Genomic DNA, 144,179 nt, shown 5'->3' on the forward strand with positions numbered 1-144,179 from the left:
ATGTTTCGACATTACTGAATTTATTCCATAAGCAGTTTCCGCACTGTATATTATTGTTTTAGATTTAGAACTTGAACATATTAAGAATGACTAATTCGTCTAAAGCCAGGTATTTTTCACTATAATGTGAAACTCTGAGATTGCTATTAATAATAATAATAATTTTATTCAGAAAATACACAGGTGCTTAACTTCGTCCATAAAAATACTTCAACAAATATACCCCCTGTCCGTTCTCAAACTCGAACATAGGCAATTAACATTGAATTGAACGTTTTTGCTGATTCCTGCTCGCCAATTGAACTTACAGGTAAGGTAATGCTACCAATAGAAAGATAAAATTATTGCGCTTGAAATGATACTAATAATAAGATTAAAGGTGCTATTTTTATTTTAAAATACTAATTTAAAACTTGGCGATTTTTAAATACGACATGCCATGATTTTCAAATTGAAGAGCATTTGTCAAAAAATTTAGCAATTTGTTGGGTTAAGTCAGCGAATTTCGGTAAATTACTGTCATAATTATTTACGGAAAAGACACAGTGTCATCAACAGATTTTTGCTGTTGATGAAGAAAGTAAGAGTGAAACCTGTTATGAAATACAGAAGCGTGCTCATGATCGTCGCTTTCTGTCCACAATTTGCTTCACAGACGAATCTACTTTTACACTAAATAACGAATCAAATGTTGAAAACATGCGATATTGGGCTCAAGAAAACCCTCGAGTAAATATTCCTACTAGAACTCAGTATCTTCAAAAAATTGATACCTGGGCTGGAATTTTTAATAACATTGGAAATAAAGGGAAATTTTAATTCAGCAAATTATTTTGATTTATTATTAACTAAGGTAGGAACTGCATTGTAATTTTTTCAAAGAATTTATAATAAAAACTGCTTAAACTGTTAATTACTTTAATATTATAATTGAATTCTTTATTTTATTGATGTACCGAAATACATAATGGCATAATATCTATAAACTGAATACACAGTGTTAATTGCCTATGTTCGACTTTGAGAGTGGACACCCGGTATAATATGTATGTACTTACTTTTGTTAACCACTTAACGTTATAAATTTGTGTGTAAATTCAAATTCAGAAGTATCTATGAAAAACTTACAAAAAAACATCAGAATTTTCAGTCATAACAGATTCGTAAATTTATTCATTCTTAAACTTTTATACTTCTTATCTTGTTTTTGTTTAGAGCTTTTGCAGTTTTGTTACATGCGTAGTGTACATACTTCCCTTTGCTCGCCAACATATTGTTGGATTATATTTACGTGTCGTTTTGCTCTTCGAGAGCCACTAAAATGCTACAATATATCTAGCATCTGCTGATTGAGTAGCCGTCGTTTCATTTTCTAAGATTTTTTAAAATAGGTAAGTTATGAAACAGGAATTAAATATTTAAGTTTTATACGCTAAACCTTTGTTGCCACTACAATGTTTTTCTGCGAGATTGAGATTAAAGGGCTCATTAGGTGTGGTAGGAAAATTCAGGTATTGTGAAGATATAGAATTTCTTTTTAAAATTTTGCGTGGTTTTTTACATTCATCCTAATCAGAATTCCGAAAATGTGTTGAACAAATAACCCCATCTTTTAAAACTTTGATTGTCTGTTTCACACTATGAGTATATGCTGATATCCATTTGTTTCTTAAGAAGGTTTGGTTTTCTCTTGGAGAACTGAAATCATTTTTTCACGCAGGTCTTAGGTACAGGTGAAAAGATAAGTCTTGTCTACATTGCGTTTGCACCCAAAAGAATCAATAACATTAACTTTTAAAGCTAACAACACATTTAAAACTTTTTATTTGAACTATTTGTGTAGGTACTATTGCGATCATTAAATTTTGGACATCATTGTTCTGTCACTTGGAATTATACCACGAAGTTCTTCTGTTGGACGCGGGCGCGGAGTGTCACCCACTGTCACCCCTTGGTGTTTGGTACCCGGGGCGGACTCGATAGTGCCACCGATCACAGCAACGTCTCCGCAGCCGTTTTCTTTTTTTGTGATATAAGTGGTAAGTGCTCACGTTCCATCCATTCTATAACAAATTCTTTACTTATTGCCGTGGCAGCTGATGTCACGGTGACAATATTCATCGTGTGGTTTGGGGGGCACATTTACTATTTGGGAAGAAGGGAGTAAATTTATATGTAATACTATATGCCGTTCACGATTATTTTAAACACGCAGGAGGCCGCGATGTTTTTTTGTTAGATTGGCGTCAGGTCCTGTCATATGACGTTTCGTTTTTGAATATTCGCATTGTTGTCAATTCCGTCATTAATTTAGTTAATACGAATTTACCCAGAACTGCCCTACAAATATGTATGTTTCATTTCAATTACAATTTTACGATTATTATTCCTAATGCGTTCAATTATTTAAATAATGTAACAACTTGGGAGCAGTGTTCGGTTGAATTATAACGTAAAATAGATTTATTAAGACAAATCACAATACTGCCAACTAAAATGTCAGATTTTCATAGATAGTCCGAATTTGAAATAATCGTGAATGGTTTATATACCGGGTGATCAAGAAGGACTGTTTAAGTTGGCAGTACAATTAAGAAAATTTTTTAATTCGTTTATTTATAACACTGCAACTGGATATGTTTTGTTGGTGTATTTGACAAATATCTGATATAGGTATAGCATTAACAACGACAAGCCACCAACAACCGGAAGTTACTCCTGTTATACGATTTAAAATACGATCCAGTGTTACCAACTTAAACGGTCCTTCTTGATCACCCCGTATATACTCCATCCATTTTCAATATACACTGCTAAATCTAGTGATTTTAGAAACTTTTGTGGTGTAATAGGATACAACTTTTTAATGTCACAGATAATAATTCAGGTTATGTGTATTTTGAAGAGGTTATAATGTACGATTTTTGTCATTTTTGACAAATCTCTAATCGAGTCCCGCAATCAAGTAAAGTAAAGTAGTTTTGAATATTTTACTTAAAATATGGTATCTACAGGTTAATATTAAATGCCGACATTGAAATCAGCAAGTAGGTGTACTACCTTATTACCTTAATAAACATAAACAGATTTTAACGAAAAGATTTCAGAGCAGGACACAGAGTGGAAGCATGATACCTACATTCAAAATGAATAGTGCTCAGGAGCAAACCCTCTCAAGTCAAGCCTGAAGGCCGGCGGTCTTGTAATTAAATAAAGCGCACAACGGCGCAAATATTTCTTCACTGTTCCATCGTGCGTCGTTTCCATTCTGTGCCTGTGCCCCCGATCCAGAAATTACTCCGTACTTTTCCTTCAGATATCTGTAGGAGATTGAAGCTAACATTTTAAATAGATCAATTTAAATTAAAAGTGGATTTATCAACTTACGGCAAAAATTTCCCCAACCATTCGGTAAACTGGCATCCTCCCCAAATTTGGACAATTTACTTCCCAAATGTTTTTAAAACACCGGTGAACACTTTGTTTTATCTCTAAAGTGAGGCATTTTTTCTTTATAATACTGCCTGTGGTCTCCATGATATCGCTACTTAATCGTATTTTCTTCAATAATTATAATCTGCCAATGTCAAATTTTTTGACAAATTCTAAACGCCCGCTTTGAATGTTCAATATTAGAAAAAATAAAACACTTTCATTGCAATACAAAAAAAGAAAATTCCCTAACAGTAATGTATATTGAAAATGGATGGAATTTAGCTGAGCAGCCAGCGTCAGTAATCATAGTTGCTCTTCCCCACCTTTATGATATTTTTGTTTTCATTTTTTATGTTTTTGGTTTAATTTTTGAATATCATCTGATTTTTATTGTTGTTTTTTTAAAATATATTATACACTTTAACCAGTTCCAGTAGGTAGCAGTGATAAATAAATATAAATTCGTCATTATTGATAGAAGTAGAATACTTCTGGAAAAAAATTAAACAGAACGTTAAGCATATCATTTATTAAATAATTTTCTATAGCAAATACAAAATATAACTCGTAAAACTAGCATATGTACAAACTTATTTCGATAAAAAAATGTGTACTTATTGTCTGATATGAACATGGCAGTAAATGGCCTTTTTAAAATGAGATCATGGACCTCCAATTATCATAATATCATAAATAAATTGCATTCGTCATATTTATAACTTTATACATATATGTTAATTTACAAACATTAAAGCCTTTTCTATTTAAATATTGCTCAAAAAGTATGTCATAATTACAAGTTTAATATCACAATGTACATTTTATACAATATTTTGAAATATGTCCTTACAAACTCATAAAAACTAATTATGTACTTAGTAATACACAGCCAGTACACTAATGCGGCTGACAGTCTTTGAACTATTGAATCATCTGTAAATATCTGTTTTCTTCTAATAAGGAACTGAGCGATGAAGTCATATCGTTGACGACCATATTTGAACTCGTGGTATCCGCACATTTAGCCAAAGGATGCGTGCTGCTACTGACCATATCAGAATTGCTAACCCATGACTGGCAATTCTGTACGTACTCCAACGTCCTCTGATACGTATCCTGCCTCATTCCTAACGGTTGCACCGTTGTCCCATTTGTACTGCTTCCATTATTTTGTCCTGGCTGGTTAATAATACCCGGCGACATCTGCGACTGGCTGATATCCTTGCACTGTATTTCGTTATTATTTCTGCACTGGTGAAAACACTTGTGAGGGGGATTCCTGCAACTGTTGCAGTTGTTGCAGCTCTGCGCCTGGTTCTGAATGTTATTTGGCATGCACTGATTAAACGGGGGCTGATAACACGTCTGGCTGTAATGGGCGCAAGGTCGGCTCATCTGGGCCTGTTGAGGTTGATTGATCATGTCGGTGGGAGCGGGCGTCGCCATCGCCGGAGACGCCAACGGTTCGTTCATGTTGGGCATGCAGTTGTACGCGGGACTCTGTGTCGGGGGATACACGCTCGTGTTGCAAGGGTAGTTATTGACGGGTTTGCTCGAGGGACACCCGTTAGGGACGTATCCGTTGGGATTGCACATTTGGTAGTTGTGGTTGCTGCACTGCCCCCCGGAACCTGAAGACATACCCGAACCCATGAAGCTGTTGTTAACTTGCATTTGTTGCCTGCAATTGTAGTCGCTGTTGGTATTTTGCGAATGACAGATAGTGTGATGATCGTTCTGTTGGGGCATCATGTTCTGGTTGTGGCACTGACGGGTTTGACTGTTGTCCCACGTCACCCCGTGCTGGACGTAACACATTCCGTGGTTCATGGTTCTGTTGTAGCACTGGTTCGGCTGCACCATTTGATTGTTGTGCAAAATCACGCCGTTTTGCATCACTTGATTGTGTTGCTGCATCATGTTGCAGTTCTGCGGGACGACTTGAGGATTGGGACTCTGCATTGGCATTTGGCTCGTTCCTGGGGACATCAGCTGCGAGTGGCACCGAACAGACATGGGCGACGGGATCATCTGGTTCATGTTGGACGCGGGAGATGGTACCATCTGGTTCATGCTAGGCGCCGGTGACAGCATCGGGTTCTGAATCCCGCCAAAATTCGACGAAGGTGAGGGCATGATTTGGTTGAAGTTTCCGGCCGGGGAAGGCATCATGTGGTTCATATTAGAAGCCGGAGACGGCATCATCTGGTTCATGTTGGACGCCGGGGACGGCATCATCTGGTTTAGATTTGTCGAAGGGGACGGCATCACTTGATTCAGACTGTTCGGCGATGGCATTATGCCCGCTGGTGACAGAACATTTGTGCTCTGAGGCGACGGCAACGCTTGATTTAAATTCGAAGGAGGTGATGGTAATATCTGGCTCAAATTCGAGGGTGACGGCAACGCCTGACTCGGACTCGCTAGTGGTTTCTGCGCCGTGTTGTTTTGATTTGATTCTGACCAACTCATGGCAGTGCTGAAATCGTTGTTCTGGTTGTCAGCCACTTGGTTCAAGTAGTGAACCATTTCGTCCGGAATCACCAGTTTATTTTCAACCATCTCGCCCTCTCCGACCTCGTCGAGGACCACGGCCTGGTTGGGGTGCAGTTCCGACGAACTCACTGTTCCTTTGAGGGGCGACAGCGTAACCGAAGCAGGTCTCGGCGGGGGACTCTTGCGATCTGTGAGCGTATGACAAGGCTCCGACATTCTTCTCGCGTCAGTACTGGCGGACGTGTTCGCCACCGGAATGTTTTCAGGGAGGTTATTTGACATCCAAGTTTGCTGTATCGCAGTCTGTTGGAGGGACACATTCTGTGTCTGCAACAATTTTAATTACAATTACATCAAACTACTTCTAGTGATATCTTACTTGTAGAACTAGGTTGCCATTTCCGCCGGTAATTTTGTTCGGGACGTTCTGTAGCCTTTGCAGCTGTCCCGCCAACAAATGTGAAGGCGGTGAAGGTGGTACACACGTTCCTCCAGTCGTAGCAGTAGACAACTGGCTCGACCTTCGCGAACTTCCGGCAGAAATGGGATCATAGAACGATCCCGGTGTCATGCCAGGTCTCATACTCGACGCCTACAAAACAACCATTACAACAAACCCTCGACGTTTATTCAGTGCATTTACCTGAGAGGCTAAGCTGCTCTTTCTGCTCATGTCAGCGCTTCTCATACTCCCATAGTACGAGCTCACCGTCGAGTTGCTGTCTCTCCTGATTTGAGCTTGAGTGTTTCCCGGCGGTTGCAATCTCTGCTGCAGATCCGTAAACTGCGTCTTATTCTGAGCCACGTTCGCCGCTCCTTCCATCTTCAAGTCGTTGATTCTCCTGTTGAGGTCAGTAATTCCGATGTTCTTGCGTTGCGCGGGTGTCATCGTTGTCAGATTCGAAGGGGGTTTAGTTTGCAGTCGCGGCTTCATCCTAGTTCTAGGACTTCTCTCGCTTACCGCGACGCCGCCTCTATCCGAGCCGATCCCGACCATGGCTCTCAGCACCACCGGCAAATCGTCGATCTGCGAAACTCTCGTTGGAAAAATTCTAACACTATCTCAACCAACACTACCTCCAAGTCCTCGGCTTCGTAAGGCCACGCGGGATCGTCCATGGGACCCGTCCGCTGCACAGCCGTTGCCATGTCTCCGGAGAAGTCATCGTTGCAACCACCAGCGAGCTGAGTCGCCCCAAGAGGACTTCCTTGTTGTTGGTGTCCGGGTGAGTTAACGTCCGACTGGAAAATAATTTTATAAATCGTGCCGACACGCAGGTGAGACCGCTTACTTCTGATTTAATACTCGGACTGCTGAGACTAGCAGTTTTATGACTTTGCATGTCTTCGCTCCGCGGACTCGAGTCCAGACCGGCGGGACCATCCTCGGAACCACCGTCAACTCCTTTGTGTTTTTTGTTCGCGTAAAAGTCGGCACCGTGGACGGTCTTGACGTGTTTCCTTAGAGAGCTAGGGTCGGTGTACCTTTTGGTGCACCCTGGAGCCTTACACACGTACGGTTTCTACAAAGCAATATTTCAATTAACTTCCAAAACAATCAAGACTTTCAGTTACCGCAATTCTACTTACGATGAGTGTGTCCTAGTTAGCGAATAGACAACAGTTTTGAAAAAATTTACTCGAGTTGAAAAATGAACTTACCTCGTTACTGTGTGTACGATTTTGGTGTTTTGCTCTGTCTGAAGCGTTGCTGAAAGCTTTGGAACAACCAGGATACTCGCACGTGTACGGCTTTTCTCCTGTATGAGATCGTAGATGCGTCTTCAAGTTTTCTAGTCTGGAATACGCCTTAACACAACCTTCGAACTGCAACAAGAGCGGTTAAGCTAAGCGCCATCAAATGTTTTATTCGTAAGTACCGTGCACTTGTGAGGTTTTTCTCCGGTATGTCTCCTCATGTGCACCACCAGCATGTACTGCGCTTTGAATGGTTTTTCTGCCCTCGAACATCCTTCCCATCGGCAGACGAAAGACTTCTTGTTGGCGTGTATGTGGTCGTTGTTGATGTGCTACAAAAGACAACATCAGCGATGACAAACCGTCGAGTCACATGGGTTATTCTAAATGATTGTAGTCGAAGTAGGCCATGCCCATGTTATTACATTTTTGCCGCTTTCATGTGAACTGTATGTTTTGTCGCTGTCACTGTCATTTTTTAGGTGAAAAGTGCGGTGATGAGATTTTTATTTATTTTTGTTACATTAACGATTAATTGAGTTATTTTGCAATCAATTTTAAAAATATTGAGTTGTTTTGCACCCAATTTAACTTCCGTGTGTACTCACTTATTCACATCATTTTGATGTTTTTTTATGTGGAGCGGCAACCAGAAATTTTACATTCAGTTTTCACGCCTACTTCGACTACAATCTAGAATAACCCTGTAGAATACGTCCACTGATAGAACGTCGTTTTTTAAATATCCTTAGATAACAAAATCCCCAAACCATAACATTAAAATATTTTCTTTATACCATACTGTTATTAGGATTTATCAGTACTCAATGCTCGATTGATATGACACCTATAACAGTCTAGGCCGTTATTTAAAATTATCAGACCAAGCCCGTTATTTTTGCTGCCGTTGCTACGGTTACGGCACAAATGACAACTAAATTTAATTTTTGAAGTAAAGAGAAATGTCAGTCTTACAAATAAATCATCGTTAAATGTTAAGTATTATTGGTATAAAGAAAACTATAAAACAACATAGGGACGATATGGATATAACAGACTCGGTTGATTATAAAATCTCGGCTCCGCCTCGATTTTACAATATCTTAACCTCGTCAGTTATATAACCCATATCGGCCTAATACCGTTATATACTACCGTGTGAGCAACAAGTACTGATTGAGTTGGCAATAAATTCTGGTGATTTTTGGTGACTTTTATGTCATGTTCCAACGAGAAAACCATTTTATTAATAAAAGATTATAAAAACCAAGACATTTAAATTTGAAATGTATACCAGCTGTCAATAATGTCAATAAAACAAACCGAAATAGGTACAATTCACAGTCTTGAAAATTTTATGTAAAATTTTTTTTTGCCAACTGTAACAGTTATTGTTGCTCACCCTGTATAACAAAGTACCTATCATAGATTGTGTTGGTAATATTTTAAAACATTCGCGCCACTGATTCTTATTGGTTGTTATGAAACCCACGCGAAAAATAAATTATATGACATTTTAAATTTGAAACTGTCAGTGCTGTCAAGTGGTTTAAGCATTTGCGATTTTTCATCTTTAGAGCTTCGTTTTGCGTTTCTCTGGTTTTAAAAGTTATTACTTTTGATCGTGTTGCTGTTTTGATCTGTTCCGTTGCGATTTTTTGTTGATTTTTTTGAATTTGTGAACTGAGTGCGTGCCTCAAGAATCTAGTAGATATAATTGATTTCATATAAATGTTCATCAAGTGAGCTGTGCATTTGTAAAAGCACCTTTAATTTAGTTACATTACAAAAGTCACATTTATGAAGGTCATATCCAATAAATCTTTACTTGGTAAAAATACAAAGACAAAAACAAATAAGAATTACTTTAATTTAATCAGTAAAAAGACGTAACATTGCTTTTGAAATTAGCAATGTTAAAATGGACAAAAACTAAAAAATTAGTCAAATCGGGTTCGCGCAGAGCAAGCAACTTTGAAAGTTAAAGTCACTAGCTTTAGCTTTACTACCAACAGAAAATCAGATTTTCATGGCTTGCTTAGATGCACATTTATATGAAATTGAGTATATAATGAACACTTTAAGTGACATTACAAACATCGAAAATGATACAAAGGTAATTTTTGTTCATGCAATAAATATTACATAATCTTTTGTTTGTGTTTAGCCATTTCCGAAACAAGCTGGATATTTTAATTTCAGTAGCCAGCTTTTTTCGGAAATTCGAAAATGTACTGTGGGTTGCATTTTTAATTCCGTCGGGATCATTATCACTCGTGAAATACCCTGTATTAATAAAGCCTAATACATTACTCCTACTATACTGAAGTTTTCTTTCGTCTTGCCTAAGTGCAAGCATGCAAAAACAATAAAACATCACATGTAAACACTGTAAACCTGTTCTTTCCATTTTTTTTTTAATTTCGCGCCGGATCTATTTGTTGTAGTGTAGAGTGAAAGTGAACATTTTTAGTAACATTTATGTCAAGTAATCTACAGCGTGATCAACAATGACTGAGTCTGTTAGCAATGAAACAATTGAAAAGTACTGGTGTTTTTCGTGTCAAAATTGGCACTGACCTGATATTTTAACTGGAGACGACATTTAATTAAAACATTTTTGGTTATGCCGATTATGTGTATGCTATTACAAAAATGAACCTTTGTTGGTACATTTCAAATTTGCCAAATTTCATTGTTATCAACAGACTCATTTCATTTTTGATCACACCGTATAAGTGGACATAGTATACCTTCACTAGCTCATCTTGTGTCTGAAACTCCGTCGCACAATCCTTCCAATGACAGTTCGTTTCTATGAAGTCGCCCGGTTCATCTTTGAGATCTGTTTGGTCATTTTGTCCCTCGTTCGTCGTCCCACATTGCCCACTTCCAACATTAGGTGGTTCCTTCTTGATCTTGACTTTTCTTGCGTTCGTGTCCGAATCGAGATGCGTTAAATTACCAGTTTCAGCCTTTTTCCTATCATTTAAAGCCTGAAATATACTTCGTTGGCACGGTGTGATGGCGAATGAGAATTTCACTTACGTCAGTCTTGGAAATGTTGTGGGAGGAAGAGACGTGTAGAGGGTGATGTCCTAGGGAGTACATCGCATGGGTCGGAGCTGCCGGGGGTAGAGGCAACAACGACCCAGCGCTTCTCATGAGGTGGGCTTGGAGCTGCTGCAGGTGCATTTCGGGGTGCATATTGAACGCGGGGCTGATGGCGCCCGCCGATAGATGGCCGTAAGACCCGCTAGCACTCGACGATCTGGACCCATTGACTATGGAGGCCAAAGAGTTGGGCGAGAACCTTATCATCGAGTTAATATCGAAGGAGTCCGAGTACGGGGAGGACGATAAAGCTCTTTTTCGCGACTGCCTCAAACTGCCAGGTCTAGGGCTGTTGAGTCGCGAACCTAACGAAAGCTGATATAACGAGAGTTGTCGTTTGAAAAGCGAACAGTTACCGTCTATGCTGAAGGGGAACTCGCTGCTGGCCAAAGTCGAAGACGGGTGCAACTCGGATAGCCCTCGGGCGCTGAGATACTCAGGAGACAGTCCTAGTCCTGTTGACATGCAGACAATTTAAAAACAGTCTCTAATTGTGCCGAAAAATTCGAGACATTTCAGTGTAGTTTCGTGAAAGGAAATGTGCTTATGGCTTAATTTCGTACGAATGCGGCGCCAGACGTGAAATAAATATAGACAGGAGCAATAATTACACTTCGCCGACAACTGAGATGCCCTCAAAAACAAAATAAACACAGGCACCGACTACTGGGCTGAAGCGCTTCGAAATAACGCACGATTTACTCTGAAACTTATGTTTCCTCCGGTGAACGACAAACGGAAAATGCGCTTTCGAAAAATCTGGAATTAATCAAAATTTCGTCAACTAAACCTATTAGACGGGGAAGTTTCTATTTGCGTGAAGACGATTGCACGGGTAGGTTGCGTCGGATTCGGAGGGGAGCCGAGGCTGAAGAAAAACGTCGCGCTCTTGAGGCTGACAGATTAGCATATGAAATGAGATAATTTAAACGTATGACTATAATTAATGAGCTCTGTATGTTGACGTTTCTCAGTCGATCGATCAATCCTGCTGGTCGTGTCGCTTTCATTACAGTCATTCACTTTGGGCTCGGACGGCGTCTCACACTCGTAAATTTCACGGAAAATTTCTCATAATTTTACAGAAATTGCTGTTCTCTTATTGCTCCTTAATGACCATCAGTTTTATTTTTATCGCATGTGCCATCACCACTATTAGCTTCGTTTCTGAGTGACTACACCGGCATTTAAAAATATTTCAAAGTTTGTATTGTAAATTTTCATAAAAATATTATCGTAACGCGTTATGCTTCTTGCTGAGCAAGTTATGACCAGAGTGAGAGTGTAAAATAAGGAATAATTTCTTTAAATTTATGTCGTCGATTTCTACCAAAATTCTCAGACATCGTTTGTCGTAAATTACAATTTTCTCTTCCACCCAGTGGCGGTGCAAGCAGGCCAGCTCAAAATTTTTAAAAAGCAACAGAGGTCAAATGATTGATTTTAAGAAAGGCCCTTTAATCCTCAATGAATAAGTAAAATCATTTTTTAAATCGGTTGATTGATTAAAACAAAAAAAATCAATTTGACTAGAAAAAATTCACAATATCAAAATGAGTTTAACAATTGGCTGTATGATTGTTTAAATAATACACGGTTAACATTTTGAACATGCAATTTAATTAAGGACGTATTGGAAATACATACAATTTTCGATAAAAACTCCAGAATTCGAAATTTTTAAATATCAGCGCCTTTCGTGTGGTAAACATAAATAACCGGTGACTATTAAAATTTTCACTTAGGGTTGGGTATGGATCATTCTTTGTTTTCCGTTGCACCTTAGACACTGATAAGTTTGACATTATAATTAACATTATAGGTTATGTTTCAATTGTACTGACTGACATTTGTCGTTCGTTCTTGCGTGTGTCTAAAGTAACAGAAAAAATAAAAACTCGTTCAAAGCCAACTCCAACTGAAAATTTTAATAGTCACCCGTTATAAATGACACAAATGACATCCGGAATCGTATATTTACTTGTAGAAATGTATTTTATACTTTGCCAACATTTTTTTTTGCTCTATTTGCGAATTTACTCATTTATGTGACAACACTTATGAGAGTCAATGTACCATGTACCCACGATTCAACTTAATAAAAAAAAATTACTTGAAATTGGCAAGACTGTGAATTGTACCTGTTTCCGTTTGTTTTATTGTCATTATTGACAGCTGACATAAATTTCAAATTTAAACGTCTTGGTTTTTGTAATATTTTATTGATTAATTCCCACATATTAGTACATCAAACGTGCGTGTTCAGCCAATCAGAGCGCTTGCTTTCATCCAATCAAAAATGTTTATCGGGATAAAAACGTCCTACTAGGACTCCTGTCAAATTGTTTTTATTAATTGTGTTTTTAATAACTGTATTATAAATAAATATAGTCGTTTTCAATGACATCCGTGCTGTCAATATGACAGTATGTTGGCATCACTTGCTGTTTCAGTTTAATAATTTTGAATTTCCTAATTTGGCGATTTACCTTGACGTGGCGAATTGACAAATTCAAATTATTATCTATCATTTTCGACAAAACAAAGAAAATATGTAATGTGATCCGGATTCCAAGGATAACTTACCTAGTGTAACCATGTTTTATACCATGTTGAAGATTGATTTCTTGTTTGTTGTTGATGTTTCACGAAATATAAATTTCCTTTTACCATAACCTAAAATTCGTGTTAGACATTTTTTTAACTAGAATTTGCTTATACTCTGAATACTGGTTATGAATTTATCTGTACAATCTGCACCAACATATAAAAAACGACACTGACAGCACGGATGTCGTTGAAAACGACTATAATTAACGTTAAAGTTTGTATTCTGGAATTAATCTTGTCAAAAATAACACGACCTAATTTTTTATATCTGATTATTTCCATCACTATAGCAACACAGACAATGGGTCCAATGAGAATTTGACTTTTGAACCAATCATTTTTGTTTATCTCGGATAAAAATTCGCTTCCTCTTGTCAGTGATTAAAATTTTTCTTTCCTCTTGTTACATTTGACAGTTCATTTTATAATTTAATGAAAATGACTTCTTCGTCGATAAATAATAAGATATTGTCGTTGTTTGTTGTTTTTTGTTTGTTCTGGAAATAATCTCAACAAATATAACTCGACCTTGTTCTTTTCGATCGGATAATTTTTTAAATTTATCTACTCAAACTTTTTGTGTTTGATAAATTTACTCATTGAATTGGACATTTTTCTTCGAAGATTAAAGCCCTCCAGCTACGCTGTCGGGCTCTAATCAGAAGAAAAATGTCCAATTCAAATTCGTAAATTTATTACCAAAAAGTTTTTGTGAAATAAAAAAATGTATCACATCTAAGCATTTGCAACTTTTCAGGATTGATGAATGCAATTTGTTAAAATGACATGTCACAATAGTAGATTAGGTTATTAATACGTTATTAATACACAATGAGGTAATACGTCTAGCACCTAAAGCCTATGTCACATCTTATATCAGTCAAATTTGAAGTCTGCCCGAAATTCCGTGCTCGCAATAGCACAGTTGGATTTAAAAAAAATCGGGACATAAATCTTTTCCTAATGTAAATTTGGTTTTGTCCATTTGTCAATTAATTGTCTACTTGACAATACCTATCAAATAATTTTTAAAAATGTCATTGAATTTTGACCATAATTCTAACCTATCTCTCGTAAGACGGTTTTACACTATTAAAAAAACCAAGAAAATTGTGTTAATTTTTTTTTTACGTGTCCCGTCCGTTTTTTGAATCCATAGTTTGAGGTTAATTGTGATTACATAATTGTGTTATAAAGTTGTTATATTTTTAATTTGCCCTCGCTATCTGTAAATGAGAATAACGAAAACAAAATGAAGCCTACGTAAGTCTACTGCAGAAAATTTCGAGTAGTTTCGTTTCATTTTTACAGCTAATTTTAATATTGTTGCAGTTCTACAGTTTTAAAAACTAAGCAAATTTTGCAAAAACGTTCAAATACAGAACGTACAAAAAATTAAAAAAACTGGAATACTTCGTCCAGCGAGAGATTGGAAGAGTTTAAATTATAGGCTTTTAACCCAACACTACAAAATGCACTAGAATACATTAATTAGAGCATAATTTCAGGACAAAAATGTTACGTGCGCTAGGTACTACTTTCTCTACGTGGAATTTAGTGATTTTTGTCAACCAACCTCTCGCTGGACAAACTATACCAGGTCTTAATTACAATTTTTTTTTTGGCTATTACATTCGACAAAAACAAATTCAACACAAATGAAATCGTAATAACTAATTAACGGTTTAGTGAATTCATTTGATTTTTTTAAATACATCAGAACGATGTAAAGAAGAATTTCGCCAATTTTGATCAGTTTTCATCATTTTTATCATTTTTAGACAGCTCCGATTGTTCCTAATGATAATTCCAAGAATTTTCTGCAACTACTTCTACACTTCTGCACCATGACACAAAAGACAGAATTCTTTAATGCAGTTTCTATTACGTTTACGAAAATATACTTCGTTTGCTCCGTTTTTTTTTTTTATGAGTACATATAAGATGCCAGTGGAGATTATCATTCAAGTTATCAGAATGATTCCAGACCCTGTGGAACCTTTATACATATTGCTTTTGAGGTATTTGTGCAGTTTGAAATCGTTGTAGGTTAAAGTTGAGGGCCACTTTATTGTTTACTAAACGTTTTGTTTACTGTGGAAGACAATAAAGATCTCTAAATCTTCGAATGCCTGTCTTCTTGGTGTTGGCGAACCGCTTGGTCGATTGTACATATGCGTGACGTATGTTGTGGTACCAATATTCAGATGTTTAAAATTAACCCGACCGACCAACGCACACACACAACATAATGAACTGAAAATAGCGAGGGCAACGGTTCATTAAGTAAATCATCAAAGATTCCAGCACTTACCTACATCTGCTTCTAATGAAGAGGATCATTGTTATCGTTTTTGTGGACGCATTTCCTCACGAAACCAGTCAAATTACACGGAAAAAATCCTTCGTATTTATTAGTCCGGTTCATTAAAATAATATTAGAATTCTACCGGAGAGGTACGGTGGCAATTTCGAACAGCCCAGATGACGTCGACAATGCGAATGAATATACGAAGACATGATAAACAATAATTTCTATAAATATGTTAATGTCAAAACTAATTGCTGTCAGAACTTTTAGACTTCAAAGAGAGGGTTTGAACACGTTGCAGTGACCACTTCACAGGTTTTGTGGCAGTTATCTTTACAATCTCCCATAAAAAGTACATGTGCCATTGAACACATGGTTTTATTGCGGGGTTGAGAACGTACCGCTGAACTGCTGTACGCATCTGGTTAGGTGAAATATATTACGACCATAATCTATTTTCGTTCTCTTTCAAACATCTCGGTTTTGTTCCTGTGATCACGCTTTCTTCGGGGATTTCGAGCAAACAGCTTACATTGTAATCTGACGCAACGGTTGAAAAATATGCCACATTCAGCCACGCTACATCGTCGGGATAAAAAATCCGAGAAATAACTTTCGATTGTTGTCAAATATTTTACGATTCTTTACGGTAAGTGGATTATCGGTGGAATAAACTGCACCACTTAATCCGGTTATAAACCACCGTCTTCTTATCTCTCTCCGCGTACAAGCGATTATTGAAAATTGACTTGACTTACGGCTACCTGAAGCAAGTGAAGATAACTATCATTATCATTATTAGATCGGCAGTTTACTAAATGCCGAACGAAGAATTTTACGTTGTGCATGCCTGCTTTCGCGTACACGGACAAATGAGATTTAAAAGCTCGCTTGTTTGTAGCGTGCTTGCAGTTTATTTCGGGTTGCTGTTAGGAATTAAATTTGAATTTCGCCAAAATAAACCGATAAACATATCTTGGCTGGATGCGTTTCAGCTTTTCCAGTAATTGATGAGATCAAAGCATTCGTGAAAATTTGATCTAACTTACAAGTAACGATTTAGTGAAGTGCCGAAAAGTCTAGACAAATATAACTAACTCACAAGGACCACTATTTTAGAACCAGAAACGGAGGTAAAATAAATGTGAGGGGGCCCAAGTCGTCACAAACTGAACCCTAAACAAATTATTGTGAATGTATCTAATTACGTAGTTAAAACACATAAAGTACAGGTCATTATTATAAATGATTGCAGTCGACGCAAGCCATGCCTATGTTATGAAATTTTTGCCGCTCTATACAAACATAATTCTAATGTGGCGGGAACTGTCAATAGTGTCAACTGTCAATCGACGGCACTTATTCACATAATTTTGATCACTTTCATATGGAGCGGCAACCATAAATTTTACATTCAGTTTTCACGCCAACTTGGACTAAATGACCCTGCAGAATCATGAAACGCTAATCATGAGTTAGAAGAGCAGAAGGGTAAGTTGATCTTTGTCAAAAGATTTCATATCAAAAAGTAAATGATCCGACTGTATATTTCCGTTAAACAGGACTAATCCATTCCAGAACAGCTGTTCACCATGCAGTGCATTTTGTAATGAAGCAGAAGTAGAATAATCAAAAGAATCTTCTTCTTCATCTCAAATATCTTATGAACCGATCAAGGAAAGATTTCAACTAACAATTTTTATAAGGCTTAGACCCGGTTTCACCAACGCCAGTTAAAGTTAACTGTCGAACTATGTCGAGCCGTTGAAGCTGTCAAGTCAGATGTCAACAGTCAAATGTCAAATTATTAAAGCTTAGTGTCAGTTGTGAGCTCGACGTCTTAGTTGTTTTGCTTGTGATTTTCTTCAGTTTTTCTTTATTCTAATTACATACTTTTCATCTTACAACAGTCTTTATTAAAAACCTCTCATTAATGGACTTACATAACCTCTGTTTTTCTATTTGATATCAGTGATATCACCATATGCTACAGAGCGGTAAAAATCAAATATGTATAGGTACGGTCGGTGGACAAAAAAAACTGGGACAAAATGAGTAAATGACAACCGTTCAAATCCAAATTTGGCAAATTTGCACCATTTAATTCAGGCCTGCTAACAAATAGGTTAACTATGGTACGTAAAAGTCTGTTTTATTTTGACTTTTGATACAAATGCAAGAAATTTCGAGTGTCCCAGTTTTTTTTTTTTTGTACACCAATCATACATATTCGAATTCCACAGAACTCTTGATATTGAGGGTGTCCCAAAATTCGCGAATTCCGAATTCAAAGCGTTGTAGGGGATCACTTCAGTAGTCCAAATATGGAATTAAAAAAAAAAATCAGGCTCCCTCAACAAAGATACTATGGCGGCCAAAAAATTTTGGCCGTCACTTTCTTGACATTCAAGTAAAGTGTAAATAAACCTTAAGGAATCGTAATCCCACTTTCGATTCTTGTCATTTTGACAATCAATTTAAACTGTTTGAAGCTCAGATATCCAAAAATCCGACATGAATAAACAAAATTAGAACAATCGTACATAAAATAACCTGAGGTAAATAACCTGAGGTAAACGTTCTGTGTAGTAGAAATGACAAAAAAATTTTGAGTTTTAAAATTTACCACTCAAAAAATAACGTTCATAATCAAGACGGTAAACATGATAACAATAAAGTACGGATTACAATTTTTTTTTTTTTGAATTGACAGACGACGGCCAAAATTTTTTGGCCGGCATAGTACATTGGCCTGAAGGTGCACACTTTCTTAAAAATGGAACGGCAACGTAGCAGTAGAATAGTATTTTGTCACTGTGGATATGAAGGCTGCTATGTATTGAACAAAATTATAGTGCTTATATCTTCTTCAGGAAGAGCGAATTTTTTTTTCTAAGTATTTTTCGAGCTCCACTGAATTCGCGAATTTTGAAACACCCTGTACGTTCGTTTATAGACACTTTGTATTTTTTCTTTCACTGAGAACAGCTCAATTCGTGACCTCTGTTTGAAAACTATTTAGAACTAAAGAAAACAACTCCTGGTACGATTTTTCCCTAAGTTTCCTGTTGAAAACATGCCACCCAAGTGTGTAGGTAGTATGCAAACATGAGACGTTTATTTCTTTCGTACATATAAGGACTTTGTAAAACAAATCATCGATAACATAATCGTTTTGGATTCGCAATTCAAAATCTAGACAAAACCTCATCAACCCTCAAGCCTTAGTTCATCATTAGTTTAGAAACATGATTTTATACAGGGTGATTCTGAAATAAGTTTGGGAAAAAAACCGGTAATTGGTGATGATAAGAAGAAGTGATTGACAAAAAAAATTCTTATAAAAGTTTTTTCGTTTTCGAGATACACATGATTGAAAATTTGGTCAAAATTGCTAGTACGCTGCTGAATTAAAGGTGATTACATACTAGATTATTCTGGTAGTTTAGCAATAATAATTAATCAAAGGTAAAAGGTGACCGTCAGTCACAAACTTTAATATTTATCTATGACATTACTCCTTTCGATCATTTCCATAGAAACATTTACAAAGCAGTGTGCTTGCACCTACGACTTTATTATTCATAGACGTCAAAAATACAAAGATATGGGGTAATTTCCATCCTTTTGATTTCAGTTCCAAAAGTCATTTACGCAGAATTATTTTATGTCAGGGGTACTGCGCATTTTTTCCAACCTTATTTCAGAATCACCCTGTACCTACTCATTTTACAAATCTGGAAACAAAGACCGAATTCCGAGATTGTCTAATCCCAATTCGATATTGTTTTGCTAATATAGAAGAAAATTGTCATGTTTTGTGATGATTCGGTACTTTAAATGTGCCGATTGTACAAATATTTATTGTTTATCTTAAACGCTTAGGATATTTTCAATATCCGGAAGAGATTATTTCAAGTAGGATGAAAGAGATTTTTAACCCAATGTAGCGTACGACCCATCCAAAGTAGGTTTAATTTTATCTCCGTTTCTGACACCAACCTAATGTTTTTTGACAGAAATTCTATGTTTAAAGCAACTAAATTTAGATTAGTCAGGTGGTTACCTAACTTTAATAACTAAAACTGGATGAAGTTTTTCCAAAAGCCAAAATTATCTGCAAACTTTTTGTACTTAACTGTCATGCAGTGGTGGATTAAAAAAATTAAAATATTTCTAATTTTGTTTTTTTAATGTAGACACCGTTCACGTGGAAGGCCACGATTATTTTTTTTAACGTTGGACACACTGTCACTAAAGTGCCTGACATGCGGACCTATCAAAATGAACACAACATGCTGCTGAATTTCCCGCGATGTCTGAGTGTTCTTCTATTGCAAACTAATAAAACTGACAACAATGCACTAGACATTGATGCTATTTATAACCTCAAACTTAGAAAAACATAACCTAATTAAACAGACAGCTTTACTACCAAATTAAATATGGCCTCCCATTATGCCAAACAACGTGAATGCATTTTACCGTGGCTTGAAATAAATTCGGAATTACTAGTAGAGTAGGCTGGGATTTTATAATGAAGTTGGCAACATCCAGCACAGCAATGACATTTGACAACACAGTACACGTGTTTATTCTGATCCTGACATAAAACTACTGACAATTGTCAGTGCTAAAAAGTCTACCAACCGTTAATAGACAAAATATATAAATCACAGCCTACTCTACTCGTAATTCCGAATTTATTACAAAGTTTCAAATTATTATCAGCTGTACTGGAACAAGTGGAATGATAAATCATCCACGATATCTACGAATAAAACCGACCTGCAGATTCAAGGAGTCAATGGGCGAGTTGAATGTGCTGCTCCGGTTTCACGAGTCATGTCATCGATTATTAATGAGTTTATATTTGATGAGAGAATATAATGAATTATAAGGTAGATTTAAAACGATAAACAGACACCACTGTCTAATGTTTTATTGTACAAATCAATAAATAATGGAGTTTTGTTTGAATAACCGACACAATTCAATTTTTACTGACAGGTACTGACATCAATAGCATTTTATAAACTAGTTTTAACCCAATTACATATTAAATTTGTTTTGTAATATGTATCAGAATTTATTTTATTCACAATTTGATGCAACCGCAGCTGCACACATTTGCAATTTGTATGCAAACTACAGTTGACAAGTTAGATTTTCGACCTTGATACTTTCGAAATTTTGAACTGTCATCTCCAAGTTAAAACAACATTTAACACCTACGAAGAACTTGAACATTGTGCAAGAGCGTTGAAAAAATGAGTGAAAGGCGGCACTTTTTGCGCCAGTCTCGGCATTTCTGCGGACCAAAAACCCCCAAAAACACGGTGGTGTCCAAAGACGGGGGTAATAAAACTGGCGCGCACGCCGCACAAATAAATTTCCGGCAAGTTGCAACAAACATTTGTGTCAACGCGCTTTTATAAGGAGCTGGTGAAAACAAACACGAGCAATGTATAAATAAACCGGAGCGTTTCCAATATTCCAGAATAAACAAACACGCGTCTTCTGCAAAAATAAATCATTAAGCTCGCAGACGTCAAAAATTACGAATACAAATATGTAATGGAAAATTGCAGTTGTGCGCCCGGAGGAGGTGCGTCGAGAACCGTTCGAGCTAATTGTTGGTAACAGCAGCAGGACCGAAATGACAGGATGACATGTTAGCGCGAGTTATACGACCATGCGGGCTCTAAAATTTGATCTTGAGCACCCTCGCATCCGGTTTTTTGAGGAAACTTCATGCCCCTCTCGATCTAATTGGATTTTAAGTGGTACAAACGCGTTTGACATTTAACGCCGGTGGACGTAACGAGTTCGATTAGTTATTGGATTGGATCGAAAAGTTACCCAACGTAATCCGGTTACTCAGAGAAAAACAACACGCTCGACTCCGGATTACGGTGTTATTAATATATAAATTACCATAATTTTTAATAGAGGCCGATATTAACTAACTCCGATCGATAAAGTCTTTATTTTATTGCGGCGAACCATGTATGGAATCAAGCTGGGAGTATGCTGGCTTTATTTTATTAGATATTAAAATATCGAACGAGATGACTGTAAAAATGACACGTGGACGTTTACAGCACACGGATTTTATCGGCACCACTCGACTGACGACCCAAAAGACGTCGAAGACATCCGAACTATGCCATCAACGTCCGTCGACGCTAAATTAAAACATATAAAATGCTACGCGACCACGTCACTTCTTCGTCCCGTTGCAACTATATACGTCTAGTTCCTGGTGCGTAATTTCAAATATGCAGTAAGAGACTGCAAAAAAAAATCTTCGTTCAATTCGATTTGTGGTCACGCTCGTGGAACCAATCTAATTTTGCGTATCAGTGCCTTCCAAGCGACTAGAAACAGAAGCGAAATTAAATCGGAGATTATCGAGAGCGATTTCAGCGCCGCATTCTATTGGAAACTTCACACTTGTTAAAGAAAAACACTCTTCGGCTTCCGGCTTACCGTGTATCGAGTTGGCGGTGGAATGCTGCAGTGAATAGAGGTACTCCATGTGGGGAGGAAGACGATAAGCGGGATGCAGTTCCCGTCCCAGGAGTTGAAGACCACTTCCAGGACTTCCGCTCACCCTGTAAAAAGAAAGAGGTCTAGATGAGCGTCGGAGTAATTGGAGGGATAGCGATCTTCGCGAGGTGAACGTTCAATTTTGCCTTAATTTTTCGATCGGAGATATGCCCACGTCTGCAATTCGGTCAATTGTGATGTGTGCAAGTGCTGTCGCAAGAACGACTGTAGGAGGTACTACGTGCTGAACAATTAGATTGTTCACTAACGGGTCATTAATTTTCACACGCTAGTTTGGCCCGATCACGGTCCTTATCGGTTATGATCTATCTACGTCTTTTAACAATTAAATTCGCAGACAACCTGACAGCGGGCTCGTTAAGGAGAATTATTTACCTAGTCAAAGCGAAAAGCTTCATTATTTTATCGACAATGCTGTCACAACACATGGACCGTAAAAAATGTGATAACACTTTCGTTTTCTCAAAATGCCGCCATGCCGAATACCGACGCTTAATTTCTTACCACACGATTAATTGTATTCGTTCATGCGCATTAAACAGGCCATTAAAAGTTAACAAACCGGAATAGTTGGATACTCGGGTTGCCCTTTATTTATTTTCAACAAGGTCGATTTCGGAAATCTTATATATTTTTTATAATACAATTATTTTTTAATATTAATCGTACGACATTATTGAAAATGAATGCAGATATTGTTTGAAAAATAAGCCAAAATCATATCTTCCGATTTTTTTTTGGTATTCCGTTCTATTTGTGCCACTTTAGTCTTCTCGAGGACAACTTGGAAAACAATCTCCTCAGAATCGTCACAGGAAGCAATTTCTGAAAAATTCGTAAAAACGAGACACAAGCAGCGATGGTAAAATAAACAGTTTATCATGTTTATAACGCCAGCTGGTAACGGCAACTGTGGCGACCCTGATGATGCTAATTACAATTTTCCGTTTTTTTTTTAATAAATAATTAAATTTAATTTCTTCCCTTGTCACACAGATAACTACATATCTATTTCGGTTAATATCTATGGGAATTTTAGAAAGTATAAAAAAGTATCGATTTAAATTTAAAATTTTATTTTGTAATCTGGGTTATTTTGTTTTTATTTTTTTTTCCCATACCTACATAAAAAAGCACACAAATTTATTATTCACAATTAAAGCACCTTAAGTTTCTATTATTAGGACAAAAAAACCAGCAATTCGTTTTTTCACGATTTTTTTGGGTCCGAGTTGCCAATGACCATCTAGTGTTTTTGTTGGCAGTACCTCGGTGATAACTAAATTTCCTAAAGGAAATTGACACTTTTCGTGGTAGGTTGTAGGTTAGGTTGTTTTCAGTTTAAGGTTATATTTTCTGAATAGGTACATTGTTGCCGGATCTCTTCAATCCGGTCTGTCCTTTTTAAATTGGAAGTAGCATCGTTTAATGGAAATTTTTTATCGCAACAAAATTATTTTGACTTTTCCTTGAACAGAAAAAATCATAACCAACTCGGCCCCAAAAAGATTGTGCATGCCTTATATGTATTTCTAATTTAATCTAAATTGTGGCAAGAAGGGTTTGGCATCAACTTTATATTTGTTTTATTCAGTAAGTATTTAAAATAATTGTAATGTTACAAATTAAGAAAGAAAAATCAGTTGTACTTAGCGATTATGTAAATTTATAATTAGAGTAGACTATGATTTTTAAATGAGATTAGCAACATTGACTGACATTGATATTTTGACAGAAAAATTGTAAATTCTAAAGTAAATATTTTGAGGCATCAGTTGTACAATTTAAATGAAGCTGTCAACAGTCAATGTACAAAGTGATCAAAAAGAAAACAAATCAGAGCAGGCGTTGCAAATTATCGGTCATGTCATAGCGAAATCCTATGCTAATAAGCGTTCAATGCATGAGCGTAGAGAATTTGTGGTTTCAAATTTTATAATAAATCATACCTGATGAATTTTAGACGTTGGAATTATAATTGTGCATATTATTATTTATTTATTTGATAATGGAGAAAATTTGTAAAATAAATAAGAGCAACATTTTACATTCGTAAGGTATTGATGATGTTGACCTTGAAAAAAAGGTTTCAATTTCGGCAAAGTTTGCGGACGTTTGCTATAATTGTAAGCAACAATTATCCCAGAATAAGTGGTAAAATGGGTTTTACCAATGAAGATAAAGCATTAATTATTAATATTTAATTAATTAATAATAAATTTTTCGAGAGGTAGGCAACCAATAAAACGACTGTGTATAGCAAGTATACATACGTGTACGATTAAGCTAAGACATTTCGATAAAACAAAAGATGAGATAGCACTTTTAATTTGTTTTCTTGTTCACTCTGTATAACCTACCATTTAACTTTTACAAAATGTTTAATGCTGAACGAAAGTAACTTTGGTATAAAGTTAGAGAATGGAAAATATTCGTATTCCTTACTATAGAGAATTGGAAAAACAAAATTCAACAAGTCATTCAGAATTCTATTTCATAGAATTAAAACATAGACTTTAAAATCCTGAAAGAGCAACTTCCAAAATTCATTCTTTCAAATATCTTAAGAAAGGACAGAATTATGGCAAATTTTCTTCTGAGGAAGTTGCAGAGACGGTGTAGATGCGATGTAGAATTAAAGTAAAGCAAAAGTACTCGTACAAAAAAAGTTCCTGATACTAAGTTACATAAATGTCATTTTGGAAACTCAAAACTTCATTGTAATATCTAAGAGATAAGGGAAACCCCTATAGTATTAAACAACGGTATCGATTGGTAATTTTTATTACAGATTGACCACAACGGTACGGTATCGATTGGTTATTTTTATTACAGATTGACTAACTCCTAACCTCATTCAAATTTTAAAATCGTTTTTGGAATCCTCTGACTAACCTCATTCAACTTTTAGAATACGAGTAGTTTTTAAAATTCTTACACTACTGTGTCTACAAGAAGTTTATGCGTTGATGTAATTAATAATTACATCAACATTTGAACGCGTTGGCGATCAAAGCTCGTAGATGACGTCACCATGGTCTTTGCGAGTCATGTCCTCATTAATCTAGTCCTAATCCCGATGGAGAAAGCATAGGATGCTATTTATAAAAGTAATAAAAAGATTTCGGTTACGTAAACATTTATTCAAGATCCCTCGATCTTCCAGCAAGGTGAGTCGTCGACGATGGAGGATTTCAAAAATATACGGCCAATATAAACGCCAACAAGTTTTTATGGCTGAATAAAAGTTTAATCCGGACTGCATTATCAGGCGTGTCGTTCTACATCCACCCAGATAAACGCGAGCGACCAGCGCTCGAAGACGACACTCGCCAGGACGACGGTCTTTCCGCAGGACGAGTGTAATCCGGCTTGCATAAAACACGCACACCACTCCGAACGCGGCCGAATCACCTATGTTTTGTTCGCACCTTAGATGTGGGTGTTTTATACAGTTGTACCAAACAAAGAAGGCACACCGTTCCAACCTGAATAATTTGACAATTTGTATACAGGCGCCTTGGATATTTACATAAATTTCGTCGATGGCTTCAACTTTGCGGGCTTGACCGCTCTATCATCAAACACGTTCGAGTGACTCACGGAGTCGCAAATAAGTTGGGGACCGACTTTCAGATTTATTCGGTTCACAGGAGCAAACACCTCTACATGTTTATGCAATAACTCACACCCCCCGAAATGTTATATCTGGAGCCAAGCTGGTCTAAAATTTTTTTAAAAAGAACCATTCAGTTTTTATACACAACATTGATTATTATTAACACGTGTTGAAGTGTACTTATAGAGAAGTCAACAAGAAAATGCGCAAGCTCACACGACGAGAACTGAGAGGCAGCTTCTGGAAAAAGCTAAGTTTACACACGTCTACGGCTCGTGTGTTAACAAGATTTGTCGCCGTTAATTATATGTCAGATATAATTAGTACGTAACTACGTAATTTGCTTCTTCCTCCAGATTTATTATTTACTTTAATATATGAAACAGTTCAAAAAAAGTAAAGAATTAATTTTTTAAAGATAATATTCAATGAAATGTAGTTCCATTGTGGCCGTCCAAGGCTAAAAACACTGAATTAAAATAGATAAAAAGTCATTCAACGAAAAATCGTAAAAATGCCATTGACATTGACATGACTATGGTGACAATGAAAAATGACGTCAGCAAAACGCATTACTTTTTGTTACGGCAAGATGTGACACGCAATCTGAGCAGCTAAATTGGAGCTTTCCTTGACTGATATGTCAAAAAAACGTGCGTCGTAGCGTACCTGTTGTTAGTTTGCATTAAATTCTTGAAACGATTGAGTACAACTCGCAGTGTTGTTAATTTTTGACAAAAATTGGCCACACCTTTATGCGACAGCTGTCACAGTTTATGTGTTGGAGTAATTGTCAAATGTGCAGAATCAGTAGGTACTTGTTTGGCTTTGCAAAGGCGTAAAATACAACGTAATAGTTGCCAACTGACGCAGTGAAAACCGTGAGACAAAGAAATTAAGTCAATAGAGTGTATAATTGACAATAACAAGGCCTATTTATTATTTCACGAATCAATGGAAGTTTCCTATTGGCCTATCAATTACAGATTGCAGTTGGAATCGAAGTGGTAACGTCCACCGACGGTGACTGTGAAGAAGCGATAATTAGAGTGTGGTTGGCCTTTAAAAGGCGTTGAAGCTTCAAATCAACATTAATTAAAAACCGACTTGTAGGTTCATTCTGGCGCAAGTAATTTGAATTAATTATTATAGGATCGTGCACGTCTGTGTGCACGTTATACATATTCAAACTCACGGCAGAAGTGCATTTGCATAGAACACGTTCTTACTCCTGGATGCTCTATCAAGGCGTGGGGCTGAAAACCGTATCTGGAGCTCACCGCTACCGCCTTTTAAATTAGAATCATATGTCATAAATAATCACAACGAAAGCAGCAATGCAGGAAACGCAACATTAAACGGTCGACTTCTATCGTACACTTTCCTTTGAGATATTGTGAGAAAAAATCGAAAAGTTACGACGGACAAGCCCAACTATACCTACATTATTGCCTCAACCCATTTGAATTAAATGTGTAAGCAGTTGCAACAATCTTGACGTATTGACGTATTTATGGCGGGCTGGTTAATCAATAATATTTATTTCTTCTTATGGACACCTGAAAAGTTCAAGGTTTTTAATGTGGAAATTTACACAATAGAGAACTACCCACATCACCATTATCTGGGAGAATCGAACTCAAAAAAACGTGAAAACAGAAGCCGGAACAAATCGTTTAATCACCATACCCAAAAAGAAGTATAATGATAGTGGCCACAATAAATGAAGAGAGCGGACCTGTCCCGCGGCTGTATTATACAGTCCTGAAAGCAAAAACGCTGTAGGCTTCCAGGATAGGATAGAATGAGGAAAAAAGGAAAGCATTTCTTGCTAAAATTTTGTAATTCTTAAAAAAGGAGAGATGATATTAATTTAAAAGGCTATAAAAATATGTAGGTACCCAATAAAGTAGAGTAATAAAGAAAGAATTAGTTTAAATTGGATTGGAAGCAAAATTAAAATATAAAAAAAAAATAGCGGCGATAAACAGCTGTGCCACCACTTCAGAGAGCTAAGTAAAGCTTTATGTTTTCTTTTACTGATAGAATTTGTAATTTCATATAAAAAAGCCGATAACACGTTATGAACTTAAAAGCTACGTCAATTTTTCAATTAGGTTCGGATTAACTTTATGCGAATTTAATTGGTTTAAATATAAGCGTTTCAACTAAAATTAGTTTGAAAGTACTAAAAATAATTCCCGCGTCAATCAGGTTCAAAAAACTTCTTGAAATATGTTATCATGTGCAGTTGTCCACTTAAATAACTAGCACGGGTAGGCTGGTTCCATGGAGATTTCCTCGAGTCCCGACGTGGTACACTTGGGAGCTTTCTGGCCGGCTGCACCAGCAAGTTTCTGATAGCTCGACTAATAAAGCTGCTATCTACTTCCTTGCCACCGGTACAGAAATTGTGTTTATTACATAATAAAAACTGAAACGCATTTGTAATAAAATTAAAAGCATGCTGCGAGCTTTATTGAAAATATTTGTGTGGAGCTCGGCCAGCCGAAGATTACTTGTGACAAGCACGACGTACCGAGTTTACAAGGAATTCGTTTGGAAAAGAATCAAGCGCGACGTTCTTCATGGGGCGTACTACGGTAACCTGAAACTGAAATTTGGTCAAGTGCACCTCTTTCATTAATCCTCCAGTGTCGTGCATTGTGTAACTCAACTCAACGATAAAGTCTAGCATGTAATTGGCACTGACCACAACGTGCAGTGTCGTGAACAGGCCAATCTTACCAACAATCGTTGAATTAAATATTCATGAATGGAGCACCACACGAGTTCCAGTTTCTTTTTAGATCTCATTTTTGTTCTTCACGGCGAAAATAAACATGGATGATGTGGTCGACTACGAAACGCCATTAAATCGAAGCAATAAACACGAACATTGACGTAAAATGAATTTTAATGGTCCATCGCATTTCCAAGTGATGTCCACTCGCGGTCCACCAGAGCAATACGCAATCAATTTCTTTCACAGCGTCAGCGGCTCTTAACGGAACGAACTCGAATTGTGTTTCCGCCCACGCCGAGTCGCTCCGTGGGCTATCAAAAGAAAGAAGAATAAGGGAAGCCCGAGACGGTTGTTTCTCTTTCTACATCAACACTTTCTGACGAGTTTCCTTTGAATTCCACGTCGTGTCAAACCTTGCTTTGCCAGGTTCTAGCTCTAAACACTTTCTGAAGATGTAAATTACACCGCGTAAACAGTATTTAGAGCAACTTTTTGCTATTAATCAAATACTCTCATTATTTTATCTAACCATGATATCGTGATATCTACCTCAAAATTCAAATTCGCAACTAAAATAGATCACAAGAACCCTCGTGTATGTTGGGGTGGATCAAATTTGAAACACTGGATTCGTGGACACAATTCCTCCAATCTGGAGTGAACTGACGAGTCACTATGACGATTGCTATTCCTGTGTAATTGATAATAATGGTATTGCATTAAAAAAAATCCAGATCAATGCAAATGCATTGTACATCTTAATCTAGAGTCGTTTTCTACTACACCAGAGAACTGATTATCCCTTTGAAACATTAGACAATAAAACTATCATTGATTTATTAGTGGACAAAGACGAGTATTCACCTCATTAATTTGGCCAATGAAAATGCTCTATTTTTTGAAATTGGACCAATCAAATTGGAATTACGCGATAATTTTTTTGACTATTCCATTCACCTGTCATTTGTTAAAAATGCACCAATAAAAACACAATTTTACACATTTATTACCATGGTTTCAAAAAATTGGACCGAATATTCCCACTCGTGGAAATTGTATCGGTAATACCACTAGTGATCCCAGCGATAATTTTTAACAAATGAATACAGCCTTGAGAATTGCTTCCAAATGGACTCACGTGTCTTTTTTGTGTTGTTGGAAACATTTTCTTCAATTTCTGCATGAATTTCTTCTTCCGATTTGCTGCCAAATTGTCAAAGTTGGTTCATGGAATAGTCCTCCGAATACAACTCGTAGTCCAAATTATGTAGACTATTTTTCAAACTGGTTTCACTCATTCAATTGTGCTTGAGAATCTCACTCGTGCTGACGCACTCGTGGATTCATTCCCAAGCACAATTGATAATTCGTGACCAGTTTGAAAAACAATCGACATAATTTGGACTACTCGTGGTATTATAAATGACAATTTTTTGACATGTCAGTCAAATCAGTATTAATATTAATTAAATAATGTATTGATTATAATTTTAATTTGGCCTATATTTAAGTTGTAGCGATCATTCCGTAAATATGTACTCATATCGAATTGCCCTCGTGGTTGAGAAATTCCAGAGAATTTTGTTAGTGACCCACTAGTGTCTGCTGTTAAATTCCCTCTTGCTACACAGTCAGGAATTTTTACAACAGACACTCCTAATCACCAACACAGAATTATCGGGAATTTCTCAATCACTAGGGCAATTATACCTGATAATTTTTTTACATAAACTTTTGTTAATAATTATTTTATTGGTTAAAAGAAGAAAAAACAAGTACCGCAAATTTTAATAGAAAGATCATAAAATGCATTCACGTTGTTTTGGCTTAATAGGAGGCCATGAAAATTTTGCATTTATGTAATTTGGTAGTAAAGCTGTCTGTTGTATTAAGTTATGTTTTTCTAAATTTGGGATTATAAATAGCGTTAATGTCTAGTGCATTGTTTTCAGTTTTACTAGTTTGTAATAGAAGAATACTCATACATCAAAAATATTCGTATCAAACAAATTAAAGGTCGCCTTATAAAAACAGAGACCTTAAAATTCTTCATAAAATATCAAAAGAGCAGCTATATGAATTGCGTAACTCCACTGTATTTACTGATAATATATTAAAGTATTATCTTATTATTGGTAATAGATTCAAGGTCTTGAATCAATTGTACCAGTGTATATCGTCATTTATATCGATCGTTTAGACAATATGATCTAAAATGATGCTTTAAAAGAAGGAGTGTTATTGCGAAATAAAGAAAAAACAAAATTGATGCAAACCTGACGAAATTTTGTTATGTTAGAAGATCACACAATAGCGCCAAAACTGTGAGTGTTTTGTCAAGAAACAAACAAGGCCGTTGCAAGAACGATAACGATTTCCAATTTCCCCAAGTTGTGAGCCCCTTCTCTCTGTGAAGATAGCATCTTCGGCCGAAGGGATGACTTTTTGCCGCGTTTCCACAATACCTTAATTCCGTTTTGTGACAAGCAGGTAGACGGGTTAAGAGGCTGGGATCCTTCCGAAAGGACTATTTAGTACTGTCACTGTGTCACTTCTAATGATTTCCGAGAAGAGCGCGGCCACGAAGTAGCGTCAACAAATGTGTTCATTGCGATGTTACCTTCAGGAAGTTTATAATGTCTTCAGGAGTGAAGTGGTGGTTCGCTTATTATTTCGCCAGACTATACGTGTCAATTAATTTAAATTTATTTGCTGCGCACTGGCGGAGAGTGGTTGCGAGACGATACCACTGCTTCTCTCTGGATGCAAGTTTACTTAACGAGAACATAAACCTTTTACATGCGAGAAGCGATGGAAATGAGCGTAAATATAGTCGCAAGCAGAGCGCCTGCAAAATCAGAACACCTACGGTAAACCATAAACGACAAAACGTCCACTAACAAGTGTGAATTGTTATCAGCTGCGCGACCTTTAACCCTATTCCGGACGCAACGACGCGCAACTTGTTACCACTTTTTATTAATTACGCGTAGTACCGGCAGTGCTTTGTAAAAATCGGAGCTGCGACATTCCTCCGGGTCAGAGCTTTTGCCGATAGAGAGCAACAAAAGGAACGGTGCGGCGACCGTTTAAAATGTTGAAAACATTAACTAGCCTGGACATGTAAACTAAACCGTGGAGGATACGCACATACGGCCTTAACGTGTTCGACCAGTGCGACAGCACCAACTGCCAACGATTCTGGTGCAGAACACTGGATACTTGCTGCAACGCCATCAGATACTGCCTACTTGACTATGCCAATTAACTCAAAGTGACCCACCCTGTGTTAGATTGTTCTGCGGTCTCACGTGACCGTAGGTGTTAATAAGCTACTCTTATCTTTCGATATCCTCGCTTTTCCACATTCATTTTAAGGACGCGACCCAAGTTACGACCGTCCATAATTTAAACCATCTGGAGTTGCTGACGTCGTTAACCGGAGTCATAACGATTCGCATTTTTTTGTCAGTCAATTTAGGTGCTCGATCTTGCAATTTAGTCTTTTTCATTTTGCAAGATTGTGCTCTCTAGGAACAGTTTAAAGTACAATAGAAGCTGTTTAACGAATAATGTGTCCGTCGTAGACAGCTTTCAGAGTCTATCAAAGAAAGCGCCGTCACTGAAAGTTCTGCGAGACGCGCAGCGACCATAAGAAGTCTGTCATCTATGGTGCCGCCTCTCGATTTTAGTTTTTCTGTTAACAAAAGAAAAAGAGTGCTTAATGATTGAAGTTTATTCTCGAACTGGAACCTGTAATTTCCCAGCACTTGCCCAAAATGCCATCAGCTAGGTCAGTTCTATCCCCAAAGTTGGCTCACGCTTAAAGAATTCGCTGAAAAATTAACGCACAGCAGTCGGATCTTTATTTTGTTTCAACAATAAAATTTAAAAATGTCTTTTATTTCCATTTATGATAATTTGACATAATAATATGCAAAAATCATTCATGTATGCATTTATAATTAATTTTTCCACAAAACATCACCGTAGACGTCCATAAATAAACTCATGAAATAAAAAATTACTACAAATAAACAATATTGCCAACGATATTGTTGACTTTTATTATCCATTCAGCCCACCTAGATCGGAGCAACTACAAGAATGTTTCTTTAGATATATGCACTACAGTACAAATCGCTATTTTGTAATGCAATATAGTACTGCAGTTTTTAAACAGCTTTACACTGAGAAAACAAATTGTTGTCAAGCAAAATGCATTAGCGTCTTTGATCTTACAACTGTCTCTGGTTGAAATCTTTTTCTTAGACTTAACAGATTTTACGGCAAAACTGTATTGTCTATTTTCAAGAAAAAGAAGAAAGAGTAAAATTTTTCTATTCATTTAACGAGTACAAAAAACCTGGATTTTAGCATTGTACGTGTCTGTCCGCTTTAAAAAGCTATTTGTCAAGAGCTTTCTAGAGACACTTTAACGTGATCCAGCAACCAAAACTGTATTCAGCTGGAAAAATATTGACGAAAATTAGTGAGGACTTAAAATGTAATACGAGCAAATCAAATCTGCTGTTAAAAGTAAAATAGAAACCGAATAGGTAAGTGAATTGTATCAGGTACTGATGACGATGAATTAACGGAAACGATGCACCATTGTTTCTCTGGCATTCGTGCGGATGACCGTGGAGCTTTCGTGTCAAGAAGTCGTCGAAGATGAGAGCACCGACGTGGTGATTGTTAATCTCGACCAAATAATATTATGAACAAGCAAAAGAATTAATCAAAACAATTATTATGGGTGTTTGAGGGATGTGGATGTAAATTGTGATCCGGAGTGGGCGAACAGGCGTACCACCTGCCGATAAAAGATTGCAGCCTTAGTAAAATGCCCTGTCCGATAGAATCTTACATGGGCCGTCCATTTCACACAGTGCAAGAGCTGTTTATCTTGCCGGGTTCGGATACACTTATTTAAGATATCACTTAAATGAACATTATTTAAACCCATTGTGAATTCTGACAGGGCCGTAAAGGTGCGTCTGGTCGAGCCGTGCCTTCATCTATTTTCCTTTGGAACGTGGAAGTTTGACAAAAACGCATAACAATTTGATTAGACGCGAAAGGGTAATGAAGCAAGACGAGTCCAGCTATCAATTTGAACATCCTGTAATTACACAACGCCACAATATTATGAATAATTTGAGCGAGATTAAGTGCAGCTTTCAAGAGAGTCATGACAAATGGACGTCGATCTTCCTCAACGAATCCTCGTTAATCATAAATTTACCTTAAGTGGATGAATGTGGAAGAATCGGAAAAGCCGCAGTGATAAGTCCGTACCGATTGAACGATTCCGTCGATTGACAAATCACGACGCGTGTCTCCGAAGACAAGCCACGATGAAAGCGGAACATGTCCTGCGGATGACGGTTCGAGTCTGCCGAAACAATGAAACTCCAGGTAATTATTTGTTGAAGATGAAAAATCTAGCGTAATTTCGAGTGTCATTGATCGATAGCAAAAATTTTTCAAAGCGTCACGAAGCCAACAATTTACTTTGAAATTCGTGACCGAAAATAAAGCAGCAAAGAACGTAAAGTGCCAGAGCTTTAAATGATGATGAAGTTACAAAATCCGGTTTTCTCTGAAGAGGGTATAATAAAGTCGTTAATCATAGTAGCTTTAGAACCTGCCCCCCGATATCCGATCTGCCTTATAAAGTTTTATTTAAATTTATAATTATTCCTTCTAATCTTGATACTACCTCTGCGGGTAGTACTTCTTCTAGACATACCTACCATAGGCGGCGCTCTCGCCAGGCTGCCAGGATTAGATGCTTTACGCGTGTTTGTCACAGCTGTCATCGACAAATTAATCGGAAAGTTCAACAGATGCTTCCAATTGACGTCGACGCCAAAGGTCGAAATGCAATTTGTGCCGTCCACTTGGCCGGCACAAGACAGGGTACGGCGGAGCAAAAAGTGGTCTTGCGCGACTACCACCACCAATAAAGTCGGGGCACAATTGTACCTTCGGCCGCTGAAAAGCAGAATGACTCCCGTCGACCCATTTAATGTCTGCCCTTGGAGCACTTATTCGGTGTGGTGGTGCTTTTATCGCTCGGTGTCACCCAAAAAGAAATTTTTTTATGGTCACCGTCCGGTCTACCTGCGACTTCCAGGGTCCGGTCATTTAGTGGTAAAATTCCCGTTTTTAACATCGAAATAAAATGCGATAATTTTATTCAAAAGCGTTAAAGCATGGACAGGTGGGTGCATTTTTGTTTAATTAGACCCAGGAAACACGTTTTCGTCGGCCGAGTTAATTAGAACGTTTCGGGAATATCTCGAATGCTTGGAAAGCTTGCGGCAGCGATATTTAATGGAATAATAACATTACAAAATCTTGTTTACTCGCGATAATTTGTTAATAAACTTCAGGACTGGTTTCGTGCAACCGTAATTATCGATATTTAATAATATCAGGTCTATCTTTCACGGACTAAATTGTTGTAATTAAACGTAATTACACGCATTAATTAGCTGAGGAATTATTCGTTACGGGGCAAATTACCTCGTAAGAGGTGAGCTTTACGCAAAACAAGAGATGAGAAGGGAGATGGACCGCGACATCTGACACAAGAAATTGAGGCCGCGCACCTTACCCAAAAGACCAAATATAGCCATTCGTCTTATTAATTGAACTGTCAACTGCGATGATGAAACTGAATAGATAACAAGTGGAAAAAATTCGTCGGTAAGATTTTTCCCAATAGCAATAATTTATTCTGGTTGAACCATAAACGGCCGTACCATAAAAATTGATCGAATTGTTTGATAGAAAAGTTGATTAATGACATGGAAGTAATTTCTGTAACACAGGCTGGTGACAGTCTTGTCACCACGCCGAAATTTATGGGACGGCGGAAAAGTTTAATGTTTCCTTAATTAAGCCTTTATCCCTGGGCGCATGTGTGAACACACTTAAAACAGGATGTTTTAAGCTAACGTTACCAAATAAATTACCAACTTACTGTAAATAATTTCAAAGTGTTCTTTTTTTATGTGTCAGCGCGTTCCTCTCTTGATTTCCCGTTTAAATCCCCGCATAAAACAGTAGATTAAGGTCGATTTTGGCAGCAGTGACGTGCACAGGTGAGCCACAATCCGAACAGAAACTTAAACTTAACTTCACACTTGTACTTTATTGACTAGAGATGAGAAAGCACCAGATGAGAACATATCACAAATTCGGTCCCGAGCGTACCGTTCGAGTGCGGGTACCATTCGAGTACTCGGTCACAATATGGAGCGACGGATCCAAGTCACAACACCCACGTGATAACAAGTGGTAGAACACAAAGCACTACCATCGTGCAGATTTGAGGTTGCCATGATCGGAGCACGGTGAAGAAGATAGAATCGCGCCGAGTATGATGTAGGGAGGCTCAAGTCAAACTGAAGTTGGTGTTCTCGGAGGAACAGGTCGGGAGGAGAGGCCGACCACCCATGCCGCTAGACCAATCTCTGCTCAGAATGTCTTATTCCCGGGCCGACAATATAATAAAACACAATCACGACGAAATAAGACCGCGAGGATGATTGAGCCGTGGATTGCGGACTGCTGGGGGCTCTCCAAGATGGCCGAGGAGCGAGGTACGTGCGCCGGATGACAGAACTAATGATCCTGGCTCGCAATTTAGGATCGGCCGGTACGTTATTAGCATTCGCCGTGTCCTGGACGGGCGGCGTAAACGCGAAATTGACCGCGTAATCGCAACAATGCACACGACAATAACTTCATCTGTGCGTGGAGTACCATCTTGGTACTAACACGGGCGGAGGAGCGAGGCGCGGACGACCCCAAACGGATCGTGGACACCACCTTTTGGGAAGAGACCGACTCGACACTTCTCACGTGGAAAACAATCCTGAAATTAACCTCAACGTCAACACATAATTCAACATTCGATCCTCTTATATTTTAATCCGAAAAGCTCCTCCGATGGGAATGAAGGAACTATTTGTCAAGATGTCGAATTAATTATTTATTGAGCACGTGTATCGTGTTCGAGGAGATTTATTGCTGTCAATATTTGTACACGAGTTTAAATAGCAATGAATAGAAACGTGACGTAAGTACTACTTAGTGGAGGGTGGAGAATAATAAATTAGAAGCGACAGCTGGAAGACATAACCTAATCTTGAAGACAACAACGTTTTAATATCACATATCCAAAACAATTGTTTCTTGTCTTGCACAAAAAATGTTTTAGATTCCTGAAAAAACACAAAGGTCGTTATCCTGTTTCGCGTCTGTGGAAATGTAGCGTTTTGTTTTAAAAATTACAGAAACCTCTGATCTTATAAATTATAACGTAATAGATATTTCAACATTAGTAAGTACAATTAATTATTAAGAATAGAGTAATAATTTTTACGAGTATGTTGGACTGAATGAAGCTTTTCATGTTATGTTGATTTATAAAAGTGTCTAGAATAAAAATATTATTTATTGATAGTTAGATCTTTGATCTCACTTACATAAATATATTAATGGTGTTCTTAAACTTATTTAGTTAACAAGTTAACGACCAATAAATATCAGTGAGCAAGTGTACTCTATCATTTACCAGTGTGCTTGACTACAAAGATTATTCATCAAAGTACTCGTAATGTACATTGTAACAATTAATTTTCATCGAGTCGTTTATTGTTAACAAATGTCACACTGTTCTTTCGACCTACACAGACATAAAAAATAACACAACAAAATCTCTCTTTTCTTATTACATTATTAATTCAACAATAACTCCATATAATAAGATCATCTTTAATTATAAACAATTCTGACATGGTTTTCAGAGACTTCGTCTGTAATAAATGGGATATTAGCATTTATGAAAAGGTATCTCTCTTGGAAATCGAAGAAAAATTCGTACACAAAACAAGCTCCTAATGTATTATATTTTTATTTCTCCCATAAAGAAGCTTAATTAATTGCTTGCGTTTTAATATTTCTTATTATATCTACATTAATTTGTAATTTGATGTTAGTTGTGTGCTTGTTATAAATATTTATGTCAGATTCGTTTATGGAAACATGTTTTTATTATTCCAGAATTCTGTTTTTAGAAAAGGTTTCTGATGTGTCTGTCAGATAATTTCTCAGACAATAAGTACAAAAAATTATTTTAACGTGAGTACCAATTGACACATGACCCATAAATCCATTTTCTATTGATACAAAATAAATGCCCTGTATTCCACTAAAATTTGACTAACAATAGAAAATAACTTGCAAACAAACTGAAAATAGCGTGGTTATTAAGTAAGGGGTGTTTTTTTTTAATTTGGCGTCGAAGTTGGCGTTGAAAAGTCGATCGTGAACGCACCACCGGATTACAACTCTGATCAGCTGTTTAAATCTAACCTCACTTTTTGCATGTTTTTAATATGCAATTTGAAAAATCAGTCATTTTAAGATAATTGGTTCATTCACAATCGACTCTTCAACGCCAATTTCGACACCAAATTTTAAAAAACAACTTTATACTAAAATAATAGGTGTCTGTACATGAGACTATTATTTCCAAAATCTAGAATTGAGAAAAAATGCTTCAGTTTTCTGTTTCAGTTGTTGTTTTTTACGTTGTGTGTAGCACACTTAGTTGCGCAATGAAATCGAAAAAAATGGTTGCAATCACGAGAGAGTTATAATTTAGAAGACTGGCTCCGTAGCGCACAGATTCATTTATCAAAGGTATGTCTTGGAGCAACGGTTACACATTAGAATTCAACATGAAGGTGAATAACTGGATGATGCGAAAACAAGACGATTTGAGAGTACGGCGTCGAGAACAAGGTCTCGTTGGTGGTTTGGTGTTGGGAACCAGAAGGCACATAACGTCCAAAGTTCTTTGTTCAAAATTTGCATCGGTCGGGTGGACCGACTTCTCCGCACAAATTCCAATCCAGTTCGGTTTCTTTTTATTGGCCGCTAGTTTTAAGTTGTTTGTACAACAGGTGGTGATGGAAACCCTATATTAAAATTGTATCAAAAGTTAATTTGTTTTCGGCTTCAGTGGTTGCCCGTGTGCATAACTTAATAACGAATTTATCGCTTGCACCGTTAAGGCAGCTCGGAGAATTTTGTAATGACAAATCACCTCGGGAGCAGGCGAATTAACCTTAAATTATCTTCAACAAGTACGGGTTAACAACCCCGCGTTCTTATATACCTGAATTTCGGTTTACGATTTAATATACGACGTGAAACATTCGAATGTTTCAAAATGTAATTATTGGTTGATTGAGATTTTAATTGCGCCTAAACTGAAAATTCATTAATCAAAGCCGATTCAGAAATGGTACGGATTGGACGCACACTATTATTAATTGACTTGTAACGAAATTTATTGCTCTTTAATATTGATTATTAGGAGATTTTATCAAGAAATTAATTCTGTAATTTATATTTAAAATAATGAGCGGTTCTAGACAAATCCAATAAGAACGCTCGATCTAGGCTCAAGACGTCTTCTATCTCTCCCGTACGATCTGGAACCGTATATTAATTTCGAAGCTAAATTAACCTCCCCACTAATTATCACAAGAAATAATACCATTGTCCGGCTCGAAAATTCTTTTTTAATTACTTAATTAATTGCGTTATGCGGGAAAAATGCCGGTAGCTTATTCTCATTCGACCATTAACGTCTCCTGAAAGGAAACCGACGTGTCATTGACTAATCGAGCTGCTGAAAAAAGCACGTGTTAATTTACGTGCACACACCGTGCATACATCTGTTGAATTAAATTTACGACCTTATCGTCCCGATCAAATTTCATTTATAAAAAACCAACTATTTCGTTGGCAAAACAATATAAAGTGAAAAAACAAAATGAATTCGAAAGACGATGATAATCTATGCAGCCATTTGCATATCTTGAATTATTGATGGAGCTTTAATTAAAAGATACAACCTGATAGAGCCAGAATCCCTCAGAATTTGTTTTATAATCTTACACATCTCATTTTCATTTTTTGCCTGGTACCTATTATACAAGTCTACTGGACCATGGCCACTTGGAATCCTTGGTTTACATCAGTGGCAACTGGTACATGATCAGGCTAAATTGAAAAAAACCATAAACAATACTTATCTAATATGTCGAGCAAAAAAGAAATTGTTAATTAAGATGTGTGTTGCAGTGTTTAGCAGTCCCCACCACGTGGAACGGAATTTTTTGACACCGCAGTAATTACTGCCGTAATTGCTGCGTTCAAAAATCAAAATATCAAGTTGTGGTTGAAAAAGTGGTCATTCATGTGATGATTTATTGTTGACTATATTAAGACAGGCAGGTGCGATGATGGAATTTCGAAATTAATTTGGTAATCAAGAGGCCGAGATAAATCAAATTAAAGTAATTAAAGGCGAAGACGAAATTTTCGCCAGAACCAATCAAAACCTTCTTCATATCCTGAACCGAGAATATCGTGATTGAGTTGTGGCCGTTGTAATTACTTAATCATATCTCAAGAATTGCAGTCAGAAAAGATAGTAAATAAAGGAAGCGATGGCGGTAATGCAAAACTGTGCTCGACGGGGGACGGCGAGGTTGTTGATCCGACGTCAACAACAATCTTTACGATGTTGATATAAAATTAGAAGTACAGAAAAAACGACGATCGCTTTTAAAATTCAATTTGTGGATAAGTAAGCGAGGATCGGAATAATTTCTTTATGTTTTTACCGCGTCGTCCGCAGCGTTTTATGTTGTTTTAACATCGTCACGAAAATAATTATTGCGCCGTCGATAATCACGCTAAAAAATATAAATTGGTTTTACGGACGTGGAGCAAAAGAGGAAGAGTGAGAAGAGGACGTCAAAAAGTCGTGGCCATGTTGGATTCGTCCGAGATCCACCGAAGTTGTCCGCTCCAATCAAGCCAACTAATATAATTGAGATATGAAGATCGAATAAGTCAAGGCTTGTGGTATCTCGGAGGTTGTGGTTACATGGGCGGTCTCCGACCACGATCCCGAAACCCATAATTGCGGCAATTTTGTTTTCTCATACTTCATTTCGCTCGGTGTGCTCGTTTTGTTTATCACGGCGTTCGCTTGATGACGCCTTTCGGCTCGTTTTGATGGGATTTCGTGAGCTGTTTTCTTAAATATTACTCTCTCTTCTAAAGAAGTGTTTAAGTCTCATCATAGGACGCGGACGGGTTCGGTAAATGAAGCAATCTACCACCAAAAAGAATTCCCCTCGGGTACTCCAACTATTAACACTTCCTTCATGCCTCCAACACTGGGAGCTTCTAACGCGACCCAGACTTGTTAATGGTGTTTGACGTGAGCTGTTATTTGCATGTTAACTATGCCGAGCGCTTTCTCTCCTTTTTGACCAAAACGTGAGCAAATTCTCTATTCCGCGCGCAAAACTGACAGCCATTTTGCCGCCATTAAATTATACCGCAATAAATGTGGACTTGTGTCATCTGCACGTACTCAATAAAACTAACATTAAGTAATCGTTGAATAAGCGTAATGGGGAGACGTAATGGCGACAATTACACCAAAAGAATCGCTACAATATTGTCCCATAATCACACATTTTAATTGGACAAATGGCTTCGCGGTTTGCCGCCACCAATACTAATCGCAAACTAGGCTAAGGTCGCCAGTAACTTCTTTCTTCGGACAAAAGCGTACACTACCATTTCGTCAAGTTAATAAAATGTCCAATGCGAAATTGGTAGAAGGTCTTGGATTTTCTCATGGGCTATCAGTTAAACGACGAATATTGGGCTACAAGCCGACCGGAAAACATCGTCATTCGTTACGTTAGTTTCATCTCGTAGACGTCTCTAGAGTAGATACTCGACGTTTTCCGTTTTCATTTACATATTTTTCACTGGTTTATCGTTTCGCCCTCGTGCAGATATTTCCAAGGTCACAGCCCATGAGAGAATCGAACATCTCTACCTACATTGCTGACTGAAAGTGCACATGTGTGAAGTAGTCAAATTTTTGATTTTAGAATTTGTATCGAGACGAAAATAATTCTTCTTAACAAGTTATGCAAGACTCAACTTTCAAATTTCATTTACAATTTAACTTTAATTCCGTATCTCACTATGTCCAATGAAAAAAATATCTGAGCTGTCAGAAAGAAAACATTCGGATACTTCAAAAACATCATACCATCATGGAACACCCAGTCGAGGAGGTTTACAAAATAAACTTCAACCATTACTACGTTTCATGAAAATCTTCTTCCATCATGGAATTTTTTCAACAGTGGAAATACACGGATGGAACTCCAACAAAACTGTTGGTGGATGTGACAGCACTTCTAATTTAGTTTTTGCAATGCAGATGTGAACTGTATTAATACAATAGAATTTTCTTCTTTTCTGCTCTTTCACACGGGACGTTGATCGTTGAGAAGCTTTATTGCGAAATTTTGAATTTTCGAAAATATGTTTACATTTATACTTTATTCCGAAAATTGTGACATATCTAGATCAGAAAAGAGATAAAAATTATATTACATCACTCTAGAGTCTAGACCAAAAAGTAGAGATCAACTTGAAAGATCGAAATAAATGGATTGGAAAGTTTATCTCTTTGTAAGAGATTCTTTGAGCGTCTTTGCGGCAGACCCATTAACGACGATTCCAGAAATGCATTGTTCGAACCTCAGATATCCTTTTTGTTATGAAACAGTCGTTCTACGCTGCGATGTAGATACATATCTTATCACTATGCGTATCATGTGATCGTTTGTTTCTTGGTCATGGTTGGCAATAGCGATTAGCTTGTTGGCTTTTTGTTAGGGATACCACGTATATCACAGAAAGGACACAGGAACTGGCACGAACGTCGCCGCCCACCTTTTCCTAGGAAGTCACGTGAGCAATGCCATCACCGCCACCATCATCAATAATAACAGTCGCGGTGCGTCGGGAAACGAAGAAGAGGCATCCGTCCGGGTCCTCCGACTGGTTCTCCACCATTGTTTCGTCCTTTCCGCATAACAAAACGTTAAATTAAAATAAGGAAGAGGCGACCCGAGCCGCCCGTTGCGAACGCGTCTATGACTGGATCTCGGCGTCTGAAAGAGACATAAAGAGCAACAAAGAGCGCCATTATGCGCAATTGAGACATTCAGTTATTTATTCGTCGGTATGAATACGGCATTGAATCAAAACACTCATTATCTGATCATCGGATCTTAAGTTGGCGGAGCGATGCGTATCAACCGACAACCGCAAGCACTGAGAACGAGTTATAGGGGTAATAATCCAGCCAGACCCATAAACGATTATTACCGCTAACACGAGCACATCTTGCATGTTTGCTCCTAATAATCGTTAACACCGACTTGAGAACAACGGAATGACCGTGGACCGAGGAATTATGGAGGAGTCGCCCGCAATCCCGAACAACAAGATTCCCTTGTCGCTAATGGGACTTAATTGCAAATTATACACGACCACTTTAAATGAAATCCGACCTCGTAATTAAAACAGTGTTTTCGCGCGATTTTCTTCACACCGGTGGTAAGAAGAGGTCTGTTTGCGACGACCTGCGAGCCGCCTCGCCTCTGAAAGCCTAGCCGAAGAACACGTGTACCCCACCTCTTGATCCGCTTTTTGCCCGCACTCCTCCTCGATATTCAATTAGTACCGAAGACAAGTCTTCCTTGTCCCGTTCCTTCCAAAGACCGTCCGTTTTATTGATGGACAAACGTCGGCAGTAAGTGCTCTTGCGTGTTCCATTGGATAAAGCGGTCCGACCCCGTCCAAATGATCTAAATTAGGTACATTATTGTCTCGACGAAATCTGCCACACCGAACGACCAGAATGCGCCTCCTTATCGGCGTCGAATTTTTCTCGGACACCCCATTTCTCCCTGTTAATTGCCCCCGAGGGCACGACTCAATTAAGATAATATGCAATAAAGCACAGATCTGATCGCGGCTCTGGTTGGAGAAAAACTGAGAAAAAAACGATCGATTCCGTTTGGAAGAGCTTATTGTGTCTGGTCGCATCCGACCGGTTGTATCATGGCCGTTCTAAACTAGTTTCTCAAGCGGGCGCTTTGATCACTCTCTAATAGATATAGTTGCATGATTTTGTTAGTTCGATTCACAGCGGGCCCTAGCTACGAGCGAGCTTTTTCACAAAGTACATTCTGCACGAGTTATTGCCGCGCCGAGAATCTACAGCAGAGCCGACCTCGTCCGGAAAAAATAATAAATGTCGCATGAGGATAGCTCATTATCGGCAACATGAAAAACCGAAAGCGTGGACTTGACCGGATGAAAATGGAAATTTATACGCGATTTATTGCCGTCATGTTTACAAGCTGTACTTTCAATGTAATATGTCGTTGAATCCAGATGAACTAGGTTTTGTGTTATTTCTTGTCCGACGACTGCTCCTATCTTACCGATTCATCTTTCAATTACATCATTTCGTTATTAGTTTGCATCGGTTGCGACTTCTTTGTTACACTTTTTCATCCGTTTGCCGACGTGATTTACGACATCGTCGAGATTCTTCCTGCTCGCCAACAAATCTTCCCTGTTCTGAAATTTGAACAATCGGGCATACAGAAATGCTGTGCCAGGCATAAATTCTAAGGAGCCGAGTCCAGAGGAATCTACTCTCTTCCATTATATATGAATAATACATCCAAGAGAGGACGTAGAAAAACCTCCTCGTTTAAAGGCCATTGTTGTCCTTTGTTCGAAGCCAAACAAAAACATTAAATCCCGACTTAGTTCGGATGAAGTTATACTTATTCCAACAATTAAAGGCATCATAAATTCTTATCCGGCTCATCAAAAGCGTGACGGCTCCTGTTTGAACGCTGACTTAAGACGAGACCAATTACTGCGCTGATTGCGCTCTCCTTGATAAAAACGCGACACGCTCAGATTTGCTGTCAAATAATAGAATCGAGGTCGTCTCCAAGTAATGTTCCAACAAAGTGCTCTCGATGACTCCGAGTGTGGATTTCAGCCCGGCGCAATATTTATCGCATCGGTAAAAGTTCCACGCACCTAATAAGAATTGGTTTAGTTATTAATATTAATATATTAATAATCTAACACCTACGTGATCCTTTTTCGAAACAGGATGTCGTTTGGAATACAAATCGCGATATATGTACACCGGAATGATGTCAGCATTTTCACCGGTGCTTCGCGTTTTAAGGTCGCTGGTATGAGTTTGAGCTGGTGAGCGGGTCCGAAAAGGGTAAAACAAGAGTTGTTGGTAACGAATTAATCACTTAATAAATAATTCAAGATGTGCCTTCGGCAGAAGACGACTAGAGAAGCCAGTCTGTTTTATGACACGTGTGGAAGGTACTCGTTTGTGTGCAGTTCGCTTGATCTCAGATTACGGTCGAAAGCATGAATTTTAAACAGTTTGGTGATATCTTATTCGTATGACATGCATTTTATGTAAAATCGTTGCCCCCCGCGGAATTTCTAATTTCCTGCGGGTCCCTCGGCCGCGCGGAGTCTAGGGTCCAGGTAGACCCCGCGGGGGCATCTCCACGACGATGATGTATCACTGGAGCATGTAAATGTGTGAATTTTAAGGCGCGTCTCCGGATCCAGGCGGATTAGGGTCCAAGTCGGAGCTTTCGGCGTCCAACCAAGAGCTCGTTCGTGTTCGTGCATCTCATTTGATCGCAACTTATATCTAAAGGTAACTGATTTAGTTGTCTAGAATCTCGTGGGCGTGTTCTGTTTGTATCTGGAGGTCAGATGGTATCTGAGTCGGGGATGTGCACGATTTATGGCCGTGAAATCCATCCTCTATAACTCATGGCCATCGTGATACCGCAGGGTTGCTTACTCGCCTCCATTGTTGGGCGACATCAGCGGTAGACCCCAGATCGGACCGATACCGTAAGGTGGCGTTCCGCGCGATTACGACCGCCGACGGAACTAGATGGCGATACGGCCAACACGACTGATCAACTTATTAAGTCGGGCCTGTGTGACGTAAACAAGGACGATTTTCACCTTCGTCCGTCGCCGGAGAGCCGTAATTAGGGCCGAATACCGTCATGTAGATAATAGACCCATTGTTACGACATTCTCCGGCTGTTACGTCCGAATATCAATTCGGATAAAAAGCTTGCTGGCGGATAGCTACAAGCAAAGTCTGGACCAGTAATTGGATGTATGCTGGTTGAGTACAAATTGTCTGGTTTCGCCAATCTTGGCGAGCACGTTTGGATCGGAGACCTGCGTTAATTTTTGTTCGTGCCTCCGCTTGATTGATTGCTTTCCATGTCAAAACACAAAAGATAATTGACATTTTTTACGAGCGCAAACAGGCCCAACTCAAACCCAGTCTCCACGCCACGACGAAATTTTCAAAAATCTCCACTCACAATTAACTAAACTTTCTCAACAATTCCAAGAATCACGCACGACCTCAAGTTCAAAAAATTCCTCCACTATCGATCCGTTATCAATTAAAATTAATTACCGCAGGATTTTTACTTCATCATTCGGAGAACCACACCACTGAACTGATAACACATGAACTAATTGACGTGTCAGATCGAATGATATCACCCATAAATCTCTTCCTCATCATTTGCTCCAATCCAGTCTTGAAAGTGAAACCAATAAAAACTTTCTCCTGAGCTTTAACGACCATTTGTCATCTACGATTTTCAATTGTGCAATCACTAACTTTACACAATGGAACAAAACGAGATGGTCGCAGGTTTCCCTGGGTTGTTTTTGTCCGGACCGTCGGTAACGGGATGGAGAAAGTAGCAACCACTTTGAAAATTCAGCAGGTCCCAAAAACCAACTTTTTACGGTATCGTGAATTACCGAGATCTAAACGTGGCATGACTGCGAAGCTTCCACGAAGCAGCTTGCAACATTTTAGAATTGTGAAGGGCAAAAACTGTGTCGATTTGAGCGAAACTGCGAAGACAAAATATTTACTCCAAAGAAACCGAAAAAAGCGAAATCGTAAACGGCGAGTGTAAGGCCGCTGAAGCATGGAACTCGAAATGTAAATGTTACAACATGGTTAGCTTTAAAATATGACGATCGTGCCGCATGTGCGAATTTTAATTCTTTACGGCTTCGAGTTTGTTTATGTTGTGTTGCCGTCTGTATTGTGTTGCACCAGCTTCGCCGTGTTTTCTCTCGTGTCCTGGTTGCACTTGGCTCCTGAGCTATTCTCAGAGAGACCAAAACATTTCACTACATTCTTGCCGTATTTCAACAAGAAAACAGTGCTTTCCTCTGAAGTCTTAATTCGTCAAATCTGGCTCTGTCGGAAGCCTCGCCGCACGAAACTCGATCTTTCATGACGAATTTTAGTAACGATTTAGTAAATTGTCTGTGAAACATGGTTGAAGAAATTCGTTAATGATTTCATTAAGGCAACCGTCTTGGTCCGCGTGTACCACTCTTTCACAGGTACTAAGAAACATGTGCTCGAGTCTGGAATGTCCTTATGCAATTAATAATAACTTACTGTCATTTTTCAACCGGCAGACGGCTCCTTAAATCTAGCGTGATAATCTTACAAACGCATGCATGTTTTCTGTTGAGATGACAGGGCCATCTGTTAACGTACCCAAAGACTTCTTTTTGTCGATTACCTTTTAGTCATACGGCTACTGTTGATTATAAAACTGCTATGAATGTGCTCTTTCATGTTTGAATGTTTATCCTTCGCGTTACGGCCCCTTCCTGGGTTACCAATCGCAGCCACTCAACAGTGTGAACGCACCCGTTCAAACTTTAATTCCTCCGTAACAATCTCAACTCAACAAAATGACGCTGACAATCGATGGTTCACGTTAAAATTCAATCGCTGGATGTTACTTTGTATACAAAACGCCGCATAATGTAAGCTGAGCTTCATTAGCACTAATAATGCGGTAATGATAGATGATAGTCTACTATTATGGCATAGTGCAAGCGAATAAATTTTCTTGATCACCGATGACAATTATCACTTCGTCGCAATTGCGTTCTCGCATTAGCATAAACCCTGTCCATTATGCGTCCATTATATGGCACTGATGAGTTATTAATTAGATTTGATGGGCAGTCCATAATAGTGAAGACTATAAAACTGCAATAATGTTGTGGCGTCAGTCAAAGGACGGGCTGAATGCGCCATTAAATAGGTTGTTAGAGTGCATTTGCATTCGACACCCAAAAGGTCTACATCGATGCCGAATATGAATTACTTAGAAGATAGTTTGCATGTCACCATCATGAATTACGGCCATCCTTGAAAGGTGTTCTTGCTTGATTTAAAAAATGTACACGTACGAATCGGCATAGCGAACAGATAGAGGTGTCAAAGTTGCACAAAGATCGGTTACAAAGTATGGATGGAGGACTTCGATCCTGCGAATTAAGAGGCTATAAAAGCGGCGGCTTCTCTTAATTATTAATTAGAACTGGTTCGCCGGCAATAAAACTCTTAAAAATTAGAAGAGAAGATCTTAATCCCTGGAGCAGGAAGAATCCCAAAAACTCGCCAGTTCGTTAAATCAGAATTATGTGCGCCAGATGATTAGAACCGATGAGATCTAGAGATTCAGACGTCGTCGTAAATATCTTTTTACAGTTTCGTCATTTATATCAGGGGTCCCGATTCGGTGTTTGAGTGACCCAATCGGCGACTTTATTTCGTCGCCCAAAGTAGCAACGAAGACGCAAGCCGCCAATAATTACACGTTCTAAATGACGTGCCCGATGGCTCGTCAACAATAACGCTAATTAACCCACAATCCCTAGGCGGTGAGCCGGAGAACGTTCTTCTGATTGCTATCGGTGCAAGTTAGCTGCTCCGCAAGGCCGAGGACGATCCTCATTAACATTCGAAGTGTGCCTTTTCCGGTAATCGTTGCGGAAATATCCGGATTATTGCGAATTTAGATTTGCAGCGGATTTCCAAGAGAGGAAGTACAAGATGTTCAGGAAGAGCGCTACACGTTCCCGATTAAAGCCCAGGAAGTTGAAGTTGTTTAATAGGTGAAGAGCGGTATGTGTACGCGTTCGAATTTAAAATATTCCTCGAATGTGTTTATAAACAAGTCGACACGAAAAAAACCTACCCCCGGCCGGGGGGTGATCGTCGAAGCGTGGGTATAAATGTCTGTAAACATGAACATATGGTTGTTGACATTGGGAAAGACATATTTACGTGTTAATTAATAAAAACCTATTAATTTCGGTGATAAAAGAGCGAGGGGAAATATTTTTTATTCATCAACTGTATCCACAGCACGAATTTATGAGTTGACGATTTTTCAGTTCCTGTGAAAAATGAAAATATGCGTGTGCGTTAATAGTTATTTACGATCCGAGTGCGAGAAGACATTTTTCGCGCATGAGCGCATTATTTGCGCGTTTTCGCGCATCGAAGTTTGTACAATATTTTTTGAAACTAACATTATGTCTGATATGTCATGTACCCTTTATGAATAGATGGCGCTTGTTCATGCGCTTGCCAAAGTGTCAATCGAATTAATACCGATTTATTTTCACTCTTTCAAAATTTTCTACATCCAATTTGGAGAAATGGCGTTTTGTAAACCAGATTTTATTATTATCAAGTCACATTATTTTCAGAATGCTCAAAAAGGCGAATTCTTTTTGGATGATTTTGAAGCACTAGTGCGCGAAATCTATACGTTCGCAGTTAACTATTGCGGTCGCGAAATGTCATTTTGAAGATGGTGAGTTCAAAAAGGATTTTGCAAGACTTTGTTTCGAGAGGTTCAACGTGTAGTTGATATATTGAAGTATAGTTTAGTATAGAATAGTTTAGTGCATTGATGAATGGCTGATAATTATATATTATTATTAGGTACGTTCAAGATTAAGGCGTGCAGTTATACTCGTAGTAACAATCACTTCCGGTTCAATTTAAATTCTTTTCTTAAGAACAGTAAAACTTGTCTTCATCGGAGATCTATTTGCTGCAATAAGTAAAGTGTGTCTCAACCTTGCATCATATTTAGTTAAGTAATTATGTAAGTCAAAGTAAAACAAAAATTGTCAAATTTTCGTCAGAATCTCACAACTTGTTGATTTTTCGAAAACATCATTACTCTTGGTAAAAATTCATTTCAAACCGTGCCAACAACTCCACTTCCACATGTCTCTGTGGCAAAACTCAGTTACGATATTTACATACATACAATAGTATGTCATCAAGCAAATCTAAGACAATTCAATTCAATCAGCCATTATTGCTACATGTTATTATCGACAAAATCTGCATTTATAATATTCTGCTTGCACCTTGCGAAATTGCAATGTACTTATCTTTGTATTCATTTCCTTCACATTAGCGCACCACTAAAATTTATAATCTTTTTGCTCAGCTATAAATTTTAACTAATACGCTGCACTCATCGGACACTCTCCATATAAATTTTAGACAATTTCTAGACATTTTAATTGTTGTGAAGCAATTTCTCGGTGGACATTTACTGTTTTTCATAAATTATACAGCTATAATTTAATTGGTTTACGACTGTAAACAGACAGCTAAAGCTGTGTAGCAAATAGCTTATTAACTATGTAATACAATATTGAATTTAACGCAATTTGCAGTAATCACTTTTTGGATTCTTTATATTACGATAATTTTCAAAACCTAAAAATGATAAAATGTCAACACAAAAAATGTATTAGACATTTTAATGATTGTATTTTAATGTCTTTTTTATGTTCAACAACGGTATAAACATGAATAAAATTATGTAAAAATTATCGTAAACGTAGAAGTAAATTAACGGATTTCCCAACTGAAGGATTTACGCTTCAATAATTAAATATCTCCATTAAGGGAGAGTTTTACGATTTATTTATTGCTAATTATTATAAACATTCAAGTTTCTGTCGAACTTATTAACATTTATCATATAACCGTCTGTACATACCAGGTGGTCTGTAAAATAAAACCTAGAAGTATGTCCCAAGTTCACATTGTTATACATAACCACACATTGAGACTTGTGTTGCGATTGCGTTTAGTGGTAGAGGTCTTGGATTTTCTCATGGGCTACGAGTCATATTTGCGCAAACGACGAATATCGGTCTCAAGTAGGTGCTGCAAAGCAAACCAACCGGAAAACATCGTCATTCCTCATCGTTACGTTAGCTTCGTCTCGTAGATTCTAAGAATATGGTCAGAATCACGAAGCAATGCGTGTACGTCATTAACTCATTACACATCCATGACGTCACGACATTACTACGTTTATCTGCGTTAGTCAACGCAAATATTCGGCATCTTCGGAAAGCAATGAAACGAGGATCTCAAAAGGAAAGTAAACACTAAACAACAGCGATGACTTCTTCTAACCTCACAATTTGCTTTAAGCGTTACCGATCAACAAGATGATGTAGATTGACTAAAAACTGGTTCCTCGACATGCCAATCCTCAGCGATAAATATTACCAATAATTGAACGATAGAATTCGCAGTTTTACAGTTTTAAGTTGGTACTGCAAAACCTTCATGGATGACGTACACGCATTGCTTCGTGATTCTGACTATAAATAGTGTTCTTCCAGGTGTTACCCCGTCGATAAAGTAGTCGACGTTTCCAGTTTTCATTTACAGATTTTTCACTGGTTTATCGCTCCGTCTTCGCGCAGATATTTCCAAGGTTACAGCCCAAGAGAGAATCCAACACCTCTAACTGTACCGGCGACTCAAACTAAAACCATTTCTGATCTTGTTGAAAACCATAAAAGTTAAGTCATAAGTTTTCACAGTCCTTTCTGACCAGACATTTTTTGACCTACGCTACATTTACTGAGTTTATCAGAATTTTTGTAATGTAAAATTTACTGAGCGGAAAAAACGAATAAGAATTTTAAGTGCTGCCTCCATGTACCTATATTGATTTTGGAGGAGCAACTGGCCTAAAGAAAAATGTATATAAAGGAAGATTTTAATTAAAAACAAAGACAGTAAAAGATAAAAAAGTGAGATGATATCTTATGAATTTATTAAAAAATGCGAGTAATTGATACTTTAATTTCACAGTTTCGTTAATCGCGTAAAACGCGAAATAAATTTTTGCCGTCAAAATCCCGTTAGTGTTTTATCTTTGGCTAAAGGAATGAGACACTTACAAAGATACATCTACGTTGGATCATTAAGTGTGTTTAAAAGGTGAGCGCTAATGGCGGTCGTTGCGCTTTTCTATTTTGAAAGAAATCTTGATGCGATTAATAAAAGAGAAAAAACGGTTAAAGCGACCATCAATAGACCCCATACAAGGATATGATGGTATTTGAATGTAGATATATTTAATGCACGATATTATCTGGGCGATCGCCATTTCTTAACCACACAATCAGAAGATCTAACAATTGAATTTTTTATTCGCATTCCGTGCCGTGTAGTTGTTCAAGAATAAAATAATTGCTTTATTATTTTTAACAGGGACGACTATCACTCGAGCTCTTCGTAAACCGTCGGTTTTGGTTCGATCAGTTACAACTAATACAAGACCTGGGAATCGCTTTTTAACGATTTATTTACCTTCCATCCTCGTCTAATTTACGATGCGGTTGTACGATGTTACGATAAAATTTTGAAACTCGATATGAAAGCTAACGAACTTCATCCAGCGGAAACTCTAATAAATCGGTGCATTTGATTTTAATAAACAGAACTAGTCGTGGGCTATAATTATCTCGTTCGTCGGGAAAAGACGAATAATTACACAATTAAGCACGAAATTGAGACGGAATCCGGGTCGAAATTATGGCCCACGTTCGTCTCGTTCGTTAACTCCGCTTTTACCTCTTTATTTCCGGGGCCGAAAAATTCGTCCAAAAATTCCGGCGAGTGCGCCAAATTGGTATCGGCTCGTAAATCACGTTTAGATTTTGTCGCGTTTCTTCGGTGATCTTTTAATTATCAATTTGTCTTCACATCGCGGTAATAAATGTCTCCACTTTAGGCGCCAATATAAATCCACGTGGGCTGCAGATAAAAAATCTAATTGATTCTAAAAGTGACAGGTGCCCATCCTTGCGAGTGGGAGTACTCGGCCTGGACATAAATTCTATGCACTGTTTGTATAATGTTCGTTTGTGTTCTAGGGGATTAACGGAAGTGCCTCCATTTAAGTAGTAGGAGGCGATTTTAAGTGACCATTAAACGCACCACGGAGGAGACATCTCAATTGGCGTGGAGCTAAACTTCCCCGAAAAATGGGCTCTAAACCAACACTTCTCGACGTATTTTATTGGCATCGTATGGTTCACGTCACGATTTAGAACAAATAACATGCTTTATGACAATCAGGGAAGCCAGCGGGACACCGAAAGCACAAAGCACTCCATATTTCACCGATCTCCAATCTCCAGATGGTGAATTCTCAAACACGGCTCGAATTCGAAATAAATCTTCGAGACTACTTACCCGCAAGCTCACTTATTTAGCCGAGAATCGAGCCGACAACCAACAAACTCACCTGGAAGCAAATAATATAAATTAAAATTTTATTACTTCTCGATGTAATTAAAAAAGTAATTTAATGCGACTTTTAGGGCGACCGCTATTGCCGTTTAATTGAAAACGGTTGGTGTTTCAGAATCGATGCAAAGACCAAGTCGGATTTCGCGGGTCGCTTTTTTGCGGTTTCGACACAAGAGTTAGTGAGATTGTCTCTTCAAAGGGACTGACGATAAAGAACAATTCCAACTGTCGGCATTCCCAGGAACTGACACATCAATTAAGCAAGATCCTGTCAGAAAAAATCAAAACATCAACTATAAACATTAAACAGTTCTTGTCGGACTTTTTGCATCGGCAGTCATTTTGGTCACAGACGCTGCCATAAAATTTTATGAGCGGCGTTGTGCTGCGCTGCAGAAGACAATAAACTGAGCTCCGGGGACCCAATACAACTCTGATTGCTGCTCATCTCCGAGGTTATTCCCTCCTTTATTTCCTCCGTGTGTCTCCTGATTCACAACTAACGAACCGAACACACCATTTTTATTTTAACGCCGTAATTAGATTACTGGCGCCACCATTAAAAATATCGCCTTAGCGGCTGTTTACGAAATATTGAATGCTCGTTTCCTACTGACCTTTATCATTAATATCCACAACACAAACAGTAAACACAACTACATTTACATTCATAAAATAATTACGGGAAGCCGACTCAATTTTAACGTGCGATATTTATCCAGCGCTTTCAAATTTGTTACAAACTATAGTCATTAAGGATCCAGTAATGGACTAAGCGATATACAAACAATTATCACTTTATTACTTGACGACCTAGTTTCCAATTCACGCAAAACCATTTTCTGCACCGCTTAGATTAAAACTTAGGTCACATCCATTTGGTTGGTATGGTTTAAGGATTAAAATCGAGGAAACAGAAATAAGCGAAGCGAGCTCACAACACACCGATATACTCGACACAGATTGATGATTGCTACGCAGCTCTAACGTCATATCGTGATGAAATAAAGTGTAGAATACAATAAATTTTCCTTTAGTATCTACCAAATTTTAAAAAATGGATTGACTAATTTTCTACTTAACTGGATGTAAGAGAAAACCAGACAAACAAAATTTCTAAAAACTGGTAAAATGTTGAAAATTTGTATAGAATAGAGAGACAATAAAATTACAATTTCAAAACAAGTAGGTAATTAGTCCAAATTTTAATTAAATTAATTACTTTAAAAGGGCGCTATTTATTATTTATACAGTACCTATAGAAGATCGTTAAACTAATTTTGAATCTTTCGAAACAGTTTTTGATGTTAGACCAAACCAATTTTGATTTTTTAATCGATAAAAATTATACAAATACCTATATAATTATTATGGGGTGTTCATTAAAATTCCCGGTCAAAGTTGGCGTTTAAGAGTCGATTCTGAACGCGCCACGGATTGCAACTCTGATAAAGCTGTTTAAATCTAACCCCACTTTTTGCGTTTTTTGTGTTTTTAATCTGCAAGTTGATGATGATAACAGACTGACGAATGGTGCGTTCACGATCCACTCTTCAACGCCAACTTTCCGGGAAATTTTACACTCTGTCATTAAAAATGTAGGATGTCAGTTAAAATTTTGAAGCAGGGGCGACTGGTAATAATGTGCCAAATATAGTTACGTCGCCCTAAGCGTTGACTCATCTTTCAAATTTGTAAGACACCAGAAATAAATCCGTCCGAACTTTTCCCGCGGACACCCGATATACCTATACACCCGGAGTCATTACTACATATTCATCTTCTCCCTAACTTAAACTTTCCAAAATTGTGCGGTGTAAGTTGTGTTTTGGCGGAAAATATGTAAGCATGTCAAATGTGAAATATCATTTTTTTTAATAAGCGGTATCTGTATCTACCTAATAGAATCATGTAAATATAATTTCAGTATGTAATTGCCAAACGTAGACATTTGGTTGCTTGTGACCACGGTGGTCAAATTTAAATCAAAGCTGCCAACCATACGACGCAGAAAGTACTAGAAACTATACTTCCATCAACTTTACTTTTTATCTAGTGAACAAGTGAATTCCACTTATTTTTACTATTACCAGGTGGAATCTATTCTAAAATTTAGAAACCAACACAAATTAAAATACAATATGCATATTATGTAAACACATTTTTTGCAAAAATTTTCACATTTGGTTAAGCACGATATTTTTAATTTTGCAATTATCTACTGGGTATTTTGTGGTAACAACGACTTCACAGTGGAAGTATTCTAAAATCCACAAAGCTGTAATCCACTTTTTGGTTATGCGTCCAGCCCAAATTGCGATAATGTCGTCAGAGGGCGCAATTTACTTGTTGCACCACGAGTCGCATCAATCATGGCGAACAGACGTGTGTTCGTTTTAGATTAGGTTTTTAATGAGATTTCATTAAAATTCGCGTAGCCATCCATCTTATTTATCAATTTCTTGGTTTGACTCACATGCATCACTGTGTATAATTAGTTTCCTTAACGCCGTGGAGCCGAGTGGAAATTTATTATTATTATTTTTTACAGTTCAGAATCGATGAATTAATTAATGAATTTAAATATAAACAGAATGCTCGCTAACTGGTAAAACCACTCCTGAAATATAATATACGGCCGGTGTAAATCATCTGTTAAAGTAAGTTAGTAAAATATTATATTACCTACCTGCAAGTTTCTGTAAAGTGTAAAATTATTGTAAAATATCAACTTGTGCGGATAAATTATGAATGCAGTGTCGCAGGACATGTGTTCCGAACAGGCTACATTAAATAAGGAACTGAAAAAACTCGTCGTTTTTGAATTATTTATAAAGGAAGCTAAAATAGCACGACATGCAATACGAATTTCCCATACGTTCGAGAGAACGACTCTTCTGCGAAAAAAACCGGACGAGTCATGAGTCGAAGTAGTTAAAGATAGAACGCTAAGGGTAGTCTTTATGACTCCGGCAAGTCATAAAACCTTCAATATAAAAAGCCGAAAGGGCAGTCGAGATAGCGACGAATTTTGGACGAGCGGAGACGCCGTTCCCACAAATGCAGGAAATTGGCACCAGGGTATTAACGAAAGTAAACAGTTAGCACCTTCACCAAGACAAATAGTGCTAAGTACCTAATCTCGAGTAGTGTGCATGCGTATCTGTCAAAAGTAAATTTAAATACACCGCAAATATAAATATTGAATTAAGCAGCAGTGTAAAGTTTACATATCAGGACATATTGTACACACAGGATTTATTTATTTTACAACTCGGTAGCACTTGCTTAGCTTTTAATTCTCTACTCCGTGATGCACAAAGAAAATACGGAGATAAATGGTGTATTTATGAGTTTTATTAAGTGATAATGGCGTTAACTCTACGAACTTTAACAAAGGGTTATCGCCCTATTCTGCTCTGCCGCAACCTCACGGAACAACACGACTGACGAATGTCTATATTAAAACCGTAATCGCCGGTCCACCAGCAGACTAGACCATCGTTGACGTTTACTCAAGGCGTCGATAAAAATTCGACGTGATTTAGCGTCCAATTTAGCCGCCTCCATTTATTCGACTGCTTGTAAATCTTCGTAACATTGTAGTTACACGTATAAATAGCTTAATCTTTGAAGGAAGCCTACCATCTCAGTCATTCGCATTAAATTTATTGCGTGAAATCGTTAAGTGCATGTTGAAATATAGCTCCGGTAAGTCTATGACACTATTTAATAAGACCAACATTTCTTGGGGAGGTTGTAAAATGTTCTCTCTTTTAAAAGAATTCCGACAGCGGCGATAATTTTTTCCTTTTGAAAATTATTCAACCGACCGATGTCATCAATTATATCAAATATCAACGTTGTTATGTGCCTTATAAATCCCGGATCTAATTTTATTCAAAACAACTAACCAATTAAAATATTTCTGTGTCATCAACAACCACAAGACTTGCACCTCACTGCTGGATTTTCGAAATAACAGCCACAATGTTTCCAAGTATTTCGAAAGGAATGAACACGTGTAGTTCGGATGAAATTATATGGGCAATTATAAAATTCCTGGGGTGGTGTTAATGATTTTCAAAAACATCTCAACATAGCAGTTCTTATCTTCGCTGCTTTACAGCCACAAGTCCACATTGGTTGGATAAAATAATAAAAATAAATAACTACTCAATTGCTTGATTTTGTCAACGTAAAATTTACAGAAACCTTTAAGTCGTACTAAATAGTCGACAACATTTTGGAAATGTCTTCGGGTTTTTTGACACAAATACTGACAGGTTAATTATACAACATGTAAATATAAATGTTTACGATTTTATTTTCACGTGTTATAAACAAACATTTTGCTTATTTTGTCTCTTGTTAACATCGTCTCGGTAATTATTATTGGAATAATAGCGCCATACTTGGCAAAGTAACGGTTTGTAGCAAAAATAATCAATTCAGAACAATCTTAACACAATGGAGAGACGAATCGATACATTCAATTTCCAAACACACAAATTATGACACCGACATTATTCAAGTTTTTTATACTTACAACTGCAGCTACAACTTTAAAATGGTCTAGAAATGTTCAGATTCGCAAAAATTCTACCCACTGACTATTTCTACGACAAAGAAACGTTTCGGAAACAGACATTATTATCGATGTGAAAGACGAAAACTAATTTATTATTATGTTCATCGAAATTAATATAAAAAGCTGAGAGAAACTTGAGAACATGTAAAAATTTATGGTACAAAAAATTTTGTATTGATGATGCGATTTACTGTCTTTGGTGGTAACGTCAACAAAAGAGATGGTTTACATTCTAGCGTTTCATGTTACATTTTACAACACAATCCTAGAAAACACAGTTTTCGATAAAATTGTTTTTAATTTGAATTTGAGGAAAGATGTTAGAGCAGTCTAACTAACAGTCCAAGCTCTTAAATCTCGTTGGTGATTTTATGGTTTAATCAGATTTTTTTGGTAAATAATTTTTGGAATATTAATTTAGACAAGTCGTGTGAAGAACCTGCTTGGTTAAACAGCGAAAAATGTGTGTTTTGAAAGAATGTTATTGACCCTGGGTCCGAATCTGTGCGGTGCGGTTCAGGTGGTCAGTTCGGTCTCTGGAGACCGGCGAATGATCTAATTTATATGTCTTCATAAAACTGGCTCAATACGATTAAAAAGTGCGCTTAATGATAACATTTAAATGCGGACGGGGACGGCGGCAATTATTTACCAAGAGCGGTGGCAAAAAGCGCGATACGCAGACGGCAACGTTAATTGCTCTGGCTTGAGCCAATTATCCGACCAACTACAGTTCGCATCTTCAGTATACATCCTAAATCTCGCTGAAAATGTCACATGCTGCTCCTTGCGGTCGACAAAAAGGAAATGGCATTGTTGTTTCATTCAGGGGGCCGCCGCCGCTCCGCTTTAATCCTTCCAGTCGAGCGCCTTGTTAAGGAAACTGCGCAATTACGATGACTACAAGTCATAAATACGGTAATAATTCTGAACGTGGCGAAAAAAATGTGAGCCACGGACGGGTCTTCGAACGTCGCCGAGGATTAGGACGGACGTCCCAAATGTGCCTAATTTATTAACGAATAAAACCGTCTAGGGCCAATCATAAAAATTCTTTTAGATGGTGCCCGTCAGTGGCCGTTGGTATAATGTGAAAAGATACAAAATTTCGACAACACCTGATCGGTCATAAAACAGAGTAAACATTTAGAGTTAATATTGAGATGTAAATTGGTCACCGGACGCTCTTAGTGTTAATGCGTGTGTTTGTAGAACTTGATTCCATAATAGAGCCGCATTCCTGGCTCGGAAGAAACCAGCAGTGACGACACTGAACATTGAAATTATGTGAGGTTACTGGAGTCTACTGGAACAACTCAAATTTTCCTACCAGGTATAATTGAGACGCACGTCTGGCCTTCTCGACACCGTCTCGCCAAAAGTGGTGAAAACTTACGACCTGCAGATGACCCGGGGCCCAAGTTTCCAGTTTACATGTCAACCAACTGCCCATTACAATAAAGAACGGGCGACAAGACATAAACCAAAAGCCTCATACTTTTAGAACCGTTGACAACCACACAAAACCTGGTACCGCTCCGTCAAAAAAATTTCAACAACGATTGCTCAAACCAAAGACAGTTTCCACTGCAGTTTTTGGTAACAAGGAAAAGTCTCCAAGAAAAATACAAAGATCTTGAGGCAGTTCTGACCAAAATCAAAATGTGTTTAAAGTGATTTTATCGAACAATTAAAACAAACATTTGTTTAATGCCATGGACAAATAAAAATTCTGACAAAATCCAGTCACGTTACTTTCCTTTTTATTTGGAAAGAAACTTGTATATAGAAAACTACAAATCTGTTTAGCAGGAGTGTTGCAACAATGGCAAGACAAAAGTATCAATGGATTGGTATCACGATTTCCATAATTCGTAATCAAAGTTGGCGTTGAAGAGTCGATTGTGAACGCACCACTCGTCCGTCTGTAGAATAAAAATACAAGCAACCCAAAAAGTGAGGTTAGATTTAAACAACTGACCCATGATCCGTAATTCGTGGTGCGTTCGCAATCCACTCGTCAACGCCAACTTTGAGGATAAATTTAAATGAACACCCGATACATATTAGGGTACCACCATAGGAAATTTAGAATTCCAGTCGTAGGAAGATTTTATTCGTCGAAATATTTTTAAAATATATAAAATTATATAGTATTCCTCTTACTGCAGCAAGTTCAGAAATTGATTTCGTGTTCATTTTAATTCTTCAAAAAATGCTCCAAATTAATGGTGCGCACGTGCGAAGAACAACAAGGTGTTTTATTCGAAATTAAGTAAAGGAGAGGTTTTAAATGAAGACAAATGAACGTGGTTATGACGATTTCTGTTGGAGGAGGTATGTTAACACCGTGCACAATTAAATTTTTCATGTGCTACAACTATAATCAGGAGTACAAATGATGCATTGTAATCTAACGAGCTTCCTTCCGATTTTTAACGACAGTATAGAATATCAATAGGACCACACATAAGCAGTTAAGACAACAAGGAGTGATTGTTGTAAAGAGAGATATTGGAGTGAAAAGTTAAATCCATTAAGATGCCATGGCACGGCCGTAGAGCCGTCAGAAAATTTACATTTTTATTTAAATTTTTACGACGAAAATTTGCACATCTTAAAGAGTAATAAAGTTGTAAAAATATTTAGCGATTAAGAGGACACCCAACTTGGATGATGACCGTGCAATTTTTTAATGGAGGGCAGCACCTCGGCCGGTACCGCAAAGAACAACATAATCAATTCTATGACTTCTTCTTATTCGAAATCAAAGTGGTTCAAACGTATAATAAAACTATAACGGGGCGGATAAGGAATGTTTTTCATGTGGCTTTGTGGCTACCTAATAAGTAGAGTCAACGCAAATACGGCCAACAACAAACGAGCACAAAACGAGAACACGAAAAAATCTAGCGAAACGGCTTTTTTAACCGTCCGTTTAATACATATAAATCGTCATTATGTGCAATGGCAGCATAAAGACATACCAACGAGAATGTAGTTCTCAAAAATAATCGCCGAGCACACATCCATACGTCAATCCGAGATAATATACGACTTGGCTTTTGCAAAACGTGTACGCGGTCGGTACGGTTGTTCCCGTTTTTACCGATCGGAACAAGTCTGTGATATGTCGGCATGAGCGCCGAGACGATACAAACACAACGTTGCTATTCCAGACCAAAAACCCGGACCACTTAACAACCACTGTCATCGCACGCAAGATACTTGCCGAATTTCGCCGGAATGCTTTTAAATTCCTCGACGAAATTTTATGCCAATTGAATTTGATGATGCACTGCCATAAATGTTGCTTCCACAAATTTCGAAAACCGTTTTTGCAAAGCACCGTTATCACAAATAATATACTGTTCGAAACCATTTGGACTTCCTTGCAGTGTAATTTGCAGCGTAAAAAGGAAAGTTTTTCTTTTGGAATTTTAGAATGATACAGTTCAACACTATACATATTTATAGTATGTCCACGAGACTTCGTTGACAGAACTAGTAACTAGATTACTATTACCCGTTTAAAATAAGTTTTCATATGGTGCGAAAATTTAAATTGACCCTTCGGTACAAAATAAGTAAGTTTATACAGGGTGTATTAAAAACGGCGCATAATATTTACGTCACGCGAATCTACGCTGAAAGGCAAAGAAAAAATTCTAATCTGAATTTGGTCTTAAACGAATAATTTTTTAATTATTATTATTATCAAAAAAGACATTAGTGACAATCGTAGTTACTTTTTGATTTTACCCAACTCTAGGTTAGTTGCAATAGCTTCAAAATTTGTGAAAAGCATTTAAAAAAATAAAATTACATACCGGGTATCAACCACCAAACCTGGCCATAGGCACATTACACATATTAAAATAATATATGAATTGCTATGAAATATATTATTGTGTAATGTCATATTGACAGCTATAATTATCATCCGTACAAACAATGCCATCAGGAAACTTTTGATGTAGGTAACGTAGAAAGTAGAAATACTTTTGAAATTTGGAAAAGGGAAGAACGATCACAGAGCAGTATGTATTATGTTCAATAATTGGGCAAATTTGACGAAACAATAATATGTTTCATAGCAACTCATATATTATTTTAATATGTGTAATGTGCCTATGGCCAGGTTTGGTGGTTGATACCCGGTATACTCATTTTCAACGATATCCGTGCTGTCAGTGTCATTTTTAATATGTTGGTGCAGATTGTACACACAAATTCATAACCAGTATTCAGAGTATGTATAAGCAACTCCTAGTTAAAAAAAGTGTCAAACAAGAATTGGAGGTTATGGTAAAAGAAAATGTATATTTCGTCAAACATCAACAACAAACAAGAGAAATGAATCTCCAACATGGTTAAACTAGGTAAGTCATCCTCGGAATCCGAATCACACTACATATTTTCTTTCTTTTCTCGGAAATAATAGATAATAATTTGAATTCGTCAAGGTAAATTGCCAAATTAGGAAACTCAAAGTTTCTAAACTGAAACAGCAAGTGATGCCAACATACTGTCATATTGAAACTACGGATGTCATTGAAAACGACTATACAAATAAACCAATAACCAAAATGGTAAAATTAGTACTGAAATATGTATTTATTTTACTTGTTGAGTTATATGTTATTGATACTATTTATTTCTCCATTACAATCGAAGTAACTTTCCAAGTTTGACTGTTAATAATTCTATGAGCAGAGGGTTAACAGTAAATTGGTATGTACTAGAGTTTTTTTGCTTATATTTCCACAAAGAACCATGTGATGTCCCTACGCATAAAACTCAGGTATACCAACTTATAAATTTACTTCATTATAACCGTTCAAAATATAAACTTATAAGAAAACGTGATTTGTTATTTTTTTGCGAACATCTGTAATGTGTCAAAAACAAAGATAAATTTTATTTTTTCTCTGAATTTGTGTTTTGATATATGTAATATAGGTCACACCACTGATGATAATAAAGAGTCTAAATTGATAAATTATCGGTTCAAAAATTGCAAAGTATAAATAAACAAAATAATGTTATTATTCTCATTAAAACAGACCATGTACTTTAAAGGGTCATCAAATCAGAAAAATGTTTTTGTTTTTCTACTTTAAATGTCTGTGTACCTACCTATTTAGTCTATTTTGCCAAATTAGATTAACTTTTTCGAAAAAACTAAGATTCATCAATTATGAATGGTCATACCAGTTGTGTTAGGACGTGATTTGGTTAGATTTTAAATTAAAAAATAAAATAAAAACAATACAACAAACAGCCAAAATTAAAATTGTGATTGTCTTCAATAGTTAGTGATGATTCTAAAATAACTGCTAATATTTATGTTCACTATTGAAATATTGAAATATTAGGTACATAATAAAACAGTATGTATTAAAATATCGTAATCTTCCCTTCATTGCAATGTTTAATTACTCAAATGTTTAACATAACCTGGGAATAAACTTTATTCACCCTTTATACCGAGTGTATTATCAAAAATCTTTGGTGCTATAACGTCCTTATTTTTTATCTGATTTTAATAAAAAATGATAAGTCAAACAAAATCGTTTTAGAAACACTATAGTCCGACATGCTATGATTTTTTTTTTACCTTATACTTTTTGACAGACCGTAGCTAACTTTTTTAAGTTGCACTATATATTTTTTTTATCTTTATTCTGATAGATGTTATCTTCTGATTACACAAACATTAAAATCAAAAATTCGTTTTTAATAAAAAAAATAGAATTAAAAAAACCATATTTGTTCACATACTGCTAGGATTCTTCTTACTAAATCATCTCTGTTATCGGCCGGAGTTAAATAGACATTGTCTTGAATGGCCATAGCTCTCTTAGTCACTTTGCAAAATTAGAATGCACTTTTATTACTGTTTAATGTGACTGCTAGATTTAAAAAAAAAGCATTATTTTTTAATTTCTTCTTTTTGTTTCTATGCATGAGCATACATTTTCATATTCAAAATAAAAATCAAACTGAGCAAGAAAAGTTAATAGTGCAATTTAAAAAAAAAGTTGATTATCATCTGTCAAAAACAGAACTCAAGAACAAATACTGGATCAATTCAAATTATAGCCCATTTAAAACGATTTTGTTTGACACATCATTTATTAAAATCGTATGAAAAATAAGGAAGTTACATTACCAAAGATTTTTCATAATACACCCGGTATAAAAATTACTCAAAAACTGCAGAATGTGAAACAATAGTACAATTACAAATTTAAGTTAGCAAAAATATTGGTGACTGCCTCTTCTAGAGAACAATTATTCTACAAAGAAAGAGTAATGATTTTATTTTCATTTTAAATAAAAGTAAAAAATAAAATTTTGAAAAAATTGATCGGCTATTACACAAATAATAGTTATTTATGATGTAAGTGTTAAAAGTGAGATTTTATTTTGTAAGTGGGGTAGAACCCCACGAACAAAATAAAATCACTTTTAACACGTCCATCATACATCTATTTTTTATACAACTGGTCTGCATTGCATTAAAAAACGCAGTCGTAGGTATTTTTGATGTTTATTTTAATTTCTGCGGCAAAAATCAGGTAGCTAGTCTTGTACTGACATTTGTTTATTAGAAACGTCAAAAAAGTTTCATTAGGTACGTTTTGTAAAACACTTTCAATTCCACATTATTGCATTCGCAAACATGGAATACAAAGAAAACGACGTTAACGATGCCGATATCGACGACAGATTTCCCGCTGATATTGAAAAAGCGGCAAATAGAGCCACTTTGACATTTATAAATAAAAAATAACTAGTGTTAAAAGTTTTTTTTTTACTAGTGTTAAAAATACTTTTAACACGGTAACTTATAAAGAGCAATTTTTAATCAAATTAGCTTCCGCTAAAAACGTCACTTTTAATGTCAGTTGTATAAAAAAATGTTTCTCTGTAAAATTTTATACAAACAAAAAGTTCCGAGGAAACATTTTGTCAATCAAAGAGATTCAAATATCACACCAAGAAAAATAGAAAATTCAACAGAAAATATTGATTACAAAAAAGAAATCAAAAAGGTCTTAAATTCTGAAAAAATATGAATATGTACAGTGGCGAGCACGGAATTTCGCACACAGTGGACATTTCACTGGCATAATTTTATTAAAATGAGATACTGGCGGCAGTTTCGTGACAGTTTAGGTGAAACATCAGTCATGATCACATATATCATGATTGATTATAATGACAATAAAGCTTAGAGTAAATAGTTTTTTTTAATGACATACAAATTGGTGTGCGAAATTCCGTGCTCCCCACTGTACATGCATTTTTAAAATTCAAACCAAAAATTAAAGGATAAAAATTTTGAGAAAAGTAACACATTTTCTTAAAATCTGCAGTAGGTGAGAAATTATAATTAACAATTATTATTATATCGCGCGTTCAAATGAAATCCTGGGCTAGGGAGGCGTTGGAAACCGTCAATTGTTGTGCTTTTTTAAAGCGTAGATTAATTGGAGCATGTTGACAGCTAACCTAAAATTTAGAGCCAAAAAAATCTTTCTTTTTTTCTTTCTTTGCGATGTTTTATATTAAAACTAGAATAACTTAACGATTCCTATTCTCGAAGCAAATATCTAAGGGCACTCTTTGCTAAAAACAAACATGTTCAATTATGTCTCAATTAAACATAAACAAATATGATTCGTGTCAAACGGCGGGAAATTCAAACTTTACACTGTTCTAAACGGTTTAATTTTTCCAACGCCTACTCAGCCCAGGATTTCATTTGAACGCGCGATACCTAAAAGTAAATATAACATTTTCGAGAATTTCAAAATTCAATAAACGCGATCTGATTAATATTCGAATTCGAAAAAAGTCTTACCTCATATGAGTACATTTTTCATATTTGGTGCCGGAAACAAAAGACAGAAATGTCACAAACTTGTATTGTCAGTATCAAATTTCTCAAAGACGTTCGTGATTTCGACAGAAATGCAACAAATTGTGTGAAAAAATAAAACTATGTACACTCGCAGGCAATAAATTTTGGTCGTCAATGTCACTCTTTAATGCAATAACATCATAACCTATCATCAGTTGAATGGCATTAATTGTCATTTTTTTGACACTGTTGACATGGACATAATCAGGCAGGGATTTTGTTTTAATTTGACAATCTAACCAAATTTTGAAATGACATTGACGACCAAAATTTATTGCCCGCGACAGTATTTTCCAAAACTATTTTCCACATTTTGTTTTATTAGGTAGCTAATGTCGACACCAATAAATTAGTGATAATAATAATTATTATAAGTATTAGGTACAGTTGCGGCCGTTGAAGTCTCAGACAGGAAAGATTTAAACACTGTATAAATTCCGAAATTTGATTAGCGTAAACAGGATTTTCATCAAGGATTATAAAGTCAGTGTCAGTATTTGACATATTAGGTCAGAATCGCGCGTAACTTTTGAAATGCCGCAATTATCTGATTTGCAAAAATGTGTTTGACTAAGGGACGGTGTGAGTATGAGAGCCATTGCGAGAGAAATTAATGTGGATAATGTTTGAGTGACATTTTGAGAAACGTCACTTTCAATACCATTTACAAAGCTAAAAGTTTGGCGTTGTTCAAAGTGTCTGAGTTTTCAACGGCCGCAACTGTACTTTTTTATTGGTTTCATTAAAATTTATTTTTTCAACCTATCTAGCGAAAATTAAAATTTACCTAGACATTCATTTTTACAGCGGTTAGGAGAAATTTGACACTGTCAATACAATTTTGTGACATTTGTCAGTCTTTTGTTTCTGCCACCAAATATGAAAATTCCTCTAGTCCTAAGAGAACATTTATTATAAAATGTAAAATTGGCAGCTATGTATGCCTGTCCGCTTATAACTAAAGAATTACTGAACAAATTAACTTTTTTTTAATGATTAATTTAAATTTTAATACACAACCATTCACTACTTTGAGAGAGAGTTGAGTGATAAAGAAAAAGATGATTTTTTATAGAAAACATTCGGAGAATTGATCGTATATCTTTTAAAAATTAAATTAAAATTAGGATCAAGATCAAAATACAACCCACTGAGACGAAACCGGCTCAATAGCCAGTTATCACATAAAATGTAATCTTACAAATAAATAAAATTATATTAGGTACGAACATATAGGCACTCAGAGAACTATGACCATAACAATGTTTGATATTTTTTAAACAAAAAATATAATCATTACTGAAACGCCTTAGAATTTGGTCAGTCACATAAACATCATAAAGAAAACTTTTTAGGATGGCAACAAAGCAATGACACAATCATGATTAAATAATGGATCTGCAACTATTTGTTAATCTGGTTCAGATTCCGAGTAGACTTCAAAAGGTGTAATACAGCGTAGATAATTCAACGAGCCAACAGAGCATTATCGTCTGAATTTGCAATTGGCCAAATTGTGCGATTGTGCATTATCACTAGTTTACACAAGATTACCTGCAATGGCTACTGGAATGCCGATATAATTTCCTCGCACAAAACGAGCATATCGACGGAATCTTTTGAGCAGGTCTCGTATTCCTATTGTTGTCGTGACAAGGGCTTTATAATGTGTAATCCGATTACATTTAAAACTTGATCCGATCTAGAAATTTAATTTACAAGTAGCAATCGAAAATTAATCTGCAATTTCATCGGCCTTCTGCCACGCTGCAATCCCCACAGCAATCCAATCGCATGCACCAGTCATCTCCGTCGAAGCGAACCAGCGCACCTCCACTCAATTTCGCATCCGATGTGTTATTATATCGTGCGCTTTCTGTTCCTCATTATTTATTTTAGACAAGACAAAAAGGGGTTTCCGGGCTCTTCTACTCGGACCAATTTCCAAACAAAAGGTTATTGACTGAGCAATTTATTACGCCCAAATCGGTTGTTACGCAAGCCTTTTTGACACCACCGCGTTCGGTTCTTCACTTATCCGCAGGTGTACGCTCCGTGTCCGTCGATGTTGTTTGCCAGTCATACCAACCGACATACTGAGTGTCCATTTATCAGTCGGATTGTCCTGTCAATACCCACTGATCGGCGTTTCGCCTCCCCGCCGTCTCCACCGGCCGTGATTGGGCTGGTTTTTGTCACGATGTCCGTAGCTTTGTATTGTCAGCCGCATTCTTTCGGACATGTCTATATATCAATCGCAGTTTCGTTAGAAAATAAAGAAATGTCTGTTCGGAATGATCCTCGACTTGCTCTCCGACCGGCAACAAACACAATTGATTTTTTTTCACCACCACGTTTTAATGGCGTCCATCCAGTTCAAATGAATTAAACAACGACCGTCAAGACGACTGGTGTAGGTACTTCACCAAAACTAGTCGAGTCGAGACTCCTGATGCCTCCGCGAACATTCCCACGTCGTCATAATTTTATTATTTTGGTTGCTAACAAGAAAACGTAATGATAGTTTAAATTGTAAATAATGATGTAGATGGTCTTCAGTTCCTCGGTAATTGCTTCGTATTACATTTAATGCGAACTTGAATGCACACATTAAACTGTATTTGTAAAGCAGACGGTGCACCGAGCAATTTCACAAATAATATTCTTTAACTCTTAATTGAAATTGCTGATAAATATCTCTAATTGCCATTTTCTCACTGGCACCCGCTAATAAGGTAGGTATCAAGCTCAACACTTTATCACTGCTATTACCGAAGAGGACTATTAACCTACAGCTGGGATGCGAGTCGGATGCCATCTTTTTCCAGATTCGAGATCAAACATTGAATTAAATTCGCTACTGTTCTATTACTTGGTCGAATGCAAGCACCGTGAAGTACCAATCACGCAAGAATTAGCTGCACAGCTTGGGTCAAATCTGGAGGGCAACTGGCATCACTTTCTTCTCGATACAAAACGAAACACAATAGCTTCGTCAAGATTATTACATAACTTTTTGGCAAACTGTGTCAAACTTTCAAGAACAAATTTTCGGGCAAGATTTTTATATAAAAAATAAATAATTAAGGTGTAGTGCTACATTAATAACTATGAAATTATAACTAAACAAATTGGACAATTAGTGTAAATATTTTGGAAGCTTATCAAATTGATCGCAACGGTAATTACATCATAATTAATTACCTAATTGAATTATTTTTTGCACGACCTTCGTATAAAGAGTTATGTACCTACCCTTGACAAACACAATACAAAGCGTTCAAAAGAACAAGAGAGAACACTTATATTTATTTATTTTATGTTAATATTTACATTAATATTACAATCATTGCACCCATTTATATTAAATAATGTCACGCCATTTACCCATATTGTGACCAAAAAGAAAAATCTAGTGTGCCCTGCTTGTGAGTAAAATGCCTTTTCATTGCTCGTGCAATTATTGGCCTCGCTGCACTCGTACAATAAATTAACACTTTAGCTCCTTATTGAATAATAAACTATTAAATTACCATGATCAAAATTTATATTTGTGCTTGTACAAGATTCTTAACTGTTATTTTATGAGCTTAGGTCAAAAATAGAAAATATTACTACGATGTGAATTTTCGTTAAAGAAGTTAAGATCATCGGTATGATTACCACAATTTGGATCATACTAAATCTTTAGTAATCGTCCTAATGACACCAACTTCAATGGCAAGAGGTTATGTGGGTTCAATAAAAGATAAAATTGTCTTCTGCTGCATTTTGGATACATAAATTTAAATAGCGGTTTAGGATGCAGTTACAGAGCTTATAATGTTTCATCATTACCGACCCATTTTTGATAACTGAAGTAACTTTTACCTGATAATTTGTTACAAAAATATGAACATTAAACTGTTAACTAATAATAGCAAGAAGCATGGATTCATTAACGTATAAAAAATAAAATTGAGTAAAATACTTATTTCTCCAAATATGTAGTAGTATAAGAATAACAGTTCTACTAAGTCAGTAATAATAATAAATTTCAAACAGTGAATAAATGGTAGCAAAAGATTTCTTTCGGTCCTCTGCGGAAACTTAATAAACTTAAATATTCTTCATTTAAATTTTTTATAATTTGCATTTAGCGTAATAAGCAGTTAAACAGAATTACCCTAGAAGAGTCCAAAAAAAAGAAAACGTAGATTCGATGTTCTCATTTCAGACATATTATCATTTTTATTAAGAGTGAGTTAAAGATAGCACATTCCTTAGCATGACGAACTCTCGGAAAGAACTGTTGTCCAGACATGACCCTATATTTGAAATCCCCCTTAATTAGGCATCTAGAGAAAACAACATCTTGAGATCGATGAATTTCTAAAAATTTAAACGTATTTTATTGGTTGCGAAACTGATAAAACTATTCATAAGATGGTTGTAGAACATAAAACAAAACGCGTCCCCATATGAGGATACGGTGTCTGTATAAAACGAACAGACTTACAAGGCGAGGACTGCTCTGTTGAACACCGGTACGAATCACAATGGTTTATTTCACGTGGACCTATCTAGTCGTAATGTTCTTGTTCGAACGATGTAATAATTGAAACATAATAAGCTAGAACACCATTGTCTGAAAGACTGCGGAAGAGCAACAATGCATCCAGGCATAATCGATTTACCAGTCAATATGTGAAACACACATTAAGTTTAGTAGGTGTTTTAATAGTAAGATATGCCACAATAATTATACACTACACTTGTTTACATCGAAAGGTGTAGGTTGGTGACAATCAGCAATGGCCAATGTGGGTATGGCAAAAAGTCGGCTCGTAACTTTTATTGTCTCTGCTTTGATGATTGTTAATAGGAAAGTGCCGAATCATTGAATATTGTTCGGCTTTTAGCTAGCAGTTCTTTTGATCACTCGTCTGAGAATCTTTTTATATCTCAATACAAAGAGGCGCTGTCACATCTACACGATTTTTGTTTTTCAATCAACGCATTCCGCACAAGAACTGCCCTCAGCCTTCTACAGTGCTGTACGTGTTACACAACTATTGTCACGGAAAAATTCACAAATCCTTCAGAGAGTGTAAAGAGGGACTACCGGAGCTAAAGTCCGTCGGACGTGAATAAGGCCTGACCATCACCGTAAATTTAAGACCTGTCCGCTGGCGGACACAAAAGGGATCATGAGTTTGTTGAAATCCAAAAGATTTCAAGCAATGCGTCAATGTTACGTGCTGTCGATTCTCAGAAAGGAGATTGTTAGGGATGTATTGAATGGTTTTTCGGTAGGTCTATACCTTTAACGATGTCGTTAAAATGTTTGTTATTTCGGATGTTCCGGTCTAAAATCCCTAAATAAATCCAACAAATTGCAGAAAATCCACATGAGAAGATGTTTATTTATGTCGTGCTCTAAAAGACTTAATGGTTGGGGAAGAAACTCATAAAATGGCGTTGCGTCAGTGTAAACACTACCGACTACAATTTCGTGGCAGAAGAAATTCGAGATTATCACAATTTTCAAAGAACGATCCACCTTACAACAACACACTCTACCCCATGTGGCAACACCAATTTTTCTTTTTTGTACATGTTTATTTAGAATATCGTAAACTACTCGTGCATCAATTTTTAACTTGACAAAATGGGATAGGTATACCCTAAATTCACAAAAAGTTTAACAATAATAATTTCATTGCACGAAAGTTAAATGACAATTACACTAAAGACCAAATGTTAAAACGTTAAATTATTATTAAATCTGTCGAATACAAAAAGTTAAACGTCAACATGATTCAACACTTTTTGCCAGCAGCTTAATGGAATATCTGATGACCTTCTTACTTTTGTCTTGAGTGAAATTAACGGAAGATATCTATAATTGTAATTACCGCACCGCATCAGGTCATTATGCAATAATTGAATCAAATCAGCGCAATTTTACTTGTTAAATATTGCAAGTCATACACAATTTCAGAGTGCTTCTTAAAGAACACAAATGGCAGAAGTGGCAAAAATTTGCCACTTCTGCCATTTGTGTTCTTTAAACTCACTAGTGAATCTAAAACCCACTGTTAGTGCATTTAATTAAGAAAAAAAAAATTGACTTGAATCATTATTGATTTACAATTCTAGCGCTGTATATTTTCCTAGCGTTTGTTATCTGTATATTTACCCCGAAGGGGACAGTGCCAGTTAATGATTAACAATCATGATATCCAAAAAAAAAAACCAAATCTTGTTCTACATATTTACACAAGTACTATTACAGTGTAATGTGCAAAAGTATGTCTTGGTCTTGGTTAAGGTCAGAAATTTAATTTCAAAAATATGTAGCGCTTCCACATTTAAGAAACAATAACAATAAAATTATTTTGTAATCAAGCTTCTAAATTTCCTAAAGCATATGAAAAAGAAATTAAATCTGAAAGAGAAATTAACAAAAAACCAACATCTGTGACATGTTATGACAATGAATGGCATCCTTTATAAAGTAGAATGAACGGAAGTTTCAACAGAAAATATATGGAAAAAATATGTGAGTAGTTTTACTAAAAAGGAAGTAATATATTTAGAGATTTCTTCCTCTTGGGACATGTATCTATCAGTTACATTGTTTCATAAATGTATAATAAAAGACATACACAATCACCAATATTTATCTACGAACTGTCATTAAACATCAAATTTGAAAAGTAATATCAGTGAATATAAAACAACGAGTTAACAGACATCCGTTTCAGGACCTGTATAATTTCGAATTAATGATAAATTCCACAACAAACTCCAAAGATGAAATTTCAAAATTAAATAAAAGTCAACAACACTAAAATCACTTTGACCAAGATAAGAACTTTTAGATAAATACATAGAACTGTCGGTTCCTAAAGTTACATAATGTAGCCATATTCACTTGTTACATTGAAAATCTAATTCAATTTCTTTGATTCTGAACATTTATTTTTCCGATCTACTGGTCGGAAAAGTATAGTGTACAACACTGGTGTGAAATATTCACTTTTCAGCTCTAGTGTGGTACAATACATATTACATTATTTTTAAATGCACAAAATTTATTTAATATTTAGTTGAAATAAAACATTTTAAACGTGTTGATGTAGAAAAGTTTCACACTTGATAATAACAATAAATCTTTTTTAAAAATTTAACAATATATGGATAAAAAAGATAAATAACTAAAATAAGTCAATAAACTTTACCATAAAATCTAGTAGGTTCAATATTTATGTAGTGAATCTACAAAAGTTATTATCTCTTAGATTTAATTGCTTGTTGCTGTGACATTCTGTGCATCTGATCGACATTATCAGAATTTATTTTAAATGGAAAAATGTAATATTGTCTGTTAAAAATCTGCGACTTTCAAGAGTGTCGTCATAAGAAGAACTGAAAATTTACCTAACTGGGAACATTTCCATTTACTTCTTGTCCGACTAAGTACATACATCTTTTTGCACCTTTTTATTATTATTATTAAGGGGAATAAAAAGAAAATGCTGAATTCCCTGAATTTGTGAATAACGTTAAGTTCTCGTTTCGAATTAAGTCGTTTTTGTTACAACTAATGGAGCTTTCGCGATAAAAGGTCGCTTATAAAAATAACAGTAAGCTTGTCTTCCTAACTGCTACCGTATCATGTTACAAAATGTAGCAAATGTTTAAAAATGCAGAGAAAAGGTGAAATTTAATGAATATGATAATTTCAAAGTATTATAAACTATTCAACAATACTCTGAAAAGAGTTTGGAGGATACCTACTTTTCCTTTCTTAAGGTAATCTGTGTTATTATTAAGTGAATATTATTTCATAATTTTATAACAAAAATGTATAAACTAAGCGCGTGAAGTACTATTGCGGGCAAAAAAAGTGGGACATCAACGTCCATTGTCTTGACTTTTAATGTGAAATAACCCTTATCTTATTCTAACCCTACTTTGAATTGATTGACGTTGTCATTAAGTATTGTAGGTTGTAGGGAATGATTGTAAGTAAGCACGTAGTGAAGATTTATTTAAGGCAAAGTCCCAATCAAAATCTATCTTTATCAAAAGGAGAGAGCATTTGGAAAAGGAAAATAGGAGTATAAAATAAATTTTTAAACTGTCATCTGGAATAGTGTCAAAAAAATGACAATAAAGCTTAAACTACATCGAATTTTTCAAAACTGACAGAAATTTGATGTCCCACTTTTTTTGCCCGCAATAGTACCTAGTGTTAATATCATTTGTAACAGAAAAGAAGTCCGCTTATGCTCTTATGAATATTAAGTAAAGTTAAATTAAGATTTGGTATAATATGTACATTTTTTTACGCTTTATTGTAGTAAAATTAGATCAAAATACATATATGGAATATAGTAAAGGTATTTTATTGGCAATGTTATTTTTATCATTACAAATAGCATCCTTGAACTGTAAGAGTTATATTTTTTACGGCGGGTCCTTAATAAATTTATCACGAATTTATTGTTTCTTTTTGTCAAATTTATTACTATTACTTCAAACTCGACTTCAAATTATATGGCGAATGATAAATACCTAAGTATTTTAAAACTATAAATGGAAAAGTGTACCTGCTGAAAAATATCCAACTTTAAGAATTGTTGCCTCTTACATTTTCAATTTCGTTTGCAATACATTACTATTTTGATTTTTAAATCAAAACTGAAAAATAAAATAAATATCTAACAGACATTTGGATAAAGGGTTGGAGGTACAGATTGCCACCAAACACCACATCGACTTCTAAAAATATTATCAGACCTAAGCAATAGCAAATTTCATGTTGTAACGTTATTTTACAAATACAGTTTTATGCGGTTGAGTTGTGGGTCTATAAAAACAAAATTCTGCGGAGGCTGTAGATAATACAAATTAATTGAACACCTTTGCGTTGTCATCACTCCCTCTAACGTCTACATTGTCAGATTAAGTTATTTATTTTTCAGATCATCGTCAATAAATCAACAAAAATCGGTGTCGGCGTATTTGCGATTCTCCCGTTTGCGATCTCAACACCACCGTCGACCAAAAACGGATTACTTGTACAGCGTCTACGGGCCGGCAAGAGGACTCACCCTGGAGGTGCCGGATGGTGGAACGGGGCCCCCGGAGGTTGCATCCTCGGGTCCCAGACGTATCGTCCTTCGTGTGTGCGCTGATCTACTGGAAGAGGTGCGTGGAAAGCCGCAAAAGCCGACGGGAACTGTAAGGGAAGACCTGCAGACATAGCGGCTTGGAAATCCGCCTCCTTCTCGGGCATATCGCACTGGTCACATCACACCAAATTGTGTCACTGATTGTCACAAGAACGCGGTCGGGACGACGGCCACTCGCGCCGTCATCTACTCCTTCGTTAATTGGATATGTCTCAATTAATGACAACCGGAGGAGACGTCTCGAGTCCCGTGCGGACGCACGCGGTCCTGCGGTTTTCCCGGTTGTAGGTTGGCAGCATCGCGATTTGTGTTCCTGATTGGGTGGTAATTAGGTCTGAATGGGGGCAGTCGGAGTGTATTATCCAGTCTAGACACTTAATCCAGGCACTTAGAGTAATTCATGTCGGACAATTTGATTTTGTTTACGAAAGACATTGTCGCGGAGGCACTTCTCAGATTTGTTGTTGATGCGTAAGGCACATGCTTTATTTGTTAATGGATAAAGTACGACACAACCTGCCTATAGACTACGGACAACTAACTAGAGTAGAGGCAGGCGAGTAGTTGACAGCCAGGCCTTACAACTCAACTAACGAGTGTGGAAGAAGGGAGCACGGGGAGGGGCCAAACCCAGACCGACTGCGAGGGAATGGACTCACATTCTGTACTCTCTTATTTAAACAGTGGCGTAGCAACGAATTAGGACCATGCGCTGCCCCCCCACCTCCACCCCCATGCAACGTGTAATCAAAATATAACACAAAAAAAAATTAAACAGATACTTAACAAATATGAAATTATCTAGATCAAACTGTTGCATTTTCACTTTTATACTACATATTATGTACTATTACGATCATAAAATTTTGGACATCAAACTTCTGTCACATTAAAAAAATTACTCTAAATCATGCTTTATTGAAACTGTCACATAAAAGATGAAATTGTTGTCAATTTGACACCGGTTTAAAATATAATTTTTTTAATATGCGAGTACATTTGGGTATTTGTTTTATATTTTTTATTAATTAAAACCTCGTTCTATTCCATTTGTCTGATTTTTACAACTTTTTGAATATGTATTTTCTCGGTAAATCTGACATTCACATTTTCAAAATTGACACAATCAAAATTGAGGTTATTAATACATAAGGGTCATTTTAGAATGTATGACAGCACGATGACATTAGTGTCCAAAATTTTTTGATCGCAATAGTACATACTTTTTTAATCACAAAATATCACATGAAAAAAATTAAAAGAGTGAGACAAGAACTGATTAATACAAAATGTTCCAAAATGATTGTGATATCGTAGTAGATTTTGACAATGTGAGCGTTTTGAATTTTGATGCATACTTACTAGAAAAATTATATCAACTATCAAGAACCGTCAAAATGACAGGTATAAGAGAGGTTAGGTTTATCAACCAAACAAAGTCAACAAAATCAGTTTGTAATAGTTTTAAAGCAATTACAACTCCTTAGAATAATAAAATATTTTGACTAGTTTTCGTTGGGTAAACCCAAGGCATCATTTCAATTTTTTGTGAATTTTTGAATATTAACAACAGGCAATAGGGGCTATTCTGTATCGAGTACGTTAAAAGTAAAGCATACGTTAAAAGTTAGGACTTTGGCAGACCTTTAAATTGGGGAAACAAATTTGCTATTCTGTAACTTCAGAATAACGTAGACTGATAAAATGGTAAAATTTAAGGTGGGTACGTTAAGTTGATTGTGAACGAGCCTTAGCGCTTGCACACTGAGAATTAATAGCTATTTATGCACCAAGGGCGTAATCATTCGTGACGCCGTGGTGCATACAAGATTTTATTTTTCACTATACGTGTTCTACAAAAAAAAAAAAAAATTGGCATCATTGCAATTACGAATTGATGAGGGCGTTATGAATTCATTACGCCCGCTTATTCTTATTACGCCCGCTTATTCTTATTACGCCCTGTATTATTCCCCGGTTGTTATGGACATGTTTACGTATTTCGTATCCTAGGAGTTATTATGCAATTATACGAAAGTGAAAAATAAATTCATATTTGACAGTGTTAGGATTGAATCATAGACAAATGAACACACTCAACGAAGTGTGTTCATTTGTCTATGGATTGAATATAAGTGAAAAGTGAGGTTAACGTAATGTACACAAGAGTGATTGCTGAGAAGACAGCAATAATTGTGGAAGGCAAGTACTTGAGTATTTGGATTTATTGTGTAATTTTTGTTTCCGATGTTACTATCTGATGTGGTGCTAGTGCGTATCTTTGATATCCATGAGCAGACGCCTGACATTGGGGTGGACATTAATGTGTTGGGTGTTGATACGCATAACAGAAGAGAAGAAAGAAGTAGAAAACGCAAGCATCCCCAAACTAATGTAATAAATATCGCAGAAAAACATGAAGAGTGCCTAAGAATATTGCAGAGTCCAATATAAAGCTGGCCAATGAGGTGTTGACTCGTGCTGACAAACGTCAAAAAAAGAAGCATGTCAGTGCTACATTACAATATAAATTTTAGTCATAACTTTCATAAGGATTGTTTTAAGTATATAATGAAATAAACATTTAAATAATGCATATCTATTTTTAATTGGGAAAATTGTCATTTACAAGATGTTTTATTCGAAGTGCTGCATGAAAGCAATCTTGTTGATTTAAAAAAGGAAAAGTTTATAATTATTGTAAAAACTCACACAACATAACCCAAAAATGAAGATACACTGGGCAAAAAAACGGTCTGTTAAAATTTAAGGGTCGGAAATCGTCGACCCATAAAAATAACGTACTACCTCCCAAATTTGACGTACGTACGTCAAAATTTTAACAGGATGCGCAGATACAGAATAGCTTTTTCGATTTGACGGAGCTTTAAAATTGTATCGGTGTGTTACTTTTAACGTACTAGATACAGAATAGCCCCTAATGAATGACAGAAATGATATTTGACACTGGCCAGCGGCGTGGAGGTTATGGTTGGTTTGGTTATTTTTCCCGATCCAAGCACCCTACGATACCACGATCATTTGGGAACACATTGTAGAAATAAAGCATCTGACATCTACATCTGTCAAACATAGCAGTACCGTTAGCCTAATTTTACAAATCTAGTCTCGCGCAATAAATTTTGGTCTTCATAATATCATTTTAAAATTTCGTGCTACTGTCACAAATTAAAATTTTTGTCTACTTATGTCCAGTGCCAACAAAATGTCAATAATACACTGAATTGTCAAGGCTTTTTTTTATTGTTAAAAATCATGCCCTCGATATCATACTCTGATAAAATAAGAATCATTTCATTAATTAAGTAATTTTGTTCCAATATAGGTACCTTACGTTTCATTTCATCAATAAATTGCTAAAGAAAAACATAATGACAATTAATGTCACATAACATGTTAGAGGTTAAGCCCGTTTCATACCACAGCATTTTCCATTGTGTCAATGAATGGCATTGACGACCAAAATTTATTGCTGGCTACTGTAATAAAGAGCTTGTACGTAATTTTTCGTACTATATTTATTTTTAGTTTACGCTCCCAATAAAATGCATAGTTTACTTGTGTGTTATGTTATGATTTCATGGTCGAAAATTATACCAACATTCTAAAGTTATAATACACTTTTCGTTATTTAGCAAGATTTTTTTAATTTGCCAATTTATTTGAAAAAGTAATGAAAGTGCTTTTCAACGATTCATAATTTTATGAGTTAGAACATCTTTTTAGCAATCGGTTACACTTTTATCCACTTTTCTTATTCATTAAATTCCACCATGTTTTAAAAACCTGTTAGAGTATGTGTAATCTGTCAATTAGAAAATTATACATTCTGTGTAAATAAAATCGTCGATGGTGAAATAACGAATAACTACTGCACTATTATGGTGGATTAAACAGATGATTAGTCGTCGTGCACATTTTGATCACTGCTAGAAGCACGTGATCAAAAATGCCATTTTGGCGCGTATTTTAAATCGAACAGTAAAGTACAGTGTCGACATTCAAAATTAATAAAAATGAACTGCGAGAACAATCAACAAGTGAAAAATATTGGTGGACAACAATGGAGATTTCAGAACCTTACCCTGCACAGATTATACAATATCATCAACAAAAAGTAGATAAATAGTTTGAGCTATACTAACAGGGGCGTTGAAAAGAGTTTTTGATTAATTACCTTTGTTTCCATTTCGAAAATAGCGTTCTGTCATGAATATTTGGTATTCTGGAATGAATTTTTTTATTTATTTTTTAAATGTTTTAAATCAAATTCACGCAATGTCAAAATTGACAAGTGACAGTTCATTAAGTTACGCCGCACGTCTTCAGAAATTTTCTTTTCCATAGCCACTTCGGTCGCTTTCCTTGTTGATCATATTGTACAACTTGAGGTTCTCAACAAGTTTTTCAACTTGCGCAGTAAGGTACGAATTTTCAATCAAAATAAAACTATCAATCTACTTATTCCAAGATGCTTCACCTAAGTCATCATCTCAATGAGTATGTAACACCATTTTCGAACGTTAAACTATCAAGACAAAATAATCACAGCTGCAGGCTGTCGAGTAGTGTAAAACAATACGTACAGTATAGTAATTATTATAAAATGTTAGATTAGATTGAACGTAGAGTTAGTTAATCATCGTCATTTTAATGTATTGTTGTAACAAACGGGAAAATAAGATTTTAGTAGAATTTTCTTTTAGTCGACCAAAGATAGAATGTTGTTATCTATTTTCATATTATATTATCAACTTGGCTCTTTTTTTATATTTAAGTATAAAGCCTGTTCCAGAACTGCCTCCCCATAGAAAACAGGCATGCGCCTCAGCAAAAGAGACTCCAAGATTACTAAAATAAATTTTCCTATACTTAGCTCACATAAAGTTCACCAATCCCAGAAGCTCGTCCTCAGGACGGACAGGTTGCTAGACAACAAAAGTAATTATTGATATCGTAACAATTAGCGAATAGTTTACTTATAATTTTGACTTTGAAACCCCGGAAACGCAAAATTGCGGTCATCTTACCTTGATCGAGCTCAACTCTGATTGGTATAGGATATCTTTTCTTTAAAATTCAGGTTATCACATTTATCCAAATATTCCCTTTTTTTTGGGAAGGCAGTTCTGGGACAGCTGTATATGTCAACAAATTCAGACTAGTGAAACTTGGGTAAATAAAGGTCAGGTCCAATATTTTTGCTAACTTTCTTCTATTTTTCATCGTCTATTTACAAAAGACAGTAAAATTAGCGTTCCTGTGTTATCTTCAGTTCTGCACATTCATTTTCTGATATCTACAAATGCCACATTCATTAACTTTAAATAATAATTTTAAATAATAATCATAATATATTTTTGTTGAATTTATACTGGGTGCCCCAAAATTCGCGGAACAACGTAGTAGTACGTTGTTAAGTAGTCATTAAAAGATCAGGTAAAAATGTTTAAAAAAATCAATCTTCTTTTTTGTAGAAGATATGGGCCTATTCGTTACACTAAATGTGGCAACATTTAAAAACATTCTATGCATCCCAATAGTCTGCAAATATTTCATTTCAAACGAGAGGGAAAAATCAAAGCCGTGCTGCCGTACGCTATTTGAGGTAAAACGAACAAAAATTACTACTTGGAAATGCTGGAAATAATGAAGAAAATAATTGCAAACCTGATCACAATCGTTCAAAATTATTAGGCCACAGGCTAGTAAAAGACAAATAATAAAAAAAAAAATTATTATTTAAAATAAATGAGATCAAAGCTGCACCTTTTGGGCCCCCATATCTTCAAATCTAAGAGGTATAGAATTTTTTAATTATTTTTCTCGTTATTTTCTAACATGAATTGACATTGCCTCATTGAGTTGTTCCGCGAATTTTGGGGCACCCAGTATAGGTAAGTTGCATAGGTGTAGCACCATATTACATTAAAATAAAAATAATTATGTTATTGTGCTTTATTTATTTATTTTATTTTTATGTCATCGCTTGTCCAAATCCCTGTAGCGACTCTATTAGATGTATACAGTAAAATGCATTAAACATAAAATTTTAAGACATTTTGTCAGTTTATGTTATAGTTATACGTAAATAAACACGACACAGATTCCTACTAAAGGAAAAATAAACAAACAAGTGTCAAGTAATTCACACCCCAGTAAATTTCCTTCAATAATTACAATGTCACTTTAGTTCATTAATGGTAATTTTTATAGTAATAATAAACATTAGCTTGTACGGTAACTAAATTATTCTGACTGATTCCTACTTTAGAAAAAATTGTAGATACTAGAGATAGTCCCGAAAATATAGTCCAAAGACTGAATGTAAGTTTATGTATTACATAATAAGTATAAATGTAAAGTAAATGTTCTTAGTTGTTTTGTTTTTTATAGTTCTAACTCAATACCAGCTTTTTCTTCCAATTTCATAACATTATTCGTTTATATTAAAATGTTGCAGTGGAATAATCAGTGGCAACTGAAACTGAGAAAAGCAGTATTTTTGAGCGTGTGTGTAAACATTTCTTTTACCTGTGTATATTGTCTGCATCTTAATATTCCCATAATAACGTCAACAGTCTGACATGTCTTGATTTGAATTCACACAATGTGAATCACGTACATTTGACAGTTTATATTTATTTGACAGAAACGACAAATTTAAGAATTTGATCTTGCTGTACAGAGAATTTTTTATTTTCGTTTTATTTACTCTTATTAGCATTTAACTTATCTGTGTCAATCTTTAACGTTCTCAACGGAGATCTGATCGAATTTATTAACATTAACTTCGCAAAAAAATTAATTTGTTAGTCACATTTTTTCCTGCCTAAAAATTCAGACAATAATAAATATAGTAGACAAAATATGACGTTCCATTTTGTCCAAATTTGAAAATTAATCAATATTTGCACTTCCACGTTGAGGCATTTGTAAGAATGTTCGGCGATAAAAGTCGAAAAGTGAAAATTTTTATGAGGCGCTAAACAGATAGACAACTGAAATGAAGAATAGTGTGGTAGAAAACACACCAAGAAGTTTGAAGAATCTGGTTTGCGTGTGAGTTTTGGTCCTCCGCCGCTGGCGTATCGAGAATGCCTCTACTAACTTCATTAATGCCGTAGACTGCGAAAGATGGAGCGTTCTAATTGAAGAAGAGCGAGACGAAGAACTTAGACCTCTCCAACACTTTGGGGTACCGCTTATAATTTTACTAAATTAGTGTTTTTTGTGGCCGAAATAATAACAAGGCGTCTTTACAAACATCTGGTTGAAATATAAAATACCTATCATGACAAAATTCCCGAAACCTGCTCTTTCAATCCCTGATTTTAATGTGTTAATTTACATTCGGATTTCTCTCTCTGCGTGTTTATTTAGGAGAATTTTTTATAGAGAAATATTTTATAGTGCCTCCGGCCGCTCGTAAATATTTGCCTACATTGTAATTAAAAGTTTTAATTGTCTCGACTTGTTAATTTATTGACGTATCAATTTTCTTCGTTCTTGTACCCATCGAGTTGTCCTCACGGTTTCTAATTGGACGATCACATGATAATCCATAAATGGAAGAACACTTTTTCTTCGTTTTCTGTAACTTATACCCCAAAACGTCTCCGGAATGTGCCGCTCAAAGGAAGAATTTGAAGCTCTTTCATGTTTCCGAAATTTGGAAGGTCGCCTCGCGGACCCCAGCAACAAATGTCAACGCGAACTCAATCGCACAATTGCAAAAAACACCGTGAAAAATCCAAACAACATCTCAATTGCGACCATCTCTATTTACGAAATGAAACCGTAAGATATCTAGAACCGAATTTGATGATGTAATTTCCGTATAATTCCGATCTTTTTTGCATTCATTTAGATTGTAACCATGATCCATAGAATATTTGTTGAGCGAGAATATCGTCGAGAAAAAAATTTAAAAAGGCATCCTGCGGTTCGTCGATGAGTTTTTCATAAATCTTAATTTAAATGTTTACAAAAGCATTACAGGAATTTCCTTGAAAAGTGCTGATGTAATAATACGTCCAGCACGACCGATTCAAAATCCAGCATTCCACAAAAGTCCAGACCAAAAGACCGGACGCACTCCTGCACGAAATGAAAATATTGATGGAAACGAGAAAGGGGTGTTAATCCCACTATTATTTGGTGGTACTGAAGCCAGAACCAGATTTGGATTCGTAGGAGTACTCGGTTTCTTCACCAGCGATAAAGTAAATAGAAATATTGTTGGAGCAGTCGGTCCAGTCGCGGACAAAGCCCAAACTACTACGTTCGACGAAGAAGGAAACGCTGCGGATGACCTCTGCGCCGCGGGATGGAGCAAGATGGTAGACACAGCGGGCAGTGGAGTGAAAGAACCTGCATCCAAATTCCATAGGACCTACTTCATTCCATCGATCTTGTTACGGTGCCAACAACAACGGCGACTCTATGAAGATGACTTCATTATGGCCATCGAGTAAATTATCGATGATTAAAACTAAATTTTGATCAAGTCTAACATTTCGGTAGACGTGAGAAACTTACAAGAAACGAATCGCTTTTTATTTGATTTAATATTGTAGCAGACGACATTTATTTGTTTTCTGTTAATAATTTTTACGTGAATTTTTAAAATTAGCATAGTCTCTAATTAGTTCAGCATTAAACAGGAATAATTACCAAATTAGCAGTCTGATTTAATTATAGTATTTAAGCCTTAACCTGTAGTAGTAAATTTTAGATTTATAACATCATTAGTTTCAACAAAAAAAAAAAGAATGTTGAACGCATAATAGATAGAGAGTTGGTACAGGTTACCAATTGTAAAGTATCTGGTGTCTTTTAAATTTCACCTCATAGTAAGCGCTGGAGAGTCGATTGTGAACGCACTATACAAGTTACAAATCACGGATCAGCTGTTTAAATCTTATGTTTTACACGAGTGGTGCGTTCACAATCGACTCTTCAACGCCTACTACGAGGTGAAATTAAAAAAAAAACGATAGTAGTTTAATAGAAAATTAAATTGCAATTATAACGTAATAAAATAATGTACAATCATTAAATGTAAATAATTTTCATTATCTGTAAAAATATTTTCGAATGTTGATAAGTCACTTGTCAAAATTGACTGAAGTTTTATAATGTCACTTTCTCCCAACAATTAGAAAATGAAAAGTTTTCAGCAGCTGGTAATGAAAAATCAAACTGACTACATATGTACTTGATTTTCAATACAAATTATGAAATTAATAATTTCGCCAGATTGAAGTTTAGAACCTTTTTTGTCAAAATTGGAATAAAGCTTGTATCAAACACGCCAGGAAATGTCAGGCGTTGGTGGCTTAATTGAATGTGCCGAAAGCTTCATAACATGAGTGAGATAGTATCGCCGATAGGTAGCGGTGCTGGCGGTAGTGGAAATCTGTCTACTAGTTTGTCTAACGTTACGAGGCTGGCGGCACATCCAAAATTTGTGTCGGTTTTCAACGTCAACTACGATGGTACAATAATTTATAATGACCCTGTAGAAAATAGTGAAGTAATCTTGAAAATCCAATGTTAGTTCCGAAATTGCTCTCCAACTACCCAATCAATCTAAGACGATATTTTTCAATTCTTTATTCATACTATCTTTATAAGAAAATATCTTCTTGGAGGTCTTGGTTTTACCAAAAACGACTGATATTTTAATTTAATAAATGTATATGTAGTTTTTTATTAATTGAAAAATGTTTTCCACTGGAAAGTTATTTCATATAAATTATACTGCTGAACTATCATGCGTTCAAATGAAATCCTGGATTGAGTAGGCGTTGAAAAAAATTAACCATTTGGAACAGTGTAAAGTTTTTTCCCGCTATTTGACATGAATGACATTTGTTTATGTTTGATTGGCACAGGAGACATGTTTGTTTTGAGCAAAGGGTGTCCTTTGATATTTATTCAATTTTTAATGTAAAATATTGCAAAGAAAAAAAAACAGAAACATTTTTTCTTTATAAATAGCTGTCAACATGCTCTAATTACAACTGTCAATTTACACTTTAAAAAAGCAAAACAAATGATGGTTTCCAACGCTTTCCCAGCCCGATAATAAATAGGTCACTTTCTTTAGAACAATTTATAATTTCTAATTATAGTGCAGTTTATTAAATATTAAATTAAAAAAGTTGTTTCTTTAAAATTTAGCGTCTAAGTTGGCGTTAAAGAGTCGATTGTGAATGAACCACTCGTCTTAAAAAAGATTGAGTTTTCAAACTGCATATGTATTAAAAATACATACGTAAAAAGTGTTTTAAACAGCTGATCAGAGTTGTAATCCGGTGGTGCATTCACAATCGACTCTTCAACGCCAACTTCGACGCCAAATTTAAAAAAACACTCGTCATGTCAGTACCTACATATTATATAAAGTAAACTGAAATTAATTTTAATATGTATTATTAAAAAATGTAAGATAATATCGGATAAAAAAAAAGAAGATAAATAGACATATTTACTTACAAATACATATGCATACTTCTTTAATGTTGTGATATACTAAAATGTACCAATCATTACATAACTTTTATTCTGTTATAAAAACACATACTTAAAATAAAGCGAGTGAAAAATCACTCAATAGGATTGACGAGATTTGTAATATTAAAAACCCTGTTTATCCTGTAATAAATGTTCCACCATGAATAATTGACATTTATTCATTTATGATGACTATCATTCGCGATTAATCAAAATTTTGTGAAAAACGTGTTTAAAACTTCCATCTTTTACCTAATGTATATTTTAAATTTGAATAATTGAATACAAAATGATCCTGCAATGAGGATTGCAACACAAAACTTGATCAGTCACGTTTCACTTGTCGACAACATAAAGGTTAATTAGGTAATTACGTGTTTTACTAACAGACATTTTCATAAAAAGCTCATTTTGACAAAATTTTTGAGTCATTTATGTGACATATCTACACCTTCATCAATCACTTTCAAGGAAAACTTGGTGTTGGAGAATCAGGTATGGCTGTACGAAATTTCTCGCGGGAATGTATCATAAGTTTTGTCTAGTGCTGTACCTTCTTCATTTAGTTTAGTCATCTAATTTGATTTGTTTTTTTAGAGATGTAAACGGAACTGCTTTTAATTGGACACAACGTCAGTGTTGTGTTAGAAAAAAGGTTTCCATTGACGCCAATTTTGATGGCTCAAACAGCGCGTGATACCCACAAAGGCCATACCTCTGTCTTTTCATTGATATGCGGGCAAAGGAGCAAGCGAGTTGGAACGGGGTGGAGGAGCAGATCGAAAAAGAAGAACAACGGCCGTAGAGCCGAGAGTAGAAGATTGGGTTGACCTTGAATATATAAATGAAGTTATTAAGACATTAGGCGGTCGTGGCCACACTCGTTCTCCTCGCTTGAATTATATTATTATATCTCTCAGCAAAATCACGGGAGCTATATCTAATTTTCTGGATATATTAATTATAGGAAACATGGCCCCCGTCACATACTAAATGCGGATTCTTTTGCTCGTTGTTGGTCTTTCTTGTTGAGTGTGATCATAGCCACATGTACCTGGGGAATGTTCCCTCCGGCTTCGGTGATTGTTCCGAGGATAACAGTGATTCGAAAGAATTATGATTTTTTTATACATGGGGTTTGGTGGAAATGTACCTGCCCACGTCGTCATTCTCTGATTATGTAATCGGTACGACGATTATTTTAGAGGAGGGACATATGAAATAATAACTTTATTGTTCGGCTGGGATAGACAGATTATCTTGAATAGAATACCAAACCAAACAGACCTATCCCCTTGATTCAATAATTCACACCACAATATTCAGCTGAAATCCATAAATCATTTTTTATGTATTTCGTGATATGTACGAGTACTAACATCTTGGGCCAAGAACAATTAAATCCAATGAGACATCACAAAATGTGATACGTATTTATATCAACTCAGTTGGCTTGGTTCTAAAATTAAATTTTTCTAAAAAAGGTTCATTAAACAAATTCACAATAAAAGTAGAAACTGAAATTTACTTTTATTTACAAGAATCATTTAAATTCTATTTTCAGGCATCTCTCCTAAATACTGTGTCAAACTTTGAGGTTATGAAACCATTCTGAAACATGTTCAGTGTGTAAATAAGATTTTGTCATTAAAAATAAGTTAATTTTGTATGAAATGTAACAATATGTATTCTCTAGTCTAGAGTCTAGATCAGGAAACACGAATGCGATATTAAATATTATGAAACCAAGGGTAGAAAGTATGACTGTAATTTTTCAGGTTCATCGTTACCTATACCTTGCCGCAGGAGAAACATTAAAAACACTCTCTTTCTCTCCCCAGAAGGATTCCACACAATACGTCAAGTGTGATTATCAGTCAATTTCTGGAGGTAGTTGTTGATATTTTGGGAAAGGAGTAGTTAAAGGTAAGACTGTTTTATTAATTATTAAATAAGAACGAATACGAAAAAAAGGAAAACGTTAAAATCATATAAAAAACAACTTTAAATTACGTCTGTTCATTCAACTTTTAAAAATGCAGGTGTATTAGGCACATTTAACGTCCAAACTAAGAAGTACATAAATAATTCAGTTTCTGAAGCATTCATTCTATGTAGAGCTTCTCCAATACTTTGTAACACCCCCTTAGTATCATCAGGGTGACGAGACGCTTAACTGTGAAGGGTTTTTCATTTCCGTTTTAGTCATGATTCTTCAAAACCTGAAAGGCTGTCGATGGGTAGATTTGTTTGAAGATTCTTTAAAGCTTGAAGAGTACTGGAGGTGACATTTTTGGGAATGGTAGCAACAATTCCTGTTGACATTTGATAATGGTGTTTGGGATCCAAGCTCTTGTAATTGGAAAACCTGAATGCTATATGTATGCACACATACCAAGAAAAAAAACAACACGAAATTGGGTGGGCGTTGCTCTGGATTTTAAAAGATATAGAATATTTATCTGACTCTGAAGGCCCGACTAATAAACCGATAATATGTACTCTCGTGTCAAAAATAAATTACTCCCTAGAATTCGAACTTTTAGGGAATAGTTATTTTCATATGAGTGGCGCTGTCAGATCACTTTTCTGGTATGAGGCCGAAATTTGAAGCACGAGGCGTCAGCCAAGTGTTGCAAAACAGGCCGAATACCTGAAAACTGACAGCGCACGAATATTGAATAACATTTTTCGTATTCGTTTGGGCAAAGTCTTAAAAATAACGTTTTTCGTGTTGTGTGTAACTAGAATTTTCAAAAGTAATTTTGAATGCTTAAGGTTGGTTACTATGAATTGAGAGATTAAGTCCAATTAAATATGCCGGCAGAACCACAATTGATTGTGAAACGAAAAAACAGAAATAAAGCCTTAAGCAACTGCGCTGCCTTACGGTTACGATATGTTTTGTTTGTCACCAGAAACCACATAGATTCCAACCTAACCAAATTTATGGCAACCTAGTAACGAATATCCCTAAATCATAGGGAGTAATTTATTTTTGACACGATAGTATTCAATTCTTCACCGAAAGGACACCAAATGAAGATGGTGGTATCGACCTTTTCATTGTAATTTTATCTTATAAATATTTTACCATAAGTATCATTTTTGTTTCATTAATGCAGGGAGCGTTCCTAGTTAATCGTAATTCTTTGGGAAATACACAATGCCGCTCCCTGTATTTGGTGAATATTATAGTTTTATTAGTCGGGCCTTCAGAGTCAGATAAATGTCCTATATTGGAACTTTAAAATACGTTAATTTATCTGTCAAAGAAGTTCATTAATACCTACATAACTTTTTTGTAAATAAGCGTACAGATTATACGCAATATACTCGTACAATTCATATAGATTTTAATTTCAAATAAAGGATCTTCTTTTATAGCACAATACACAATATTGCTCACTGCTTATATGTTGTGTTAGCCCAAAAATATCGGGTGTATTTAAATTTATTTTCAAGGTTGGTGGTGAAGAGTCGATTGTGAACTCGTCAGATTGCAGAGTAAAAACACAAACAACGCAAAAAGTGAAGTAGGACTTAAACAGCTGATCCGTGATCTGTAATTCGTGGTGCGTTCACAATCGACTCTTCAACGCCAACTTTGAGGATACACCCGATATATTAATTACATATTATGTATTCTACAGTGAAAGAATTATGTGAAATACAATCTTCAAAATTTTCTGACAGGCATACTAAATATGGTCAAAGCACTGTGTATATGTACAGCGTGTTCTTAACTAAATGCTGTGAATAAATTAACCTTTTTTTTTCACATAACAATTAATTAATTTATTATTATTACTAAGCACGCAGGACCACATTATTAATAACTTTTAATTCAGTAGGGTACTGGAAATTTTGAACAATTTTTTACTTTTTTATTATAATTTTTTTCTCTTAATGACTTCTACCCATCGTTACTAATTACCGAATGTCTGTGTACTGGTGATATTTAAAATTTTTGTAAGGAATAAACTCTTCAAATTGAAAATAATGAATATTTCGATGATAAAAAATGTCTTATGTGCATTCTTTGCAAATGTAGGCCAAAACAAACATGTATAAACTTAAACTTAAAATAAACTGTTCAATTAATACACTGGCATTTTGCATTGTGATTAACACAACATTGTTGAATGTTAATCAAACAAGTCACCCACCTCCCACCTCCTTCACTTAAAATGAATTGGACTTAATAGGCATAGATTTTTTTATCTAGTGTCTGATCGTGTACACTACACCAACACCTGCATGGAGTGATAATTATAAGAAAATAATTCATAACCTCATCTCAGTTTTACAAAGCAGGTAATTTCTACGTCAAATAAATTTGTGGAGCTGTCTGTTTCACAGTAATTTATACAGTTTACGATTTCTTATTTTTCGTGTGAAAATACACTGTCCGGCTGGGACCCGAGAGCCACCGACTTAGCATTCTTTTGAGTTGTGGCTAGAAAAACTGTCAAAAAATGTGTGCTCGTTAATAAACCAGTATCTCGCCGAAAAAAAGTGTCTTGTTTTCGCGAAACTATTAATCTTTAGAAAAACGTTTGGACTAATCACGGCGCTAATTCGTTCTTTTTGATCTTTGGAAGCGGTCCGACTTAGTTTCTTTTGGATGTCCACGGCGACACCCACTTAAAAACCAGAGTAAAGACGCATTTACGTGATGTCAGAGGAAAGATAGAAGAAAACCGGCTCGGACAGCTACACTAAAGTCGAATATAATAATAAGGTAGGTTACAATCTCCCAGTGTCATTTATACCGAACGAGGCGTTTCAAAAGAACCGAAAACACTAACGATTTTTCCCAGTGACAGGGCACAGTCTCCGTGTAAAAAATAACGGAATGAAGATATTTTCTGTTATTTATTATCGAACACGGCCGGTTTTATGTTACCGCTTTACGCAAGGAAGGCAGCCGAGGGCGGGCCGGAACGAAACGTTTTATGGTCAAAACCACACTTCTGGAACCGAAAACGTCAACATTCGCCCTATCGATAATTCTACATCGGATTCTGGTACGGTACGGCTTAATCATTTCGGATCATGTGCTACAGTTTCGGCTTGCCGGTCGGCTTGCTTCACAGTCGCGAATGGTACAGATTGATGGGCAGATACATTTTAAATGTGACGGGCGGCATGGTACCCATGGTAGATTCGTCAAAACATGAAACGTCCGCACTTGGTCGCTTGCATCTATCGGACCGACGCCGAAATTTCGTTCCACTTATTCATGCATCGATTCAAAGATGGCTATCAGTTTTCGGCCTTATCTCTAGAAACATATTTTTATTGGCCCGGTGACTCTCTTAAATTATTCATTCGCCTTTTTCCAGCTCCCACAAATGCTAAGAGCTTCATTAGTGAAAAAGTCAAGGAATTCAGGAACGTATGTATGATTTAACTTAGCTGCTGCTAAAAGACCTCGCATAAACTTGACCAGATATTTAAATAAAACCGATATCTTGACGTTATCGTCTCATTATCCTACAAAATCAAATGCAACTTCTAAATCAATCCCACCCTTACAATTTTGAAATTTTAATACATTACAACAGTTTCGTTCGTCTTCATTTTTCTTCGTATCTTCAGGTTGCGTGTAAGGTTGCGCATAAATTGGTTACTTCATCATTATTAATCCTAGTTTTTACTGTGTTAGAGCCCGATTTCAAGTCAGGGTGACAAATAGGTGGTGCAGCGCAAATGTGTAGTTATCTTTGTCCTACACATTAATTACTAATATGCGTTATCTTTCTCAAACTTGCAATTTTGTGCCGTTACCATGACAATACAAGTTGCAACTCAACTTGAAATCGGCCTCTTAGTTTGCCAATCCATTGGCTTTAGTTGCAGCACAATATTTACCTTTTGTTTCTGTTACGAAATTAATTTGACTATTTCCTTCGAAAAATTTAAGCCAATCAAAAAGCTCGAATATTTGAATTTTAGCCAATAGCAATCGAATTACAGCGATAATACTGCACTAGTGCAATTATCGATAATTTGCACTTGTGCCAAATTTTCGCGTAGTTCTAATTAAAATATCATTTGGTATTAATCAATTTTTAAACACAGAATTACGTTTATTTGTACTTACTTATCATGTAAATTTTTCTCAGGAAATAGTCTGCCAAAATATCCTCTCGTGCATGTCAAATTGTCGATAATTTGACATGCACTCGGAATATTACTAGTGACAATTCCACTCAGAAAATTTCAACCAATCAACTTGTAGTATTTTGAATCATTGGACCAATTAGGAACGAATTACACCGATAATTTAGCATGGTCCTAAAATTATCTGTAATAATATCACAAGAGAGTGAGAATAAATTGAAAGTAATTCGACAGATTTTCGAAAACTTGTTGCCAGGCAATAGACACGAGAGCCCGGAGGGCTCGAGTGGCTATCGCCATCTGGCAACAAGTTTGAGAAAGAATCTAGAGAATTATTTTCAATTTATTCTCACTCTCGAGGGGTATTCGTAGAATTATTTTTTGAGTACAAAATCAAAAATACAAAAAAAATTATATTATCGCACTGAATCGTTTTTCGTTCATGTTCAACAATTGATGACACTTACTGTCAAATTGAAAAATACGATGTTATAAAGAAAAATTAAAACAAAATACGAACTATAATTATTCTCACTTGGATAATGTACTTAGATTATTCTCACTATAATAATGATACAATTGGACAGATTTGAACATGTGATCAAAAATGCTGATGAACTATTGGAAGTTATAAACATGAAAAAATAATCGCTGTAATTTTCTTCTCCTTCCTCGAATTTTGATAAACTCATTTTTGATCTACAGTAAAATTTTTGTTGTTTTCAACTACGTTAACTAACGCTTTGAGAGACATAAGAATACGTATAAATTAAAAAAATTGTGTAAAATTTGAAAATAAAATTTTCCTTCGTGGAATTGTCATGCCGAATACAACTCGATGGTACGAAATTGCGGGAAATTTTTCTCCTCATTTTACTCGTATTGGTTTCTTAGACAATTGTCGTTGAAACAAATACTCGTATAATGAGATCGAAAATATTACTAATGAAAATTTATAACTTTGTTTATTTATTTTCAAAAATGAAGACGTTTTGTTAACCTTTTATGATTAAAGTTCTAGTTTTAATGTTTACATCGCCTTCTTTTTGGATTATTTTTTAAAACATTTTGGTTCAGGTTGTTAATTATTTAGAAAAAAATATATTTATTTTCATTTTCTGAATAAATTAACCAAACTAGAACATCTGAATTATGTTATTCTAGTAACATTTATCTATATATTATATCTACTAATTACAATAAATTAGTTTAGAGGTTCAACAATGTAATTAATATGTAGTCTTGACATCTAAAAACATGTAGCTTGAATAAACCAGAAAAAAAAAGAGACTCTGTTGACTCTGTGTCTGAGATACATATTTTAGAAAAAACAGGTGTTATCGATATCCATTTATGTATGTATGTAGTTACTTTCCCAAAAAGCACGAAAGACGTAGTATGTCTAAAAATCTAAGGTAAATTGTTAATAATTAAAGTTGAAATTAATGTCCTTCCTGTCACAAGCACAAAATCTCTAAAATTATCTAAAAAACTTCCTGTAAACTCTTATGCTAGGTTTATATTCGCAGATAATTTGTGCAATTTAAATCACTCAAGTTCGGCAGTCAAACTACCAGCCTTACCACGCAGCCAGCGCCTCATTTTTGTTCCTAATAAATAATAATATAATCTACTATTGTTTGTTTTTGTTTATAAAGGCTTGAGTTATTTAATAGTACATATATTATGATACGAGTCTTATAAGAAGCATTTTATCGCACGCACGGTTTTAGAGCACGACGAGCGTAGCGAGGAGTGCCCTAAAGGAGTAAGTGCGATAAAATGCCTTATAAACGAGATGTCATACAGTATTTTTTCTACTTTGCCACTTGTTCAATGAAAAAAAATAATTTAAAATTTAAAACCGTTAAAGTTGAAGGATTCCACCCAAGGTCACGTCTGCGGTCTGCAGCGACACCACAGTATCCGTCAAAATTAAAAAATTAAATTTCACTATTTTTAGTAATATTATTATATCACGCCTTTTCCTATTACCATACGCAAAACAGTATCGTAATAGCATCAGTACGAACGCAAAGTAGAAAAATTTAATTTTAGTTGTATCGCTTTATCATTTCTTTTTAATATTGCATTCTGCCAGGGTTGGCATGTTTAAAACATTATGTTTTAATCTACAGTTTAAAACAGTGTTTTAAACATGTTGTATAAAAAACACACGTTTGTTTAAAACTTTTAAAACACGTTTTAAACATGTTTTTTAATCCATGTGTTTTAAAACAAGAAAAAGACAAGAATTCAACTTTTTTTAGTCACGTTCATTTATTCAGATTATTCACATTTCCAATACAAATTGGGCTTTTTTTGGTATGAGTGGTCCAGTTTAAAACGCTCGTTTCACTCGCGTTTTAATGGTCCACGAGTAGCAAAAAACCCAATTTACACACGAACTCGTTAAATAAACTACTATTATAATACTAGAGATAACACGAGAAAATAATAAGAAATATAAATTTCGGTAAATTCGCAGTTTGCATTGCAATATTGCAATATAACTGCGCAGTGCGCATGCCCAGTGGTCGAGCGTAAAAGTACAACAACATAATAAAAATTTCAACCGGTTTAATGCTGTTTTATTCGTGTTTAAAATTGGTTTAAAACATGTTTTTTTAACTAAGTTTAAAACATGTTTTAAACAAAAAAAAAACTGTTTAAAATAAAAAAAACTGTATGTTTTGTTTTGAATAAAAAAAACATGTTTTTTGCCAACCCTGCATTCTGCAGCCGCTGATAATAATATGAACTAATCATTTTGTATTTTTATAGACCGCAGTACGGGACGGTTTCTTGAAAATATCTACAACCAAACTTATGACCAACCAGCATATGACAAACATTGTAAATCCAAAGGCGACTTTAATGAGAAATGTTTTAGATGTACTGTACGTCATCCATAGGCTGATTAAGCAGATGTATGTAATTTGTAAAGTACTTACCTGTTAATTCATAAGCATGTTTAAAAATACATAAGAATTTTTGTGTTTCTAAGTTGTTTCCTTTTCTTAGCTTTGTGTCTTCAATCTTCATCTTCTATCATAATTCCATTCAACTGAACCAATTCAAGTAACCTTTCTCTTCACATATCAAATATGTTCTTACTTGGCGAAAGACACTAGTTCTCTTCTTTCTTCTGAAATGTCAAAAGCTATGAAGCTGTACACACATTCAGGATAAAATTTCTTCTAAACAATGTTAATATACCCCACTCTCATTTCATTCCTTTATTCATCACTTCATCAGTAAGCTATGCTGCACCCATGACTTTAAGCCCTTCCAAAATTTTTGGACAGTTCGTTTTGCGTCACTGTTAATCAGATAAATCACTTACCATAGCTTCTTAAATAGTAAGCTTTTTAAAAGTTACTATTACAACTTGATCCATAGGCCGATAAGTAACGTAGTTCCTTGGGGTAGAAATACAATTTTCATATTGACGTAAAAAAGCTTCAAAGCTAAGTCATTATTTAACAACAGAACGATCTTAAAAAAGGCAAACTTTTATGTTGCCAATATAATTTTAGTTCAGGAATAAAATTCAACAAAGGTATTAAGCTATCTTTCAGGCCTTACATTCTGTAACGTTTTTCGTAGATGGAAATGTATGTAGGTTTTGGAAGGCATAAACATTATCTCCTAAACTCCTTTTTAGAATTTTGGACGATGTTTTTGTTTACACTTACCTGTCTGCCTTATCCTATGCTCTCAAGTGTATCAAATCAGTCACGACTTGCATAACAACTTTCATTACTGAAGCTTTCTTGAATAGGTGCACAACTCATTGGAAGATTTGCTTGCTTTAAATTTCAATCCAAATTAGACCAAAATTTTTCATTTCTTCAATATTAGGTTTTGCCCGTTCTCGCCTCAATATGTTCGATAATAATTGAATCACACGAATTCTAATCTCTCTGATCAACTCTATTTCAACAACTGAAGTCACATGATTTCTCTTTGTCCATTACACTAAGCAAAAAATAGTTTTTTCTCATGATGAAGGAATAGTAAATTAATTATTGTATCGTGAATCCTCGGTAATTAATGACTACTGTAATTGCTCGTTTATGATTACCCCGCATCGCGGTCTTAAAGTCTTGTTTGACGTTTTTTAAATAAAAGAACTGACCATGAGTTCAAAATATTAAACAATTTGATTATTAAAATCCACGTTACATGCAATACATTAAACAGTTCACAGCAGCTTATATGTACTTCGTTTACAATACCTTGATTGATCGATTGTGTGCAGGTATATCTGCAAGATATAAATTTCAGAATTAATAAAGTTTATATTTTAATGGTGCACCTGCTAAGGACTTTGAACTTTTGCGAACTGCAGCGATAAATAATATGACAATAAAAAGGCATCAAATCTACATATGCAATGACGTACGTTGCACACTTAAGAAAATAACGTTAACAATTTCAAATATACCTAAAGTGTGTTCGTTGAACAGATATAATTTATAGTTAAAAAAAAATGGTGGGGGTTAATTGCGCAGCACGACATACGCCGAAGTCTATTTCCCAATGACACAATCATGTTCATTGACGTTTGTCGTTCTTACACGAATCTAGACTGAAATAAATATTTTATTTACCGACATGCAGAACTTCTCCATTCCCCTGCACTCTACAAAAATTTTGAAAAGGAGTGGTTTGTAATAAGTATAAATTCAAAAATTCAAGATAAAACAAAAACATGTAAACGTAGTCAAATTGCTGATGTGAGGTTAGGTCAGGTCAAGCCAGAACTAATGCGGTCATGTAATTTTTGTCAACGTACATCAGGCTTCCTAAATATGCGCACGTTTTGAATGAGCCAATTGTACGCTGCTGTTTAAAAAATACGCGGGCACTAGAGAGCGGTTCTATTCGTATTACTACTGTATCTGCTGGCTGAGTAGTTGCATCTACTGTTGTAAGTGTATCAGAAGAATGTTATCTCCATCTGACATAAACAAGAAATGATTGCTAACACCAACGTTAGAAGCTAACAAGACATATTCTTTGTAATTATTTGGATGTACAGTTTAAAATTTTCTTGCCAACATTATTATTATTATTATTATTGTACTTGCCTGTGAAACCTTACTCTTGAGAATCTCGCGGGAATGTAGTCAGCCCCATGCGTTTTCTTTAACAAAAATTAACATTTCTATTGACATTTGATTTAAACAATTTTAATGTCCCTCAAATGCTTTGACTAAACAGATAACTGACAACGAATGATAGATTTTAATCTTCCTCTATCATTAATAACGCACCGACATTTGATGTCAAAGCAAACCAACGCTTCGTGGCAGCAGTAAAATTTTATGGCATTCAACGATTTTGTGTAGGTGTACCTACTCAGCATTTTAGTATAAATTTGGTTAAAAAATATCTAATTTTGCTAACAATTAGACGGATGTATGAGTCTATTGTGGCACGGATTTCACGACTGTATATTTTTAATAAATGTAATTTATGTCCAATTTAACCAGTGTTTATAAACAAAATTACATTCTTTGGAATTCTTTTAAAGAAAGAAGAACATGGTCCATAACTCGGTTCCTTACGGAGATATCTTGATAAAAATCTATAATCTCAAATATTTTAAGATCTCTTTATCATAAAGGCTACATTTAAAAGCTCTAAATGTGTAGGGTGGCCACTATAAAAATGAAAATACAGCAGTACGAGCTCACATTAGGTGCCTTATTTATTGTTATATTGTTCTCCTTAGTGACCTCAATCAACAGAGGACACGTCTGATTGTATCATATTTAGCTGAAAAGCACCTAATCTACATATCATTAAAATCTGTTTCGCCTCTCATTTGGTGTAGAAACAATGGCTTTCCGATTTATTCAACAAATAATATGTAAATAATAAAGCGACATTGATGTGCTTTCACCGTTTTGAAAAAACGAGTTCAATTATTCAATTAAGAATAATTGACTCACCACACACGTCCACTTATTGCAGATTTTTCTTTATTCGGGAGCGAATAAATTTCTTGTGATTATCTTGTGAATTATTCATATTTCAACGCGTTAACTTCTTAGAGCTAGTACAAAAAAATTATGAATTCTTTTGAATAAGCAACAGGTAATACCCACCATTAAGTCATCTAAGTGTATGAGAAACTAGCCAAACGACACTGACTAGTTTTTAATGAATGGTCTCATACCGCGAAACTTAAAAATTACATGAAAAAAGTACCGTTATTAATTTTGTATGTTCCAATTTACACTTCGCTTTCGAGTTGAATCCAGTAATTTACTTGAATTCCGATCTTGTTATTAGCTTTTGGTGTGTGCCGCCGCACGGAATAGAGACATTGCCAAACCGAAGGCTTATCATGTTATCAATCACGACTTTTGTTTTACTAGAGTCATTTATTTTACATTAAGATTAAATCAGACAAACAAAAAATTGGTTCAGCTTTGGGTCATATTCTTGGCTAAGACAGGCAAAAGTTATGAATATTCCCTTGGAATTATCGAAGGTAGCGTGATGATAATAACATGGTCAAACTCTGTAGTTATGTTATTAATATAAACTGGGAGAGCATTGTTAAAGAAAACGAGTGAAGGCTTCTAGTTGGTTATTGCGTGTGTTAAAATCGTTAAACTTCTCACCAGTAGCTTCGACAGTAATTTGCATCAGAGAACTACCTACCACGTGAAGTTCCCGATTTGGCACTTGGGAGCTGTGTCGGTTATGTTAAACTATTGACGTTTTTTAATTAAATATATTATGCGCTTAACATCCAAGTGTCTTATTAAAATCCACTTGCTGTCTTTACACCATAAATATCCACCTGTCAATACGCAAGGAGGTGTCGAGAGGCAAGGTGAATTTTAACGACTCATTAATTCGCCATTATCACCAAGACACTGTTTAGAATAGTAGATGCATAAAAAAGTTATTTATCAATGTTCGAACATTTCCATTTAAAATGAAAAAGTATTTCTATTATGTTTAAATTTTTATTATAGTCGTATTTATTCACTTCAGTCTGAGAAAAAGCAATTGTGGATCCTTGGAATGTGAATGTACTCTTTATTTTCATTTACATGGATAAATGAATACAGATTGTAGTGAAGTTGGTAAAAGTAAACTTAGTGCAGAATTCAAATGTCATTGACATAGGGGGTGGTGCAGTATGGTAATCATGAGCACAATTCTGAAATAGGGTTACCTGTTGACAGTTTTGTTTTGTCACATAACCCATATTACGGCCCTGTTTGATTTAGTGTTTACAAAAATATACTGAAAGATGAGTAATATGATGAAAATTATTGTATCGTGTGTTTTTTTAAATTTCACCTCAAAGTTGGCGTTGAAGAGTCGATTGTGAACGCACCACAGATTACGGATCACGGATCAGCTGTTTAATGTTAACCTCATTTTTTACGTTGTTTGTGTTTTTACTCTGTAGAAGTAGACTGAGGAGTGGTGAGTTTACAATCGACTCTTCAAGTGCAACTTTGAGGTGAAATTAAAAAAAAACCGAAATCAGCTGCTATTATTAATTACTACAACCAATTTAGAAGTGTGCATGGGTCGAAAACAGGTTTTTGATTGGTTGGTGGTAAATTGGTAGTGTAGAAATTTGGGCTTTGTAAACTTCTGTACTAACGTTACAAAGTCTACTGCTACTGAGTTCATTGTAAACAGCCAACTGCACTACAACTGCAATGTTTATCTTAATGGGATTTTGCTGCTATCTAACTGTTTCTTGGAAGATTCGAGTTTGAATTTATTATTGAGTTTATTATTTAAAAATAACTAAAAATAACACGTGCCGAATAAACGAACCACAAGCATGTTTCTCTCGACTATTCAATTGAAAAGTTCATCAGGTAGCCTTCGAATTTTTCACAACATTGTGAAGTATGCCTTAGAACATCAATGACAAAAGTTAGGTTAGGACCACGTTAAAAAGTGACATTTTTGACTAAATTTATTTTATATGTAATGTGAGTACCAGGTTATCAAAAGGGTTTATCAGAGCAGGATATGTCTCTGGCTACATGTTTGGTAATATTGAATATACAGGTGTCCCAAAAATAGCGGACTAACGGTGTACTACGGTAGTAAGTAGTTAGTAGGCTATTTTTGGGACAACCTGTATGTAACACCTCTTAATTTGACGAAAGTCGCAATGTGTAATCTGTAAAATTTTAGGTTAGATGTGTTTTTTATGGTGAAAACATTAAATGCACACCAAGACAATTTTAAAATCATAGAAGATGGTGAAAATGTTGACCATCTTCATCGATACATTTTAAAACTCTACGATGAAAATTTCTCATTAAGTCATTACATTTTCCAACATCATCGGATGATTGTTCATTATCTACCATTATTTTATACTAAATTCATTGCTGTATGTCGCACAAATTTGCGACAGGTGTTTGAAAAACACAATTTTTTAGGTAAGGTCATACGAAAATGTTACACGGTGTCAAATCACAGAAGCGTGGAGGCCAAGAAATGTATGCATTTCCACTAATTATGGAATCATCAAAAAATTCTTTATTTTTATGAAATTCGTGAGATAGAAAAAGCGAATGTTGTTTACTTGTGAAAACCGTTGATTTACGTATTATAATTCCACAGAAAAAGAAACTAAATTAAAAAAAAAGACGTTACACTCGCGAAGCACAACTGACATTTCCCTGACATGAGCCTTTTTCGCTCTATCTTCTTTCATCAAAAAGTCATAGCCAACTTCTTTAAAAAGTACCTAAGTAAAAATCACAGTCGAAGGCCGTTCAAGTTTCTTGGAGGATAGCGTAAACTGTCATCCTATTAAATCCCAGACAAGTTCGATTGCCGATTCGCGAGACAGAGAAGGCTATGGAAGAATGTCAACGTTAACCTCTTCCAGGAACTGTGTTGTAGCACTTGCCGTATGAGGCCGCGCATTATCATGCTGAAAGTACTTGGTAAGGAAGAACAATAGGCAGCAGCATATTGGTTATGTAATTTATGGCGTTGAAGTTGCCTGGATAAAGACCAAAGGTGATTTGCTACCGTGGCATATCATTACTTCATGCGCAAGGGCAGCATGACGTTACACATAACATCTTAGATTCCTCAGTTGTCCACGCATACGCCTCACCCTCATTGGGCCATCTTCGACTCACATACAAAAACAGGACTCGAACATTACTCGATTCTTCATTTTTCTCTCCAATTACATAATTCATTCGTTGTACCAATTTAGTTTGCGATTGCGATGGATTGGGGTAAGGAGGAAAAATCCGAAAGACATTATTCGGCATATACAGATAACAAAGATCGAGTGTCGTACATCTTCCCTTCACTCATTTTCAGTAGTCTGTTTTGTGCCTCTTAGCGCCAAAGCTACACATTTTGGCAAAATTAAAAAAAAAAATGGTTCACGTCAGGTGTTACGATTTGAAGAAAAGTCAATAATAAAACCACTACAAATCGTTGCTATAATTCGCTCAACCGAAAAATTTTAGAAATGGGGTATCCGACATTTTACCTCTTACGTAAATAATGCTTTCTTTGCATTTAGGGTGATAAATTGGCGGTTACGTTGCAAGTTTTAGCTTTAGCCACACAAGTTATCTAACATCTTGAAATTATTAAGTACTGCTGTCAATGATGTAAATGCGCAACGAATCTGTGGTGACAAACTAAAATTTAAATACCTCAACGGTTCATGTCCCTTACTTAGATTTGAAATGTCTGACTGAGATCTAAGTAAATTATACACACTATTAGGAATTTTTTTTACATTTTTAAATATAAGTAGCATCAAAAGACCAATAAAAAGACATGTTTATAAATGGATAAATATTTTAAAATTAATTTTGTGGCTACATTTCATTAATCTATCTTCAAGACGTGAATGTTTAAATTTAAAAATTAATATCGTGCAAGATTCAAAAGAAAAAATAATTATTAACAAAGGTAAATGTTTTAAAAAAGACATTCTTTTAATCTTCAAAAAGAAATAGCTAATTAACTAAACAGAATCTGATTTTGATGTTAAATATCTAGAAGCGTAGTGAGCTTAGAACATACTCGTAGAATTTATGTTACACATAATATTTAATTTAGTTTATTTTGATTTTTTGAATTTGATGGTATCACGTATCAGTAATTTAAAATTACTTCTAGATCTTTGGAAAGGATTGCTTAGTGTTTTCAAATAATTGGTGAACATCCATCCTGCATGTGTAATTGTATTTCACTTGATGCTCTACTTATAATTGTTTAAATACGTGTTTGATAGCAAACTGCGTTAATTAAAGTTGTGATGGGTGCTATTTTTCGCAGACTCACCCTATATAATTAATACGGTGAGAGAGCGTTGTTAAAAAACAACAAGAAGACAATTACGTCCTGATGAGCTTCCTCATTAAAATATTTTAAGCATTTCATTTTTCAGCCAGTTCAGATAAAATTTAATCATCGATCCGGCAAACAATTCGTGTTAAGTCAGACTAATAACTTGAAAAGAGAGAAACCATCATTTACCGACTAATTGCTTCAGATAACTATCTGCGTTTGGATGGCTGTTTCCGCTAAGAATCTCTCTGACAGGTTTTGGCAATTAGTACAAATTTTAAGACAGTCCCTAAGTGTAACTTTGCAAGTTTTAAAACGGCAATTTCGTGTTCGGGAATTTACCTGGTGGATCTTGTTAGGTCGCACTACAGAGATCTAATGGTGAGATCGGTGCCAATTTCTGGAGATGTTTCGCCGGCCAAGGTGCTGACTAAATGAACAAGTTTCAACATTTGATTTCTCCTCAAACATCAAGAAAGTTGTGGATTTCTATTCTGAGGACGGCTTCGACTGGTAATAAATATATCACGTGTTTACTACAAAAGCGAAAAATTCTTTTGTACGGTTCAGGTTCTTGAATAGATTTTTAGATGCGGCTACCCTCATGTAAAAGGTTTCCTTTATTCAATAGACGCAGGGTTTTTGAGTTCATGCATCTCTTAGACCGTGAAAATGGATTATTATACTAATTCGTTTGGTTATTTTACAGATAATCGTCCAACTATTACTTTAAACGAGGCCCTTGACTGAAGCAATTTTTTTAATTCATCGTCTCTCAGATGTGCCAAACGTATGAATAAAAAAAGAACAATTTAAACGGGTAAGTGTTTCTTAAATGGTTGTTTTTCGAATTTGATCGTGCCGATGGATTTATTTTTGTCAGGTTTAATTTCCATAAACAAGAGGAGGTTAAGTTCTTAATCAGAGACTCGATCATTAATGAAGACACGATTTGCATTTAACGCACACGCTAAGGCAAATGACCGAGCTTTTTGGCCTTCGAAAATGTCTGTAAAACTAGCCATTTGGCTGCGTGGATTCTTCTTAATTAGCAACGATCCGACATGCAATAAAATTAATAGAAAAAATTTACACTTCCTAGGTGTTAATTACGTGCCGTCAGAACACAGCGGACTCAGGCGTACTAAAAGAAATTGTGCATCTGCCAATCAAAGTTTTATTTTTAACATCACTTACAACTATAACTTATAGCAGTCGACAATGTTATCCTTTGTCCAATACAAGTTTCTCGGTTCAAAAGGCGAGAACTTTTTCACTGAATTTTCTTGAAGGAAATAAGACTAACAATAAGTTGATTTTATAATAATAACTGAAAATGTATTAAAATCTTATTATTTATCAGGCATTTACGTGATCGTAGAACAAATATAGTGTAACACATGCGTGTTATTGCCGACCTTGTCTCGTGCCACACTTTCTTCACACTTGTGAGAAACTGGCTCTTTTCCGTACTTGTTACACAATATGCATACTATTGTTACTTTCCCAAAATTTTTTCTGGCACAAGTTCTGGTGCATCAAGAACACGAGATTCTTTGTAGATGAGATTCAACCTTTTTTTTTCGCAAGTGATTTTGAAGATTGTAAAAAAATGACTTTGACTTCCTTTATGTTCTACTAATTTTGTTGCAATTTTTTATTAACATAGTATCTCTTTTAGTTGAACTACAAAAGAAAATAATATTTGGTGTATCTGTGCCTGTATGGATCATTTTTATCTTTGCTATGTACTGAAGAAACTGCAACTAACGGTTTTCCTTTTCATCTTGTGCAGATGTAGAATAATAACGTCATATCTTAATCTAACCTACTCTTGAAAACCTCTTGAAAACAGGCAAACATTACTCCGACAGAGGACACCTAAATTTTAATTGGGTTCGACAGTCATTATTTTACTCAAACATTACTTGAGGGTTACTTAAAATCACTATCAATTAAATTTCAATATTTCTGGTAAAAAAAAATGTTTAAGTTACAACGGACTGTAAGCCTACACACTTCTTTGAAAATTGCAGATGGTTTACAATAGAGAGTAGACGGATTATTACTTTTCAGAAATTTGATATTAGTTTGAGCTTGATAATTATTGTGAGATGAGAAAAAACTGTAATTTTGTGTTGCCACATGTCATGCGGTTTGCAACAGCCACTCTATAATTTGTCGCTGGCTAATGTTTTCTGTTACAAAAAAAGGCAATAAATTTCGTTATTCTTATAGATATCAGTTCCGTTCTTTTTGTTCATTTGATCTTCCGATGGGTGTTGTAGTTCCGAGGGCTAAGACGTGAACAGTATAATTGTAATCACTCGTGAAATACTCGAGAGGCATGATCGGAGCTCTTGGATATCGTTATTGCTTTAACTTAACAGTTTATAAGTTCCATGTATATTGTTTGTTACGTCACACGTCATTAACATTCGTTTCAACATATTTAATATAATGCAAAGTAAAGCGATACACTGGAAACTCTTGTCAAGTGGTTGTATTCGCGCGTGTTACAGCTTCAGCATGACTCTATTAGCATACATAAATGCATCAGAAATTATAAGATTTCAGATGCCCTCGGCGAAATGAAGACGCACGGACAATGGTCCCGGATTGGCAGTTGACTTCTAATTTCCATATCTTCGCTGAAACAAACTCACTTCGTTCCGATTGAGTTATTCACTTCTGTGGATTCTTCACTTCTCAGTTCCATAGTTGAATCGGTTGCCCGCAGCGTCCTCTCCTAATCACTCGTGTTTTCTGACCATCATAATCATAAACATGTCTTTTGATTATTTTTATTACTCCTTGTTAGTAATATTTACATTCGGGAACGTTAGGTAACTTGGAAGCTTAATTTATTAAAAACAGTCTCAATTTTGTTGCGTCATTTCATGAATATTTTATATTATTCCTCGACTCGTCAGAGAAAGTATCATGCCTGTGCGTAATATCGAACTGCATACATATGCATCAGTGCATCGATTTCTGACTATTAAAATTTTCACTTAGGGTTGGCTATGGATCATTCTTTATTTTCCGTTGCACCTTAGACACTGACAAGTTTGACATTTCAATAAATTATTTTCTCTTAATTTGGTTATGTTTCAATTGTACTGACTGACATTTGTCGTTCATTCTTGCGTGTGTCTAAAGTAACAGAAAAAATAAAAACTCGTTCAAAGCCAACTCCAAGTGAAAATTTAAATAGTCACCCGTTACATACAGTGAGCGGCAAAAGTATGGAATAAATTCATTAAAAATTAAACAAATTTTTTTTCAAAAAAATCTTTGGACAGGTGAATTTTAGTTTATAAAAATACATATTTTAATACAAAATAAAATTCCAAGCAGTCATTTGTTTTAGAGTTATAACGTCATCGATAGTTTTTTTAAATGGAAACCCCCTATTTGTTTTCTTCATTCTGATAGCCAAAAAACAAGTCAAAAACTGTGTTACTAAGTACTTAAAATTCTGAAATTAAATGTTCGAATTGCCATCCCCCAGCTTGTTGACAATAAGCAAGTTTATGAAGAAATTCCCCCTGTTTTACTTTTATCTAGTTTTATCCTCGCACCCAATCAAAATTAAAATTTCTATACGTTGTGTTTCTATTAAATGAGTCATTTTCGAAAACGTTTTGTAAAACAAATAACTATGGCGGACAATAAATTTAGGCCGGCCTGTCATTGAGTTGACATCAAAATGTGAAGCTGGCATTATGTTCAACTAACCCCATGTTCGATTTTTGTCATTCTTGTCATCGTGACAGCGATAATCAAAATTAAAATTGGGAAAAGAAGCGTGCACCAGAGAGAAGTGCTACTACAAATCAGTTGTGCTAGTGCGTCATGATCCGTAAGTTACGAAAAAGGCGAAGGAAACGCCAAACAGCTTGAAAACCTTCAGTTTGACAAACTGACACATCAGTCATAATGACAATAAATGGTCGCTTGCATTGACTTTTTTGAAATGTCAGAAATGTGCCGACCTAAATTTATTGTCCGCCATAGTACGAATGAAACTGACTGTCTTAATCGTTTCTGTTCTCAAATAAAATAGCATTTGAATTTTACTGGAAGAGCGTTGCTGAAACTGCTGCAAATCTGTAAGCATTAGAACGGTCCTTATAATTTTCTAAAATCTCTTCGGGATCTGTGGCTATCCTTTCGTTGGCGCACCTCCCTTATGAATGGTTTTCAGCGGCCGTATCTTATAATTTGAAGACTCGGGTGCTCCTCCAGCAATCAAACCACAAAGAAACAACTCACCAGGCCGGCTGAAATCGCTCAATTTACGAGGGCGACGCGCCCGCAACCTCCTTGCTTTTCTAAAGACCAAGAAAGGACAGGTGTGCAGTTCTTCGTCGTTCTGTTTAGATGACTCCATACACCTCCTGATTGTTCCATCACACACATGCTGTTCTGTTTGGCTCATGCTGGGTGCACCAAATTGGACTCACTTTACATCATTAGTGCCGAGTGCAGTGTATCGGAAGGGTCACGACGTCCACGACTTTTGTGTAGGTACGATTCTGGGCAAAAATCGCGTCGGATTCGAAGACAGTTAAACCGTGATGGTAGTCTTGTCAGAACGCTTAAAGGGAACGAGTGTGATAGACGAGTAAATTATACAGTATTAGAAAACAAGAGCATGCTCGCGATGAGGTTTTTCCAATTTTAATTTAGCGATGTAAATGCGTTTCTTCAAAATGTCAAGATGTTACATAACTTAATCTGATTTTTAAATTAATAACATAAGGAGCTGATTTATCTCATCAGATTACACTGTGTAATTTTTTCCTTGCCTATTACCCTATAATTCTAAGAAGCCGATGTTTTTTCCTATGTAATAAGCATTTTTATCACAGCTGTCCATCATAAATTTAACCGTTATTTTTGTTTACTCGCGTAATGAAGTCATACCAACGATGGACAACACCGAAAGTGTACACTCCTAACCTTACTTTTACCTTTTAACACTACGTAACCTTTAGAGTACTGCAACGTAATCACATATTCATACCATTTAAATGTTAAAGAGGAATAGAAGAAATTCGTGTTGAATATTCTCTTCTCACATGGCTATTCTATATTACTGAATGAGTCAGCGAATACAGTGTATAATATGAGTTTATTGTAACACACAAAAAAGTAAATAAATTACAGTTGTCAAACTTAATTAAATCTTTTTCTAGACAATCTTCTCCAGCAAATTAATAGATTTCAATTAAACATTTTTCTTGGTTCAAAATTAAGGTGTTAAAAAATTACGAACGCCAGTCTTTGGATCAGATATGTACAGACGTTTATGAGGTCTGTTTTTCCGGAGGCTAATTTCTTACTATCATAAGTCGAGAAGTCATAATGGTGTTGGTAGTAATTGTGGCAAAAATTTTACAATTATCTTTTATATCTTACGAGGAAAACGTTTCATACATAAAGTCCATTCGTTTTAATAAACAATTGTCAATGTCAAAAATTCTTATAAGACCGGACTGTACCACCCCAGACTTCCCAGAATGTCGTATTTATGGACCGGATGTATATTGGTTTTTACACTAGACATTTATTGAGGTTATGTATATGTTGCACTTTGACGTTTTTCTATCGCAATTACACAAATCACAATAATAATGTCATATCCAGCGACTCGTACGCAAGTACCTACAGAAAAATGATATCTGTTAAGACCTTGCACATCAAAAGCAATGTTATGATGTTTAATGATTCTTAAAAGTGAGTTGCGTCTTCAAACTTAGCAAGAAGAAATGAAGGTTTGTACGGAATATTTACTTGAAATCCAATAAATCGGGAAATGTGAACGGTTAAATAAAATGTGGATTGAAAGATAAAAGACAAAAACTAGTTTAATATTAGAAAAATGAAAAAACTAGGAAATAGGTTACTTCAAAAATATGAGCAGCTTTCTCGCAAATTTCTTTCATCGACATTCATGGTTTTTCCGTCTCCAATTCTTTGCAGTATCGAACTACTGCCATCTTTTCACGTTGAAGAAGCGACTGACCTGTACCCCTTTTACGTGAAGCCATTCTTCAACTTTAAATTCTTCGCCAATTTTGAATTTTATATTAAACAAGTCTTGCGCATGTCAAAAGGACGAAATTTGGCTGACACTCAGAGATGCCAAGATTGATTTATGAAATAACTAGGGTTGACATTTTGGCAAGTCTACCACCTTGACAACATTTTGACAATTGTTTATTAAAACGAATGGACTTTACATACATACATACAGGATTAGATTTATTATTATGGTACTTCTGACTGTTTATTTCTCGTTAACAATTAGCGCCCTCGTTTATGATTATAATTGGTTATTATGTGTTGAAATTACTGGTAGCGAAGAATACAAGATTGTTAAATAATTACATTTTATGAACCGTGCAATTACTGTTGGTTGTTACCTATTTTAACTGTTGCTCTAGGTATGTATACTAAAAGAACACATTAACATATTACATTGTATAATGTTTACTTGAGTTCAAAAATCTGCAAAAAATAAAGTATACACAAAATTTATATTGATTTGATTGATACAGGGTGTTCCCAGAAAAGAAGACTTGTGAGTTATTGTTGTTTTCAGAATAAAAATATCTATCAGAATCACAAAAAGAAAGTATGTGTTCCCATTTGTAAAAAAAATATTTGACAGTTTAGCCTTGAAGCCCTTGGGGCTATGCCTACGTGAATTTAGTAGTCTATTCACAACACAACCATTTAATTTGGTATACAGGCTGTTTGATGAAAAACGCCTCAACCCATAACTTTTTTATTTATTAACCCAGGGGTTCCCAAACTGTGCGCCGCGGCGCCCTGGGGCGCCGTGGAGAGTAATCAGGGGCGCCGCGAGGCGCTCGTATTTTCTCTCCTCCGGAAACTAAACTTACTTATATATTCGCAATAAACAATTCAAATCATGAAAATTCCAGATACTTTGCCGAACCAGACTTTTTGCTGAAACTAGCCATTTGTGCGATATAGGTATTTGATCAACTGAATGCCTTGAAATGGTCTATACAAGGCATTGCCATGCACATCTTGAAACTATTGGAGAAAATTGGGGCGTTTAGGAGAAAACTGCAGTTGTGGATAAGAAAAATTAATGAGGATGGCGGTCAAGATTGTTTCCTGAAATTGCATCAATACGCGGCCTCTCTAATGAGCTCGTTGTCTCACAAGACTTGCTGTCCCTTTTCACGGAACACCTTTCGAAGCTTACTGAATGGTTTCCAAAATACTTTGCGGAAGGCAATGTCGAAAAATTTCCGTGGATCCAAGATCCTTTCCATTCTCAAACTTCACCAGAATTCACTTCTCAAGATGAAGAGAGTCTCATTGAACTCTCTTGCGACAACAACCTTCAAACAAAATTCGCTTGTTCCGATTTAGCGGAGTTTTGGATAACGGTCAAAAATTAATATCCAACTCTTAGTTTAAAGGCTACGAGGACTTTCATTCCCTTTGCAACATCCTATTTATTTGAAGCCGGATTTTCAGCTGTACAGCTACAGATAAAGGGCAAATATCGCTCAAAAATCAATGTGGAACAAGAAATTAGAGTGGCAGTGTCAAGCCTTATTCCTCAATTGGTTTTTATTTTTTAGCACGTAAGCTTCGAAAATATACAGGAAACAAATAGTGCGTTGTATTCTTTGCAAAGTGGGCTTTCAAACGAGGTGTCACTTGGCCTACCCTTCCATTTGGAAAACAGAGTTAAGAGTGGTTGAGAACTTCCACAAGCAGATATGCAAAAACCATATGCGCCCAAATGTGGGCAAGGAAAAGAAATCGACCCGTTTCGGAATTTTGTACAAAAAATACAAGTTAGGAATTTTATTCCAGTTAAAGTTTCCACACTGTATATACCTACGTGAGCCCCAGATTGTTGTCATTGTACACATATTTCGAGTGGGGCGCCGTGAAAAAATACTAAACCTGTAAGTGCGCCGCGAACTGAAAAAGTTTGGGAACCCCTGTATTAACCGATTTCAATGAACAAAAAAATTAAAGATATGGTTTTTCAAGCGCTACAAAACAGCCATAAAATGTATTTTTTTGGCGTTATCTTCAATAGCTAACGATAGTCAACTTTTTTTTTTTAATGGACACACGTAGTTTTTTAGGCTTGGTCTGGTAAGGTTTTTTTTTTCTGAAACTAATGATGTATTGAAAGTTATCATTTGGTTCATAGCTAACTGAAAAAAAATAAAACATTTTTTTGTGGTTCAGCTTATAAAAATTTTTAAGAGTGCCGTGAAAAACAATGGGAATACAAAGTACGATAAATGTCATCTAAACGTCAGCTTAGAAATTTTCATCTGCTTTTTTAAACTTTTTTTATTTAAGTATAAAATAACATTGTCAGTCATGCAGGATAGCAGTCATTTGACTATTTTTTTATGTTCGAGTGTAATAAAAATCGTAATTAGTCAAAAACAAAAAGGTAATAGAAAAAATAATAATAATTGTTATTATTATTTATGTTTTCCAAGATTGCACCTGAAAATTTTCAAACTCACAGTTGACATTTGTTGCTATTTGTATTCCAATTGTTTTTCACGGCACACTTGAAAATTTCATAATAAACTGAACCACAATTAAAAATTGTTTTTTTTTTTTTCAGTCAGCTATGGACCAAACGATGACTTTTAATACATCATTAGATTCAGAAAAAAAAAGTTTACCAGACTGAGCCTAAAAAACTACATTGAACCAATCGAAATTTCGGATTCATGGGTTAATCGCGCATTAAAATTTAATTCGAATTAAATATTTAATTCTCTTTCTATAAACTGGCCCATAATCAGCAAAATAAAAAGAAAATTAATGAATCGGGCCGCCTCTGTTTCGTATACACTCCATTACACGTTGAGACATGCTTTCAATAAAATGATTAATAGTGTCCTGAGGTGGCTCATCCCATGCTTCCTGTAGCCGCAGTCGAAAATCGATCAAGTTTCTTGGGAGGAAGGTTATCGTAAATTACTCAATTGTCTTTCCAACAAATCCCAAATATATTTGTCTGGGGGCAAATCAGGAATCGAGCAAGCCATGGAAGTATACCAACGTTACCATCTTGCAGGAAGGGTGTCGTAGCCCTCAGCGGCGGCCCTAGCGTTTTATCAGGGTAGAGCGAGATTGTCTTTCGGCGCCTTTTAGTCGACAACTTCGAATAAATTATAATTCAGTTTCTGATAACAAAATACAAATATTTTCAAAAATCGGATTTTGGCGCCCCTTATCACCTGGCGCCTAGAGCGGCCGCTTCTCTCGCTCTACCCCAGGGCCGCCACTGGTAGCGCTTGCCCTGAAGGTTAGGAAGAACAATAGGCACAGCACCTTGGTTATGTAACTTACAATGTTTAAGTTTCCTGGAATGAAAACCAAAATTGATCTGCTATCTTGTATTTGGTAAAAGGAAAACACAAAGATAGATTATAACAACGTAGTCTAAAAGACCTCATACATATATACGAATAATATATGTAGACATTGTCCGTCCTACATCTTCCCTCTACTCATTTCCAATAGACTGTGTTGTAGATAAATCTGTCTCTTAGGATCAAAGTTCTCAAACGTTCAGGATCTGAATTTCTACGTTGAGCTCCACATCAACGGTGACGATCATGGCTGCTTCTTCAGACTATGTGGGACAATATCGTTAAATCGTTGACACACTACGCCCTTCAAAAATTAACGAAAACAAAACTGAAAAATATTAAATAGCTTTTAATAGAGAACATACTGGTGTCTTGCATTGATAATTTTATAGCTTTTTAAAAGAAACAACCTAAAAATTTTTTTCCAGTTTTTTGTTAAACTTTAATCATTTGTTTCTTTTACTGAAATACACATTTTGTAAGAATTTGAAAAAAATCGTTTCATATCCTCAAGGTATTACGATTTTAATGAAATCACTATATTTTCTTCATTGATCTTTCCTTCTTTCCGTTTTTTTTTTCTACTAAAAATACAAACCTCTTCAAGCCACTGAAAAAATTAAAAAGAATTTGAACCAGTTCTGTTATTTATTTCTTGTCTCAAAAACATGAAAATTTTTCTTATAAATACAAAAACATCTTATGTTTCTCCAAACTGTGATTTTACACGAAACACCTTACGAAGATTGTTACCACCACTTCATTAGAGAAACTGTTATTTAATTAGCTGGAAAAGTTAAAAATCTATTAAATTTGGCTTTTAGTAGAACATGTCCTCGAATAATTTTACGATCATTTCGATGAGCTTCAGAGACCTAAATGTATGTTTGAAAAATTTATTATTTCCTTTCAACTGTCACATTAACGTCGGCAAGGTCTTAAATTAAATAAATCTGTTATTGCTATTTATATTCGCCGTAAATAATATTAATGAGTCGCCGCTAAAAATGTATCAACAATCAAGCGAGACACATCCTAGCTGCATGCGCGGTCATTTAAATTAAGACGCGCTTTCGAAAAGGTGCTTGATTAATGATCTTTAAAAATAGAAGTAATTCAACAACGAATTTGTCGCGCCACGTATTGACCATATCTGCAGAACAGGAAAGAGCTCGTAAAATTTTCGACAACTTTGAATTATAGCCTCTTATTAATGAATTTACATAATTAAGGCCACAACTTTTTGATATGGTGCTAATTTGTAAGCGGAAGTGTTAAAAAAAATTATGGTCGTGTCAATAAACCTAAAACGGAATGATGGAATGGCTCTCGATTCCAGGTAAGCCGAACTCATTTAACAGAGATATATAGAACGTGGCCTCTTGTCACTTTACACATTTATTCTGATGAATAGATCTAAACGTTTCTTGTACAATGGAAAGAGTGACTTCTTCAGTTCGGACTGCTGGTGACCTTTTGTTTGTTTCGGTCTTTGTTTATTGAATTCCCTCAGAACCCTTGGGTTTTGGAATCTTCCTTTGAGTCATGTAGACGCCATATCTGCACGACGTGTTTTGCCACCGGCTCGTTGTGATGGATATTTAAGAAGTTGTAAATGACTATGCAAATAGCGTATTAATAATTCTTCGGTTTGCTGCATGCACGGGGTACTTCCAGCACAAAAATAATTAAAGTTACACCCCGAAAAGAATTTAGATAAATGTTTCAATTACCTACACGCCACTGAAACTCTTGTTATGAATACATTTTCATATTTTATGGCTCAGATCGGGACATTCATCATACCACGGCCATCGAAGACGACGTGGAAGATAGTGGGCGATTTTCCATAAGAGACCGTAATTGAAAACTTTTTTCCATTCGAGTCCAATTGATACCAACTAATTGAATTATTTCTTAATTAAAACTTTTTACTGTTGCGTTTTAATTGCGCACCTGCTCCTGGCACCAACTATAAAGATAAAAAGAGCCACAATCAAATCGTAAATCTGAAGGTAATCAATGATGTCGTTATGGTCCATTATAATTAGATAAAATGGAAATGCTGAGAGGGGTACAACTGGTAACTGTAACGATGGGGCATTTTCTCGAAAAGCAGGTGATTTGTGAAGCTGTGAATTCAAGGAAATTATCTTTCAAGAACAGGTATAAAATCTCCAGAAACAAGGAAGGAATTGTGTCGGATGCAACAGATAAATTTGTGAATAGATGTTGGTTTGCGTTGAAAAGCAGAAATGACACTTCAGGTCGTGCTTGTTAATTGTATGACGTGCCTTCTAGTCATTAATAAATCGAATAATTTTCAATTAAAATACTATTCGTTATTTCCGAGAGAAATGTGGTCGGTAATATTATAATTGCAGCGATAAAGTCATTTGCCCCTTTGATTTATATTCTTCAAGTCGGTAATTGTCTTAATTGCTCGTCTAAATAGGTATGAGAAGTCTGTCAGACGTTAATGCAGGGTCGACATCAAATAAAAACATCCCTCACGAATTGCAATTTATAATAACTTTAATTACCAATTATTCTGCGAAGTGCTGATAATAATACGGATAAAGCGGTGTTTAATCAGTGTTAATGTTAAACGTTAGTGCTTATATTATGTGGCAAGCGGCAGGACTGGTTCGTTAGTTTGATGATTTCAGATAACTTAATTAAATAGGACGAGGAGAAAAATTGCCATGACTCTAGTTAGCGAGTTAGCTGTGAGATTAAACATTCTATTAAAAATATAAAGTTTCTTTAAAAGTTAGTTGAGTTAGGGAACCAAAAAAATCATCTATTAAATTTTTTTCATTTTGTATGATCCCATTTACTTTTAATTATACTCTTTCACTGATTTATGATAATTGAGTCCTTAGTTTTTGTAAGGATATAAGTACATAGTTACCAACCAAAAACCATTAAAACCAAAACAATAAAAATGTTAAAAAATAATGAAAAACGAAAGTTTGACTTCTTTTTTGTCTAACGTCGTTATTGAAACAACAAGTTTGCAATTGTTACTAATTTTGAAGATAATAACAAAAGAGTTCTTAAAAGACTTCGACAACAATAATAAAAAAACCAACATAAACAGCTAAGTGGAAGCTATTCTATGTTGAAATGTTTTACTTAATTTAAAGATCTAAAGGGTGTTTTTTTTTAATTTGGCGTTGAAGAGTCGATTGTGAATGAACCACTCGTCTTAGAAACACTGATTTTTTAAACTGCGGATTAAAAACACAAACAACGCGAAAAGTGAGGTTAGATTTAAACAGCTAATCAACCACTCGTCTTAAAAAATATTTAAACTGCATATTAAAAACATGCAAAAAGTGAGGTTTAAACAGCTTATCAGAGTTGTAATCCGGTGGTGCGTTCACAATCGACTCTTCAACGCCAACTTCGACGCCAAAAAGAAACACCCCTAACAATATGCATGTAATGTTTGTCTAATAAATAATGTTTTCCCTTGATATTATTATTTTTTTCTCATTTTTTTTTTTTTAATTAAAAACAATAAAATTGTGAACGGTCTTTTTGATATTATTTTACAATTTTTGGTACTCTCAAAAACTAAATTTGTTGGTAAATTCGCCAAAATATTGTTAATAAACTGTATGTGATATTATTCCTTATAAAAAAAACTGGTTTAGGAGGTTGGAAATCAAATACCAGTTTTCCAAATAAATTTATTTTTCAGTTATCAATGAGTACTTTATAGTGGAAAACAGTTTGCAAAAGAATACCTATTCAGAGAGTTCCGTTTAAACTGATTCTTTAACATCAGTTAAGTTTCCTGAGATCCTTAGTGCTAGAGATGCTACTTTCGGTACTTCTCAGATATAAAATCCCAAAGAATCATGTGGCAAACCGTTAGAATCACCAAAATCTAAAAAAGTATGACAAAAATGTAAGAAGGGTATTGTGATTTTGTACCAGTGGTTCTAACGTTTAATATCACAAACTTCTTTAAACATTTAAAATCTTTGATGACTTCCACCAGAGAGAGTCGTGCAAAATGATTTTCTATTCTTGAAAGAGCTCCTGAAAGAATGCCATATTTTACTACCTAGAAAGAAGCACTAGAAAAATTATTGTATCATTCGGTTTTGAAGCATTAATATATAAATTGAGAAGGGGACAATTAATAATTAGATATACAGATATACAGATATACAATTTTTTAAAAAGATAAACAATTTCTGTTTCGTTGAATAAATTTAATCGAAAGATGAACAAACACTTATGAAACATGTCGCAGGATCAGTCATAGCTCAGACCTTTTCTGGATTGCAACCAATTTGTTGAGAAAGAAGGGAACACAATTTATTGTCTAAAATTTTCATAATATACACGCTACCTAAAGGTGGTACAGGGTTATTATAAATGATTGTCCCATCGCAGTAGGCGTTGGTGACGTAGCTGAATGTGCCGCAAGCCTCATAACATGAGTGAGACTAGTATCGTCGATAGATGGCGCTACCGGCGGTAGTGGAAATCTGTCTACTAGTTTGTCTAACGTTGCAAGGCTGGCGGCACATCCAAAATTTGTGTGGGTTTTCAACGCCAACTGCGATGGGACAATCATTTATAACGAGCTTGTATTAAGTCTTCGGAATGTGAGTAGTGTTTTTCTTTAGATGATAATAGGACCCAAAAAGACATGTTTAATTTGGCTACGATGTAAAAATCGACTTGATCAAATGAATATTAGATAGTAAATCAGGAAAAATTTAAAAATAATGTTTTCCTCTATTATGAAGGTTTGTACCCGACAACCAAAATTTGTGACGTTTACGAAGAGGATGCAGACAATTTAACTGTCAGAAAGAGTATTGCAATTTAAGCTAAAGATTTCGACTTCATCTTCAAGAAAATTTGTAGATCTTGGACCATGATAAAGAAAAAGAGTGTGCTTATAGACCGCACGACAAAAGTGAAAACTTCTATGATGCTCGATTTTAAGTATGTAATATGTACCTATTCTATAAAAAATATATCATTATGGATGACTTGGAGCAATAAGGAGCAACGCATAAATAATTAATATTATTTAAATCTAATGCTGTTTTTAAATAAACATCAAAAATCTGTATTTTTCAATAGAAACTGCAAATACGTCCGCTTTTAGAGATACACTCTGGCAAAATTTGTGAGGTTAGGTTTGGATGTTTAAGTTTTATTTTCTTGACGAATACAACACAAGTTTTCATAGCAATACCAATACCCTGTATTACGATAATTTGTCCATTTTCCTCTTCACATTTTGCTACACAAATGTTTCCAATAGATGAATTGTTGAAGCCATATAATTGAGAATTACATATTAAATCCTACATTAATCTGTAAACTTACAATATTTGTCGTGTCTTTATCGTTTATATTATATAAAACTATACAGGGTATTTCACGAGTGATAATGAGCCTAACGGAATAATAAATTCAACCCACAATACCAGTTGTATAACAATTTGACACCTGGCGCCTCTGCCCCACAAACCGTGCTTGCACTTGCAAAATGGCATTTTCTAGCCTTGTGATACAAATAACTATTTTGTAGTTTCTTTATGTCACATACAAAAATATTAATAAGTATGTAATACTTCACACTCAAAAATATGCGAAACTTGGTACTGGTACCTATGTAGGTAATTGTTTTTTAAGGTTACAAAAACATTTTTTAATAATTAATAGCCACAAATTTAAGGGAATTTATGCTTTGACTGCTACAGTGGTAAAAAATACACGGGTAAAATTGAAATTAAAATAATGAATTGGTTGCCAACAAGTCAGTAAAGGAATAAATGAATACAACTTACAGAGAACTCCCGAGATTATCTTAAATCTCTTGTATAGGTATGTATATAACAAAAAATTCCTATGTCTGGTGTATTCGATAGGTTGGAAGTAACTTATCACCAGTTGAAAAGTTTGTTTAAATACGTTTAACTTTATTATCAAAGTTTTCTGGTAGTTATTATGACGGTGCGAATAATGTTTTTTATTTTCTATCGGTTAAATCTAGGCTGGTGGTGATAAAAATCTTACAAAAAATCGTGTGAAAAAAAGGTGTAGGTAAGCTGTCAAATCAATTATAAAAGTTTTAAATTTAAAGCCAGATCCTGTTTGCACATGAGATAAAATTCGCATCGTTTTAATAGGAACAAACGAAATTAGACATTTACTAATTAGCTTGACCGTGTACCGATCACTATCTGCTACTCCTTTCCGCCTAACAAAAGTTAATTTTCAGCATAAATGATAATTTTTCATTTGCAGCTACAGCCAGAATTGTTTGCAAATGACTGTTCTATTCACACTTATATTTGACGTAACAAAGTGGTGTTACGTCACGCAAGACGACTTTGCCGTACTTGAGCTGGTCGCACTGGTTGAATTAAGTCATTATTTCCTCTTCTCGCTAATAGGCTCGCAGTTAGAGATTTGCCTGCGCGAAGAACTTGTCTCTCGGGCGAGCGTCCGCCAGAAGACTCGGAGGTGACTTTAATGCCAGGTCTGGCGCGAAACCCACCTGAAATGAGTGAAACTCCGTCCGGAGGACGATAATTAGCTCGAATTTATGAAATCGTAAACCATCCAGATAAAGCGGGTCCGGCCAGAGACGATAGCCGCTCGACGGCCTCCTCGCAGATCATCTCGATCTGGTGGAGCCGGACGAGGCAGTCGCGCGGTCTCGCTCGGCCCCAGGTTACAGGTACTCGTTCTCGGAATGAAGCCAGCTGTGGCGGCGAAGATGAAGATCTCGAGCGGTGGGAGGACCGGGCGCTGTTTGTTGAGGACGTTATATATTACACCCTGTCATGGGCGCGACCCCGCCAGCCTTTTACTAACGGGCTCACACGCATTCCTTGAGTGGTAGGTACCATGGCAGGCACCGATGGTAACGCTGGATGCCGCCTGCCGCTAACGCTGGGGATATAGCAACTCGCACGCCGCAGGATAATATCCACCTGTGGACAACGGCGCACAATTACGATCACCAAGAGGCCCGCCGAAGACGAGGTTTTGCTTCCTCGAGGTCGCGATCCCACAATTTTTGCCAGTTTGCAAGGTAGTCGAGGCTCCTCGGAAGAGTTAATCCTGTGGCTAATGTGCCAGCTACAGTTACTGATCTTTCTCACTCCTTACTTTTTTGTTTGACTGGCATTCTTCAACATTCTCTACATTCGTATACACGGTGTTTTAATATGTTTTTCATATATTACCAGAAAAATTCTTGAATTTAAACATTTTTCACATTCGTGAAGCTAAATCTGGTACCGTGTTGAAATTGTATATTTAGGTTTTAAGCTTCTAGATAGCAACCTTGTGTTTTATATTTCTTAAAACTCAATAAGCATTAAAGAAGTAAGAATGTATTAAAAATCCACAATAAGATTTTTTTAGTTCAGTACAATGTTTTGCAATGCAATTAGATTATATTATTTATGAAGTCACATTAATGCAAGCATCATGTAAGTCCAAAAGTACCTACCTACCTATTATTTAGAGTTCACAACTTGTATTTTGATATTATTGTTCTTATATTGTAGTTATTCAGCGTTAAAGTAGGACGTATTAGAAGGGTCTTCCATAGTTTATTATAAAAAGGATAGGTAAATATCATTGCTATTAATGTTAAAAGGCAAAGTACATTGTAGAAAAATACCAAATTTTCAGGATTATGAAATAAGCCATTTTGTAAGTGTTTTCTTTTTTAAGACTGCCCAAACGAACTGAACGAACACGAAAAACGTTATTCAGTCTTCGTGCGCTGTCACTTTCCATGTATGACCGAAATTTGAAGCACGAGGCGTTAGCCGAGTGATGCAAAACAGCGCATTCATACAAAAATAATTAATAATTTAGTTTAATTTGACGTCTGAAAATTTTAGCCTACAAATACTTCTAAACGATCTGAGGATGAGCAAAATACATCTTCCTCTAGTGATCATAGAAAAAGAAAATTGTTGAGATTCGAAAAATTTTAGGCTTAATAAATTGTTGCTATTTTTTTTTTGCTACATTTAGAAGCACAATTGAGCAAAAGATTTACTTTTACCTATTTATGGTTTTCTTTATTTATTTTTCATATTTTACAAATGTAAAAAATACCACTGACGGTAACATTAAGTTAAAAGAAATAAGATTTTTTATGAACATGAAAGAATAATTAAATACTCTTTTTTTTTCATCAATATCAATTAAGATACATATGTACGAGTACGTAATAGATACTTTTAATTCTTACCAAGTTTAAAGCCAGATGTGATGATTTACTTTCAAACAATTTTTTATTTGAAATAAATACCCCTTCTGCATCTTAAATAAAGGCAAAGACATGAGAGGTCCAACAGAAAGTCTGGAAGTCTAACGTTTCTGTTTAATTAAACATTTAAGACTAGTCTTTTTACGACTCGGTTTACATTTTAAAAGGCGCGAAAGCAAACAATTTTTGTTCGTTTTATTTTTTAGCTCGGCGTCTTTGCTGGTAATCCGCGCCCCAATTTGACCCCAGCCACAGTCCATGAAATGGGACGGTGGTCGAACGGCTTACAAGAGCTTTTAGTAACAGAATCCTTTAAACACGTATCAAATTCCACCTGTCGAATTAATTCGGCGAAAATCCACCATTTAGCCTGTCCGTTTACCAGGTAAGCCGATTACAAATTTTGTCACTCGCTTAATCACATCGAAAAACAATCCAGATTGTGTTTTTTTTTTGCGGGTGCGGCCGCCATTAACTATCTTAAAACAAATGTGAAGTCTCAATCAGTTCTAAATTAATCAACACAAAAAATAGATTGACTGGCGCCAACTGTGGAAAAAAGGAAATTGTAATCAGTGAGACCTTCGACGGTCTTTGTTAGGCTACGCTACACGCTATTTTAAATTACACCAACCTCATCCACTCTTCATCTTGACACAATAACCTTTTTCAGTAGCCGTGAAATTACTCGAAAAACGAAAAAAGACCGTCCACTTGTCAGGTCGGTGCTTGTTTCGACTTCTACCAGAACTAACCCCGGAATTATTTACGCGTCTTCTTACAAAATATAAATTCTGGACATATTTCGCGGCAAAAGGATAACGACGACATTTTTTGGTTGTCGAACGCAGGGACACAATTCCCCATTATACGGCCGAAGGCGTGACGTGTTATGCGAATTCTGAAAAAATTGTACAATTGTGTGTTGTTTTGATTGTTTAATCACTTATTTGCCGTGAATTAAACGATTCCGTAAGGAGGTAATTACGGTATCGTACGTTAATATGGTTACAGACGAGAATAAAATTTGATCACGAATACACTAAAAATATGCTTGAAGCGAGAACCGCCTTGCTTTGTCCGACTAATTTGAAACGCACGGTTGCACACGTTTGATTACTGTATTTTCCCTCTAAATACGTCTAATCATCGCGTCTTCTTCTTTGCCGAGAAGTAATTACCACGTTTGTTCATTAGTTGAAGATAACTTAATATAATCAATAATGCTTTAGTAAAAGTAAATTTGCGATGGGAAAGGCATGCGCTTATTATTCGACATAGAATTGGCTTTATATCATAAGTATACAGAACATTAATAACATTATCTCACACAAATAAGAAGGTTTTAATAGAGTAGATGCCGCTTAATTGGGCCGCTGCTTATTTGGCCTCAATAAAAACAAATCTACAAAACACTGATAATAATTGATTTCGTTTTTTGGAACAAAATTCTCCTAATTGAGACAAATCAGTTCTGTCGTGACTTGTGGATTATGGATGCGCCGTGGCATAACCGAAAAATAAAAATAGTATTTTTAGAAAAATGCACTGGTCAAAAAACAATAGGTACTCTTAATTTAATTTTCAAACAACAGAAAAAGAGAAATTACTAATTGTAGGTAATTATAGTGAACAATTAAAAACAAGGACAAGATTTTGACTGGGTATATTAATTTGAGTACCTTGGTAAAATTTAAAATAGCATTCAGTGGTTAGTATACATAGTAGAATAACATGGAAATTTTACCATTTAATTTTTAATTTAAGTAATTACATAATGAACGAATCAACACGACTATGACCTACTTACTACCAATGTCACAAAGTAAAGACAATTTTAAATGAGGGCGTCACCATCTAGGAATTGGACGGTTTAATTCGTGAACGACAGCTATATGCCGTTCACGATTATTTTAAACACGCAGCAAGCCATGATATTTTTTTGTTAGATTGGTGTCAGGTCCTGTCATATGACGTTTCGTTTTTAAATATTCGCATTGTTGTCAATTCCGTCATTAATTTAGTTAATAAGAATTTACCCAGAACTGCCCTACAAATATGTATGTTTCATTTCAATTACAATTTTACGATCATTGTTCCTAATGCGTTCAATTATGTAAAAAATGTAACAACCTGGGAGCACTGTTCTGTTGAATTATAACCTAAAATAGATTTATCATGACAAATCACAATACTGCCAACTAAAATGTCAGATTTTCATAGATAGTCCGAATTTGAAATAATCGTGAATGGTATATAGTACTGTTACCACCGACTTAACTGTTGCCAACCTAAGATTAAAAAGTTAGTTGTTGGATACATGTGCATGGTGATTTTTTTTAACCTTAGTTGGTTTATGGAGACAAAAACTATTTTAGTCGATTATCTGAAAACCCGAAAATCATTTATAAATCTATTATCCTGTTCATTGGACAGAAAAATTTCAAATAAAATTGTAAAACGTATATTCTAATTTTATTTTTGGTAAATTTTGTCAATTAGAGCAATAAATTTTAACCGTAATCGGTACATTAACTTTCTGTTCCACTCAAATTGTTGGAATAATTGAAAAGAAGACCAAGATATCAAATACTTTTGATAGTGCTTATTATAAAATTACACATTTATTTTGTAACAAACTAGCTGTTGCCCTCCATGACATTTTTGTAAATTTAAAAACTGTGATGGTCATCTCAGTTAGTTTGATGATGTATATCCTGTGTTACTCCTGATGAACTGAGCTATCTAGCAGTGAAGGAATTTTGCACATCAGTTCAGTGGTTCTCGAGTTTGTTCGCATAACATACGCACGTGCAATTTTATATATTAGTATAGATAATTTCTTTATACCCATATCTATAAACAAAAGTGTATATTTAAATTATTACATAACATTTTTAATCTACAATGCAAAAATTTCCGATAATAATGCGGAATCTGGAAAAGTGCCCCGAATGCTTGCAGCGTTTCCACGTTGAATGGCAAGGGAAATCCTCTCAAAAAGGAATTTCTTATATTTTGAATCCCCTGATTCAAATAAAATAAAAGTCGTTTAATTGTACTTTAACACTAGGAAAAAGAGATTAACATGGGTCGAGTTGATCGCTTCCCTCGTTCTAGTGTTAGAACCTGACAGTTTCTTTCATAATTTGTTTCTTGAAAACTATAGACCAATCTCGATAATAAATAATTTTGCTAAGATTTTTGAGTTTCTGATTTTCCATCAATTATATTTTGTACTTTCTAAATTAATATCACTCAGTCAACATGGATTCATGCGTGGTGGATCCACAACTACCAATCTTTTCTGCACTACGCAACTCATATCTGACACTATCGACAAGGATTTCCAAATTGATGCAGTATATCTTGACTTTTCAAAGGCATTTGACTCCCTGGATCATAATATTTTAGTTCAAAAGCTTCAGTTTGTCGGTGCTTCACCTATGTTCCTATCTGCAAAGTAGAAAGCAGTACGTCCATTGTTATGGCCATGGGTATGACTCGACGTACATAAATGTTACTTCGGGTGTACCACAGGGCTCTGTTTTGGGTCCTTTGCTGTTCCTGATTTTTATTAATGATATTGGTGACAAACTCACTGTACTTTTTTTCTTGTTCGCCGATGATGCCAAGTTGTTGAATCAAATTGTAAAACGGCCTGACTGTGAGACACTACAGACAAACTTGGATGTGAACTGGTGTACAAGAAACAAGCTCAGTCTTAATATCAACAAATGTCAAGTGATGTCTTTTTCTTTGAAAAAGGAAAATATTAGATTCGATTACACCTTAAACTTGAATCTCTTAAACAGGCCTGAAACAGTAAAGGACCTTAGTGTAATTTTTGACCGTAAGTTATCCTTTACAAGCCATATTGATTATGTGGTGTCTGATTCTATGAAGCAACTGGGTTTTTTTTTATTCGAAACTCGCGGGATTTCCAAAGCAGTCGTACTCTCACAATGCTTTTTAATGCATTTGTAAGAAGTAAACTTCACTATGCCTGCATTATATGGCAGCTGCATCATAATATCCAAGCAGTTAGACTTGAGCAAATTATATGAAAATTTCTAAAATACCTTTACTTTCGGGATGATGGGTTGATGGGGAATATCTTCCCATCGGTATTCGCGCAGACATATCTGCTAAATCGTTTTGACTGTATCAGCTTCACTACTTCTTGCAAAAAAGCGTTAGCAATATTTGTCATCAAACTGCTGCATAATATTTTAGACGGTTCAGAAATCTTGTCCCAGTTAGCATTTAATGCTGGATCTCGAGGCACGAAATCACGGCATTATAGACTTTTTTATCTGCTAGCTCATAGAACAGACGTGGGCAAATGTTCACCATTGTGCAACATGTGCAGATTGTCAAATAGTTTGCATTGCCAATTGGACCTATTTTCTTGTTCCTTGAACCGCGTAAAATTGACAAACTTTACCAGTATCTGATATACAGGGTCTTTCAGAACTGGCGGACCAAAATAATACGGTGAAATCATCATCTTCGGGGAATAATAGGAAAAATATTTTTTAAAAATCCATCCTCATTGGATTTTAAAATAAGAACGTTTTTAATTGACCAATCGCGTGTAGATATAATTAAAAATAATTAAAAAATTATATTAGTAACTATCGAAACAAATTTGATTGTTGCAAAGACACAATAATTGAATATTATGTCATAATAAATTATTTCTGACAATTACAAAAGTCATTAAAAACGCTTAATGTTTACTTCTTCAGAATATTTTGATATGCTTGTCTTATATGGACAGTGTGATGAAAGTGCCACAGTTACTGCTCAGGAGTACGCAGTTCGTTTTCCCAATTGGAAACATCCTAGCAGAAATACTATAACCTGAAAAATACTATAACCTAAAAACGTTCGTCATTGGACCAATGAACGATCAGGATCATAGTCTGTCTTTGTCAGATCCTGATCGTTCATTGGTCCTCTCTCATTTTCTAACAAATTTTCTACAAAATTTAGCATCGTGTCATACAGCCTTAAGACAGACTTTTTTGAACATTTTTCCTATTATTCCCAGAAAATGATGAATTCACCTTATTATTTTGGTCCGCCAGTTCTCATAGACCCTGTATTTACGTAATGTAACTGATGTCAATCTAGAACATTCAGGCTATACAGATACTTTTCTATTCCCTTGCTGTTGATGTCATTCAAGTTTAACAGAACTCTATAATTGGAATAATTCTGTTGGGTTCTTTGAATAATAATAATAATAATAAACGTAATAATAAACATCACTTTTTTTCAGATTAAAAAAATGAGAAAGAGATCATATTATTTGATTTAATTTAAATCAAACAATTATTGTGAACGCTCTTTTTCTGTTAAAAGAATAACAGTTTCTAACGTCCCATTATTTTTTAAAACGATTACAACATTTGCTCTTATAATTTTTTTGAATTTGAAACAATTATTTGCGTAAATACAAAATATATAAAAAAAAAATAAATTGTATTTACAACACATTAAATGAACAATGCTCGTAGTTATGATTATTTCATTTAAATGTATCGGAGACGTGGCCGGCCAAATGTGTAATTTAAAAAAATCACCCTATAGGTATAAACTACTGATCCAGCGTGTCCCAAAATGGCGTACTAACGGTGAACTACGGTTTAGAAGAGATTACCGTAAACGAGAGCAAAAAACGTAAGAAAAAATCTATTGGACTTATTTGTTGATTTGGGAGTCTTTGAAAGTGGCACTTATTATTATTTTCCATATTTTTCTCATATACATACAGAGTGTCCCCAAAAAAAAAGACGAGTCCATAACTACCTTATTTATCGGAGGATTTTAATTATATATACACCAAATTAAATGGTTTTTAATAGGCTACAAAACGGCTTAATAAATTGACGTATAGTTCCAAGGGCTTCAAGACTAAACTGTCAAAATATTTTTTTTCAAATAGGATTACATACTTTTTTTTAGTAATTCTGATAGAGATTTTAATTCTAAAAACAAAAATGTATCACAAGTATAACTTGACATAAAAAAAAATAGCACTAACTTTTGAAACAAATGACGAGCACCAAGCGAAAAGCTATCAAAATGCATTGCGTTACAATGTAATAACCAAATTAAGGTAGCTAGAAAAACAAATGACAAATAATAATATGTGGGATTGCGCAGATATGCCCCCAATGTTTAGCGCAAAATGGAACATAGACGATAGTAGCGTTTTTTTACATTTTTTTTGTGAATTTTTGGTATTTAAGTGTATACTTGTGATACACTGTTATTTTCAGAATTAAAATCTCTATCAGAATTACTAAAAAAAAGTATGTAATCCCATTTGAAAAATTTTTTTTTGACAGTTTACCCTTGAAGTCCATGGGGCTATACTTGAATTTATTAGGCCATTTTGTAGCCTATTAACAATCATTTAATTTGGTGTACAGATAATTAAAATCTTCCGATAAATAACGGAGTTATGGACTCGTCTTCTTTTTTGGGGACACCTGTATAAACATCCTCGATAAGGTAGTAAGTAGTTAGTGCGCCAATTTTGGGACAGGCTGTATATTTGAATCGGGCACAAGTTTATAAACACCGTTCACGTTGTTTTGGCATAATGGGAGGCCATGATTAATTTTTTTAACGTTGAACACACACAGTGCCTGACCTGCGGACCTATCTTCTATTACAAACTAGTAAAACTAACAACAATGCATTAGACATTGACAATATTTATAACCCCAATCTTAGAAAAACATAACCTAATTCAACAGACAGCTTTACTACTAAATTAAACGCAAAATTTCCATGGCCTCCCATTATGCCAAAACAACGTGAATGCATTTTGTTTCTCAATTTTCAGATATTTTTCCATTTTTTTTTTATTTAACGTAAAAAAGAACCCAACTAACAATTTTTCTTACCCAACAATTTGTATTGCGCCTGATGCTTCTAATAAACTGATTCTACTTCACAGTTGGTGAGGACTACATTTATCAAAAATTCAAAATAAGTGTTATCTTCATGATTTTTTTTAAATAACACTCTCAGTTTATTTGTAGTTAAATAATCCTTTGTCAGTAGGTATGTAATTTCTATTGATAATTGTTTCAGGTTTTTTTTTTACGTCTTGCGTAGGCAAAATGCATCTGAACATGTAATTTCGTGGCAAGAGCTTATTTATAGATGTTCTTTGTTTTCTTTTAGGTATGTTGTCGGTACCTCTAACGAAGGTTTCTCATCTGCCGTTATTTTCTTGTCATAATCATAATTATATTCGTCAGTGCACTTCACCCGTTTTTCGTGTAATTGTTTCATTGCATGCAAAGTATTTTACATAGATAATTTTTTAAATTAAAAATATGTCTGGGACGAAGAATTATGAAATTAACACGCTTAAAAAAAAGGAAAGGAAAGAGAATATATTTTTTTATTAAAGGCGATATGTATGTATAAACACTTCCCATTCTTTTATCCAATATCACAGTACTTATGCGTATTATATTGACACAATAAATGATATTCATATTGATATTAATATTAACAATTAAGTATCCAATTATAATTTTCCGTTATAAAGGTATATTTTGCAACAGAATTACAAATTTCAAGCAAGATTTCTAATCTTGATACTTTCTGTTTTATTCTTCTTTGTTCTAGTGATAATTATTTAAGCATTAGATGCGAGAAGAAGTAGAGTTTAAAACCTTGGGCAGCTTGTTTTGAAAAAAAAAATGTAATTCGGCAGTTGACGATTTTCCAGTATTTAAATTATATTATAATTTAAATCTATAATTTGTCAATTGTATTTAGAATATATGATAATTAAGAAATAAAATATAATACAGGGTTATTCACGTAAGATGACGATCCTGACCAGGTAAAAATGCAACCCAAACTACATTTTACAAAGCATGCATTCTGTTTTCGTATTTAAAAATTAAATCAAGAATCCAAGAAGGTATTCTATTAGTTTGAAAGTTATATCTGTCATTGCATTTTTCATTCACATTTAGTATTTGAAAATATTTTCGAACGATGACAGAACCGACATGATCCTACTTACCCATTACTTTTTTGGTTTTAATTGCTTATTATTAGTACATATTAAATCGTACTTTGTTAAAAGAGATATTTTTCTGCCAGAACTTGACATTCATTAGGCTGACGTTAAAAGCTATAATCTGTTTCAAAATCAAAAATCCACCATCTGTTGAATTATGCTGGCAGAAAAAAAGAAATCACTAGAATAAGATTTATTTTTTTGGGTTGGCCCAACCTCCCGCCAAAATTCGACATTGAATTGTTGAGTTTATTTACGTAACACAAAATAATTATTATGTACCTACAAAAAGGTGGTAGCTACCATATCATACCTTTTGAGTGAAATAATAAATTGAGAATTAAAAAACACTATGAACTACGCCCGAAACGACTGTCAACAATTTTCTTTCATAACCCCTTTTTTTAACACTTGCAGACAAACTAAAAACAAAAGTTGGCGACGTTGTCGGTTGTATTTTCGAGGTAAAATGCAGTGTTGGTGGATTTTTGATTTTGAAACAGATTATATCTAAGTTTTAAGTGCTTATCATAATGTAATATGGATCCAGATAGCTCTATAAATCGTTCAAATAGTAAAAGGTTAATAAAAAATGTAGTTGTATTACATAATTAATTTCATCTGATAACATTTAACCATATTTTACATGGTTTTTGTACCAGAATAATTGTCTGATTAATAAATTGTAAAAATCTTCATCTGGATAAAATTGTTATGAAAATCGTTTGTTTTATTTTACAAACAAAAATTTAATCGGTATCATCTAGACAGTTGTTGCGAAATTAATAACATGGTACAATAATATGAATCTGCTTTCCCAGCATGATTTCACGGATAATTTTTCTCGTGAATAACAATGTAAAAAATATATAATCAATACAAAATGTGCCCTGCAATTCTAACATAGTTTGGTGGATCAAAGTTATCATTAAATTCGGAGTTTGGTACGCAGTAATAATAATAATACCGAACTGATCACTCACGGTGACTACCTTGAAATCCCAGAAATTTTTTATTTGTCGGCCGGTATCTTCTACGTCGGAATAAAACGCAAAATCACGATTTTACCGGTGTTTCGATTTGAAAATATTTGCACGCTTCCCATAGACACAATAGGTTTGAACTGATAAAAACTGTTGAAATCGCTTCGAAGAGGACCTGTTTCTGTAATGCAACCACATTTCAATTAACTTGCAATTTTGCGTGCACTTGCTGGTTTAATGTGAGAAATTGGCCAGCGTTATGCAAATATGTATATCGACGAAAAACATATTTTTCAAAGTCAGATTGAAATATGTACCGAAAATGTTAGTTAGTCTTCAGTGGCGTGACAGTCGGAGTGGTCTCGTGTGGGAGCCTCGCCGAGAGCTTTTCATTATAATAATTCTCACTTCATTTCGGAGTCGACCAGAGAACGGGTTAGTAAATTTGGGTGTTAATTTTCAGGCAGTTAATTATTTCGTGTGAGCCGGCGTGCAGCACACCTTTCTTCTGCTGAAAATCATAAATCGGGGGGAATTCAAGCAAATTCCCAAAAGCGGACCGCGACGGTGCTAAAACTGGTTTCAGCGCCCCTGCTATATTTATCACCGCCACCGTTTCGTGTTGCATGCTCAAGTTGCCTAAACGACTCCAGTTTCAGTTTACCAAACAGTAAAAACAAACCGCAAATGCAAATAAAAATAAATTGTTAAATGTCTTAAGTCGCGTTTCAGAGCACGGCCATCGAGTTCGACCTGTTCACGCCATCTCCGCTGGAAAAACTTGGCATTCTTGGCTATAACATCGCAGACTAGGCCATGTTTATTAACAAACCTCGCTTCTAGACCAAACTGTTGGCGGCTTTATTTTGTTATTTATTAGACCTCCGATTTATGGCGTCTATGCAAGTGTTTTAGATCCGACCGCAAACCACACCGCAAGATCGCCTTTCAATAACTCGGCGCTAGTTCGTTTAATAAAGCTAAAGGTTTTGGTTTTTGTAAAAAATAACGTAATTAAATCGTATCGTCACTATCACCACTGACAGGAAAAAACTCGTATTTTCGTCGTTTTTATTTGTTTCGAGAATTTCTAAGAAATAATATAATTGGAATATTTACAGAGATGCGAAGGCAACACAAAGTAATATCTATTGTGATCAGATTACACTACGACATCTATGTAAATGTATAATGAAGTCATGCAAAACCACAACAAAGACTAATATAATATGTGTGGTGCGGTATAGTTACCTACGAATAAAAACAAATTCTTGCTGTTCCTTGTGTTCATTTTAAGGTTGCACTTATTACAAACACAGAATCCTAAAAAAGATCTTCTAATAGATCTTCTAATTAACTGGTTTTTAGTAGTTAAAATGAATTTAAAAATCTAGTCTTAAATTCTTTTAGTCTTAACGTAAGTTATATTAAATGCCAAGTGTAAAATAAACAAGGCCAAAGAATATACAGGGTGCCTTAAAATTCGCGGAACAGCTTAGCAGTACGTTGTAAGTATGTAGTCATTAAAATATCAGGTAAAAATGTTTAAAAAATCTATCTTTTTTGTAGGGATGCACACCTATTTGTTACACTAAATGTGGCAACATTTAAAAACATTCTATTTATCCCAATAATCTGCAAATGTTTCGTTTTTTGTATCCATGGAAATAAGAAAGAAGAATCAAGGCCATGTTGCCATATGTAAATAAAATAAGTAAATACATAATTATTGCAAACTTGATCACAACCATTCACAATTATGTATTATACCACTGGTTAGTAAAAAATTTTCATAATGAAATAAATGCACGTTTTGAGCCCCCATACCTTCAAATTTAAAATATATAAAATTTATTTATTATTATGTATTGAACTCTTGGTATTTTGCATAATTTCAACTATCAAAATAAAATTCTGTTAAAATTAGTTTGAAAGTTGTTTTCGTTTTGGAGAGCAGGATCTCGATTATAAAATATTGTGGAAGGACATAAAGTATGTGCACTGGCTGAGAAATGACAACATAAAACTTTGATATACAGCATTTACGATTGTTTCAAATTCGGACTGTCTGTGAAAATCTGACATTTTAGTTGGCAATACATATTGTGATTTGGCATAATAAATCTATTTTAGGTTGTAATTGAATTGCACTAAACCAATTACAGAATTGACAATAAGATGAATACAAGTATTTAACAACGAAACGTCTTATGACAGGACCTGACGCTAACCTAACAAAAAAATGTCTTGGCCTGCTGCGTGTTTAAAACAATCGTGAACGGCTAATACATAGTATAATACAGGGTGATTTTGGAAGTTGCCCGGATATTTTAACCAGTCATAGAAGTCCACAATACGTAACGATTGAGCCAATAATGCCTGATATTTTTCGACAAGAAAAGGGATAAAAGTTTTTCAAAAAAACTTAGGAAGCCATTGAATTTTATAAAAAAATAAGTCAAAATCATAGTGTAATATTTTGTTCTTACTTAATTCAAAATTAAATCACTTTGACAAGAACAATTTAAATCGCAAATAGCTTTCACCAACCTGGAGAAAACCGATATGGTTTTCATATATGGCCCGTGCTAGCACGGCAAATCTACGGTGAAAGGTTTCCTCGAAGGATACTTCCCAACGTTGTGCAGCATCTTCGCGATTTTGGGCGTTTTGAAATGAATAAGTGTGATCTTGGAGGCCGAGAAGATCGCATTTTAGTTGCAGAAGAAGAAGTTTCTCACGAAATCCAAGAGCATCACTTCCAGCAGTCATTTTCAATTAACGTGTCAGTCGAGAATGTTGAAAATCACCTCGTAGGTCTGCATGTCTTACCTGGCCGTTGGAATGGAGACGGTTGTCTTCAATTTTTAAACGAAGTTTTGCCTGAATTACTCGAGTATATTCCTCTAGTAATTCGACGAGAAATGTGATACCTTCATGATGGTGCACCGCCTCATTACGTTCAAAACGCCGCTCAGAAAATTCGTGAAAACAGAGGCATCATGAATTGAGTTTGGGTTTCTAGTACACGTCTTGCTGAAGTTTGCATTGTAAACGATGGCAGGTTTTTTGAGCAACTTCTTTACCTTTACTGACAATTACAGTATTTTTGCTTTCTTGTTTAAGCGTTTATTGTCTTCAGGCAGTATTATTTCATCACTTTACAAATTATATCAAAAATTTATGATGAAAATTGAAACTCAAAAAACTTTAACCACAAAAATCCAACATAACTTCGAATGAGAGAAAAACTTAACATTTTAGGTTGGTCGTACGTCAAAACTGCCCGCTAAATGTGAAAATTTTCAGCGGTTCTCAAACAAACTGATTCCTTTGATTTTCTTGTAAACCATCGATATTTGTATGTATAAGGCAAGTTGCCTTATTATTTATTTTGCCTTCTTTTAACACGTACTACCTTACGTTAAAATATCTGCAAAACTTTCAAAATCAGACTAGTGCATTATGACGTCACGAGTAACTTTTGTGGAGGGAAAAAATTCAAACTTTTGTTTTAAATGGCAACGACGCAATCTACTATACAAATTAGTCAGTTCTACCAACCTTGGGGTTGATTATAATAGGAAATTTCCAATTTTTTATTCACAAAAACAAAAATTTTTAAGAGATCTGTGGGGAATAGAAATTATGTGGAAATATTTAACTTCAAGGTTTAATAACCGGTAATTGTCATGTGGGTAGATGTCTACCTGTGGTGAAACAATACTTTTTTTTGGCTATTTTTTTCGTGAAAAAAACAGTTGATATTGACATTTTTGTCTACAAGGCACAATTTACTAATGTCAAATACACCTCGGGACTAGGGGTTCTTTGAGGTGGGGCGCAGAATTTTTCAAATATCTTGATTAATTTGATCAGAAGAGTCAAACAATATTTTCCTATATAATAATATGACTCATGTTTCATGATTGATTCTAGTTTCTCCGAAAATTTACAAGACGTTTTTGGCAGATGAAAAAGAAATACTGGCATGCTTTCACTATTTTGATATTTATTTTCATTTTAGAATGCAGTGGTTGATGTTTCATTTAATGTTCATTTAATCATGTTCTCTGTGTAATCTTTTATTAATCGCTCCAAATTCTACTTTGCATTTTAGAGACATTTCTGTCATAACTAGATTTTTGTGCAAGACATGAAGTAAGTACTCACGTGAGACTCTCGATTTACGATCCTTCTAATCGACGATGAGCTAATTGCTTTTTAATCACGATGTATGAAAGATTAGACTTGCCCTTAATAAAGTTCATTTCGGTTTTGACGTGATTTGGGGTTGTTCCTTTTCTCATAAAATATTTTATTGTGCCATTTATGGTTTACTGTATTGTTGGCGATGGTGAATACATTATAAACTGAAATTTTGTTTGAATAAAATCAATTAAAAATTTTTGGAAGTATCAAATTCCAAAAAATCTTTTGTATGAATCCAATATGTACTGTACCTAGTGATTCTGTCTAGTACTTCTCCTGGATGAATTAATTTGTTTCACATACGCATTGTAAATTTCTTTGGTGGAGAACGAAATAATTTTGACATTTTCGAGATCCGTCTGTTCTTTTTATTAACTTTCGAACCACTTTCACCCGACATAATATTGCAAAATTCCCGTCATAATGTATTCATTCAATTTGTCAGTCTGGTATAAAATTTTGTCCACATCTGGCGTTTACGTATGGGTACTAACTGTTAATTGAATCGAGCGCTCACTCATGCGATAATGTTTTATCAATGCTGTTGGTTTTGATGTGTTATCCGATGAAAGATGGAGGTGAGGCTTGGGGCTGAAAATATCTGTCTTTTGTAGATTCCATCGGACCGTGCGTCATATTTGCATACTGGAAGGCATGTCTTCGCATAAGCCATCGCTGTCAACAGCAGTTTGCGGCGGGACAAGCGCGGCATCACTTCTTCGTGCGAACCCTGCCATAATGACTACATTACCTCTGCGATTGAACCATGAGCGCGACTAACGCGCCGACAAACACACCTGAAAAATCCAAGTAAATACGTATAACTCGATTACGGTCACCTACTGTAAAACCGCACGACCAGCTCAATCGTCCTTTAGTCCTGTGACGTCTGCGACGAGATCTCATCTGGATGGATATGGTGATAATGGCCTGCGAGCGAAGTTACAACTTTATTATTATTCTTTGTGTTGGGGTCGCACCCGATACTCCAAGTGAGCCGTCAACGGCCATTGTCCGGGGAATTTTGAAGAGATTTGTGCCGCGGCAAAGGACACAGATGTTAAATAGGCGACTTTCCGCGATTATTGACTGACGACGGGTTTACACCGCCGACAACTCATTATTGTCGACACGATCAATCGCAGCATTGCCAGCCTTTCAATGCGGTTTATTGTTCCGAGCAGGTCGACGATATGGTCGCTAATTAGTTTTATTAAGTTATAAAGTACAAGAACAATCCAGACGTTCATTATACTCGATGTAAAAAAACATTCCTCGACAAAAACGTAGAAATTGGTATTGGTTTTGCTATTCACAATTTTCTTTTTTTATTTTATACACATAACTCTGCTGAGTTATTGCCTATTAAAATCAGATACTCTCCATGAAAATTGTTATTATGTAAAATACTTATTGATTATGTTAAAGTCTAATCGTAATCAGCAATTTGCCGCAACTGCCGGAGGGTCGCACTAGTTTATTTACCAGTATCACGGTATAAATAGTTTTTACTTGGTTCTACGAGTAGTTCGTTAATTCCTAAAGTTAAAAAAACCTTCTTAACATCCAAAATTATACATACGAGTATAATCAAAAATCATTCTTAATTATGATTGTCGTAAACTATGTTTGAGTTTATTGAAATACAATACACACCTGTATTTCAAATTTACTTTTTCCATGTTCAGTAAGGAAATGCAAGTAAGGTGATAAGGTCGAAAAAACGTGTTCAAGATAAAATCAAAAGCTGAACAAAACCTAAAGACAAATGGTTTTCCAAATGGCGGGTGTGCGAATGTCTCTGTATGTAATTTTCTTTCGTTCAACATAACTTCTGCAAAAATGCAACGATTTGAATAGTTTCTGAATAAAGTATTTGTTTCATCAGAAACTTCAAACCTGGTGTTAATTGCTTTTAGAAAAATATACTGCATTTTATAAATTTGTTTCTTTCTAATTTCTGATACAATATTTTTTTTGTTCATTTTGTACTCTATTTACATTTGATCCATTTATTTTTTCAGTAGAATTTTTAATATCATATAACATAAAGTTCTTTTCCCAACAGGTGCGAGATGAACGGTGGTAAGTGATCGTTACAATGGTGTTGTTACTTACTATCCGTTTATTAAACTCCCGCACTGTCAGTGTCAAATTTTTGATTTTTTTTTTGGAGTGTACCTCTGGTGACGTACCTTTTCAATTGCCTGTATACAAAATCTAGTTATGAGAACGTCAACAAGAAAAGTTTGGTTATATTAATGGAGTTAATTCTCTTCTTTCCAAACAATAATTAACAATTGGGTGCTTCTCTCTGGCCGTTAACAGTATTCTTTTACATTTCATATCTTCTTCTTGTTCAGCCATTTCGTGTAAGTAATATTTCGAATGAAAGAAAGCGAATTTATTAAACTTAACTTCAAATTGAAATTTTAAATTTTTGCGCCAACGTTAAAGTAAAAATTACTAGCCTCAGAACGGCAGAGCGGCAACTTGCAAACACTTTGACACTGCGGGTGTTTAGTAAATGGATAGTAGTTAAATGCACATATTAAGGGTGACATCATTATGTTGGCATTCTTAAAATTTTTCAAAATACTCTACTAAATTTGTATTTTGATACCCAATATTATTTAGTGTCCATAAACGTCTATGTACCGTATAAGAACGTCCTGACATATTCTAGAAAAACTGTTTTTGTTAAAAATTATTTTCAAAAATGTTACAGTGTGCTTTTTACGCTGCCCTGCATTCATGTGTACAGTTCTCATTGTATAAATATTTATCTTATTCCTCTTACTCTGTGAAAATTAAGAGAAATTATAGAATTGCTGGAATTCCATTGACTCCAAACTATTATTATTATTATCACATTTTTATTTAAATTGGTGCCGCTAACTTTAAGGCCATTGTCGCACTTGCGCATTTCTATGTGAAAGTGACATTTCAAATTGTATATAATGTCAACTTTGTCTTTGTTTTGTGACCTGACCTGTCAACCTAAAACCAAAAGGTTCCCATGTGATTGGAGTGGCATATTTTTGAAGCGGGATTTACAATCCAATTATTGGTTGGCACTACAGTACAGTTTAATTTTTTTTGCCGTTAATTTTTACTCTCATAATCTAACATTTTGTTTCTGTTAATGTTATAACATCAGATATCTATCAAATAAACCAACAAAACATATACTGTTTGAATGTTGCAAATAGCCGAATAAAAAATGTTCTTAATTTGTATTGCCAACTCAAATAATAAATAGTCGTTCTTGATCACTTGTATCGGGTGTTCATCTAAGTTTATCCTTAAAAAGTTGGCGTTGAAGAGTCGATTGTGAATACACCACTCGTGTAAAAATAAGATTTAAACAGATGATCCGTGATCTGTAATCCGTATAGTGCGTTCACAATCGACTCTTCAACGTCAACTTTGAGGATAAATTTAAATGAACGCACGATATGTTAGTAGAATGATCATCACATTTGACAAAGAGAATATAATAACAATTATTTGCTCAATTATTTGTTCATTATCATGAAATTTTGGATCTTTCGATATCGTTTTGTGCGATAGTTTTCTCATTTGTTGTAGTTGACAGTTTTAACAAGGAGCTTTAAATTGTGAATTTTAGTTCTTTAAATTTTAGTAGAAGAATACATGGACTTTCCTGGAATCAACAGCATTTCAGTGGTTGATAATGGTGATTTTAACAATATTCGGTTCCATCTTAGAGTCAAAGATTCTATCAGCGCTACAGAATGATCTCCATTCTCGCTACACCTGAGCCCATTCTTTAGAAGGGCTCTTAAAATATTATTCGCAAAATCAATCAAAAATCTAATATATTTATAACTTAATGCCAAAGGAGTTCATTTTGAAAAGAGTTAAGTGTATCAGAGGTGAAGAATGTTTTTGCTATTATTTATTACGAAGTGATTTTGATGCAACCTGAATTATTTTAATAAAGGAATAGATGAAGTCCCTTTTGCGCAAATTACTAGACCAACATTACGAGTAATATTTTTTTTTTTTTAAGTCATATACAGTGTGGAAAGTCTAACTGGAATAAAACTCACAACTTGAACATAGGCGATTTTTGTAAAAAATCCCGAGACAGGTCAATTTTTGTTTTGCTTTGCCCACATTCTGGCGCATATGGTTTTTGCATATCTGCTCCCAGAAGTGCGCAACCACCCCTAACTTTTTTTTCAAATGGAAGGGTATGCCAAGAGTCATCTCGTTTGAAAGGCCACTTCGCAAGAAATACCACGCACTTGTTTCCAGAATATTTTCAGAGCCTACGTGCTAGAAAAATAAAAACCAATTTTATAAGTTGAATACTACGAGTATTTAATGCAACAAATGTTCAAAATGGGCACCGTTTCTTTCTTGGCAAATTGCAAATCGATAGCCTTACGTTGTAGGTACTTGTAAATTTCCGGTGTGATTTGCCCAATTTCATGCCTAATACGTTGCTTAAAGTCCTCAATATTGTTCGGTTTTGTTACATAGATCTTAATTTTGAAATATCCCCATAAAAAAGAGTCGACGGGAGTAAAATCCGGAGATCTTGGCGGCTATTCAACTTGACCTCTTCTTTCAGCCCATCGATTGGGAAAAACTTCGTCTAAATATCTACGAACGATCTTCTTTTATCGAGTAAATCTGGATCTAACGGATTTGGAAGTAAGGCCGGTAACGCTGGCATGAGATCTTCTTGCAGCAACGTAAAATATGTTGTTCCATCAACATTACCATCTAAGAATACTAGCTCTAATATTCGATCACCTATTATTCCAGCTCCTACATTGAGTTTTTGCGGGAACTGAGTATGAGTCTCTTTCATCCAATGAGGGTTATGGTCAGCTCAGCCCAATAACAATAACGGTGGCGATTAAGTTCACCATGTAAGGTCAAAGTACTTTCGTCTGAAAAAACTATGGATGCTAATTACATCTGGTTATTGTCGATCAGGTTCATCATTTGGTCGCAAAATTAGATTCCGCGGTCCGGGTCATCGTCAGCTAATTCTTGGACCATCTGCATCTTGTAAGGATGTAGCTTTGCAGATCTAAGCATTTTCAGGACAGTAGTTGATATCGTAGACTGATATCGTTGTCACGGGCTAGTTGCCGGCCTGGAGTCACCGGATTTTCTTGACTAGTGAGTACACGTTTAGCCTAGTATCCTCTCCAACAGTGGGTTCTGGCTGTCTGGGCACAACCCTTACATGACCCAAGTTCCGATATTGTGCCTCAATCTTGCTTAGGCAAAAGGCAATCAAGGCTTTTGAAAAAAGGTACTATAAGATAAAATTGTTTTTTTAGCACGTAGGCTTTGAAAATATTCAGGAAACAAATAGTGCGTTGTACAGGGTCATTATAAATGATTGTCCCATCGCAGTTGGCGTTGAAAACCCACACAAATTTGGGATGTGCCGCTAGCTTCGCAACGTTAGACAAACTAGTAGACAAATTTACACTACTGCCAGCAGCTATACCTATCGGCGATGCTAGTCTCACTCATGTTATAAAGCTTGCGGCACATTCAACTACGTCACCAACGCCTACTGCGATGAGACAATAATTTATAATTACCCCGTATTTCTTGCGAAGTGGCCTTTCAAACAAGGTATCACTTGGCATACCCTTCCATTTGAAACAAAAATAGGGGTGGTTGCGCACTTCCGGGAGCAGATATGCAAAACTATATGTGCCAGAATGTAGGCAAAGAAAAACAAAAATTGACCTGTTTCGGGATTTTTTAACTTACCCGACCAAAGGTAGGTAAGTTATTGTGATCGGTCCAAAATTTTGAATTGCTAATTTCATCAGATCTTTACGTTTTGAGGTCCCCTAAACACGTTAATGAAGTTTTTAGAATGATGTCTGTCTGTGCGTCTGTCTGTTCGTCTGTCTGTGCGTCTGTCTGTCCCACTTTTCGTTCTCCCACGATTAGTCAAAAACGCTTTGACCGATTGCTTTCAAATTTGACCAACACAAACTTACCCATGGTCTCTCGAGTTGAAAAGCTTTTGGTGTCAATCGGACCACGGGGGGTGGAAGAGGGTGGGGATAGGTAGAAAAAATAATAAGGGAACATGGAAATTTGACTTTACCGTTTGAAAGGGCATCTGTTTTTATGTCGAAAACGATGTTTACCATTTGCGGATTTTTCCAATATGGCGGACTTATAACGTTATTTACGTCTTCATAGATCGACGGCGATAACTGCTGAAACTTTTAACAAAATAATCTCGGATCTTGCCATTGGAAATAACTCTGTAATAGTGACCACCGAATAGAGTTTGGTGTTCATCCGACTACGAGGGGTGGAAGAGGGTGGGGGTTGCTCGAAAAAATAATGAGGTGACATGAAAATTTGACATTACCAGTTGAAAGGGCATGTGTTTTTATGTTGGAAATGATATGTACTATTTGCGAGAATGTCCAATATGGCGGCTTATAAAGGTATTTACGTGTTTATAGTTCGGCGGTAATAATTTTAACAGAAAATTAGGTAGGTATCTCGGGTCAATTCAGCTTGGTTTAAATTGATGTCGGGTAAGTTACTAGGCCGGGTCTTCGACTCGGCTCCATCCCAATTTTTACAAAAATAGCCTATCTCCAAATTATGAATTTTATTCCAGTTAAAGTTTCCACATTGTATTACTCTGGTCTTTCCTATTTAACATTGTATGGTATTTTATGCCAGTTTACATTACATACAAAAAATAATGTCTAAAGTCTAATTTATTATTACCTTGCATGAGTAATTGTATGTATCAATTAAATTTACATTAGAAGAAGAAAACGAAAGGAGTAGACGTCGTTACTGAGATGAGCTTTTAGTTAAAACAACTAAAAATAAACCGGTCTGCATATTATTTATTAAATAAAGCAAAAAGTTTTGAATGTGTCAAAATATGAAACTGCATTAAAATTAGGTTTCAGTGCAGATAAAATGCAATAAATGAGCATTAATTGAAGTGAGAAAGACATTTATAACCTGACAGCGCTATTTGACGTAGGTTTTCGAGGTATTAAAAGTGACGTGTAAATTTGCTAGAGCGCGTGTTAAATTTGGAATGCAAACTTATGTCAGTTCTTGAACATACGCACTTCGTGGCAAATAAAATATTGAATTTTGCAGATAAAACCGGTCGCACTAAAGACAATGAAAAGCACATAACCAGAAGCCGACCATCAGACAAATTGCGTCCATTTTCTGAAATTAAAACGTTAACGTTCTCTTTTTCGCGATATTTATCAGGCGTGCCGTTTACGTCTCGGCCATTATTAAAAGTAGCTTTTAATTATATGGTAATTTAAAAGCGGTGGCTGCAGTTAATTCGTTTATTAAATAATAAGCTTTTTATCGTACGACATACGGAAATTCAAGTCGGTTTGTGTGCGGCGATAACGATCGTTTCCGACATGTGCTCCGAATAAATTTAATCGGGGAGAAGAGCTTGTTAAGGAGGGTGAATCTCCAAATTAGAAATGTCCCAGTTAGGACCCCCAATTATTTCGAACGTAAAATCCGTAACGTTATGGTGTACACCATAAATAGCGGTAATTGGCCCTAGCAAACACACGATTCCAGAGCGCTCACCTTTCTGTGTAATTATATTTAAAAATTTCCAAACGTAATTTATATTGATGTGTTTCTGAATTGAACCAAGTTATAAAGCTGTCAGCGATGATTGATAATCTCTAACTACACAGTGAGCTCCGAACGGATCGCTTCACCTGCACTGGTGCTGTGCAAGTCGAGTGCGACCACTTCACGGGCCCCATGCGATTTACATTGTAATCATCGGCAATCACGACTCTCTGAACACTATCTCCGCCGTTATTTAGTGTGTTCGATTTTACCGTGAGATCTCGCCTTCCTGGCCCTGGCTGACACTGGATCGGACTTAATTGTACGATGACATGGTCATCAATCTGTCCCACTTCTGAAAACTCCCAGGCGGGTCTGGATCCAGCTTCTGAGCTCTCGTCTCCGAATCAGAAGAACATTTCTGATTCCGTTTCCATCAACTACAAAATCAAACAACTTATATCCACAAACGTATTGTTTATTGTAAACCATCCAACCAAAAACATTTGTCATTTTCTAACTAGTCAATTGTGCCAGAATAAAGCTATTTTTTTGAGCACCTGTGTATATACAGCTGATTGGATGACACCTACACGAATAATTATTAAGAAAGCTTTAAAGTCACTGAAACTTCAGTAACTAGGCTTCACTTTAGCGCAGATTGCATTGTGTAGGGTTTAATTGTAATAAGAAGAGCACATTTTTTAAATTATATTTTTTATACAGGTGTCCCAAAAAAAAAGTCCATAGCTCCTTATTTATCGGAGGATTTTAATTATCTATACAGCAAATTAAGTGGTTGTGAATAGGTTACAAAATGGCCTAATAAAATCACGTATAGCTTCAACAACTTCAAGGCTAAACTGTCAAAGACACAAAGTCATAAGTCAGCGTTTTTCATTTAATTTCTCTTTTCAATTGATGAATTCTCTGCGACAGTAATTACATAGATGTTTTTCTTTTGTGACCGTCAGGTAGGTGTGATCAGACAGTACTTAAATAAAATGTTGTTGGTCAGTTCAAGTACTTAAGTCTGACTCACTGAATTATGCTAAGCACCAACATTATCCGCAAAGAAAAGTTGCGAATACGCAGGTTTATATACATGACTACCATCTCACAACAGGATTTCTAATTCGAGGCATCTTACTGTGCTATGAATGGGGCAGCGTGAAATAACAGCACAAGGATTTATTGCAAATGCAGGGAAGGTACAAGGTTAAAGGTACAACATGTTAATAGATGCAATTCCACCTCGTCATTGGCGGCCTCGCCGCGTCTGTCTCATCGTCTAGGCGCTATAAATCTCTTCTCACTCACGGTTGTTTTACCAAGACAATGACATTTACAAAGAGAATTGTCGACAGTCTTTGAAAATGTACCACAATAACGACTGTGGTTGCAAATCGGTACCACAATAATGATTAATATTCAATTGCACCGCGTCTCTTAAGTAATCGTTTTAAAATGGGTCGAGATTAATAGAAACTTTAAGGTTCTGCTCTGTCATCTCGGTCTATTCGATAAAAACGTTAAACTGTGAAGGTCATCCACATAACATTCTTCGGGATCAACACCAATTAAAGGATACCAGATTTAATTAAAAAACTGAAATTTATTACCTTTCAATTTTTCAATTCTACTGATGTCTTATTAAAGTTATGACATACGCAAATTTATTAAAGATGCTATTTGGGTGTGTTTTTTATTTCTGCATCTCATTAGTGCAATCTAGTGTCTCTGTTTATTATGGTTTGGTTTTGGGAAAAAAATTAAAAGCCAATAAATGTTGGTAGAAAATTGTTAAGTCCTAGACATTCTATATACATAGTTCAATGATCAACCTTTAGTGTAATTTAGAAATCTTTTTAATCTCAACGAACTATTATTATAGCGTTCACTCAAAAAGACCGCTCTAGGAAAACCAGCGGTAAGATTTTAATAAGATATTTTATTAACTTTGTAAAAATCAGTATCCTAAATTATTACCTGTGGTTGGTTACAGCAGATAATATATTTTTTCTTCAAAGCCGCCTCCTCTAAATAAAGATATTTTCGTTGCTTATGTAATTTATTCTTTTATTTATAAAAATGACGTAAGTAAATGTTTTTTGTTTGCATCAGTTGTGAAAAAGTATAAACATTTTTACAAAGAAAAGATAGGTCCATTCTGAATTTAAATACATATGACAACACCTAGAAATGTTAGTTTCTAAATATGTACATAATTTTATAGGTACCAAAAACTTTTTTTGTTAAACATAACAAATTACATAATTACATACAAAAATAAAGTATTGCCATCCGTCTACATCCTAGTGTAAGTTCTCTTTTGGGGAAAAATTTAATTGAGGTTGAACACTGTCAAAGTATGTTAAATATCAAAAACGTCAACTACATAATAAACATGAAATGAGAATAATTATTTTTTTGTTCGACACTGTCAGAATTTGAGAATTTTCTCCTGTGTGAACGGATTTTGATAAATTTGACAACTTGTCAAAACGAAACGTCAAGCTAATTTTAAAGATTTTCAGCGATTTGGAGCCTTTGGGGCGCTCGTCGAACAAAAAAACGTTGTATTCAACTTGTTCTTGTGTAATTTGGACATTTTTTGGCACTCGTGGACCTTTAAAACTCTCGTTTCACTCGAGTTTTAAACTGGCCCACTCATGCCAAAAAAAGCCCAAATTACACACGAACTCGTTAAATAAACTACTATTATAAAACATAACTATACATAATTCAACCATGTAAATGTAATGTAGCTTTCAAACATTGACCTGACTTTTAGTTTAGTTCAATAATATGTAAATTGAGGAAATCACTCAGTTGCAGTTTTGTTTCCTGAAAATGGTAACGATGTGGGCTTGTGACTGGTATAAGAAAATATAATAATGCAATTACCTAATGCAGACGTGAAATCTGGAAATAACGTTCAAATCTAAACTCTCTACTTGAGGAAATTCCTCGTCGTGCTATAAATTGGTTTACGTTGGCTTTTTGCATTAGCGTAAAGTAAGAACCGGGATCAGATTGTAACTTGATATTTAGCAGTAACGTTTTCGTTGCCGCCGCCGCTTCTGCTTCCAAACTATCGAATGACAAAGAGACGTTTCCGCTACATATGGTGCCAAAAGTGATTTGTCAATGTTTGGAAACAAGTGACGACTTCTAAACACAGCCCGAGACTTCACTAATTACTGCATAGGGGTTCCTAGAAAAAAAAGAAACAAACTCAAAAGTTGTCCGGAAATTGACGTCCAGACAACATTTTTTTTGATGGAATTAAAAACCTGTACTACTATTTACCACAATAAGACTCCTATAAAAAGAAATCACTTCAGAGAAAGAAATAAAGTCATCAAAGGCAACCATTGAAAGTTAAGAATGCGTGTCTACGCATATGGCAAGTGACAAGTTGTTTACTGTTCGAGACATGTGTTTGAACTTCCTGGAGGGATGAGCTATTTTTCATTTCTGCAATTGGGAAGATTGTATCCTCTGGTTTACGAGCGCTTCCTGAACATCGAATCGCGCTGTTGACAAGATACATCCGCCATTGTTTCATATTTGACGGTCGCCATTGAATGAAAGGTAAGGTTCGTGGCATTAGCTATTCAAAGTAAGGCTCAGGGCCCTTACTAAATCTCTGTAATTGAATAGGGGCATCATTATTCTCCCCACATGTTGATGTGTATAATGACGAGGAACGGCGCACCCTATTAGCACGTGGGAAACCACCGAATAGAACCTGCCCATCCTACCCTCGCTTGGGGTGACTGATGGGTTCGTCACGTCTTTAGG

General features: G+C 35.4%; 1 protein-coding gene and 1 long non-coding RNA gene across 4 annotated transcripts; both read right to left on the reverse strand.

The window, feature by feature from the left end:
* Positions 1 to 3,949: 3,949 nt before the first annotated feature.
* ci (cubitus interruptus) lies at positions 3,950 to 75,418 on the reverse strand. Of its 3 annotated transcripts, XM_069039118.1 has the most exons (13): positions 74,736 to 75,418; positions 22,157 to 22,281; positions 11,100 to 11,198; positions 10,678 to 11,048; positions 10,383 to 10,625; positions 7,812 to 7,961; positions 7,594 to 7,758; positions 7,224 to 7,454; positions 7,009 to 7,173; positions 6,575 to 6,958; positions 6,311 to 6,523; positions 5,707 to 6,258; positions 3,950 to 5,673 (listed from the first exon to the last, which is right to left on the reverse strand). In XM_069039118.1, exons 1-13 carry the CDS (start codon positions 74,918 to 74,920, stop codon positions 4,357 to 4,359), a joined length of 4,200 nt encoding a protein of 1,399 aa, XP_068895219.1. In that variant the 5' UTR covers positions 74,921 to 75,418; the 3' UTR covers positions 3,950 to 4,356. The 3 variants fall into 3 exon arrangements, with proteins under 3 accessions (XP_068895219.1, XP_068895212.1, XP_068895226.1); XM_069039111.1 differs by having other exon boundaries at positions 3,950 to 6,258; positions 74,736 to 75,417; XM_069039125.1 differs by lacking the exon at positions 74,736 to 75,418 and adding an exon at positions 35,597 to 36,009 and having other exon boundaries at positions 3,950 to 6,258.
* A 5,727-nt stretch (positions 75,419 to 81,145) lies between these two features.
* Positions 81,146 to 81,459, reverse strand: LOC138124182 (uncharacterized). Its single transcript, XR_011157047.1, has 2 exons — positions 81,372 to 81,459; positions 81,146 to 81,324 (listed from the first exon to the last, which is right to left on the reverse strand). It is a non-coding gene; the product is annotated as an uncharacterized lncRNA (long non-coding RNA).
* Between the last annotated feature and the right edge of the window lie 62,720 nt (positions 81,460 to 144,179).

The sequence above is a fragment of the Tenebrio molitor genome, chromosome 1 (genome assembly GCF_963966145.1).
Source record: "Tenebrio molitor chromosome 1, icTenMoli1.1, whole genome shotgun sequence".
Classification (NCBI taxonomy): Eukaryota; Metazoa; Arthropoda; class Insecta; order Coleoptera; family Tenebrionidae; genus Tenebrio; species Tenebrio molitor.

Excerpts from the sequence above, each read along its gene's own strand:
- ci (XM_069039111.1), bottom strand. The coding sequence starts at position 74,920 with ATGCCCGAGAAGGAGGCGGATTTCCAAGCCGCTATGTCTGCAGGTCTT. Across the intron at positions 11,199-22,156 it reads CACCGCCAACTCGATACACG|GACTAGGACTGTCTCCTGAG; the intron begins GTAAGCCGGAAG and ends GCATGTCAACAG. Across the intron at positions 11,049-11,099 it reads GTTCCCCTTCAGCATAGACG|GTTCGCGACTCAACAGCCCT; the intron begins GTAACTGTTCGC and ends AGCTTTCGTTAG.